Raw genomic sequence first — 144,179 nt, forward strand, 5'->3', positions numbered from 1 at the left:
CAACTTTGTTATTTGCTGGTGTTCACTTTTTTTTGTTTGTTTGTTTTTGTGACTAATTTCCATTATACATCTTGTATCCAGCTGGCAAATGGTGCTTTATTATGACGCTGTTCAAATTCTGTTCAGGGAACATAAGCCAGGCCTAGCACATCCAAACAGGGAGGGATTCGCTCTGTCCAGCGGAAGCTACCTGAAGACTAAAAATATTAACTCCAAAAATTCCCTGTGGGTACAAAATGCAACCCTTAATGAACACGTTTGGGCTCATTGGGCGAGTAGTTTTCATGTGTTAACTACATTTATTTGCTTTGTCTGACTTACAGATTGGCTACCAAGTCTGTCTCTATTTTTACAAAAGTAGCGCAGCAGCCTTGCAAAAAGCATAGCTTGTTCATATTATGAATTAAACTATTAAAAGACCTACCCAGTAATTCCTTCTTAGTAGATAACCAAACAGACACAAGTGTCAGAGATTTACTACTACAGAGGGAAATTATTATTTCTGATTCTATAAATGTAAAGTATTGAGAGAATTAGACCTGCTCTGTGAAATAGTAAACCAGATCACTTTGCCCACCCATATAGTTGATATTTCTCTTTTTAGGTGTTGTAAAATCTAGTGCATTGTGGTTGATATATTACACCTCACAAATTCTGTAACCCACATCCCAGAAATAATTAAACTGAAATTACACTGTGCAATGCAGTGTAAAATAAAGATAATAAGTTTAAGAACCTGACACCGGTTTTGGCGAAGTCAAACTGTCATTAATACCAGGTTCCCAAATCTGAAAGAACTAGAGGGTCCTTCCACTTAAACACCTCCCCCCCCAAAAAAAACCCCAAATCAAAACAAAAACACACCCAAAAAACCAAAACGAAACAAACAAAAAAAACAACCACAAACTTTTGGTGGGCGTTTCCTTGATATTGGGTAGTATTTGTCAGCATCATGCAAAAACAAAGAGTAAATATTGTCTTCCTAGAAACCTTTGATCTCGCTCTCCACTGAACGTTCCTTGCAGCTTGAGCTCCTGACCCTGGTGGGTGTGCACAGAATACCACCCAGGCAATCAACGTCTCCATAGGTAAACTGCAAAGAAAAACCTGGATTTCTGTAATGGCAGGGCTCTTTTTTTCTTCTTAATGCTGTTGCAGAGCATGAAAGGACAATGGCCTACCAGGTTCCCTAAGAATCGCCCCCTGTGAAGAGGGGACCATCCCACAGTTTGGGGTTGCTTGAACTGAAATGCTTCAGGAGCATCTGAGCTGACACAGTGCAACGCACATGGGGAGACTTTGCCCTGTTTTGTAATCCCTGTGCTGTTTAAGGGACTTACAATAATGTTAGCTCTTGTACTAGTAGTGCTGTTCCTCTGTAGGAACATTTAGGGAATACTGTAAATCCTTCAGTAATTTTACAGCCAAAGCAGTATAATACAGTTATTTTGGGCTTTGGCTCACAGTGCCATACAATTACATCAGAATCTGCATTTTCGTAAAAAAGAAATGGCAAGTTTCTTGCCCTTACAGAAAGCTTTAAAGGAAGAAGAAAACCTTTAAAATATGAAATTGATATAATGTCGTCTGTCTGACAGCCTGAAACAAGAGCTCTAAAGAGTCTGATGTGATGTGCTTGAGAGCCTGAAATGTGCTCTAAAGAGTGCGAACTCCAGCATGCATCTTCATCTCGTATTTATCACCATCCCAGCGAAGCCAGTGACAACCACCCCTTGCAAACAGCAGTGAAAAGGCAGGAACAGCAGCTGTGGTAAGTCCTGTCTCCTCACTCAGTCACTGTGCCCTGCAAATTAAATGCAGATGTTACAGGTTATCCTGCTGCTCTTTCTTCCCCTCTTACAAAAAGAAAAGGTTCCTATTTCCCACTGCTACTTCCACTGGTTAAGTAGGACCGTGGCAGAAGATTACCGAGTACAGAGCACGGAATGCTCGTTGGCAACATGTGGGCCTCAAAGTGTCTTATTCCAACCACCATGTATTGGGAATGTCATTTAACAGGAGGATGTAATATGTGCATGTAATACACAGTAATGCTGAAAGTTCGTGAATGTTGCACGGCCTGGTAAACTATTATTTTTCTGTGTAAAGAGCCCTGGAAGTACACACAGGGATACGGGAAATCTGAATCTGTCAGGAAACTGTGTTGAACAATTACGCAGTTACAGCTAGAAGCAGAAAAAATCTGAGACTCTGCAGAAAACTAGAGTTAATGAAGCTCATTCTTCCCTTTGAGCCATAACGTTATCAGCCTACTTTCACTTTATAGAATTGGCCCATCTCCATATTTTAAACTCACTTATTTGGTATAACTGGAGGCATCATCTGGCCTTTTGATATTTGTTACTATTTTCATGTGTTAAATCATTGTAAGTATTTTTGTAATTAATAAAGTGGGTTTTGAAAATGTTTTTGGGTTGGTTTTTTTTTTGCCCCTCTCTGGCAAAGCTGTTTTAATTGCTTGGCTGCTAACAGTAGTTGGTTTGAATACTGGCGATAGAACAGTATATTCTCAAGGGACTAAAAATATGCACATTTCTGATTTACCAGAAATAACCATGGCATTTAACTGACTGAGGTCTCTATCCCACAGTGAACTTCATATAACCTTTGGTATACTATTGGCTTGCAGAATAAAGAAAACCTTAACAGGGATTTAAAAGAAAATAGAGCTGAAGAAAGAAGTCATGGTAAAGCACCTGGAATACAAATAGGAACAGAGGTATATTTCTATGTATATGCATTTCTACTTATTTTTACCTCTCTCTCATTAGCCCCATTTCTGTGGCTACATTTCTGAAGCAAAGAAGCTGAAAGAAAAAGATGTTCAGGACTTTAAGTAATGAGGGAAATAAATTAACAAACAATAACGGTAGAAAGAAGGGGAACAGCAGCGCAGGCCACAGCCAGATTTGCTGTTCTGGCTCCAGTTGGGTAAGAGGTTAATGCTGAAACTGCTCCGCACCACCTCCTCCTCGCTGTTACTGCTTTTCCAAGATCTGCAGGCGTAACTGAACCTACAGATCTGAGCTGTGCTATCTGACTTTAGGGAGTCGTTAAATGGGCAACCCTACCAGCAGCTCCAAAGTCAGTGCTACTGCAGGGGCAGAGGCATCCATCCAAGGGTCTACCTGGTGACAGTAAACCCAATAAATAACCCTGCTCAGCTGCCAGGAGAGCATTTCTGATCAGCTAAATCCAACAACACCAGATTTTTACTACTGTAGCTAAGAGCAGAACGTGACGCATAAAAACCGCAAACAGAATGGGAGAGAAAGTGCATCAGTTTGGAGGAATAGGAAATGAAGAAGAAAAATTTAAGAGAAAAAACCCCCACTAAATAAGGCAGAATCTGGCTCAGATGTATCAACCATCTGCACTATGTACCGGTGGAGTGACAAAGATCTACAGCAATACAAGCTTCAAAGCCACGTGGAAGAGGAGACTGCAAAATGCAGTGGTTTGCTTGTAACTGAGGACCTGTTCCAGAGGAGTCTTTGGCAGTGATCTGTGCTGCATGGGCTGCTAGCAAGTCTCCAGGTGCAACTCAAGAGTAGGTTTTCTGTTGTTTTGGTGGGTGTTTTTCCCCACTTTTAAAGCTATAAGAAACACCTTTCTCTGCTTGCCAGATCAGTATTTCCACCCTAAGACGGTATCTTGATTCTGCAAAGCAATCCTTTGTCTGCCTGAGGGTGGATCTCACAGCTTTGTCAATAAACTGTGAAATCCCTCATTTCACTCAGCACAGAGGAGTGTGAATGGAGGTGCTGGGTGAGACATTGAGATATCACTTGAGTGGGAAGCCTTACAGTTGTGATGTTCTCAGAGCGATCTGTTTCAGTGGGGAAAACAACTGGTGACTCTTCTCTCAACAGCCAGTTGAACTGTGGAAGGGCGCTTAGCATAGAGCCCAGTCCTCAGCACAGTAATCCTATAAACCCAAAGAAGTTAATGGAATAAAAAGCTTTTTTTTAATGACTTGGGAGCCCCCTGTGGCTATAGATTTGGCAGTGGTGTCTGGCTTCATGTTCCAGAAATCTCACAAAAAGCTTTATGGTTGAAAATTGAGGCATATTAGATCTCTAAGCCTTTGACAAGTATTTATCATCATAAACCTTAGTATTTTTTGTCCTTTTCTACAGGCTTATGGATTAGTTTTGGATGTTTTTTACTCACATAAAGACTCTGCAGCTTAGTTTTCCATATTATTGAGCTCTTAATGCATACTTGCTTTTATCTCCTACAGGCAGTATTGGCACCCCAAAGGCAGTCAAAGCATCTGACATTGTGGGATGGCTTTTACACCAAGAAGGGAGGTGTCTTGTGCCAGCCCAATCCCTTTCCACCAGAATTACTCATTGTTATTTATTAAGGAACCAGTACTTTTCAAATTGGCATCCGCAATTATGAGCCTTTCCAGAACAATACAGATTTGAGCTACTACTTGGACAGGGCTAGTCACTCAGACAGGAGCGTGTCTTTCCTAATTCTCAATTTATTCTGTATTTCAAAAAACACTACAGAAGGGACTGCCACTGTCTCTGAGAAGTGACAGGAAGATTCACACTTTATAGTGAAAATGAACATGATCAAACTACTCACTGTCATTCCATGACTTCCATGCACAATCTCAGTAGAAAGCTTGTTCTCACCCCTATAAATTAAAGGCAACATGAAAAATCTTTAGACTGTACCCAGCTTCCATGTGGGAACCCTGAGAAGGTAAGCAATTACCAACTTTATTTCCTCCCTACTTGTGAAAGCCCTTAGGCTGGTACCAAACCCACCCTGGGCTGGGGTGACGGCTCTATTAGTAAAGCTGCTTTCAGTACTGTAGGAACTTACTTAAGCCCATACTTAACTGAAAATTTGGCATATAAGAATAGAAAAAAACATCCTTGCAGGGTCCAGCTGCTGGGACCATCCAGACCAAATGCTGTGTCCCCAGCGCTGGCAATAGGAGAGGCTGTGTAAGGAGAGCACCTGATCCTGGCCACTTTCTCCAGTGCATTCCCTCAGTATCCACAACTTGGATCGGATTAGGGATGTCAGAAGGTAGGGCCCTTTAGTGTCTGAAGAAAGTTTGCCTGTGCCTTTTTTGAGCTTGCTGAGAGCATCAGAACTACAACATCCCAGAGCAGCAAGTTCCAGAATTTCAGACCTTGCAATGTAAAGCATCTTACACCTCTAAACCCATCTCCTACCTCGTTTCATTGAGTGACCCTCAGCTCTCACACTGCAAGTCTTGGTGACCAGCTCTCCATTCAGCTTACAGTGACTTCGTAAACCTCAGGTATAACCCGCTCCACCTTCTCCTCTCCACAAGGAACATTTCCAGCCTTTCTGGTCTTCCCGTGCAAGGCAATGGCTCCATCCTCTGGGAATGTCAATGCCATGGAATGCCTGTCTGCCCATGTTGAGGTGCATAGGACCAGGTCTGCCTGCACGTAGGGCACAAGCTGTGGGCTTGCCATGGCCCTTTGCAGTGGCCCTGAGATGCCACCTACTTCGTTGCCAGGACCCTGGCTGGTGGTGCCCTGATGGTGTTGTGTTGCTTTTCCAGCTGCTGCTGTGCACTGAGCCAACGATTTCCATGACCTGCCAGTGATGGCTGCAGGAGCCCTTTCTCCAGTGCTCCGACTTGCCTGTTTTGAGCTTAGTATCATGTAGGCATGACTTAGATACACTAAGTACACTTTTATCTGCATTGATGCATACCTGCCACCTTTTTGGCTCCTCACTTAATGCCCCATCACCAGTGCATCAGCTGAGTGCTGTCTCCATAAACTTGCAGATTTTGCTGTCTGCCACCTTCTCCAGGTCACATGTTGAATAAAACCGGTTCCCGAGAGATGCTAATGTTGACCATTCTCCACCCAAGAAAGTGACAATTTTGCCTTTCCTTTTGCTTTAATTTCCTGTAATTAGATTCCAGCCCAGGAAAGGACCTTTTCTCCAATCCCATGGAAATTTAATTTTTTTTAGTAGCTTTTATTGAGGAGTCTTGTCAAAGGCTTTTTGAAAATCTGAGTATTATGTCTACTAGCAATCATTCCTATAATTCACAAAATCCTCCTTGGCCTTGCAAAACATCCACATATAGAGTTACTACACGATTACTAGACACACATATCATTTAGTTTAAGAAGCAGAAGCATCTCTAAGTCGTACATTTGTATTCCTCTGTTGCAATGTGCAAGGTATAGGCCCGGTTCCCTTCCCATGTGATACATCTGCTAGCAGAAGGTAAGTGATAGAGCCTCATTCAAGCTGCATTTTGTATATTGGTGGCTCAGAGCATTTTCTAAAAGGAAACCTGACGAAATACATTCTTCATTTAAATAAAGAAGCTGAACAAATAGGTGATTTTTAAAAGAATTGTTTCAGGTCTACTCAAAAGCGAAGTCTGGGGTTTCATCCTGATCAAAATAGAAAGTAACAATGATTGCTAGGTCAAACTAAATAGTTTTGAAATTCAGTATTATTATTTCAGTAGATTTTAATATACTTTCATGCTATCTTAAATAGTTAGCTCAATTTTCACTTTAAAATAATGCTTTATTTAAAAAAGTGGCATATGTCATTATAAAATATTATATTAAAAAACCACAGTTTATATTTTAGGGGATTTTCTGCTTTTGTTGACTGAAGCTTACTGGCCAAATTCTAGTGTAAATTTGCAAATAATTCCAGTTGATCCAAAACTGCATTATCAGGAAATCAATTTTTTATATGAAAAATGTCAGCTAACTTTATACACAAATCTCTCCATTTGCAATCATAAACAAAATTATATGTACTACAGTACCCTGTGTTCTATTACTTGACAGAATATCAAAATAGAATGTTGTAATTAATGCACACAGAAATCTAGTTTGAGTGTAATTTACACCCTTCCTGTCTAAACTGCATAAAGTCAGACTTTCAAACTGCTTGTATCACACACTTACTGACAGATCACTCATGTTGTTTCCATATTATTAAACTGAAATAAACTAGAGTCTACCTTGGTAATTTGTGGTAATTCTCTTTTAGATGTTAATCCTCTTAAAAGCAGAATTGTTTTGTGCCAGAATTTTTTTCCTGTCCTTACATCTGAAAAGGCTGAGCATCACCTCTGAATACGCCCGATATTACATCCATCTTTTGATAATTTTTACTTTCAAGCTCTCAGGTGTCCAAGTAACGAAAGGTTATTACCAACATTCAGACCAAAAAGTCAGAAGGGGGATTTACACAGATCAACTATGCATGAATCACTCTTTCAAAAGAAAAATGCAGGTACTTAGTGATCTAACACCATGCCTCAGGGAAATTTACATGCCAGTGATGTACTCTTCAGAATTTAATAATGCATATGCATCGTTAATGTGCTACTTAACAAACCTAGGGAATATCATTTATCAGTCAAGTATAATTTCTCCTAGCTTCGTTTTTTCCTGTTACCTTGCTCTACAATTCAAAATGAATAATCATCTAACTTTTCCTTAATAAGAATACATCGACAAAAGAACTTTAGTGTTGGTAATGGAGCTCTTGTTTACCACACAGAATTTTGGAGATACCTTGAACAGTACAAACATGAACACGCCTGCCTTTCACCAAGAGCAATAATGCTAGGGAAGGTGGGGACAAAAAGGTAAGGGTGTCAAAATGTATAAGCAGGGAAAAAGACAATTTCTGCATAGCAAAAATGAAAAACATTTGTAAGAACCTGCTACTGACTGTACTTACTGGCAGGATTTGAAATACTACCAACTACAACAAGAATGCCCGCCCTGCATATTTCTTTAAAATACTATGTAAACTTGGAATTCCCCTAAAAAGTGATCTCATATTGGAGCCTTGTTCAATTTTATAAATGACCCCCCAAAATTATAAAATCTGCAATATTACTAATTTTTTGTGTGTGTGTGTTTCAGCTTAACAAAAGCTCTGGAAGAGATGAAATAAAGAGCAATTGGGCTAACCAGATTCTGTAGTCTGAATGGATTATGTAAGGGTATAAAATAATCCAATTTATAAAATCATGTAAAGGATCTCAAAATCATAACATCTTTCTAATGGCAATTTATTGTAAAAGTTAGGTTCAACATGTAGCTAGTAACTTTTAAAATTATAACAACGTCATCGGAATATAAACAAACTGTGTCCTGAATCTGCAGTGACTTAAGCTTTTTGTTTACCTGTCTGTTATACCACCTAGGATACAGTTATAATCTGTTGGTTTCATTTAATTTTGAAAAACAATTTCTTTTCTTTTCCCTTTGAAATACCCATTCGGCGTCCAGTTTATCTAATTTTCAAGTATTAAAGCCAGAAAGCTGAAGTAATATGTACTCATTTGTACTTTTAATGTTAGGAAAATACACTTCCTCCATCCCTTTGATATTGAAACAAATTAGTCTATCCTGTGATGAAGCAAAAGTGAAAACTGAACAGCAACAACATAAAATGTTACAAAAACAGCATAAAAATTGAGAAAGTCTTGAAGCAATAACATTTTGCAACCTGTTTTGAAAAGATGCTTATTTTCAGCCAATAAAAACAAACTCTAGTAAAACCGCTTCAAGTACAATTTAAAAACACGTGAGTGATACATAGCCTAAGCCTATTTCCAGAAGTGAGTGGGCAGCCTTAACAGAAGCTCTTTAAGAAACAGATACAGAGAGCAAAAAGCAGCATTTGATCCTTCCGTTTGTATTTTTTTGATCTTTAAATGCCTTTAGAAGTCTGGCTCTTGAACATTGGGGGAAAAACATCCCCAAACAAAAAAAAAAACCCACACCCTTTTTCCTGAAAATCCTATCGGGTCAAGATTCAGCAGGTAACTATGTTAAACTTTATTTACTCTGTTGTAACAAAGCCATGATTAATACTGTATTAACCTGTCACAGTTGCATTCAAAGACAATAACACCTGGTGGTGATGCTAAACCTTTAGCACCTGGAGTTAAGAATTGTTTTTCTAATTATTTCTTTCAATTTATCTTACTTCATGAAGGGTATCCAGCATCCTAACATGCAGAATGTTGTATTACTGCAAGATAAGAGATTAACAGAAAAATCACTGTCATGAAACCAACACAAGGCACGTTATGTACTCTTGTAATTATTCCTTTTTCTTCAGAGCTTGCAGCAGACAAGCTTATTTAGGTAAACACAACATTGCCTGAAACTAGTTGAAAACTGTATCTAACCTGTTAGCTGAGGCAATCACCTAACAGAATAAACTCTTTTTGGGTGAGGATCTGTGCACTGACTTTCCTCTTTGATTATGTTTCTGACTGGGAGAGCTCTGATTTTGTATTGGTTAAATAAATAGGTCCTTTGTAGTGATGGAGGAGGGCTGAGCATTCAGCACACATTTCATTTCTTTCTCTAGATGATCTTTTACCCAAACAAATGAGAGTTCACTTGGCTGACAAACATTCACCGAGAGAGGTAAGTGGAATGTACTTACATTATCGATTATGGATGGTGATGATGTGGCTCCATCTACTGCAGCATCATAGATGGTGTTGCTGGTCCCTGTCAGGGTTCTCTGGCTTAGCTATGAGAAAAAAAACAACCAACCAACCAGTCCTTTTAAATAAAAACAAACCAATCAACCCCAAAGACTACACGAATAAATTTGGCCCAGTAAGAAATAGTTCTGCAGAGTAAGTCATGAAGATATATTTCCTTTCAGATAGTAGAGCTGGCAGAAAGACACAGCACTCCACCAAAAGGCATTCAGGGGCAGCTGGAGCCTTGTAGCTCCTTTTAAAGCAGGGAGGTGCCTTAAGGTGGTGGGATGTTCTTCCAGAAGGGCTCCAGATACAGTCCCATATCTCTTAAGCTTCCTTTGCCCCCTGCTTCTATGGATTGCTAGTCTCCTTTTCCAGCTATGTCTCTTTTTCTCTCCTATGCACTGATCCTTGTTACCTCCTTTTGGTTTTTTCTCCCCTTATTGTTTTGGGCTTATTTTCCCTTTTTGAACTTTGTCTCACCACTTCTGTATAAGGCAAAATGCTTGAAAAGGAGTTGGTTTTTCTGACAATAGCATCAACCATGGTCACAAAATCCTTAAAGTGGAGAAAAATGCACTGGCAGCCCCAAAAGAAACTGGTTCAGTGTCCTGATGTTACAGCTATTACAGTGCACCAATACCGTGAAAACTAAGTGTTAACCACCTTCTGCCGCCCCCCCACCCATGAGAGGCAGTATGTTGGGGACCACGGGGCAGGTCTGTGCATCTGCGTGTGCCCCATCTCAGCGCGGTATGACATCAGTTTGTCCTGTCATCCCTGTGCTAGCTGGTCTGCTCTCAGTTAATCAAGTAGAAACAAATTACTGAGGGCTGCATTTTGAACTGATGTGGAAAACGGTCGAATGGCAGTTTGCGCTTATTCTAAGCAGACCTATTTGAAATCAAGACGTATATTTACATCTACTTTGCAGACACCTGGAATGACAGTGGTGCTTGTGCAGGAGGGCACTACCTGGTCTCTCAGCAGCAAAGTAATACTGTGTGTTACTCCTGTCTATCCGTGCAGTATCAGTGAACATCTGTGATATGAGCTCATGTCTACCTTTGTAATTCTCAACACATGATACTGTTGTGAAAACCCAGTTTCCAAATCCCCAGGGCTGCATGAGAATTTAAGTTTTTATTTGAAAGGAAGGCAGGTTCTTAGCTGTCATCCTTCCAGAGAAATATTTGAAAATTAGACCACTTGGAGCTTGAAAAATGACAAGGCAAATTTAAAAGTTCATTACATTTTTAAAACTTGTTATTTTTTAATGCCTGAAGCTGGCAATATAGCATAAGTCTGCTGTCAGCTCACAGATTTTACTTAAATTAGACACTAAAGGAGTTCAGCAGTCCTCACCAAAAAAATACGGGGCCATCTGTTTCCAAGAGTTTCTTCTAAAATTATGAATCCCTGTTGTGAGTGCTGCCCAGCTGTAATGGGCTGAGAGGTAAGTCAGCCACCACCGGAGGGGAGAGAAAAAGACAGTGGACAGAAACTTTATTCAGAAAATTAACAAATTATCCTTCAGCTATTTAGTCATTTTTCCAATACAAAAGTGTTTCAAACTAATGAAGTGCATTCTCCACTCACAGAAAAATAAATGTGTTTAAAAAGTACACCAATTCAATGAGCTAATTTATCTATAAGCAGGGTTTTCTTTAAGAGACCCTGTGTTAAGATTTAAGGAAGAATGTGGGAGGAGATAGCAGATGCTCTGAGACAAGTGAAAATTATTTAGGTATACTTCAATTAGTACAAAAGCTGCACTGTATTATTACCATAAACAGGATATTTCAGACACACGGTAATAGACAAGTCAAGCAATGAAGTGGAAGTCTTCTTGCTGAAGACACCTTCCTGAAACCATGAAGAAAAGAGCATGTGTCAAACAGAAGACCATTAAATGTGAAACAAAAAACCCAGTAAAATGTGTAAAATGAGATCTTGTCTCCCGGTAACCCTGTGGAAAAGTCAAATTTAGTGATAGAGATTATACCTTAAATTATGCGTGAATGAATGTCATTCAAGCTTTGACTTCTGAAGTTCAGGCAGCACCGATAGCAGACTTGCCACGCAACTAGTCTAACCTCTCAACTGCTCAGTGTCAAATTTGTGAAAATGCCAGTGCAGAATGAGCAATATAGATATTTTCTGTCTGGTACAGGCACATGAACTCACATTTCTGATGAAAATTGCAGTACACAGGTTATAGAGTCACAAAGGTGAGATACTTATCATTCATGGCTACAGCAGTTCTGTTCAAAGACAGGTAATTATCCCACTACAGTCTGGCAAAAACCTCTGAAACCATGCACTTTTCCAGTGTCCTTTTAAAGTCAGAACTATTTACTTTATATGTTTTTGACACTTGTTTCCCATAAAATGAATATAGGTGGTGCCCATCATTTTTTCACACCCTTCCATGTTCCAGCATAAGGGGGAGTTGGACTTGGCTCTGCAGAGCAATGTAGGAAGCCTGTAGGCAATTTAGGAAGCCCTTGGATAAGGAAGAGTACCACTGGGATCATCCAGTATTTGAGGAGGGGGACCAGCTACTGCCAGCCCGCATGTTCTTTGGATCACACAAAGAGGGTAACAGAATGTCAGTCTCATGACGAGCACGCGAGGGCTGGCTGCGCATCCTTTCCATAACTCCATGTAGTTACTACCTGCTCTGTCCTGGCAAAAAGCCTTATGCAAGTCTCTTCCAAATTCTTCACAGGAAATCGGAAGAAAATACTGCAGTGATCCTAAAATTGAAGCTTCAAATAACATTCTTGCTCAGTGCAGACCACCAGGATTGCATTAAGTCCCACTGCGATCAGCAGTGCAGGGCTGCGTGGTTCCATGGCATGCAGCTGTCACCGGATCATGACTGAATTGTTGGCTTTAGCAGGCAATTAAAGGAAGGGGTGGAGAAGGACATCTTTATATAGTAGCCTATTTTAGATAGCGATAAATCTTAGGGGTTTAAAATTAAAATAGAAACTTGCTTGAGAAAGGAAATAATTTTCAGAGCCTGATCCAGGGAAAGAATTAGTGTATTTGGCACTGTCTGTAATTTCTGAAGATATACCTTTGTCCTTACCTGAAATGCATTTCATTTTAAATCCCTTGCCTCTCCAAGGCGCAGATGCCAGCTGCAGAAATATATCTAATAATTCTGTACTGTAGGCAAATTGCCCCTGTATCACTCCTTGCCTCACTGGTTCTCCAGCCTGCTTAACTGCCATATCGTGTCATGAAATAGCATGCCATCCAGATACATTTAATACATTTTTATTTTCTTTTAACAACTGCAATAGGGGATTACTAAACTGATTGCAGGTTACAATATAACTTACCAGCAAATAAACTGTCTACCAAAACAATTACACTAGCAAATGATTTCAGTGATAACTATTAGGTGCCCATTAGAAGACCAGTACTGGTTGTACTATTTGATGATTTGACAATATTTTACCCTAAATTCAAAGTAGTATCAAAAAATAATGAACTGGACTTTATAACCAAATGCAGTGGTATGTCTGCAGGGTTTTCTGCTGTTTCTGTTCAGTTATGGTGGTCAAAACTTTGTAAAAACTAGGAGGGGAATGAGGACAGATTGATAACCGCCTACAGATCGACACCTTACAGCATAGCATTGCCCTTATGTATGTCAGTTTTGAACAGCAGCTTGGTGGAGCATATAATATTAGCACTCTGCATGGCTTCCTTCTCAAAGAGAAAGAAAAGAAAAACAGCACCAAGTGGAGCTCTTGGCAGGGACTGGAGATGCCTGTAGAGAAAAGAAAGGCTTACAGAAAAATAAGGAAGAAAGGGAAACCTTGTTTCCCCAGCACGTGAAGAGAGATACGGTGTACGCAGCAAAAAAAGGAGGTACCCACAGAGAGGGACCCGAGCTTGTGAGGGATGGCAAAAATGGTATGGAGAGGAGCACAATGGGAACCCTGGTAACTGCTCTATTGTGAGCTTTCAACTTCCATGTTTCCCCATGTTTGTATTCTACTGCCCATACCAGGGACTGATCCCTGCACTGCCTTGGGCCAAGCATGAGTTGTTTCTCTGAGCTGAAGCAGAGCTCGTTACTGCCATCTCAGAGATCTCAAACCCTGTCTCCCTGGAAGCTTCATGTTATGAGGCTCCCAAGTCTGGCTGCTGAAATATAAAGTGATAGTGGAAAACCAAGCTACTTTAAAAAAGCAGTGATCTAAAACTGAAGCATCTCACAGCATCAACTACTAGGTTAGAGAAACGTATATTGAACCAGCTCTCTAGTGCAGCCACAAGCATACAGGCATACAAGTGATTTTCGTGGAAATAAACTCCTGTTAAACATTTGAATTCATGTTCTGAGTGCCTCAGACCTTTTGCCCTGTGTGCTTCTTTACAAGCACTAACCTGGCAGTTACGGGGAAAATAAATTTCTAGACTTGCTTCAATCAATGAACTGTTGACTGTCACAAACTCAGTGTATGCACACTTTAAAAATAAATCCATTAAATATAAAGCTGCTAACAAAACAGAAACTCCATGGAAGAGACCTCGCAGAGCATCTGCATGAAGAAGTCTGCAAAAATGGGCTCAGAGCACTAGTTCCAATAAGCTATTAATTCCCATTAAGCTTAGTGGTTATTTCCTAATAAAAGCATACTCATTCAGCAAACGTTCATAGTTAAACTACATCTCTCTTGCTAGGAAAACCAGTTGTCAGCTAAGGTCCAAGGCGAGGGATGGATCCAGCATGGGCAGGGCTCGGTGGGCACAACAGTCCTCCAAGCATGAAACTCAGAGAATCGTGTCATAGCAGAACAGACCACCTCAGCCATGGCATCTCATCCTTGTCTCCATCCCCACCTTCATCAGCAGCACAACTTTTGGAAGACATTTCCCAGATTTAGTGCCAAAGTCACTTAGCTGTAGATTAGCTCTCCATAAGGAACAAAGTTATAGATTTAAGCAGGAAATCAAGAAGCCTTTTCTTTTTTCCCCTCACATTTTAATTAGTAGGAACCAATCTTCCTTTGGCTCTCCAAGCAGTATCTGGCAGGGATACAGAACCAAAACACTGGAGAATTCTCCAAGCAGTGACTGTACTTGTTCTTCGGCACCAGGCTGCTTTCCCTTTGCCTCTCTCACCCATCATCAATGCTGACAGGTGACATCTCTGAAGTAAGAGAACATCAGTCATACAAAATACAAATACTTCCTTTTTGCAACACTGATTTGCTAATTCAGTGCTGGGGGGAAAAAAAGAACTTGTTTAACCCTATCCATCCAGCTCAAATTTATGTTCCCTGCCTTGACAGCTGCAAATATCTCAGGGTACTTAATTAACAGGCCATTGTCATGATCTGTCTTTGCAAACCTTTAAATCAAAACTGTTTGATTTCCACAAGAGATTATCTGATTTTAATAGGGATTGATTCAAGGACATCCAATGCCCTGTGCTATGCAGGTCAGACTGTTTGATTACCGTTGTTTTTTTCTGGATTTATGAGTTATTTTTTCTTTGCAAATTGAAATTATTAAACTGTATCATTGAAAAAGCCACAGGGGTTCATACTATTAATAGAAGCACAATAAAACAGAAGGCAGGAAGCAGGGTAACTGTGGGTGGCTACTACACTTTCAAAAAGCAGGAGCATCTTGAACCCAACAAAACCAGCAGATGAATGTTCCTGCTCTGTGGGAGCAGGATGGAACCATGGAGAAGAGCTTGATCATCTTCAGCCCCGACCCATTTTTCTGTTATTTCCTGCTTTTTTTTTTTCCTATTTTTTAGGACATTCTATTACTATGCATGGATCTACACTGTATCACATGAGAAACACCTGAATTGGAGATGTAGTCTGTCTGCAGTTTCGGTTGTGAATCACTTTCATGGGTTATGTTTAGACTTTTGTTGATTTTTGAACTCTCTGTTTCTGTTAGGTCTGCTACATGCCATTCCAGCAGCTCTCATCTTGCTTCACACCTGTATCTAAAAAAAGGCATACTGTAAATGAAACATTCTCAAATATTATTTATTCAGAAATCTTACAGTTTAATCTCTTCCTTTTGCTGCCTTGTCATGTAAGAAAAAAACGTAAAATAAATATGCATTTCTTGCTGCTATACAAGCTTCTCTAAAAGTGGTACAAGGAAGCTGCACGTCTGCAGACATGCAAAAAGCAAACTGTTACTAAAATAAAGGTGGTTTCTCAACCCAATTACAGAACAATAAGCTACTGAATAAACAGTCTCTGACTTATTTTCATGCTCATGCTTAGCCCTTTAAGTATGCCGCATGCTGAGGAAGAAACCGAGTAGTAGTAAACTTAGCATTTACATTATAATAAATATAATTTGTTAGCATTTAAAGGGGGAAAATGCCCTTTAAACATATTTTTACAACATCTTTACATATTCATTTTTCCAAGCCTGCATAAAACTAGTATATCAAGGATATTTGATTCTTACCAGCCTAGCAGATCAATTATATTTAGGTCAGAATGACATCAGAACACACTAAAATTTTGTCACGGTCATATTTTTCTTAAAACTTCACTTTTCACTGGTTACCTTATTTACAGTGTACATCTCATGCTTAAACTCTCCTTTGGGGCAATTTCTGTGAAAGGTCAACATTGTCTTCAGTCCTGTCTATATGAGCATGATGTAAATATTTCTGTAAATTGTTCCACCTCACAATCTAAGATCAGTCTGGCACCCTTTGTCACCAAGGTAAGGCCCATAAAGCATTTAGCAGTGCTTTAAGGTTGCTTCTGATTATCTCACATCTATGGGTATAAAAGCAGCTCAAGTCAACCTCAGAGAAAAGACACATATTAATCAAATGAAGCAGTGGAATCTTCCTTCCACTCCCCATTAAGCTATTTGCATCCCAGAGTAATTTCATTTGGTTTTGATAGAGTTACTGGGTATTTGCGGCAGCCCTATAAAAAAACAGTTAAGACTCACAATCTTCCTCCATCATCCTGTCTTGTGCCAAAAAATGAAAATAAAAGATATGACAATTTTTCAGAAAATGTGTTTATACTAAAGGGGAAAAGTGAAAAGTGTTACATTTGTCCCAGTGGGATAACTGTAGAATATTGGAATACGAAAAACTTACTAACGTTTTGTTCAAAATGAAAAAATCCTATCTATAATAGCCAGGGTTCTTTTTTCTCACTTTAAGAGCTTTCTGTTAGCTCTGGAAGACAAATTTGTTACTTTGCTCAGCAGATACATAAAGAGAGGCAGTGCACATATCTTGTACTTCAAACCAAAGTGAAATTTCCTAGACCACTCTTGACGTTAACTATCATAGATATAGCTCTTTTGTTAATGGTTTAGCAATTTTTGCCTGAAGAGCTTTCAAAAGTTTATCAACAATTTGTTTGCCCTGGGCGTCCAGCCCCTGCTTGAGCAATGCTCGCTGCAGTTGTGCTTGCCCGCAGCCCTGCCTCCTGGATGGACCCTGGATCTGATCCATCCCTTCGCCTGTCTGGGGATGTTGTGGTTATCGGTACCCTGCTCTGCCCACAAGACTCAACATCCAAGTGGAAACCAGCAATGAGCAGTATCCTGCAAGAGTTTGAACTGGGACCAATAGTATTTAATATCTTAATGACATGGGATGGATTGCACCCTCAGCAAACTGGCAGGCAACACCAAGCAGAGTGGTGCTGTTGACATGCCTGAAGTATGCGATGCCACCTGGAGAGACCTTGACAGGCTTGGGGAGTGGGTCCATGTGAACTTTAGGAAGTTCAACAATGCCAAGTGCAAGGTCCAACACCTGGGTTGGGGCAACCCCCAGTATCAATACAGGCTGGAGGATGCAGGGATTGAGAGCAGCCCTGAGGAGAAAGGACACTGGTGGACAAAAAAGGGGACGTGAACCAGCGATGTGCATTTGCAGCCCAGAAAGCCCGTTGTATCCTGGGCTGCAGAAAAAGAAGCATGGCCAGCAGGTCGAGGTGATTTTCCCCCTCTACGCTGCTCTGGTGAGACCCCCCCCTGCAGTGCTGCATCCAGCTCTGGGGTCCTCAGCACAGGAAAGACACGGACCTGTTGGAGCGGGTCCAGAGGAGAGCCATGAAAATGGTCAGAGGGCTGGAACCCTCTCCTCTGAAGAAAGGCTGAGAGAGCTGGGGTTGTGCAGCTTGGAGAAGGCTCCAGGGAGAATTTACTGTGGCCTTTCAATATATAAAGGGGGCTTATAATATGGAGAGAGACTTTTTACCAGGGCCTGTAGTAACAGGACAAGAGGCAAAAATTTTAAAGTGAAAGAGGGCATGTTTAGATTGGATATAAGGAAGAAACTTTTTACTGTGATGGTGGTGAGACACTGGAACAGATTGCCCTGAGAAGTTGAAGATGCTCCATCATTAGAAGCGTGCAAGGTTAAGACAAGGCTTTAAGCAACCTGATCTAGTTGAAGATGGGGTTGGACTGCATGATTTTTAAAGGTCCCTTCCAATGCAAAGCATTCTGTGATTCTAGGATTCTATGATTCAGATGCTGTGGGTCTGCATCATGGTCAGTGCGGGCACTGCCTGTGCCATGAGAACCATTGCTCCTGCTGTTCCCTAAGCCTCACCAGTTTGCTCTTGGCTGTACCTGGCAATTTCAAGAACAAGATCCCTTACCTGAGGAATGACTCTTCCTTCCTGTCTTAGGTTTCTGCCAAAGAATATCAGAGATAGCAAACACTACAGAAGATAAACAACCAGGCACCTGGCCTCAAATGTACTTTGCTTTTCTGTTGTGGTTATTGTTCTAGGCATCCTTCTTGATTTACATTATTTCATTTTTCCAGAAAGACCTCAAAATTACCTGGCTAGCATTTTCCTTATTCCAGTATCCAACAAGATAGAAATGATTAATTCCAAACTCCAGAGAAAAGTCTAGGTATAGCAGAAAGTCACTGCATTGCAAGCTAGCTCTTGGATCCTGCTCCACCGTTAACGAGCTCATCATCCTTTTCTGTTATCAGCTGTAGAGAGATACTGTATGGTCTAGTAAAACAAGGTATTTCCGAAGTTGTTTCAGCTTCAAAAATTTTGAGATATTACCTTGAAAAAAGACAAATCCTTGCCATTTCCAATGTTCCTAGAATAGAAATTGTTCAGAACCACTTAGGGAGCTAAAAAGCACAGTTGAAGGCTGTGTGGGAGTATTTGCGTATGCATTGGCAGGGGGAGAGAGAGGAAAAGAACTGAGATGAATACAGCACTTTTCGGTGTTCAGCGGAGCTTTGTGTATAATCTGCACTACAGCAACTTAACAATTCCCTATGGTTTTCTCTTCAAAAGAGGATATTAAAAAGAAGGGGAAGGACAGAGTTGTTTAAAATGTTTTCAGTAATGTCACCTTTCATAGCCTCCTATCAAACAACTTCAAAGACTTTCATGTTTTAATTATTCCATAACCTACCCTGCTGAGACTGGTAGAAAATCAAGTCAAATTCTATATTTTACTAGAGATAAATGGAAGACTGTGCCATAAAAGCCCCCTCTGCGTGAGTTTGTGTAAATGGCTCTACAGGCATGTGTGTGCATGGAGAAACAGGTACGAGAAAACAGCAGGATGAAGAGAGGGGAAACACGTGCCAAGCGGTAGCATGCGAAAGTCTGCCAAGAACTGATAAGCTCTAGAGACTAGCATTGACGCTGAATTCACAAAAAACTCTGATAAACTCTGAACACTGAGACTGTGCTGAATCTGTCCAAATCCACTAGCATCGATCATGGGCCATACAACCCAGGCTATATCCAAGGCAGCTGCTATATGCAAAACTACAAAATTATCCATCCATCTATGCATATAAATATGTAAAATACACATGGAGATATACATATATAAGATGAAACAAATCATCTGGAGGGGCTTCCTGAACACCCACCTTAAAGCCTCTGGTACATCAATACATGCCTCTGCTTTCAAGTAAAAAGCTGGGGTTGGTATCCCAACCCTTGCCCCACCTGGGTACCTGTTAGTGCGCATGTTTATGAACTATATATATATATATCTGAATATGAGGGAGTAAGTGAATGCAGTGTGCGATGAGTCCCTTGCTATTAATATCAGAATAATAGAAGGTTATCTAACAAATACTGGTGTGATCTGTGTTTCCCCCAGCCTGATCCCACAAGAGAAAAGGGGATGTACAATGATAAAGTATCATAAAGTTTAACTCCTACATTTTTGTGGATATGAATGTGCGGTGCTACCCCACCTTGGGGAGGGCACCTGACACTGGATCCAGACTTTCTAAAATACAGACTTAGGTATGTTTCCAGTGTGGCATTTCTTAAGTGGCTGCCACCATAAATCGAGGAATGCCCAGAATCAGACAGGGGGACACCACAGACCTGGAGAACTGGTATCATTGGATGGGAAAAATTAAAAAGCCGCAAAACAAAGTATTAATCTTCTCAAAAGTGCATACTCCAGGTCCATCACTCAAGCTTCTGGACCATGTGGTCGATCAATTCTAAAGACCACAGACTCTTCTCAAGACTTCCACAGCTGTGCCAAATCAGTAATGTGGCCTTCTTCCAGCAGACTGACTCTCATGCTCCTGTCAGCCCTGGAGGAATCCCAGGGCTCCCAAAACCAACTCCAACACCGGTGACTTCTGTGGTTCTTATACCATGTTGGCTCAGGACACCACCAAATTCAGATCACCCTTCGTGTTTTTCTATCATCTCCATTCCTTATAAAAGGGGCCTACAAGAAAACTGGAGAGGGACTTTTTACAAAGGCATGTAGTGATAGGACAAGGGGGAAAAATAAACCGAAAGAGGGGAGATTTAGATTAGTTACAAGGAAGAAATTCTTCACTATGAGGGTGATGAGACACCAGCCCAGGCTGCCCAGAGCAGCTGTGGATGCCCCATCCCTGGCAGTGCCCAAGGCCAGGCTGGACGGGGCTTTGGGCAACCTGGGCTGGTGGGAGGGGTCCCTGCCCATGGCAGGGCGTTGGGACTAGATGGTCTTTAAGGCCCCTTTGAACCCAAACCACTCTATGATTCTGTATGAACTGACAATAGTCTTCTCCAGAGAGAAGAGACCAGGATCTATCAGGAGTCTGCTCAAAACGGGCATCATCTTTAAAGACTGGGCCTGCTTTCAGCATTCTCCTAGGTTTTTCCCCTCCCTGCCACAGCCCATCTCCCTGCTTCTACCTGCCAGACGGATGATCAGGGTGTAATTTTCCAGACAGTTACAAATTTAAATAGGGTTGCCTATTTCCTGCAAACAATCGACAAAAAACGTGCTACCCAAACATTTGTACAGGTATCATTCCTGGTGAGTGTTTTTGATAGGAACAGCGATACCTGCCGAGGTGGTTATGGAGCAGCTCATCGCACTTTCAAGCACTTTACACAGTCCAGGTGCTTTGAAATCCCCATGGACTAAAAAATGCAGCTATTTTGCTAGTTCAGTTTGAGGTGTGTGTAGCTGAGGACACATCAGATTGTTTCTGAAAGCAACAGATGACAGGTTAAACGGAAATTACACTTTGAAATTAAACTGAAATAACTTTTAGGAGGAGCACGCTTTTAAAATCCTTCAGTATCGTTTGGGTTTGCGTGACCTCTTGCGGTCACATCCCTGCCTTGCAGTTCCACTTAGCTGGGGTGACAAAAACGTCTGTGACATTTTTGGCTACAGTTTGTGCTGAACGGTGGGAGAGGTTTTAGCTTGTGATATGAAACGGCCATTTTAGTGGACGAAAAAGCTCTGCTATCAGATAGCTAGTGATTGTAAATAATTTTTCTCCGAATTTATGCTGATAAAAGTAAGTTCTTGTTCTTGCTTTGTAATGGTGTTGCTGAAGCGCAACAGAGCCGTGAAATGGATTGTATTATGATGCGTCAGAAAATGGCTTTGAAAGGACATAGCCTCACCTACGAATATGAAAAAAAAAACCCACATGTAGGAAGGGGAAATTTATTTTAGCTGCCATTTCTTAGCTTTACTGTGCACTTGCCAGTAAGGCTGGTTGAGAAGTACCATCTTTGCAGGCCGGCAGCAGGGCCAGCAGCTGCCCAAGCTGCTTCTCGGCCCAGCACACCGCTGCCCTCGCCCCCGGCTGCAGGGGCGGAAAGCAGGTGCCACAGCTTCTGCTGCCCTGGGGGTGAGCCCGTGGGAAGGCCCCAGCCCATCCCACCTCAGCAGCACCCACCACCGCCGCGGCGGCCTCGCAGCGGCCAAGCAGCAGGGCTGGCAGGGCGGTAGTTCGTAAGGGCAGACCTTGCCGGGAGCTGCCGGACCCGGGGAACGGCCGCCCGGGCCACCGCGGCGCGGCAGGCCGGGACGCTGCCACACGGTAGGCCCGGGGGCGCTCCGGGCCCGCCTGCCGCCACACACGGGAGGGCAAACGCGGGGGTCGCGTCTGGGAGGGCCTGAGGAGCCCGCCGGGGCCGGCGGGGAGGGGGGGGGGGGCGGGGGGGGGCGGGGCGGACCCCGCCTCACGGCCCCACAGCGCTTCCCGCCAGCGGCGGGGGGGGGGGGGAGCGGGAGCGGCCACGCCCCGGGGCGGGGCGTGCGGGGCGGTTTTGGCGCGCTGGGCGGTGGGCCGTGCTTCCCGCCATGGCCATGTCTCGCCAGAGCACCCTGCTCCGCTTCTTCCCCAAGGCCTCCCCGGCGCCTCCTCCGCAGCCCGGCCCGGGGACCCGCTGCCGCGCTCCGGGGGAGCGGAATGGCCGTGAGGCCGCTACCAGCCCCGCCGGCGCGGCGAGCAATGGGGCCCGGCGCAAGGAGGCGGGGGAGAAGAACGGCGCGGCCGCCAAGGCGCCCAGGTGAGCGGCGCGGCGAGAGGCGGCGGCAGCGCCACCTGCCTGAGGGGGGGCGGGAGCCGGCGGCGGCCGGAGCGGGACCCTCGGGGCGCGGGGGCACCGCGTGCGTGTCCGTGCCCCCGTTCGCGGTCGGTTCCCCCGCTGCCTGGGCCCGCCGGGGCCTTCCCGGCGCGGGGGGCGGCGTGCAGCGAGCCCCGCGCCTCAGGCGCCTCAGCCGCGGCCGGGGCGGGACTCGGGCCCTGCGGGGGGGCGGGGGCGCCGCGCGTGCGGTCACCCCCGCCCGGAGGCCCGCGGGGCGTGTGGCGGGGCCGGTGGCGGCCTTCCCGGCGGGCCGGGGCCGGGGCTGCCGGCGGGGCGGTGTTTGGGGGTGGCGCCTGGGTTGAGATGCGTGTTTCCTGCCGTGCCCCGTGTCCCTCCCGCGCCGTGCGGTGTCTCGGTGCCGGCTGCCTCCAGGCCGCAGCTCCCGCGGCCGGCAGGAGTGCCCCGCCATAGCGCTGCGGCGCCTGGGCCGGAATCTCGGGGAGAAAGAGCGAGCAGATAAAGCTGCGTCAGGTGCTTTGCAATGGAGACAAGAGCTTTTATGTATTCATTGCTTTTTTTTAGCTGGAGGGTGTTTTGAAACCTTACTCACTTCCTTGAGGTGCCCTGTTGAGAATTGCTCTCTACAGGAGAACTCGCCTTAGTTATGTAGGTTGGCAATTCACAACGCGTAGTCTGCAGTCTTTTCCTTTTAGTTAATCTCTGGTTGGACCCAGTTTCTCTTCCTCCACAAGTCCGCTGGGACTCTGGGTGGCCCTGCTTGAGCAGGGGGGGTGGACAAGATGACCTCCAGAGGTCCCTTCCCATCTCAGCCCGTCTTCTGTGACTATAAAGCTCTATCTCAGTGAGGATCCACTAGAACTTCGAGGAGCAAATGCAAAAAAATCATTTAAGAAGCATATTGGTGGTGATACAGGACTGTATAATCCAGGCTGCACCACCGAGACCTTCAGAGGGCAGGCTGCTCAGCAGCAGTGTGCAGTTACGTTTATGAAGAGAGCTGCTTTGAATGTTTATGTTTCTTAAATTAAACAGCTGTTGTCTTTGCAGTGTCTCCTGTGAGTATTCACCTGGTGACTTGGTCTGGGCCAAGATGGAAGGTTATCCTTGGTGGCCCTGTCTCATATACAACCATCCGACTGAAAGAACAATAGTCAGAGGAAAAGGGAAATCCACTCGTGTCCACGTACAGTTTTTTGATGACAGCCCTACAAGGGGCTGGGTCAGCATTAAATATCTGAGGCCATATAAAGGTAAGAGATATAAATAAAACTTTTTAAAATGGAAACATGCCACTTTTTTTTGAAAAACAGAAGTGGAGTATAGCATAAAATGCTCTTCAGAGAGAGAGAGAGCAGCAAAACCAAGATTAGTATCGAGTGGGAAAGCGTGTTTTGTACTTTCTAAGTTAGAGAAAGCAAGTTTTTGAGGGTTACAGGTGTGTTTATGGTTATACTTCTGTATATTCTTTAAACATAAAACACTGAAGTACTTCTATTTATTAGATTGGGACACAAACTTAAAGCTTACTTGTGTTTTAAAGTAGGTGGTTTTTTTTCCTTTATTTCTCCCATCAATATAAAAAAATCTGTAAGATGAATCCACTATTTCAGTTTTTAGCCCTGAAATCCTTAATATCAAACCCAGTTTTTAAACAGGTGTTTGGGAACTGCAGCTTGTCCAGAATCATAAGACTAGACACCAGGATGTCGGGTAACTAAAATTAATTCTACCATTGTATTATTTCTTTTAAGCAGCGCAGTACAGTTTTGTTCATAAAATACATTGCTTGAGGCTTCAGAGCATTTGCTAGGGTACTGCTTGTTGTTACAGAGCAGAGTTGGTTTGTCATATTGAAGAAATGACTTGGCTAACTAATGAAAATCAAATGTAATCAAGAATTAAAATTTTGCAGAATAAATCTCACTTTATCACTAATCATGATTTGTTTTCCCCTTGTTTTATAATTTCACCATTGCTGAAAACTAAATTATTGGCTGCAAACTGTCGTGTAAATCATGTCACTGTAAACTCTTGTTAGTCAAACAAGCACTTTCGGTGCAAAGTATGTTAGGTGTGCAGTAGGATTTGCTTATGGTGTCAGCGAAACAACTGAATTTAAACAGTTTTTTCCTTTTTACAAGTCAGAGTTCTGTCTGGGGATCATGTAGTCATCTTTTTTTGGCTTGTTTATACTTAAATGTACTGCACTCCAGCTGTAGTTAGTTTTAAATTAAAATGGTAACATCATTACTGTGTTAGCATAATTTAATGCAAGTCCATAGTTTATATGTGTCTTTCCTGAAGGTATTTTAAAAGAATGAAATATATTTTAATAGCTTGCAGTCGCACTTAGAAGCGAATACAGGTAAGGGCACTTGATCTGTTTACCAAAAGAAGATTGCAGAAAAGTAGGTGCTAAAAAAGTTTAAGCACAGAAACACTGGTCTATCCACAAGAAAAGTGGTTAATGCAGAACAGAATAAAAATACTTAAAATACAAGCTTTGCTTTTAATTTTGGACAAAAAGCTTCTTTGTATGTAGAGTGTTAGAGGCCTTTGGGTAAGAAAACGGGGAAGTTTCTTGTGGTGTTGATAACTGAATAAATACAGACAGCACAGGGCTAGACTTCTGACAGTTGGGCATGCAAGACGTGGAGTTACATATGAGTTGATTAAGTGAATATGCAGGCGTTGCACACTTGAGTGTGCAGTTAAATGATGGGATTTTCTTGCTGCCATTGTTAAAATGTCAACGTTAAAATATTTGTGGATTGTCTCACTGCATTTGCAAAACTGAAAGGAGATCTGGTTTGTTATCGTGTTGCATTTGTGCTGTAGAAGCAGCTACTTGTAACTCCATGATTTGCTACTGTGAGCTCAAAGCAATGCGTGTGAGAGAATTCTTTTGAGCTTATTTCTGAGATGGTTTGCCCTCCTACATACAAGTCAGCTGCCTGTTGTCTAACACTGACAAGCTGGAGTTTCAGTTAGTAGCGGCGTATGAAGGGATTAACAAGAGCAGGTGTAAGGACCTGGTCAAGCAGATCCTGCTGTTGTGTACAGCCAGCTAAACTCGGAAGAGCAAAAAAGGCATCACCCTTCCCCATCTATAGTGTGCTCTTATGTCCCCCTTCTTTCTTTCCCCAAGTTGAATATATAATGTTATATATACCATCCATTTCTTGAGCATGGCATTAAGATGAATCTCAGTGTCTTTGGGGACCCTTTCTAGAAATCGGTCTGTGAGTTGTTTGGCTTTATGTTTGTGTTTATTTACAGGTAGTGGAAGGAGGAACTATGGTGCTCAAGGGATAAGAAAGAGGGCGAGGGAATGGTGCGGTTACTAATAGTAGGCTTTGCTTGATACCTTGCAGTGTCAGGGTGAATTGCCAGTGTGATTGATGATCAGCTAATCTGGTTAACAGGTTGGTGTTGGGTCTGGATGCCTTGCTGCACTTACAGTAGCAGTTTGAATGGCCAGCAGAGCTTTAGCCAGGAGATCTAGGTCATAGATGATCAATGCCCGTAACTTGAAGATAACTTTATGATTGAACTTATCCGTCATTGCTAAAATAGCCATGAGGTTTCAGTCAGGTCTCCTAGTATAAAGTGTTACTTTTCAGTAGCAACCCTAGTTAGAGGGTGTTCAGAGCTGAGCTTAGCTTAGAAGTATTGGGATGTGGTAATGAGTTACAGAAATAGCAGTTCGTTAAGTGTTCACGTATTAGGTAGGCACTCCATTTGCGAGTATTTATACTTTCTCTAGAGGTGGTTTATCAGGCTGAATGAGTGGTGGGTTGCTATGTTTAAGAAGTGGTGAGAATGACTGGTAACAACACAGAACCTTTGATAATTATACTAGTTGTCTGAATACATTTAAAAGTGAAGTCTGAACGCTAAAGGACTGGCTAAATGCTAGACTAGCTTCAGTTTCTGACAAATTATTTGTGGCTTTACAGGTTCATCAGATGGCGAGACGCTGAAGGGAGGAATGTTTTATAGTGCAAAGCCCGAAGTTAAAAGAGCAATGGTGCTAGCGGATGATGCAATGAGTAAAGATAAAACTAAGCGACTTGAACTGGCAGTATGCAGTGAACCTTCAGACACAGAGGAGGAGGAAGAGGAGGAAATGGAGGTAAAATCTTTCTTGCTTGCAGTCACTTTCAGAAATAGTGCTAGAACTTAGAAGCTGTCTTTTGGAACCAAGTGTTGGAATATCCTCAGTTCCCTGGTACAGTAATCATAGCTTCTCTTTAATCATGCATCCGTATGTATCTATATGTCTTTTCTTTTTTTGTACTGTTTCTGTGTTGTCAGGTCATATGCTGGCCTCTTGCCTTTTCTAGTTGGAAAGACAAGTCTAACATCTCTTTGGTGTTCTGTATGGTAGGGACTGGCCTCAGAAGTTACTTAACTTCTCTAACTCTCTGAAAGAGTGATCTTCCGTTGATCACTCCCTGGGTAAGCCAGGTGACCCACTTTCTCACTCAGAAAGTACTTTTTTTCCTGGTGCATCTTTTAATCTTCTCTATATGCTATTCATATTCCAAATTCCCCTGAGTTCGATCTGAAGTTTTAATTTGTCATAATACAGAAATTTCTAACTTTTTGAGTATTCATCTTGAGGCGTTAAATTGGATTTTTGGAGGCTGCCCTCATTTTATAGAGTAGCACTAAAATACAAATTCTTGTACTGTTAACACCAGTCTGTTGGTGGTGGGGTAACTAAAAAGTTGTTTGGTTTTTTTTTTTAAATTGTATTGTGTTCACATTGTAATGCGAATGATTCAAATGTTATTTCAGTACCACCGTATGCGTTGGAATAGAGTTCTTTGGAAAAGAATGGTATGAGAAAACTGCCAGTGGGATGGTGGTTTTCCTTACCTCCTCTGTCAGCGTGGCCCATCAACTCTTTCTCCAGTGTGACATTGCCCTGAGGGACAGGTGCCGCTCCAGGCATTGTGTTATGTTCGTGACAACAGTGCAGTGGGCACTGGCACACTTAGTATTTGTAACAGCCCCTCTTCTGCTGTTTTTCTCTAGCACTGGCGCTGGCGTTCTTAAAGCTTCAGGCTGAAAAGGCAAATAATGGCGTTTCTTCTCTTTCTCCTAGATGTGCATGATCTTCTTGAAGGTCACTGTGAGGTAGTATGCTTGTAGGTGGAAATAGGCAGTTAACTCAAACCCCCCACAAATCACGAGTACTCACACAGGCTGGCACTGAGAGGCTGCAAAACCCAGTCACATATCTGATGTAGGTTGGTAGGAAAAAATCGCAGCACAGTTAGCTTATGGAGGCATTTCTCTTTTATGCTGAATTTCATATACCATATGTCTTTTGTCCAGTTTGTTTTGTTCATCAGCATCACTTCTGCAAGGTAATGAATGAGACTGTAAAGAATACAAAGAGGAGTAATTATGCCACTGGCCAGCAGCAGTTTGTTACCCAGAAAAAAAGTTAATTATGTGAAGGTAAATGGAATTGGCTGTGGCTCTGCTGTCTCTTGCTTGGAGTATCATAGCTTACTGCATTACTGCACGTTTTTGTGCTTCTTTCTGCTTTTGCAGCAGTGATGCTTTACTTTGTAGCCAGAATTTTCTGTAGGTAAAATAATTTATTTTCCCAGCAGATGAGTGAAAGCGCATCAGGCAATAGTGATGACGGCAATAGTGAGGAGGACGTGAAGAGTAATAAGCGAGTAATGAGCAGGGAAAGTGCCGTAAAAACCAAAAGAAGAAGAGTGTTGGATTCCGACAGTGATCACGATGGCTCCGATGTAGAGTTCAAGCCTGATGTGAAAGAAGTGGCGAGCAGCGAGGAAGCTAGTAGTGGGGTGGATGAAAATGAATCTGACACAGAGACAGACTCAGAGAGTGTTGCAGAAAGTCCCATAAAAGTCCCTTCTAAACGAAAGAAAAGAGAGATAAACAAGCCTGCTAAAAGGAGTAGCTTAGAAAATGAACGTTCTGAAACGCCCAAAAGAGCAGCAACAGTTTCTTTAGAAGCCAAGTCTAAGCTGACATCATTTGCAGCACCTGAAAGCTTTGAATCTCAAGCAAATGCTTGCAGCGGAGGAGGCATCGGTGGCTTTGCAGCGTGGGAACATGAAAAGCTGGATTGGCTGCAGGAAGGGAAAAAGAAAGATGCGCATAGGAGACGGCAGAGTGACCCTGATTATGACCCATGTACTCTGTATGTACCTGAGGATTATCTCAACAAGTGCACGCCAGGAATGCGGAGGTGGTGGCAGCTGAAAAGTCAAAACTTTGATGCTGTGATTTTCTACAAAGTTGGTAAATTCTATGAGTTGTATCATATGGATGCAGTCACTGGCGTAAACGAGTTGGGCCTCATCTTTATGAAGGGTACTTGGGCCCATTCGGGTTTCCCCGAAACTGTGTTTGGCAGATTCTCAGATGTTCTTGTGCAGAAAGGCTACAAGGTAGCCCGTGTTGAGCAGACAGAAACTCCCGAAATGATGGAAACGCGCTACAAGTCAATGGCCCACCCAACAAAATTTGACAAGGTTGTACGCAGAGAAATATGCAGAATCATCACCAAGGGAACTCAGACTTACAGTGTGCTGGATTGTGATCCCTCTGAGAACCACAGCAAATACCTTCTGTGCGTTAAGGAAAAAGAAGAGTCCTCTGGACAACGTGTTTATGGGGTCTGCTTTGTTGACACATCGGTGGGGAAGTTTTACATAGGTCAGTTCTCAGATGACCGGCACTGTTCGAGGTTTAGGACTTTAGTAGCGCATTACACTCCTGTGCAGGTGCTGTATGAGAAGGGGAACCTGTCAGTGGACACACAGAAGATACTGAAGGGCTCTCTTGTTTCTTGCATTCAGGAAGGGCTGATCTCTGGTTCCCAGTTCTGGAATGCGTCTAAAACACTAAAAGTCCTTCTTGAAGAAGGCTATTTCAAGGAGAAACAGAACTCTGAAAATGGATGTTCTCTGCCCTCTGTAATCAAATCTCTGACTTCAGAGAGTGACTCGCTGGGATTGACTCCTGGTGAAAACAGTGAGTTAGCTTTGTCAGCTCTTGGGGGATGTGTCTTCTATCTCAAAAAATGTCTGATTGATCAGGAGCTGTTATCGCTGGCGAACTTTGAGGAGTACATCCCCGTGGATATTGATACTGCAAAAACTACAAGTTCAAGCAGTTTCTTTGCCAAAACTGACCAGCGGATGGTGCTGGATGGAGTCACCCTGATGAACTTGGAAGTCCTGCAGAATGGAACCAACGGAACCACAGAAGGTACTTTGTTGGAAAGGATTGATACTTGTTGTACCCCATTTGGGAAGCGACTCCTAAAACAGTGGCTCTGCGCTCCACTTTGTAATCCTAAATCCATCAATGATCGTTTAGACGCTGTGGAGGACCTGCTGGCGGTGCCAGATAAAATGTCTGAAGTTAGTGAGCACCTGAAGAAACTTCCTGACCTTGAAAGGCTGCTCAGCAAAATTCACAGTATTGGATCACCACTTAAAAGTCAGAACCATCCCGACAGCAGGGCCATCTTTTATGAAGAAATCAAATACAGCAAAAAAAAAATTGCTGACTTCTTGTCTGCGCTGGAGGGGTTTAAAGTAATGAATGAAATTGTTGATGTCATGGAGGACGTTGCCAGCAACTTCAAATCTAGAGTCCTTAAGCAGCTAGTCACCCGCAAAGCCAAAAATCCAGGTGGCCGCTTCCCAGACTTGAGTGCAGAGCTTAGAAGGTGGGATACCGCTTTTGATCATAACCAGGCTCGGAAGACAGGAGTGATTACCCCAAAGGCAGGTTTTGACCCCGATTACGACAAAGCGCTACAGGATATTAAAGCTGTTGAGGAAGATCTTCACAATTACCTGGATAAGCAACGCAAACTGCTTGGATTCAAATCCATGCTGTACTGGGGGGCAGGCAAAAACCGATACCAAATGGAAATACCCGAAAGCGTTGTATCACGTAATTTGCCTGAGGAGTACGAGTTGAAGTCAACCAGGAAGGGATATAAACGTTACTGGACCAAGGAGATTGAGAAGATGCTGGCTGCGATGGTTAACGCTGAAGAGCGCAGAGATGCAGCACTAAAAGACTGTATGAGGCGTTTATTTTACAACTTTGATAAAAATAGCAAAGACTGGCAGACAGCTGTGGAATGCATTGCTGTGTTAGGTAAGAGGTTTTCTTCATTTTGACATACAGTAAAAAAGTCTTGCACAGTGTAGTATGAAATCTGAGCTGGATAAGCAAAAAAGGCTTGTTGCAGACTCTCGATTTGTAGTCTAAAACCCGACTGTGGTAACAGCAATAACAGGGATCACCTGTTTGCATCCTGTCGGTAAATGGCAGAACAATTGCTGGCTCTTGATGTTTGCAGGCTCTTCTTTTATTCCCGTTGTGTGATTGCAGGTATGCAGCTGAGGATTTCTCACAGTTCAGCGTAGCCCGGGGGGTCTCGCACTGCCTCTAGGATTCTTGTGTATGAATTAGTATCTGCTTAGTAAATGAAGGCGGTGATGCAGATGGAGGTATAAAAAAAAAATATCTAAGAGTCTCTTGTATTCTCTTCTCAGGACTGGCATACTCTCGTACTGTGATTTTTCTGCTAGCATGAGGCTCTCTGGGATGTCTTTATTCCAGGGAAAAATTAAAGCACCCTCTGAATGCCACTGGGGGAGAAAAGGTGGTGGGGGGGGGGTGGCAGGCGGGCAGCGAGTCTTGTCTGGGAACGGATCCTCTGAATGGGCTGGGAGAGCTGGGAGGCAGCCACGTTAGGTACACCACAGTACCAGGGCAAGTACAGAGATGATTTTCAGTGGGGAGGGAGACAGCTTTCAGGCTCAGCTGTAATATGTGTACAAAAAGTCTAAAAAAAAAAAAAATCACGTAATGTGGTCTCATTTTGTAAGCAAGCAGCTTTTAGAACCTTAGAGCTAGTCTGATTGAGGGGGGTTGTGCTGCTGCTTTCTGTGAGGCCGACAGAATTTTGATATTCATATAAATTTATTCTGGTAACTTTCAAGTAGTGATTCTTAACAAAGTAATTCATCGTTGCAGAAGCTGATTTCCTCTTTACTTCTCTTGTTCCAAAATAAAAACCAATGCAAGAAAATAGTATTTTATATGTGTACATTAAAAAAAAAAAAAAAATGGCTTTGGAAGTGAAATGATGTGGATTTTAAAGGCCTTTAAACTGAAAACTGGAGGGGAGGATTTTTAATCTGACACCACTAGAAATCTGGAAGGAATGAGAAAAAGAAATTGTGAATATCCCCACCTTTTACTTGTTCTTTTGGAGTACTTCTTGGATTTTTTTCCTTAACAGGAAAATGGAATGGAAATGGAATCTTGTGTTTACAAAAATGCTATTCCGTAAGTGCATTCCAGTGGATGAATAGAGAAAGGTGAAAGTGTGACTTAACTGGAATTTCTCTTTATCTTATAGATGTCTTGATGTCCCTTGCTAACTACAGTCAAGATGGTGATGGACCACTGTGCCGACCCGTAATTCTACTGCCTGTAGATAGTGCTCCTCCCTTCCTGGAACTTAAAAATTCACGCCATCCATGCATTACAAAAACTTTCTTTGGGGATGATTTTATTCCTAATGACATTGTGATAGGCAGCAGAGATGAAGATGGCAGTAGTGCAGCTTCCTGTGTGTTAGTAACTGGCCCGAATATGGGTGGCAAATCTACGCTCATGAGACAGGTGATTGACTATCTACATAAGATTGAATGTTCCAGAATACCTCTGTGTTTTGCATAAAGGAATTGCAAGACTTGGCTGTTTAAAATGTGAAAGGAGGTCCCAGCAGTGATTTTTCAGGGCGTACAGTACAGCAATTACACAGTAAAGACAAAGCATAATCTGGTAGAAGATGCCCATGTTAAGATAAGTAGATTTTCTACTTTCAGTGCTTTAGTGAGGAGTAAGTTTCACTTCTGTTATGAGAGATGGTTGGGAAAAAGCGGTGAGAGTCTCTTACCTTTTTCAAGTGGCCTTATCCAGGACTTTGCATCATCTGGCAAGAGATGCTTCTGCAGGTCGAACAAGATGAGAATAGAGAACAGCAGCAACTGGGCAAGCAGCGGGGAGTTTGCTGTATAAACAGTGCTTGCTGTGATAACTCGTGTTTTGAAGGCTTTCGGAGTGGTTCAGTCCTGCTTGAGATAATGATGTTGCAGCCTGGAGCTGTTAAAACAGTGGGATGCTTTATGTACTCTAGTCTTTGTTTTAGGGGAAATACAGTTTTATTCCCTCATTCTCTGTGTGGAACTGAAGCTCCGAGCAGGTAGTAAAAATGTAAATGTTTTATTGTTTGTTCTGCAGGCTGGTCTCCTGGTTGTAATGGCTCAGCTGGGATGCTACGTACCTGCTGAAGTCTGCAGGCTTACACCGATTGACAGAGTATTTACAAGGCTTGGTGCCTCAGACAGAATTATGTCAGGTGAGTTTTGAAACCCAGCTGTCCAGAGTGCTTTTGCCACCCAGTGAGTTCCTTTTCTTGCTTTGAGTGGCGGGTTGGGAAGGGATAGTCTGATTTTTATTTTTTTTATTATTATTATTATTTTTTAGGGAGAGCTGGACAACTAATTTGTTGTGTCTCATTGTTCAGAGTAGAAATAGGGTTGTAGTTATGCTTGATTTGTTCAATATGTCTGTCCTCCATTATTTTTGACTGACACATGGGATTACTTCTTAATGAATTCTAATATTAAAAGCCTGCCTTCCAGCTGGATGCATGTCTGAGGAATATAATTTTGGATATTGTACAGTTGACTGTGTTCTACTTTATATAGGTAGAAAGATAACCTGCGTAAGTAGAAAACAATCAACTGTACAATTATCATCTCTTTCTAAGTGTTCTGGAGTAGAACAATGATGCTTAGGTAGCTGGTGTAGAGTTGGTTTTGTACCTTCCTGCAGGGACTAGAGGCCCCGTGTTTCAGTCAGGGTGCCTGCCCTGTGTCTGAAATCTGTTTTCTTCAGGAGGTGAGAGGAGGCAGGCTTCCTTCTTGGAAGTGTTAGTTGACAATTCTTGGAGTATTTTGTTTCTTCCATGGAGAGGAAGACAGAAGTGGAGGAGGACACAACGGATGGAGTGGGAAAGTCTGCCTGCGGTGGTAGGCAAAGTGTCATGGGGCTAGAAAAAGTGTTTTTTGTGGTAAGAAGAGTAGTGAGTATCACAATTCATTTAAGGAGGGTGCGGATTTTCTGTGATCTTTCTGCTGAAAAATGTGGGTCAGCGAATGTGAAAGGAGTTAAGCCTACTGAACTGGTTGCACATAAGGAATTTGGAAACGAATCGTTCAGAGTTCTTCATTAAAAAAAAATACTTACACTTCCCCAAATCAAGCTTTTCTTTGCCCAGCTATTTTCCATTTTATTTAATTTTAGTATAAAAGGAAATCTTAAGAACGGAAGAGTACTTAAGCACTTACGGTAGAAATAAAAACTGCCTGTTCTGCAAGAGAGGTGGTTTAGAAGAATGTAGCATTTTCAGCTTTTTTTTTCTGTCAATGGGGAGCTACTCTTTTCCAAAGATGTGCACAAACGTATTAACACCTCCTATCATGAGGCTGAACGCTGCACAGCAGAGCTAGCTTTGAAATCTGTTCCTGATGCATTGGTTTCCACACCGTAGAAATGAAAGCGCAGCCGAAGTTGTTCCATGGCAGTCATTTCGTAATGGAGGTCAACAGGACTTCTATGAAGTAAACTTTAAGTAATATAATTTTAAAATTGACTATGTGATTTTAGGGGTTTATTTTCTACAGTGAACAAATAGTTATTCCTAAGCATTGTTAAAAAGTAAGTCCTGAAAACTTCTTTTAAGTAAATACAGGAAATCAGGATCGCTGGACACCGCTTAATAATTCATGTCGAAAACCTTATGTTAGAGCACGGCAGTGCTCATGCAGTGCGAGTACGGGAAGTAAATACTTGCCTGCTCTGAAATTACATTCATTGCTGCTGCATGTGATTATTTGGCATGAACCCTACAAAGAACAAGTAAATCTGGACTTCAGACATGTGGACTTATCGTGTGCAAGGGTCTGATTAATTGTGTACTTCTGCAAAAACATTTTCAGGCCTCCTATTACCTGGTCCTGGAAGATGTTCAGTCCTTGGCAGCAGTGTACTACTTTTGTTGTACTTAAGTGGAGTACATATGAGTACAGCCTTAATTATTTGAATAATTAATTACCTTATAACATCAACAACCAAATTAGTAAGTCTAGGCTCGTGGTGTATTTCAAGGTTTTCTGCTTGCTTTTTCACACAGAGAAGCAGCACACCTTGGCCTGCCTCATGCATTTAAGGGCAAGAAGGAGCAAAAGGTTCTCCCAGTCTTGTATCCTTTGCACCCCTCTTCTTGTCCAGCTGGTAGATCTGACCAGGGCTATTAAAAGTAGACAGATAAGGTGGCCTAGAGCTTAATTACTTGTACTTGTGCCTATGCCTGTACTCTTTAGGAACCAAAACCTGCTTTCTCCGGCAAATGCAGATCTGCCACTTTCACCCGGGAAAAGCAGTTGTCTGTGTGTGTTCATCTGCAGCTTGCTGTCATGTTTCATTTTAGCTTGACCAGGACTCCAGTGCAGGGTAAATAGGGGTTTAGTCGTGGCTGTCAGATCTTTGACTACTTAATGGCTTTTTTTTTTTTTTTGGTCATTTCTTTTAAAGGTGAAAGTACCTTCTTTGTTGAACTGAGTGAGACTTCCAGCATTCTCCAGCATGCAACAGAGCACTCCCTTGTTCTCGTGGACGAACTGGGTAATTAGTACATTTTGTAATAGATGGAAACTAAATCTAAGATTAAAGACTAGATGAAGGTTGTTGGGCTGTTTAAATAGAAACCAAGTTGACAGGGGCTGTTCTGTCATAATGCTCCCAGTGTTTCACTGGTCAGTGTCCGTAATTCTCTCTGAAACATGTTTGCAGGGTACCCAAGAAGTACTAATACACCCCCTCCCACCCCCCAGTCATTACTAGCCTATTTCTAGCTGAGTTTTTCTGCTTGCCTTTGCATAATTACTTGCAGTAAACCTTGAGCAAGCCAGTAGCAAGTCTCAAGAGAGCAGAAATGCCGCCTCCTGCAGTGCTGAAGAGTGTGATTGTTACAGGGCAAATACTGGGGTCACTTCCCACTGATACTGGTGGCTCTTATCCTGTTCCCTGCTGTTTGCCAGTCTTCCCCACAAGCCACCAGGGTGAATAACCCAACAATACAAACTGATACAAGGCAAACTAGGCACTGTGTGTGTCTTTGAACAGAAGCGAAGATGTTTTTCTGTTAATCTTAACAATTAAAGGTGTGTGTCTTGAGGAGCAAGCAAACCGTGGGTGGAATTTACTTGGCTGCTTTTGTTCCTGAGTATGCCAAAGCTTTTCTGCTTTTTTCTGCAGGCAGAGGCACAGCTACTTTTGACGGAACAGCTATAGCGAGTGCAGTCGTGAAGGAACTCGTGGAGAGAATCAAGTGTCGGACGCTGTTCTCCACACACTACCACTCGCTGGTGGAGGATTATTCACACAGTGTGGCTGTGCAGCTCGGTCACATGGTATGTGTAAGTTTAGTGTAACACACGAGTTGCGAGTGCTGAAGTACAGGATTTTTCCTTGCAGCTGGCAGATCTTGTGCTGTGTGCGCTGTTGTGTGTTCTGCCTGTCCTGAGAAAAGGGATGTTTCATGCATTTATTGGTCTGTAGGTAAGCATTACACACGCTGATTTGTAACTTAACTCTTTCTAGGCATGTATGGTTGAAAATGAGAGTGAAGATCCAAGCCAGGAGACAATTACGTTCCTGTACAAGTTCATTGAAGGGGCATGTCCAAAGAGCTATGGCTTCAATGCAGCGAGACTTGCTGATATTCCAGAGGAAATTATTCAGAAGGGGCACAGAAAAGCAAAAGAGTTTGAGAAAGCGACCATTTCGCTGAGAGTATTTAGGTAAGGCCTTGGTTTTCCCTTCTTAGGTTGCGTATTGCTTAGTAGGCCTCCGTCTTAAAGTCTGGGCAGTGGCTTTGGCTTACAGCCTCACAGCACAGGGGGCGGTTCAACAGATTTTTGCAAATACCAAATGTACTTCCCAAGCAGTGAGGGAGGGAAGGACTAAAACCTGACGGCAGGAGGGCAGCAATCCCGCGAGTAACAGGGCATTGTTTGAGGCATTGAGGCAGCATTTGAAGCCTGGAGTCACTGCTGGTCTCCAAGAGCTCCGAGGGGCAGAGGGGCTGGGCTGGCTGCGAGCCGAGCCCACCTGAGGGGATGCCCGAGCTGCCGCGCCAGGCACAAAGCGGCATCTCTGGCCTCTGAGGCCGTGCAGGCTGCAGGCAGCTGCTGTCCGTGCGGGTGAGGCTGACGCGTTATTTCCCGTAGGTATCTCTGCCTGGTGGTGGATGGCGCAACAAGTGATGCAAACGCTGTGCAGAAACTTACCGCTATGATCAATCGTCTTTAAGGACGTGGATGGTTTCGTACTGGCGGTTTCTCAAAAAGGTGGTATCAGACAACATTATGATCTAATAAACTTTATTTTTTAAAAATGACCATTTTTCCATTGTCTTTCCTAGGAAATTAAACCCTTTAATTCTTACCTACCCTCTACATAATGGTTATTGAGTACTCCACAATATATTAAGTCTAGATGTTATGGTACATGCATACACTTTCAGGCTGTTGATTACCCACTGTCACCAATACACATAAATGGAAAAAAGCTATGAAACTGTATAGGGCTGTATATATACTTGTCTCAGCTTCTTTAGAGCAGGAAATTGCTGTGATTTCCAGCAGGTTATGTAAGTAATGTCCGAACTGTTCAAAAAAAACTATGAACAGAGTAAAGTACAAGACTGTTTTGAGGAGACTTTCTACTGTGTACTTTAAAACATAGTAAAATTTCTTTCACAAAACTTAGTTACATGGGTACTTTGTTTTATAGTGCATTATAGTCTAGGAAGTCTCATTAAAACACTCGCTGCTTTTTTTTTTTGCCTTTTTTTTTTGTTAGGGTGGTTTGAGTACAGACTATTGCTGGGGCAGGGAAGGAGATTATTCTAACTTCAGAGGACACCAGAAAAATTGCTGGATATAATTTAAGATTAGTGTTTTCTCTTTCATAGAAAGAACGTACATACTGGGACATGAGTACAGTTACAGCAAGTCTAGGTGTGCTAACAAAACAGGACACATTCAAGTACAATAAGATTTTTTTTTGCTTGAAATTAGAAACAAACTACATGAGATTAAAGCATTAAAATCATATTTCTCAATCTGAATAAATGTTAAAAAAAAAAATCAAAAGAAATGCAGAAGTGCTAGCTCACATTTTTTTACCATGTTACAAAAGCAATTGGTACCCATGTCCATAAAGGCAGCAACAAAGAATGCTGCTTGTCTACAGAATAGTACTACTGCAAATTGGACTGTGTTTCAATGCTACTTGTAAAAACACCAGCTTTCAGAAGTTGGTATCTGTACAAAATTGCAGCTTATTTTTCTTCACTTCTGTCCCTTCAAAGTCTTTGTTTACACAGTAATGCTAAAACGCCCAGTTCTGTTATCCTGAGTCAACATATTGCCACTTTCTTTTTTGGTAGGTTGAGCTCCATAGTGTCAACACCTCAACACATCCGCTTTAATACAGTCTCTTTCTGCAGAAATGGGCAAGTGTAACTTCCTCCAAAAAAAAAGTTTTAATAGTTATGATATTAGAATGGCAGGACTTTCTTTCTGAAAGGAATTCAGTTGTGCTGCAATGTATTAGATTCTATAGGTGGAGCAGAGTCATATAGTGTATCTGTATCATGTGTAGGCTCTCCAGCAAGCGTACAGGGATTAGACAGTGTTCCAGCACCACAGTCGCAGAAGAACCTACAAAGAGAGAGAGCTCTTTAGCTTCCAGCTCTACTGGTGCCCTCGAAACCACTCAACGGGCTCGTTTGAAACATACCTATCGTGTCTAATGAATTCTACATCATGTCCTTGATGGCACTTCTTAATGCAGTTCACGCATATGGCATTGCGGTCGGTGGTGTTGCAGGTGTGACATCTGCAGGAAAACGGCACCGCGTTAGGCATGAGCCACAAACCCAGGCGCTGGGGGAGGGGGCAGGGGCAGGACAGCACCAAGGCGAGGATGGACGTGGGACTGAAAAACTTGGGAACCGGTGGTGAAGCTGGATTTCACGGCATGCTGGCGGTTCCGCATTCCGAAATAGCAGTTTGGCGGTACAAGCCCGCCGGCTCGGGTACGTTCTCTGCAACCCCCAGTAAATTCGAGACAACGGGAACTTGTTCAGTCCCCTCCTGCTGCAGCTGGGGAAGGGCCCCGCGGCACTCCCGGGCAGCCAGCAGCTGTTCAGGGCCGCGCCAGCAGAGAAACCCTTGACCCAAACCCAGGGAAAGAACCTGTTACCTGTAGAAGTCGTGCATCGGGTAGCTGGTGTAACTCGAGATCTTGTATAAACACTGGCCCCTACTGACAGCTTTTTCTATGGCATCTTGATTGTTCATTATTTTGTTATCTGTTGTGAAAAAAACCACAAACAGGCAAGAAGTAATAAAAAACCAAACCCAAGAACTAATCACATCTGGATCAATGACTTTTTTTTTTTTTTCCCCTTGGTACCTTACAGCAGAGCCCCCCACCCCACCCCACCCCTTTAAGAGCTAAAGGCACCCGGACAGTTCATTCTATGCCTGCGTTTTAGTTCTGGCCTTTAAGCCCATCAAATCCTCCGTGCCAGATTACAAGGCAGATGGCCAGGCGGCGCAGCGCGCGCCTCAGACCAGAGCGAGCCCTCCTCCTTGCACGCACCGCGTGGAACACCTGATGAGCCTGCCTTTAAATACTCGCTTGTAAATAAACGATTAGAGGGACAAGCCTTCCTATCGGGCTGAAGTTCGCTGTTGAGCAGTCTGAAACCCAAATGTCTGGAAACCTCTCGTCTGCTGTTAGTTTTTACACAGAAAAGTGCGGCTTTTCCCCAGCCCAGGGGAGGTTAAGAACAAGGCACTTTCCAGCACAGCAGAAGTGGGAATTAGGTCTGACCAGCACCTGAAAGCTGTGTCCAAGGCACACCGAATTCGAGAATCCTCTCTTACTCAGCTGCCAGATCTTCTGCCAAGGCCCTCAGCGCACCTCAAACTAGCCCTGCCTGCTCCCCACCGCGTCACTGCGCTGACTGAGGCACTCGGTGAGCAGGAGCCGCGAAGCGGGAGCCAGACCTGCTGTTGTGAGCGGTGTAAAGAACACACAGGAAAGGGCTTAACAAGTACAACCAAGCAGGTAAAAATTCTGCAAACTGAACTCTGTTCTTCTAGAGTAACACCCTGGGGCTCTGGCGTTCACACCATTGCTCCCACCTCCCCCCAAAGGACCCTGTCCCATGCACGCTTCCCCACTATACGTGGGAATTTTATGTATGCAAACTGTTCCTCTCTTCTGTAAAGAAGTGATTTGGGATTGTGAATATTCATGGGCTTAGATCCTGAAAGCCCAGGGAGGTGTATTTCTTTACTGGACACTTGCCGTCAGACATGTGGCAAAAGCCCTTCCATTACACTAACTGGAAACTGGAATGTGAGATGGGCCACAGACCAGTAACCAGTTCAGAAACAATTCTGAGACAGAAGAGCTAATAACAGTGTTTTAATACGGCAGGAAAACCTTAAGTTATCTTTGAAAGTGGCTGTCTAAAAATCTAAGATTGTTTAGCTTGGCTTACTACCTTCAGCTGCAACTCTGAATTTACAAATCAGCTTAAGGTGGTACCAAATCTGAGCCAAAACTGGAAAAAGCAGCATGATAAACCCCAAACCCAGCACAAAAACACAACAACAAAAAAAGTACAAAGCAAACACATGACAAACCAGGGCTCAGACTCACCTTTCATGGTGACATTGACACCAGATGCTAGAAATAAACCTCCAAAGCGGTTGTTGAAAATCTGATTGCCTTCTAATGTTGCAGTTGCGTGATTTGTTATTTCAATACCTTTATTGGGTTCAGGAGAACAAAGAAGAGAAAAGAAAGTGGGGAAAGTTAAATCCCGATTGTGCATTTGTACCCCTCTCATGATCTAGTTTGTTCATTTTTTTTTAAACAGTCATAAACTCGGGGGCGGGGGGGGGGGGGGGGAAGGAAAATGCTGTAGCAAATGGCAGTGCAATTTCTAGCTATAAAACTGAGGTTCAAACGTTTCTGTTGAATCCTTTCAAAGAGCTACAGCTGGCATGCATGGTTTCTGTTAGAAACAACACACTACTAGTTTATCCGATACTAAAATGGTACTATGATCATGTATTTTCAAGGGGGATATGACTTAAAGCTGTCATCTTCACGTAGAATTGAAAGTTCTTGTGCACATACCTTACCCTTTTTAAAATAGCTTTTTAAAAAAGTTCTCAAGATGGGCACCTAAAATTCATTTCTTTAAATCTTAGCTTTTATCAGTAACCCGTGTCTTCCAAGTCATTTGTCCAGGACTGCTCTTGACAGCAACCTATCCTTCCCCCCCACCACACTGAAACAACACCTTTAGAGGCTCTTCTCAGAAAACTTGCTTCTTCTGAAAGAAAGATGGGAGAAAACTCAAGAATGCAATTTTAGTTGAAATGGAATGGAATGCAAGATGTACGGAACTGTGCTCATTAAACAGTAATTGTACTAAAATCACTATTAAACATTCTTCACCTCTTTTGGAGTAAGAAATGCTCATTTTAATAATTTTTCAAGTTTGTGGAGTGAGAAAGTTGAGCTCGAGATGCAATTCAAATCTCTTTAAAGTCTATTTGCTCCGTTTCCTAGTTTTTTAAGCAGTGATAAAATATTCAAACCAGCATCCAGCAGATTAACTATAAATATGACCTAGCCAACTTTATCGATTGCTTCTAAAATAAAATAATCGAAAAGTATTTCACAGAAAAATGCTAAGACAGATTATGTGTTGTTACTCAACATGCTATTAATCCCAGAGACCGCTGTAAAGATACTCCGGCTACAATTCTGAATTCTCAAGTGATTTCTAGAATACGCCGAAGGACATCCCAATCTCTGTTCAAATGTCTAAGGACTGTGGGGCAAAGACACTCAGAGTTAGCTTTGTGAAGAGCTTACTCTAAGCTCTAATGCTTCAAAATCTGATTTAAAACACAAACCTGCAGCAAATCCATCAAATATCCGATTCTTCCTTAGCACAGGGTGGCTGTTGGTGCTAATAAGAACACCGGCTTGAGCATTCCTGAAGATATCGTTCTCCTCCAGGAGACCTACGACAGACCAACAGACACACCGCCCGAGCTCGTTAACAGCTCCTTACCTGCAACCCTTCTGTGAAGCATTTTCCTATGATCTCATGTGTTATCATCATCACCCCGCTAACTCCTTTCATGTGGGGGATACCCACCAAGAGCACTGAAGTTAGTGAGACCAGTTTAATTTTCAGCGTACAATCATCTAAGTGTATTTCTTCCACTGCACGGAACAGAATTTGGGATTGTGTGCACCCTTACAGAAACCTCCGCTTTATTTTTGAGGAACCACCGAGTCTTTTCACTTCCCAAATTTTCCTTCAGTTTTCCCAACATCTTTCTGTTCTGGCCCTCTAAAATGAGCAGCCTGCCAAAGCAAAGCTTAACTTGCGTTTTCATTATTGCAGGACAGGATTACTTTAAAATGCTTAACTTAAAATTAAATCTCATTCACAGCAAGCAATTAGCTACAAAATATCAGAAGCTGGTACCAGGACACACAACAGCCAGGGGATTTCAGAGGAGGACCACTTCCAAATTTGCAAGCATATAAAAGACGCCTTAAAGACCTTCCCCCCACCCCCCGCCCCTACATCTTTGACACCGGCAGAACCTGAACCGTCCAGATGCACGATTTTGGCGACACGACTTGCATTCAACACTGTCTTTCAGTCAAATGGCAAAGCTTACAAAAGCAGATGGGATAAAAAGACTGTCCTAAGCAGCAATCTAACAGTCTTCTCGGATGAGATTAATTACCTCTCTGCCTCCCACAGATTTCAGTATTACTGATGTAATTAAGGCTAAAAAGCATCAGTGTATGTTCATTATAATTATTTTATTACTTCAGAAGACAAGAGCTAGGTTTCTAAAGAGCACTTTAAAAAGGACACTGCTTAATCTGAAATTAAACTCTGATCCAGAATATTCAGTATATGCCAGTAAGGGAAAAAACTACCTCTTCCTCCATTAAATATACAGATGCCTCCATCTCTTCCATCATGGATTTTATTTCTTCTTAGTGTAGGATTACTGTCTGTTTTAATCCATACACCAGCCATTGCATTATCAAAAATTTCATTGTCTTCTATAAATCCGAGACCTAAAATTGAAGGAAGGGTAGAAAAAAATAAAATTGAAAAGGATAATAAATGGGAAGAGATAATATTGCAGAACATAAACAATTCTGGATAAACGTGACAAACAAACCTACCAGAATTGTAGACAAGAATCCCACCATTCTGACCACCCCAGATCTTGTTGCGCCTGATTTTGGGGTTGCTTCCAGTTCTAGAGGGGAATGTAAGCAAAGAAATAATTTAAAACTGTTCACTGTCTCCTAAGGCCGAACGTTTAAAACTCCTCTAGAGAAATGCCCCATAAATCTCACTGCTTAAAAATGTTACTAAAATACCATTATTTCCAAACATATTTCAGCTTTACAGACTTCAAGGGACACACGTCCTAGGCAACATCCAGGCTGCATCAGCACTAAGTTTCTTATAAGTTGAAGCAGAGGCTATTCAGACATACTGGTTTTGAAAAAAATGTGTTTCTAAAAATAACTGACAAGAACAGTTAAAAAGACACAAAAGAGCATAAAACAAGCGACATCTGTTTTGACACAAAACCAGAATGTGTTTTACCTTATCTGAACCCCTGAGTACATGTGATTATAGATGTCATTGTCTTCTAACACGCCGTGTCCATTGTCATAAAAATAAACTCCAACCTAACACATTGAGAATTACGTTATTAGTTCCAAAGTAATGAAGTATAAAGAATAGCTTTCTGCTCTACGGCCCCCTTGTAACCACGGAGCAAAACTCACTTGTTTCCCACTGTGTATTCTGTTTCTCCTCAAGACTGGAGTGCTCCCTGTTGTCACCCAGACTCCAGCCAAAGTATTGCTGTAAACTTCGTTTTCCTCAATCACACCTTGTCCTTTTTCATGCTAAATTGAAGACAATTTAAGAGTTGAGAAAACCTGCTAACTGCCAATACTATTTTCCTGGCTGTACCCATATCTCCCCACTATGGCTTCCTTACTGTGGCGACGTAATTTTTCTTCCATTTGAGTACATATTTTCTTTGTTAAATAACAGTGCATCATGATTTTGAAAGTTTTCCATGAAACGAAGAACACTTCGCATGTAGACCACTGCATTTCAAGGCTCTGCAGTAGTATTTGCAAACCTGCTAGCTGTTGGAAGAGGGGTACCTCTCCCCAGCCACGCAATCGGTTGAAAGTTCTGGCACCCGGCACTTTAAACCTAAACTCAGCCCTGTCCACCAGACTGACAAAAAATTGGCATGTCTCTGAAGGTTAATTATCATTAGTGTCTGTGCTTCAAAGTAAAGCAACAGTATTCTTGGTCGGGGTAAGCTGTTCTGGTTAGATTTTCAGAACGAGTAGATGCAGCTGCACACTTGCAGTGTTAGCTGAACCTTAGGTAACTTTTGGCAGAAAGATACACAAATATTTCTCAAAATCTGATATTGCTTAAGGGAGCCTGACAGCTCTTTCAGTTCAACTAGCAGAGCCCTTGCACATGCTGGAAATTGCGCTTTATTCCTCACTTTTACAGTACATGGACCGTGCAGCAATTGCAGTGTATAGCATCCTGAAGGCAAAAGAAAAATGATTTTCTGAAGTTACTGGTAAACATATTACACTCCAAAAAAAGTCAAGCAGGTTGCCTTTTTTTTTTTTTTTTTAATAATGAAAAACTACTATGAAAACTAAACCTTTAAAAAGCTTTTAACCAAGAAATGGTGAAATTCTGTCATTTATCCCACCGTAAATTTTTTACTCTAACAGAAATAATTTAGTGACATTCGTAAGAGCCTTCATCTTTTAAATATCAGCACCAGCTTCAGCCTATTACAATTAACCTAGTTTCTAATGTAAGAAATTCAGTCACTGCAAGTACAATCAAATATTTTACGTAGAATACCCTTTCCCAACGCTTATTTGAACAGAAAACAAGTTTGCATGCCTGTCTGTAGGTAATACTTACTACATAAATTCCCCCATGTTGACCGTCATGAATCTTGTTGTGTCGAACTATGGGACAGCTGTTTGTTCGAATCTGTATTCCTGCTAATGCATTACCTGTGTTAAATAACATTTTTGTTAACCACTTACATACTCATTTTTCTCAAAATTCAAGATGCAATAAGCAAGTGAGCTCACCATAAATGTCATTTCCTTCAATAAGGCCTCTTCCATCACCAAAGATATAAACACCACCTTGATTCCCATTAAAAATTGCATTTCCCCTAAGAAACAGAAGTATCCAAGTTATGAAATTATTATTATATGCTGTACAACACTACATGTGCATGTAATGTCTAGGACTGTACAGTATCCAAAGTAGAGAATCTATGCTCTGTCAACTTGAGAAATACACACTTCCAAGTATACACACAAATTAAAAATTCAGTTCAACTGAATACAGACAACAAAATTGTTTTTACATATGCAGGAGTATTTACAGTTCCTTCTAAAGAAATGAAACAAAAGTGCACTTTTCCCATCCCTATCAAATCTCTTCTTCTAAGCAGTAAAATACCAATGAGAACGATACCTTATTGTTGGGTCGCTGTTTGAGGTAATCCAAACACCTGCAAAATTGTTTGCATAGATTTTGTTCTCTATGAATTGTCCTCTTCCTTTTTCGTGAACATAGATTCCTCCGGTCTGGCCGTGATGGATTTCACACCGAACTACTGTAGGATTGGCGTATGCTTTCACTTCAAAACCTGCTATCCTGTTTCTATGTATGTTGCAGCTTTCAAAATAACCCTTCAACAAAAAAAAACATAGTTTCCTGTAAAAGTCCTTTTTAATTTTTTTTTTTTTAAACTTTTTTTAAAAGTTTTTTTTAAGGCTATTCCCCACCCTCCCTCCCCTCTAAATCCAGTCCTCATTGAAAAGCAAACAGTACCAAATTTGACAACACCGAAGTACTTGCATAGCTAATTAAGAATAGCTACTGCTACTCTATCTCCCTGCTCCCCCCCGTCCCACCTCTCAATAAAACAGCGTTCCGAAGACACTGTTCATGTTGCTGTTTCTTACTACCCATGGAATACTGAGAAAAACTCTGGATCTAGCACCTCGCAGAGGACCGAATACCACGTTTCCTTACCAGCATCTAGGCATCAGACTCCTTCCAAAGGCCACGAAGCCACAGGTCCAATGTAAAAAGGACAGTGCTACGGAGAAGACTACCTATGTATTTTCAGGCTCAGAACCCTACGTATTTGGTAAGAATATGATTTATTTAGGAAGAAGTATCTTTCCTTGAAATAACTGGTCAGAATAAATACATATGGATGCGGGAGATCAGTCATTTTTCCAGGGTTGGAAACTGGCAAACTCCCCCCTTACCCCATTCCCCTACTCTCCACCTCCTTTTTTTTTTTTTAAAAGGGTATACACTTTTGTTTAGACACTGAAGTAGTAGTAGGCCTACAACAAAACTATCTAAACAAATGCTTTATAAATAGCATAGTTATGGGGGAAAGAAAAAAAACCAACTCCACAACAAAACCCCCCAGTGCACAAAGCCCTCCCAGGCATGATCCCCTCACTGTGCCAACAAACTCTCATGTTAGCAGCACGACGAACTGGTCCATCTGAAAATTCATCCGGCAAAATGGCCGTTTTCTGTCCAATGCTTTCTCCAATTCTAGTTCATTCCAGGGCCAAAGTAATGGTGTCAGTCCTTCCACAGCATTTTCCTGACATGGCTTGAGAACATCTTGATACTAAAATTCAACCTGTTCTTTTGAGGTTGATCTGAATGGTATTATATGCCCATTTTGACCAACTACAAGAACAGAAACTGAACAACTGAAGGAGAGGAAGCATCTCTTACTAGAGATGGCAGACAAGCACCAGGTGACGTGTTTTGATCCGTGGATGGCTTGGATGCAAGCTCTTGAAAGCTCTCACCCTGGCTATCTCCAGCGGGCAGCTGGGGCCAGCAAGACTAACACCAGAGCACGTGGCGTTTGGAGCGGTACTCTGCTGCTGACAGGCAACCAAAACTGCACTCAAAAATACACACCAAGAACACATGGCTGAAAGATAACGCGAACCAACCTTAGCTCTTTCTTCTCTCCTAGATCTATGTGGCTCTGTGCTCCACAAAGCCACCTACAGTATAAAACAATCTATACGATTCCAGTTACAGTTTTAGCAGTATCAGCCCTCATCACGCAGAAGATTACCTGTTTAATGAAACGGCAACACGTATATAGGTAAACCATCTGACCCATATGGAAAGGGGCCCGACTTTCACCGATCTTTGTCACCCTCATAGGCACCTTGTCCAAACACCGCAGCCACTTTAGTTCGTTACTTAGTCTTGCTAATCGCAGGGCTTGTTTTACTTGCGAACTACAAAATAAGCACAACTCCTGCTGCTCAGTGTAACTGGATTCCAGTGTTCCGTACTCACATGACCTACTACCATGAGCACTTAATCCCAGAGTTTCTACCACCTACCACATGGAAATTACTCAAGTTATTGCCAACCTAAGTAGAAAACACTGTTTCACTGTTGTACTAATGTGCTGTGAATTGCTAAGGGGCTTCATCAAACACATTTTGATTACAAAGAAGCAGAAATACACGTTCAGTGAGGAAACCAAGACAGCACGCACTTCTCCCTACTTTGAGGATTGCAGCCAGGAAAGGCATTGCATTGATTAAACATTCTCCAAATTAGTACTATCAGTGCACACAGCCTGGCTCCGCAGGCCCCTCTGGGTGACAAAGAAAGAAGTCAAACTGAAAAAGCTTACTTTCTGTAAATATTCAGAATATATTGTTTTCAAGGATTTAGGATCAGATTTCTTCAGAATGAGTCAAGATGTTTTGAGGGTTCTCAAGGAAGCTACACACTAACAGACAGGGGAATCTAAAGATCTCAGAAATACACCTTCATGCCAACAGGCAGCCTTTGGGACAAGAGGAACCACTTTTTTTTTCCCCCTCATTTTCACTTAAAATGAAGCCCCCAGAGAACCTGAAGGTGACAATTTGGTATACGGTAAAGCTTAATCCTTTTAATGCAATACATAAATTCAAGTAAAATATTACTATACATGGTCTGCTATCTTTTAAATTACTTCACAGATTATCTTCAACTTTGAGCGCCGTATGTTGTAACTAGGGCAACACGATGAGGAAGAGGTATTTCATTACAGCCTTTTTGGACGCCACGTAGAAGTTACAACCAAGCAGAGCCTTTATCATGTGCTCAGCAACACCTCTGTGAGCTTCAGCAAGCACTGTTATTTAATAGGAAGGAAATTTCGGTACAAATACTTCTAGTTCTTGCAAACAATACCACATACTGCACAACTTTTAAATTTGCTTGGAAATGAAGTGAAAGAGAAGGCTCCTTCACTTCTGCTTGTGTCCCAGTGTATCTACATAATATACAACTTCAGAGAGGAGCAGAACAGGTACCTGTAGATTAATTGTACTCTGCCCACTACGCCCTAGAATACCGTAATATCGCTGGACAACAGAGTACAAATGTCAGCTCTTCAAAAAGTAGGAAATGGAGCCTTCAAAATGATGGCTCTTCTACCTGCTCAAAAAAGTAGGCCTGCTGACTTGGCTGAGACTGAGAATCTGCTGTAAGCCTCTGAAGGAGCTGCTCCTCAAAAGAGGGAGAAGAAAGAAAAAAAGTAAATCTGTACCTCAGATTTCTTTATAAGAGTGACTGCTGGGTCAGAAAGTCAAAGCTATCTGCTAGGTAGGAGCCTATAGCATTCAACGCTCATAAACAGAAACTGCGTTAAGAAGTCCAGCCCACCTCAAGCAGCGTCAGCTGAAGCTGAACTGCTTACTTTGAACTGATGCAGTTAAACCCAGCCTATTTCTGCACTTGAGACCATGCCTGACCACCACCCGTGTGCATAATTATTAAACGGAAACCAACAGAATCACTGTTTGTCAGAAACACATGGTCTTCTACAGCCCTGAGCGACCACCTTGTTCCCAGCCTGCCTATTCCCTATGCCATCCTCTGCTGAAACCAACAGCCGCTCTGGCCCACGTTCACCCCCTAGGGAGAAGGGCTAAACTTATCTAGGCCTCAAAATGTCCCCAAGCAATCCCTGGTATCTTCTCCAGCCACCACAGCCTCCAAAAGGCATTGCTATGCCTTTGAACTATATCCTCTCCAAGATGTCTTCCCTTTAACGTTCTGGAGTGTTTTTCTGACATGATGAAGTTCTGGATCCCAGGAAGTCACATGTGGGTTCAGGTGACCTTTTCCTCTTGGGAAGTTAACTACTTTGTGAACAAGGAACTAACAAGGAAATTTGGTTTCTAAGGACAGGGTTAAATGATCTATTATCTCCAAGGCCCACGAACGCTGTCTGCGGACCCAAAGCTTACTGCCAGCTCCAGCTACAACCAGTAACACCATCAGGAGCAGCCTGCTCCTTTCTCACCGCTTCTGTCTAAGAGCATGCAGGGGTTCCCGACCCGCCGCGCTTAAGCTCCGTCCAGCTGTCGGGCAGCTCGAGCCCAGATCCCTTACAGAGACCCTGCCAGGCGGCTATTAAGGTCAGCACTCCTCCTCTGGATAAAAGGATTGCAAGCGTTACATTGCCTCCACCTCCTTCTAAGAATGACTTTCAAATGTGACGGGTATTTTACTTGTGTTTTGTGATGGCTTGGGGTTACAGTTCATCAACTAGCGGTAGAAGAAGCTGGAGGATGCAGCAGCTGGCAGTGCCAGGATTGCTTAGTAAGAAAAAAAGGCCCCTGTGATTAAGGAAGAAGGGATGCATGCAGAAAAATTACATAAATTACATTAAAAATATACAATGTTAATGACACAAAAATACCAGGTATAAGGACACTCAAAATATCTTGGCAGTAACTTTCTGCTTGAAAAATCCTAAATACTAAAAAGCAGCTCTGTACGCCAAATTTATTTAAAATACCAGGCACAGCATTAGCTGTGGGCACAAGACAATAACTACAGTGACAGAAAGTGTGGGCAAGAACACACCCTGCAGCCTGCTAAGGTCTCAGCAAAGTAATCCCCAACAGACACCACAGCAATGGTAATGCTGATGCTTCCACACACTATGTAAGTGTACAGAAAAAGCTGATGTGATGACAAAGGAGGGCTCCTGCACAGCTGGATGAGCTCAGTAGACTTTTAACATTAAGACTAATACAGTAATTTAATTTGCTTTTTTTTTTTCTTTTTGTTAGGCTACATAAAAATGCAGAAAGCAAATACTGCCTTGAAATGCATTAGGGTTAAAACTTGGAACTGATGGGACTTTGTTCACTGCTGTTCTTCTCAGAGGAGTTTTTTCCCCACATATTTCTAAAAGGGCTTTATTTCTTACTCTGTCTCAAAGATCACAGCATTACAGAAACACGGGTGTTTCATGTTATTGTTTGAACAACACAGGTGTTTAAAGAAGAAGAAGAAGAAGAAAAAGACAATCACCGTGCAAGCTTCAACACTTCCTAAATATTTACTGACACTTGTAGTCCCAACAGGGTAATAAAAAAAACAAACCACAAACCAACCCAGGAGACCAAGATAGAAATAAAAAAAAACTGCTAAAAGAGTATCTGACTCCGTATCAACTTAATTAAATAGCAATACTAAGTGTGACTGACGGCATAAAAAATCTGTTTATAAGAATTCGCTTCCCAAAGCCTGGAATGGTCTTTATTTGAGAACTGGTGGATTTTATAAAAATCCAAATGCAGCATAAAGAAAACCACATTCAAGACACAAAACAAACACTTTATTTTTAGGGCACAGGAAAAACTTGCTATTGCAGCAAAAGGCCAATTGAGTTTTTATGTAGTTTGTATAGAAACTGGCATAAGCTTCAAATAGGTTTTTTTGGAGTTTATATACATGCTTCTTCAAAATTACCTGATCTGTAGTATTTGAGACTGAGCTGCCAATTAGGCACCATCATCTTTAACACATGCTACTATACTTTTCTTTCATCAAAAATAAAGAAAACAAGCACTAATGGTACATTTCTCTTTTGAGAGCAACAAAAATGAACGGTTATGCCTAGATCTCTGCTTTAAGCTACAAAATCATGCTTATTCTTACAGTAAATCAGAGCTACTCTGTTGTCTGCATACAACTACTAAATACAATTTATGACAAATGTCTGGTAACTTGTCTCAGGCAACTGGCAAGAGAGGTCAGCATAAGGCACCGAGCGCTGCCAATGCCATGCTGCATTTTTAATGCCTGCTTGTTAAACGTTTGGCATCAGCACTAAAGCAAACGTCAGAATATTGCCAGTTTAGAAATAAGAGGTTAAGTTTCTACAAGTATCAAAACACAAAGAACAGTCTGAGAGCATGAAACTGAAAAACAAAGCACTCTTGAACCTTTCAGAGCCAGCACTCCAGCACAGAAACCCACGGGAAAAGAATGTGTAGGGTAGGAATTCAACACTGGAATGTACTTACCCCACTTCACAGTCACAAGCAATGGAAAAAAATATAATATGCACCCAAAAATAACAGAAGGGAAGCAAAAGAAGCGAGCATAGAAAATTCATTAATTTGTTTAGCTATGTAGGATTTGTATCTGAAAGATACGACGTCTCTTAAAGAGTACGTAAATATTGCCAATTATGTCATTTCAACAACTCTATCACTAGCATGATACAGAACAGAGGATGCTGCCAACAGCTGACTGATGGGGGGAATCTTTCAAAGGAGTTTATGACTAAGAAAGATTTCAATAATATTTGCAGCCGAGATAAATATTAATCACATGTTCTCTTTAATGTGCTAGTGTTTCCTTTAAACAAAAGGAAAAATTTATTTCTATTCTGTTTTGCTTGTGATATCACACTGATCAGAGCACTGGAACAGGCATTCCACTGGTAACAAAATAGACCAAATACACTTTTATTTAAAATGAATCAAGGGAATTCAGTCTGGCTTTAAATTTTTTTAAATATTTCAGTACTTATATATTTAATATTTATACTTCAGTACTTAAACAGGCAGCAGCTCCCAGCCAGACTTTCCAATTAACCCTCAAGCCTACATACGGGCATCTCCCCCTGCCAGCAGTTACTGAAGCACTTTACCAGCTTTTCTATAGCAGAAATCACTCCATTACATGTTTCTGAGCCTGTTCAAGTCTTGGAGGGATGTATGCATGTATGTACACACTGAAGCAGATTAGGAGTGCTTATATAATATGCTAATACAGCTTAAACGAAGCAGCGCCAGTGTCCAAACAATGAGATAATACAAAACAAAGACACAACATTAGTTTGGCCATTTTGCAAAGAGGGGTGGCAAACAACTACATCTCTTAGAGAATATAAAACGATATAAAGAAATCTGTCAGAAAGCTGCTAGAAGGGCATTATTCTGGGCTGCTATAATCTTGCCCAACACAGAACAAACATGCTTCTTAGGACGTAACTAAGAGTGGAGAAGAGGGACTAAACAGAGGAGAATCCCACTATGTTTGACTTCCACTAGCAAGATTTTATGCCAGCAGCAAAACCAGCAGCACTCTGTGACCTGTTTACCTTCCACTGAGACCAGGCAACCGCAAATCAAAGAGCTACAACTAGTACTGCGCTGCTCCTTCATCCCACGTCCCCAGCAACCCGGCTGGAAAGGAGAAAAGCCTTACCACTTTCTATCCACGGTGGATTTTCCGTTAATACTGTTCCCAGGCTGCCAATGCTCATCAAGAACCCAACCAGATCTGGGTTAGAACTAAAGCCATAGGAAAAATACTTACATAGGAAGATACCCTAACAAAGGGGGAAAAAAATCTAGGGAGCCAAAACCCACCCAGTCAGGGATCAAAGTAATTGATCTTCAAAACTATCTGCTGTTCTTCCTCTTACCCATGATAAAACTACATTTTTTTCCCCTCTGAAAGGTTGCTATGTTATGTATTAGCTATAATTGCATTAATCATTCATCAAAATTATGGAAATTTATTTCCCCAAAGAAATGTCATCTTACAAGAGATTATTATTTTATTCAATAGCCATGTGAGACCTAGCTAGCAACAGTCACCCCACACATAACACACTGCAGAAAATCCTCGTACAGACATTCAGTAAGAAAGCTAAAGCAATTTCGTACCTGAATTAATGAAGATTTTATTTAGGTATAAGGTTAAAGTGGTGGACTATAGCTTCCTTGGAGCAAGAATTGGAAAGTCTAAGTTAAAAATCCCTGTCTACTGTAGCTAGATCTCTGACCACACCAAACTGGGGGAGGGGAGGGGGGTGGTGACAGCAAGCTGAAATACCCATGAGGGGGTATGGAAGGAACAGTGGACCCAAAGGTCAGCAGATAACGTAAAAAATTTAAACAAGAAAACAGAGGTCCAGTTTACACTCAGGCTAGACCTGCAGAAGTGTGACTTGGGACTCGTCTTTCTCAGCTGGTCAAAGCCATCAGTGTCTAACGCTTGCAATTTGATGAGTATTTTGTACAAGTATTATTTATCTTTCTCAGGAACTAAAGATCTACCAGAAAAACTACTACTTAGGTGATAAAAGGCATTTACTTAAAACAACATCCATGGATATAACATACCAGGTCTAATTATGGTCTTCTTGCCAGAGAACAGGCCGAGCATGTACTTAGCCATCGCCAGGCCAGGAGCGCGGTGGGTAGCAAGGCTAGGAACGAACCCAGGGAGGGCACTGGGCACCACTGTCCCGGAGGATGTGGGACAGGGGCTGGTTTGGCTGACCTCATTCTTCAGCAACGCTCCGAAATCCGGGCTGTTACAGCGAGGTTTTCATTACAGCAGCGACACAGCACCAGGGAAGAGGGTCCTATTTATCTACAGCATCTTTAAAAGTGCAACCCCCCAAGCAACTGACTATTATTCAACGAAGTTACAGGCAGTCCATGGCCTGCACTATCCAGCGCCTACAGCGGGATGATGAAATTCTGCAGTATGCTTGTGAAGGCAAGAGGGAATACTGAAATCACATCGATTTTGAACATAACACTTAATCTGACAGTGGGCAGTATTAACTTCAGCGTTCCTTATTTAGTTGGACATTGAGTTCACCATACTCTGATCGCATTTTGTACTTTTTATGTGTGTGATTTTCATAGAACCACAGAATAGTTTGGGTTAGAAGGTACCTTTAAAGGTCATATCTAGTCCAACCTCCCTGCCATGAGCAGGGACAGTTTCAACCAGATCAAGTTCCTCAGAGCCCCATCCAACCTGACCTTGAATGTTTCCAGGGATGAAGCATCTGCCACCTCTCTGGGCAACCTGCTGCCTCATCATAAAAGATTTCTTCCTTCTCCCTAGCCTGAATCTACCCTCTCTTGGTTGAAAACCATACCCCTTGCCCTACTGCAACCGGCCCTGCTAAAAAGTCTGTCTCCATCTTTCATATAAGCCTTTTAAAAACTGAAAGGCCACCATATGGTGTCCCTGGACCTTCTCCAAGCTGAACAACCCCAGCTCTCTCAGCCTTTCTTCAGAGGAGAGGGTTCCAGCCTCTCCTCTGGACCTGCTCCAACAGGTCCGTGTCTTTCCTGTGCTGAGGACCCCAGAGCTGGATGCAGCACTGCAGGGGGGGGTCTCACCAGAGCAGAATCACCTCCCTCGACCTGCTTGCCACGCTTCTTTTGATGTGGCCCAGGATATAGTTGGGCTTCTGGGCTGTGAGTGCACGCTACAGGCTCATGGCCAGCTCTTCATTCACCAGCACCACCAGTCCTCCTGAGGGTTGCTCTCCATCCCTGCATCCTCCAACCAGTACTGCTGCTGGGGTTGCCCTGACCTAGGTGCAGGACCTTGCACTTAGTGTTGTTGAGGTTCACATGGGCTCACTTCTCAAGCCTGTCCAGGTCTCTGGATGGCATCCCTTCCCTCAGGTGTGTCAGCTCACCACTCAGCTTGGGGTTGTCTGCAGACTTGCTGAGGGTGCACACAGACGCTGTGTCATTGATGAAGATATTAAACAGTACTGGTCCCAATACCGACGCCCGAGGGACACCAATCTGCATCCAGACATTGAACCATGGACCACTGCCCTCTGGATACAACCACCCAACCAATTCCTCATCCACCAAACAGTCCACCCATCAAATCCATCTCTCTTCAATTTACAGAGAAGGATGTTGTAAGGGATTGTGTGAAAGGCCTTACAGAAGTCTACATAGATAACAACCATAGCTCTTCCCTTCTCCACTGATGCAGTCGCTCCATCATAGAAGGCCACTAGGTTGGCCAGGCAGGACTTGCCCTTGGTGAAGCCATGCTGGCTGTGTCCCATCACCTCCCTGTCCTCCATGTGCCTTAGCAGGGCTTCTAGGAGGATCTATTCCATAATCTTCCCAGACACAGAGGTGAGGCTGACGGGTTGGTAGTTCTGAGGGTCCTCCCTTTCTACCCTTTTTCAAAATGGGTGCAATGTTTTCCTTTTTCCAGTCAGTCACCAGGGACTTCACCTGACTGCCATGGCTTTCCAAATATCGTGGAGTGGCTTGGCAATCACATTGGTCAATTCTCTCAGGACTCTGGGACGCTTCTCATCAGGTCCCATAGGCTTATATGTTCAGGCTCCTCAGGTGGTCACAAACCTGATCTTCTCTTACAGTGGGAGGGACTCTGCTCCTCCAGTCCCTGTCCTGGGGTCCATCCACTCACAAGGTGGGGAAAGAGTGGCTGCCAGTGAAGACTGAGGCAAAAAAGGTTGTTGAGTACCCTCGGCCTTCTCCTCAACTGTTGCTACCAGTTTGCTCTTTGGGGGGTACGTGTTCTTTGGCTAACATACCTGCAGAAACCCCTATTATTCTTCGCATCCCTTGCCAAGTTCAGCTCCATCTGCACCTTGGTCTTCTGGAGCCCATCCCTACACAACCGGGCAGCATCCCTATACTCCTCCCAGGATACCTCTCCCTGCTTCCATTGCCTGTGCACCTCCTTCCTGCCCTTCAGTCTCACCGGCAGTTCTCAGCTCATCCATGCTAGTCCCTTGCCTTCCCTTCCTGATTTCTTACACCTGGGGACTGAGAGCTCTTCCAATTTATGGAAAGCATCCTTAAAGTCTGCCATTTGAAAGGAGGCTAGAAGAAAACTGCTCATTTTGCCGTGTGTGTGGGGAATTGGGACTTGGTCATTCAAGCAGGAAAAACATCGATTTGGCACTGTTTGGAAGATGTGCAGGATATTTTACTAAAACAAATCAGCAAATAAAAATCTATTATTTCAGTGGCAAAAATCTGTTCTGTTTATTATAAGGGCTATGCAAATTTATTACTCACTGCTTTACACGTACGTGGAAGTTACCACCTTCATCCCAGAGAAACAAACACTTTTATGAAAGAAGGTCTGAATTCTCAAATGAAATTCTGTGTTGAAATTCCACAACTAACTCCATGCTAGAAAAGTCCTCTTCCCAAAGAAGTTGAACGTGCCCTGTTTCCAAGATCTAACATTAAAATAAGACTGATTTGAGTCTCCACAGAGCATTTTATTTCACTTTTAAATCTTTCAGCACCTTATTTTTTTCCCGTTTCAAAGGAAAAAGAACGAAGTGATACTGTAAATGTAAGCCTACCATTTACATCCTATTTCAAGAGGTATTTTGTCACTGCAACATAATTCGATGTAGCAGGCTGCCAATCAACTGCAAAAAGCTTGCTTAAACCTCTTTCAGTTAAAATTGTCATTAGAGTTCCTCACTGAAGGGCAAGAGTTTAAAATACCTATTCACATGTAAAAGCGTGGGTTTTTTTTAACATTTCTTCAATGATGGGCAAAATTTGAAGACTTCAGCTATGCAACATCTCTATTTCTTTCTTCAGAAGAAAACATATACGTTACCATGCCATGGTCAAAAGTGAAAACGCCAACATCACGTCCATGGTGAATGTGATTCCGTCTGATAATGGGATTTCCATGGTTTTTAACCCAAATCCCTGCTAACGCATTATTGGAGATCTCATTGTCCTCATATATTCCCTGGGAAATAAAAATATAAATCAAGATGGGAATCAAGAACAGTAAACAATTTTATCAAAGTAAAGAAACTGATATAAAAAAAATACCTGTGCATGGTCTGTAATATAAAGTCCAACATTTTCACAGTCGCTGATGTTACAGTGTTTAATAGTAGGACAAGCTCCCTGGCCACTAACACATACTGCAGAGCCAACTGGAAGAAAACAGTACAGTTACCATAGCTTCAAAGCATAGCGTATTTATAAATAGTCTGGCAGTGCTTTTGCAAGAAAAGTTAGCGTGAACTGGTATTCTAAAAAGATTCGGCGTGCACAGTGCCAAAGCATTGCAAGCCACAGGCAGAAAAACACTAATGTCATCATTTTGCAGATGCAAAAAACCTGAGGTAGAAGTTGCTTTAAGACTCACTCTGCCAAGGATACACAGCTGCATATGATTGCCAGAATAGACAATAGCTTATATAATAATTCATTCTTATGAAAGTTCTCACTCATTTATTTCCCTACATTAGGCTGACTGTACACTGACTGTTCACAACAAAGGACAACAAAAATATAATAAAATTCTATGCTAATTACCGCCTTATTTTACTTCCCTTTAAACTTTCATAACCCAGTACTTCAAAGAGCCCAAAGAAATAATAGTTTTGTGGCACACAAAGACACACTGTCTAACTAAAGATGAGCAGGAGACAAACAGCACAATCTCAAGTACTAAACCAACAGGTCTCTTCCCAGCTAAATGACAAAGCTCCTCGGATGATTCCAGCTACCATACCATTACTCAGAAAACAAACTCTTTTCAGGCAACTAGACCTCAGACTGCTCAGGACTTCATCAGAGCAGCTCCATCCCCTGAACTTCACAAAGTGTGAAAACATGAACTTCTGCAGCCACTGAAAATCAACAGCAGGTTCACAGTGATTTCAGAAAGGCAAGTCATCTCAGTCTAATAAGTAGCTGGCCAGCGTAGCGCACGCCTTCCCCACAATTAAACATCACTAAATAACCAAGCCAGTACACGCTCTATTAGTAAGTTTTCGTATTACCTTTCTAGCATAGTACCACAAAGACTATAGTTTAATAATTCATAGACTCATTTACAGAGCTTTTTTTTTTTTTTTTTTTTTCAAATCCTAAAGAAGTTATTTTGATTGTCTAGTCTGACCTTATGAATAATACAGGCTATAATAATTCCCCGAATTAATTCTTGCTTCAGTTCTAGTAGCAGGAACTTCAGCACATATCTTTTAGAAACACATTTAATTTTGATTTGAGTATTTCCAGCAACTGAGAAAGCACCATAAAACTTGTTAACTGGTTACAGAGTTGTTACCCTGTTAATTTACACTTTAATTGCTCATCTGAATTCCTCCAGCTTTAACACGCAGATACTGGTTCTCTTTATACCAATGTATGCCATACACAATGCACACACGTATTTAGCGCAAGCAATTTACTCCTTTAGCCTTCTTGATAAAGTAACAAATGTCAGTATGTTTTTTATTATAACTGACTTTTCCTGCTTTATTTTGTAGGCCTTTTCACAGAACTGTTTCTGAGTTTTCAACATGTTGCTATGGTCGCCAGGAAAGAGGACTTTATTCTGAAGCAGGACTAAGCAAAGGTGTAAGAGTCTCTTTCTTCTGCTCAATATTTCCACAGGTGTAACTAAGGATCACATCGATTCTTTCGGCCACTCGACTACACAGAGGCTCATATGTAGCTGTTTACCCACTTTCACCCTCTAAGCTTTTCCCAGGAATCCAGCTTCTCGGGACAGAGATTGATCACTTAAAACTGGGAACAAAAGCAAGTTGTGCGTATAACCTTCACACTTGTCCACAGTAATACGAATGTTGTTTGAGAGCCCACCTGCCAGAAAGGGCATAGCAACCCATCCTCCTGGTTATTTATAACACCTTAAGTCTTCATCATCTACAAATCTCATCAGCATGCATTTTATTTCTTCTCTGTAAGTCACTGATAAAGTGGCTTAAAGTCAAGAAGTCGTCTTTATAAATGGCTTTTTCGTGGCTCTTTCAAATTACCCTGAAGGTTATTTTTCATCTATTTAATGTGTGCTCTGGTAATTCTGTAAAATTCTAATGTTTTAAGGCATCACATGTTGAAGTCAAATATTTTTCAAGGACCTATGTAATTCTACTGGGACTGCTACCTTTGTTTAGTCAAAGAAAGTAATCAAAAATGTTAAACAGTGTGATGCAACCATTATAACTTTCTGTAAATATGCATTAGTTTGCTTCAGACATATGTTTCAAATTCTTGATTGACCAACCCCCCACATTTACTCTCTCGTTATTCTGCCCAGGATCAACAGGCAGCACTACCTGCCGTACTTCATTCTGGTTAGTCTCCCCCCTGCCCCAGGGACATACACCTCTCACCCAGGTTTCAAGTTACTGATGATACATAATAGGAGCCCAGAAGATTTCTTGGCCGGTTCTTTTTAAACTCCTGCACGATTTTAGAACGTCTATTTTTACAGCTGTTTAACCTCATCCACGGTTACTGTCAAGAATGGAACGTATTTCATTATCCCTCTAGGGTACGAGCACATTTATCATTCCTGCCTATTCTCATTAAATATGGAACAAAAATTACACAACACTTTGCCATTCGAATTCTTCCATTCTATGATTGATCAGCATCACTGCTAAAACCACCTTCGTTCCCAAAGAAGAGACACAAGGACTGTCTCTTCTAGACAGATCTTACATCTTGTCTTGTTTATCAGTTTCCTTCTGGGGGTCAGGAATATTTTGTTGGGGTGTCTGGGTGAGGTGGGGTGTGTGTCTCGGTTTCTTGCAATTCCCAGTTTCCTACTTATATTAATTGCTAATAACTTCTCCTTTCTTGTATTTCATAATTGCTTTCACCCTCTTTCCTCTACCTCTTTTGGTGATACCAAGGAGACGTGGATTTTTTGGGAACCCACTGTGATGTTTTAAAAGCATACCTCTATCACATTTTGCTTATTTAAGTGAAAGCAATCTTTATATTCTGATTCACGTCACTGGACTTCATTATTGTTTGTGTGAAATTGGTCCTTTTCCAGTATCAAGCACATGTACTACTGGTTTAGGTTTTATTTTGTTTACCCAGAATGTAACGATTGCACACACTTAAGCAATACTTCAAAAAGGCACGTTGCCATCCACTACTACTTTTATCTATCAAGGTGAAAACTAATACAGATTTCCTCTAGAATGGATGCAATACAACCTCTGGGCTCAGGATCTTGCCATTTAAACTTCATTTTAAAATAATTCAAAGAGGCTTTGGATTGGCAGCAGTAGACCTCCAGCTTAAATCACTAGCACTTACATAGCTCACACCTTTACATATTACATACATTAAGAGCTTTACACATGACATAATGTAGAAATATGCTTTAATGCAATTAGGAGATCCACAGAAAGGGTATCAAGCATGTGCTAGGAAAGATTTTGAATGCTTATGGATCAATATTTCAGAGATGTCATTGACTTGGAAACAGTAAATGCCTTTTCTGGCAGACTGCCATTCTTCCTGCCTTTTTACATGCACTCAGTACTTCCTGAGTAGGTTATAGCAAGGCTGAGCAGGACTTGAAGTCAATAAAAATTAATAATCAATAAGTGATGATGATAGCACAGCCTACACAGCCCCCCAGACTGACAAGAAATTTTAACTGTGGGGAAAAGAAGCAACAATTCAATGCAGCAAACATTCAGAAATCCAGAATAGTGGAGAGGGCAAAAGTTCAGAATTCTTAGGAACAGCCTTCCATAATGAAAAGTGGTCATCACAAGAACTACCAAAGCTTAGTTTTAACAAAAAATTTTCAAAGACATCAAGATCTACTAGCTTACCTATGAGCACGTTTCAACATGAAGCCATGCAGCTCTTCAACCTATTTTTATAACCAAACTGAACGTGATCCAAGAAACAACTCTGATTTGTTATCAGGGTCCCCAATATTGGTACATAGGAACTTCCAGAACAAATTTTCTTTGTATACTTCAGTTTCCCAGTATTTAGCATTAAACAAAGAAATCTAGATACTGAGAGCAGCTAGCTGTCCTTTGTTCCTCTTTTTTCCATTTTTAACACTTCCACATATTAGCTGATAGGTCTCCAATAAAAGAGGTGGTGATGTGAAGCACAGAGGTGCCTTGACCAGAACTGTACAGCTTTATAGCCTGAAACCCCCAAGAGCAAGCGTCTCTTCCTCTACAAGACACAGACAAGGAATGCTTCCACTGTTCTTATTATGGTTCCCTGCAGAATTCCCTCCTCCATAGTTTGTACCAGAAAAGTGCAGGTTTTATATCTAGTTTAAGATCTCCTTGTCTCCTTGCCTTCACGTTGAGCTGAGCAACCTTTATGCACATTCTGCTGTGTAGATCCATCCCATTTCACTAGCTGAACTTAGGTATATAAAATTCACGTTGCCATTTCCATGCAAAGACAGTATCTTAATTGTCTTGTCCCTCTTCTGACAACTCCGTTTCACCTGGTTGTGTTCAAACACGTTAAGCTTGCCACGTCTTGAGTCTAGCGACTGCAGACTGCCATGTCTTCCTGCCAACAACTGTGAACTGCCATCCAGCCTCTCACCTCCACTGCCTCTGACCCTTTCTTTCCTTAATCTAGACTACCAATGTTTCCCCACAGCAGGATTCCTTATTATCTCTGATGGTGAAATGAGTCTAACTTTCCACACTATGCATTTCTTCTGTCTGTATTGCTAGGAACTCATACTTGGAGTATGTAAAGTCATTCTGCTCTTGACAGGAAAGTGAACTTCGCTTAGCATTTACAGCTCATGACTGTTTTAATACCATCAATCCCAATATGGCATATTGCAATGAACCTAACGTACAAGTGCCACATGTGTCCCCTTCAAAAGCCCTCTCCTGCCAGCTAGAATTATATATATATACCAAAACCAGGTAAGTTTGTATACAATTTTAAGTGTCACTTTCCAGGTTTTAAACTCTTTGCCCTGAGTCTCCAAACTGATTCCAATAGAAGACCAAGTAGACAAGATCACAAAGTCTTGGATAGAAAGACGTCACTGTAATAATGCCACTTCAAGGCTTGCAAACCTGCATTAAACACCTGCATCAAAAATTGAAATATGTCAATAGTGATCATAATTCGTGTGCTGCTTCCATGTGTCCTGGTTAGTTTAGTACCTTTCAACAGTGTTACTTTCAAACAATAAAAAGCCTACTAACCCGTACAAGTACTTCGAATAATACAGTGATCTATAATTGGACTGCAGTTCACTGTAATCTCTAAGCAGTGGTGTGCATTGTGGTGCTGAGCAGATTTGTCATCAGGGTTGAACTGCAAAAGACAGACAATACAGAAGCGTAGTGTTTATTTAATTGCTTAGGCATTAAAATGAAATGATTAAAAGCTCTGCTAAAGTTTGAGAATCTTACCCTGATTGTCATATATCCAACATAGGCATCTTCAGAACCCTCCATAAAAACGAAGGTGGAATCTCTAGTGTTTTCTATTATAACTTTATCTGCTACTTTTCCAGGTGCTGTAAAAAGACATTAATTGAGTCTTAGTTTATGCCACCGAAAAAAAAAAAATCCTCAAAAGATTTACAGAATTCTCTTCAAAGCAACGAAGGAAAATGAATACTACTCTTGGCACATACATTCTTTACATCAGAAGAATCTTAAAACACAAGGTTTCAAAGACAATGAAGAAACCAGTCTTTAACTAAGACAATCTTGCACCAATTTAGTATCTAGTACCACGAGAAAAATCTTCTCTTGTACAGAGCTAGTTTTTGACTACTACTTATTACAAACCGAATTAACAGTTTAAACATGGGTACCAGTCCAGAAGCACTATAATTCTGTTACTAAGTACAATTTATTTTGGTACTCTAAACCCTTTTATTCAAGCTAAACACATACATTCCATCACTAATTTGAACCAAATTAAACAACTACTTCGTAATCTGCTCACGACCTATGAGTGACCTCCTCACACTTCTCAAATGGAAGATTCAGAGTTTTGAATTTATATCCTCATTATGCTTTAGAAGAACACCTAAAATTAGACTAAACTATACTTCTGAAAGCATGTACAGAAGGTTTGAAAGCGGTTTGTCTGCAAGCTCCCATAACCTGCAGGTTGATTTCCTGCGTGAGCAGCAAGGCTCTGCTCTGTTCTTCACCCTTAATGCAGAGGAAGGAAATGTTTACATTGGTGTGGTAACAGCCAGCAGAGGGGGTACAAGGTAACGCCAGCCCTACGTTGGTACAAATTCAATGATGCATATACAAGGAAGACAGTTTTGTTAGATTCAAAACTGCGCATTAAATATGCGAGCCAGAAGAAGCCTTCTCAATAGACAAAATGTAAATATGGAAGTTTCACATATTATAGCAGGTAAGTTATCTGATAGGAATTTCAAACCATTCCCAACTCAACACACACAAACGTGACCAGACATCTGCCTTAAACTCTATTTTATTGAAGAGCCTACTCACAGGATTTCTTATGAGCAGATCTTTCTGTTGTCTGTTGACACTAGTACAGACAAGTGGTATGTCCTGTTCTTTATCACTTCTGCAGAGAGGTGCCAGTCAGAATGAAGCAACATTTACATCATTATCCAGCCTGTTCTCACTATCTAAAAGCCAGATCTCTGCTTTCATTGCTGCAGAGCTGCAAATATTTTAAGGTAGTCTAGCTCTTCTTCGTACCACTATTCACTTAGTACTAGATAACAACTAAAAGAGGCTTTGATGAGGATTTGTGTCATCATACAAAATCGTTTTCTGTGGTCTAGTAACATTTATATATAATATATAGAAATAAAAATATATAGATTTGCCAGTGCAAATGCGCTGGCATACACACATCTGTATACCTCACCCCCTGAGAAAGAATGACACGGTATTGCAGGTGAACCAAAACCAGAAAATAAATGGAACCCTTATAACAGGAAATAAGAGCCATAAATTAATATCAGAACTGCGTTCCCTTTGGGGAAGGGGCAGGGGGGGAATTGCTCTTCACAATGGATGCTCTGAAACTGTCAAACAAAGCAGAGATTCGTGGAATCGTGCTTGGAGGCATTCGCCGTGCACTTGGATGATGTTCTCTACAGACATCTCTTTCCTCTCAGCACATGAGTTACTTTACAGGTCTCTGAGTTTGGGAGGTCCCAGGATGCCCGTTATGGAACATGCCAATTACTAACACCACTGCGTTTAGATCCACCCCCAGGAAAAGGCTGAGGAGGGAAGGGGACTAGCTCAAGCATTGGCTTCTTATGAAATTCATCAGAGAAACCCTGTGACACATCCTATTAAGTCTTTGCAAAAGAATTACTCAGAGAAATACCTGTATTTCAGCTTTTGGCTTAGACCACTTTAGAAGAGAGAAACCAGCATAAGAAAGGGGAAGAAAAGAAAACGGCCCCTAATTTTGTAATCAAGCAAAACATAGTTCTCAAGAAGTCTGTTTGCTGAAGTCTAAGGGAGCTGTGTTCCATGGGATCAGAATTCACACTCAGTTTAAGGACCAAGATGAGACCATTTAGAAAAAAATTAACAGAAAGCCTACAATAATGGAGTGCCTAAAGAATTAAAAATTAACTGGATGTTGCCTCGGAATTATTTTAGTCCTCAAAAGGAATAAAACAATTTCACTTTTCAGGGCATTAACAGAAGAATAACCAGATTTTTCAGGAAATAGTTGCGACCTTGTTCCATTGTACCAGTCAAAAAATGCTGAGGCCCTTTCAGATCTTGCAGTCTGTAAAATCTACAGTAAAGAACACAGCTCTAAACTGGTCTAAAGCACAATTTTCAATTCAAAGATGCAGAACGGGTACTTAAAGAAGAGTACAGGCATATGGAAGTTCTCCTGCACTTAAAAGTTAAAAAACACCTAATTAGGACCATCTTTATCATTTTAGATTTTTCTACTCTTAAAATCACAATAATTCTTATTGGCTTTACTAATTTTTTTCTTGACTGGAAAATCCTTCGATAATCTCTTTTGCACTTACTGGCACATTGTTTATGTCAAATGGAAAATAAAGTGAAAGAATGAAAGCTGTATCTCCTAAAATACAGAACACGCACATATTCAGTGAAGATTCTCAGATCAGGACATATGTCTGTATGCTGAAACCCAGCTACTAAGATGAGAGACTTCACATCTTGAGTGAGATGGGCACTCCACGGAGGGCTTGTATTCATGCAGTGATCTGCCCCCCCCTCCCCAAGCATGCAAAGTAGAATTCCTTTAAGAAATTCACAGCTATTTGTTCACTGAACCAGATGCATCAATTTTCTTACAGGACCTCTACCCTAGCTTCTTACTTGACAGTTCAGATAAGCCACAGTACTAGTAACACATCCAGAGGCTTTCTCCTGAACCCGACTCCTTCCCCTAGATTTAAGGAAAGAAAGAAATAACCCCAAAATTAAACAGAACAACAAACCTAGAATACCAGGTGCTATTTTCTAAGAACATGTTGCTTATATGAGAAAGCAGAAGCTTCTTAAAAGCTTGAGGTATGTAAAGCTGCCTTTCTAATAATGCTGTCCTGAAGAAGAAGTCAGCAGAAGAAACTATTAAAGAAATTTGAGTAGAACTGCGGTGAGATTTGGTACTGCCTTAATCCTACCATTCCAAAAAGCATGCCAGACTGAACAGAGAAGAGGTAGTTCTCCAAGGCTTAGTGGTTCACTTTAATTTGTTTTCTTTTCCAGACAAATGAAAATTGACTCCCTCTGCAATGTCACTCACCATTCAGTGGAGAAAGTCTGAGGAAGCAAAAAAGTCAGCAGTGCCAGAAACGAAAATGTAAATACATCTAGCATTTCTGGATTCCTCCTGGAGATTTTGTTCCCCAAGACAGCTATTGTGTTACAAAAATACACAATGCAGATCCCTTGCTTTTAAAGAACTGTAGTTAAGATAACTGTTTTTCTGAATAACTTAATTCCAGTGCAAGGGAAAGCATAGGGCCTTTCAAAATCTAAAAGGAACCAGAGAACATGCAGAAGTTTAACCAGACATCAAAGATGTCGTTTCAAGTTTCATGAGGTAATTAAGAAATTATCTTAGGACAGGGCTGATCCAGTTTCTTCTGGATTTTAAACACTCCATGAATATGACTCGCCCTGTTTGTACTGGCATCTATTACTGCCATCCTCTATCCAAAACAGAAGCCAGGGGTATTTTGTCATTTGTCTAAGGCCACGTCTGCATTAGCAAGCACTGCGGTGCAACATGAGTGGTACTACAGAGCCAAATAGTGCTGAGGATCAGACATCCATGCTGCATCTGTTGTGGGGCAGCAAGGGTAGAAGATGCTGTGACTTTGGACTAGTCCTAACCTGGTCCCTCTGACTGAACATACACCAACCACTGGAGTGCAGTAAGAATATTCTAGGAACACATCTCTTAAATTAGTCTCATCCAAAAAGAATCCAGCTTGTGCTCCACAACACAAACCAAAACACTGTAAGTAGGGATGTTCAAGACGTTAGCTTCAGAAACGTAGTAATGAACTGACAAACCAACATACTAAGGCAGCTGCATCTTGCAGCTCTGCAGGGACAAGTTTTAAGACTAACGCTGGAAACACTCTGACTGCATTGCTCAAAGCTATTCTCGCTGCCAAGGCTGCAAAACCCAGGCAAGAAGTGCCAGAACAGGCTCACTCAACAACAAAACAGTTGTTATGCAGAACAGATAGATAACTGAAAAGGACTTTTTAAAAAACAAACAAAAAAACCCACAAAAAAACAAAGCCCCCCCAAAACCATAAAAAATTCCCACGACAAACAACTCACCACCCAAAAAACCCCACCAACCACCCAAAAAAACCCAACACAGACAATATCTCAGAAAAAGCAGGCAGCAGGCAATTCACTTCTGGGTCACCACAGACCGTAAGACAGTCTTACTATGCCATGTGCTACCAGGGATCAGCATATTCACAGTAGGTCAAGAAAAGCAAATAGCTTCACAAGCACCACAATTTGCAGCCAGGTGTACTCTATCAACTTCCTAAAACATTCCTATTCTGAAAGTCATATTTCCTTCTCCATTAAGGTTCTCCTTTAGAGGGGCTAGTTGGGAGACAAGCCGAGAAAGAACCTCCAGTCTCAGAATCTTTCTGCTGGATGCTCTCATTTTCTTCCTCGAGACGGAATTATGATGCTGAAAAAAATGGGACAGATACTAATTTGGGCTTGCTCTCACTGCTGGATTCTACTCTGGAGATAGGTTATATATACACAAGTTTCCTAAGAACCACCTCAAAATTTCAACTGCACTCATGTAACTGTGTATACTTTCTGACAAATTCAGGTTTTTTTCTCCTAATGAAATGAAGAGATAAATAAATTATTCCAAGAACTAACACGCAGACAATGGTACTTCAGTCTGAAGCATCAGTTACTTTGGCGACACTTGTACAGAAAGACTGGCATTTGTACTGGGTATTTAATGCACCATAATATCTTTGTAATTAAGGTGTAATTAACACAAATCATATTTGGAGACAAATCGGATCTCTGTTTAAATACCTGCACCGATCATGGTGATTGGAGATTCTATATATATCCATTCATCAGTATATATACCAGAGTGAACAAAGATAAGTCCATCAAAATGAGCTTCCTGAACTCCACCAAGAGCATCCTCAATGGTATCGTAATACTAGAAGAAAAGGGACAAGTTTAGAGAAATATCCACGCAAAGATACATAGATATTCTTAAGAACAGCTTTAGAAACATACCAACATATTTTCTCTTCCTTTGTATCTTGCAGGATTACTGTAGAAGTGTTCAGCAAAACCTGGCTTTACATGCGCTCCTTTGTACTGAAACAAGGAAAGTTATTTTATGATAAGCTTGCAGATAGGTGGATCTGAATGCACAGATGAGACCTACTAAACCCCTAATTAATAAGCCATTTGCTGATACCCATTTGTTCCAGGAACTAAGGATCATATTTGACCTCCCAAATTAGGCAACCAATTTGAAATGGCAACATCAAGACTAGTCTGAGCCTAAGAGCGATCAACTAAACCAAGAGGTTAACCTACTTCCACAGCCAGAAGCCTCTGAAGTGACTGAAAATGTTCACACACCTTATCCACTCCACAGCATTCTAATTTCTACCTTTTTATTTTCTAGCCGCTTGCCACAAAACAAACTGCATTTATACAGCAAGGAAAAAAGAAACCTGTGCCTTCACTTTTGAGTGAGTACTGAACAAAGACACCAAGTCAAAGATTTGTCCTCAACAAGCTTCAGAATTTCATGAACCAATTACACACAGCACTGTACAATACACTCACCTCAGTATCTGTTTCCCTTACTTACGTTCTTCAAATATCATGCCCAGCCATCCTTACAACACCTTTGACACTTTGGATTAGAGGTTCAATCATGCACCTTAAAGCTAACTTGTTTAGCTCCAGTCATGTCAGCTGCAAATCGCTAAGCTTAAGTGATATTATCAATATATTGTTTGGTTTACTAGAGGAAGATGCATATGAATCTGATAAGTAGCATGCACACTGGTTTAGTAAGATATGACGACAACAATATATTTGAAGTTTATTTGTGTGCCACAGATCATGACAATCTCTTCCACGGGATTTCAGTGATGCAAAACACCAGGCAAACCCAAGACAGGAGAGCTGGATGCTCAAGCATTCCACTTTACCATGATGTGTCTCTCTAAAGTGTGCCTCAAAACAGGAAATAAATTCAGATACTCCCCTACTGCATAACACAACAGGAATATCTCTTCCCACCTCCTCAGTCCCATCATCTTATTTAAAGTTTAAAACCAAAATAATTACTATTGTCAGCCACATTTCAGAAGTTGAGGTTTTTGCTTTTATAAAATCACCTTTAAATTGGAATATAAATGAATATTATCGTTACCAGTTGCTGAAAGCTTTCTTTCCAGGGATTTGGATGTTCATATTCTTCTGGATTAATCTGATAAAATTTACCAGGTTCAGGATGCATCATTGGACGAGTGTACTCAAATACTTCCATATACAATCTTTTCCTGAGCAGAAATGTCAAGCAGAAAAGAAAATTAATGTATTTCTGATTACTCTTTCATTTGAATGTAACGCCAAATGTTAGAAACTGGGTTTTTTCCAAAAGCATTTGCCAGTCTGTGACAGTGATTTTGACCAAGATCAGTAACAACCACTTAAAAACATTTCCACAACAATTTTTCTGTTGGACTGACTGCTGTTTTTCTAAGAAAAAATTTTGACATGCGTTTCACGATCCAAGCAAAGAGTTCTCAACATGTAATTTTCATGAAGAAATTTAAGCAGTTAGTTACACTGTGTGTGGAATCAGAGTCTAATTGCACATCAGCTACGGCACTGCCTTAACACTTACAAAAGCTAGTACCATAAGAAAATTTAAGACAAAGCGTGCTACCACTTCTTCCTCACCTTGGCAAAAAAAAAAAAGGCTGAAAAAATGCATTCATGGAGAACAAACGATGCACTGTATTTCAAAAAGAGTTAATCAGTGGACAGATTACAGTGGCTTAAAAAGAATGAAACAGCACACAACTGGATTTTTTTATTAGTGCCAGAATACAAAAAATTGCACTGTCTGAGTGTGCTGATATTAAGCCCAGACTTACAGGATGCCACTGAATCTCAGAAGGTGTACTTCATCTGACAAGATATCCCCAGAACTGTCTTTAGGACAGTAAGGAAAAAAAGAAGGGGGTGGGATTTTAATGATGTTATATTCAATTTTTTTTCTTTTAGTCTTAAATTTTTTTTTTAAAAAAACAGCCTAAGAAATGTGATTTTTTTCTCTTATAAAAATTACAGATAATTTAGATCCCATTTATCCAAGCTCTCAAAAACCCAGAGGTAGGGTGGATTCATGAGGGAAAACAGCCTGACTATCCAACCATTAAACAAAACAAACAAAAAATCAAATGAAATAAACATACACACAAAAATCTAATTAACACTAGACAAAACTTGCATCTAATATTAAAAAACGTGTTGTTTCTTCTGCATCAAGTAACACAATCCCCACAGTAGCCTGAAAAACTTTGAAGAGGAAGAAGGAAAGGAGTAGCTACTGAAGGTATATTTAAAAAAAGATTTAAAAATCTTTTTTAAAAGAGCTGTTATTTAACTAGTATCTACACTACTAGAGAGTCAGAAGTTTCACTGTTTAACACATAACCAGCTATTCCTAAGTAACAAATAATGCTTAAGTAAACCAGACATACTAAAACACAACTGGTTTTAATCTAACTAATTGTAACCAACATTTCAATTTTTCTATTGTACTGGCATCTCCTGCTGCACATCCAGCATTTCTCAAGATAATGAGGAATAGCTTTTCACTTACCACAAAATTGGATCATTAGCCAGCTCACTGAAGCGTTTACACACACAAGCTGCTCTACAGAGATCCTGCTCCAGCAGGTAGGAGAAGATCTTTAGAACCACTTCATCCGGCAACTTCTCCTGAAGATACTGTTCTGCAGGTGCTGCTATTAAACAGTAATCTATGTGAGATTATCGACATATTTAACCAGCCCAAATCCTGACCAAAACAGATCACCAACTTGCCATTTGAATGAGTCCCATTTAAAATGTCAATGATCTCAAAGGAACTTTTTTTTTTTAAAAAAAAAAATTTCCTTTCATCTAAATCTAAAGGCAAAAAAAGAGCTAAATAGTTGACTCTGGAGTCAGGTAGGAGTTACAGGCTTCAAGTCCTCTTTCAAAACTTTTTAGTTCACCTTTTGTACTGGAGGAATCAGTCTGCATACAACTGCAGACATTAAGTAGGCTACTGTGCACGTTCCAGATATACTGGCTCCTCACTGCTATTAGCTTCACTGTGGTTCAATTAACCCACATTATCCATAGGATAATAATAATAATAATAATACAGCCCCAAAGTCAGAATCTCTGCAAATGTTTTCAAACACAAAAGAATTTACTCAGAAATAATCACTGTCTGGAAGAGCTACTAGCAAAACTCCCTTGTTCTCCCACAATGAACACACTGGGAGAAGGGATGTCTGGGATGCAGGAAACCAGTAGCCAGCAACAATTCCAAAGTCTCCTCCCTTCCACTAACTCCCATTCATGCTCTTTCTTTTAAAATGAAAAATCTAAGCCAGAGGAAGCATTACCCTTGCCAGAAGTATTTCTTGAGAGAGGTCTGAGAAAGCGGCATTCCCGTACCATTGTGTGGAGATGCCGAGTGCACTTCGTTAACCCCCCGCTCCTGGGCACACGTGCACTACATACAACAGATCGTATAGGAAACCCCCAGCTGTCGCTCGTGTTCTCACCAGACCCTTCTGTGGCAGGTAACCTCACAGCAGAGATCTGTCTGCACAGGTCACTTGTTTGGTTATTGTCTTTGGGATCCTTCCTCAGGCAGAACTGTACAGGACAGCTTCCAAAGTTCAGAGGATTTGTACGCAAGGCATTAAAAACTCCTGCTACATTCATAATACAATTACATCCATGTAATGCCTCTTGCATTATTCATTTTTTCCTAGAACATCTGAACCTAGGGAGCAATAGGATCATGATTTTGGCTACTACAGGAAGACTACTAAAGTGACCCTCAGAAAGATGATCTGCTAAATTTGAGGGAATAATATTCTGAAAAATAGTGTCCACGTGAGATTATACAAACACACAGACACACACACACACACACAAGAGAAAAAGAAAAAGAGGTAAGCCCCAAGTCCTCCCTGGGCCAAGCTGCACAAAAAACTACATTAGCTCTAGCTAGAAGAGAAAGAAGATATGAATTGCAAGGACCAGAACTGTGGCTTTTATGAAGATGCTAAACTGTGGTCTACAGACCATATCACCAGAACCAGTGTACTATGAGAGAACCAATTACAGCTTTTTTCCCAGGATGTCAAGCTTACATCTGTGGTCAGATCAGTTAGCAGAAATTCTGAAATATTACTGACTTTCCCTGAACCTGTTCCCTGTTTCCCCATTGTATGAATGTCACCCTGGTTATTCACAAATACTGATTTCCACTAAGATGCTAGGCAGGCATTTACCCAACTGACTGATGGCTACTCTCAACAGTAACACAGCTTACAGTCACAAGGTATAGGTACATGCCACTTTAATCAACAAAAATCTATGCTGTACAAAAAGGATGAGTGTCACCGCTTCACATGCCCATAGCTATTTGCTCCCTAAGTATCCTTTGGGTTGCTAGTACTGATCGTGGACAGAATAAACCAGAACTTTTTTCCTCTTCATCCTTACCCATCCTTCTCCAAACTGATTTTTTTATGGATCAGTGCCTTGTTGCAGTTCACAGCAAGCTACAGAAGTGCTAGCATAAGCACAAGGAAGGAGACAGGAAAGAATGTCCGGAAGCTGGCCAAGATACTCTCTTCAGCAGCAGTATTATTAAGGCCAGATTAAAAAATGTATTAAAAAACCCAAACACCCAGCCACCCACAAACAAAAAACCAAACTCACCCCCACCCCCCACTTCAGCAGCCAGTAAGTTAGCAAAACTAAGAAAAAGCCAAGTAGTCTGGAAAGGTCTTATGTTCAAGACACTTGGGGAACCCTAAGTCTGGGGACCATATACCAGCAGTCTATAAGGTGAGCATGGCTGGGCATCACTAAAAAAAAGTTACGTACATGATCAATGCTGGTTTTTAAAAAGATCCTTTTCCACTGGAAATAGAAAGGTTCTTTCCTGCGTCTATCAGGCAGCAGCAATTCATTCTACAGTCCTAATTACCCTTGAAATGCATCACAGGATAATTGGACACTGCTTCTGAATTCATCTTTTTCTGGTAGCTTTCCAGTTAGATATGGAGGTTCACTCTTCTGCTGGCTTACAAGCTGAAATGTGATGTTCAGAATGCAAGGCAGTACATCCTCACAAGCCCCCCACAACCTGTCTTCTGCTTTTAACACAGAAATCCCCAAGGTACGCAATTTGATCTTCTTCCCAAGACAATCAGTTACTTTCCTAAACAACGTGCAGAATTTTTTCTGCCTTCACGTTTGTATATACTAGGACCTTAATTAATTTTTTACCGAAGAGGGAAGTTCATGGTATAGTGCCTCCCATTGCTTAACAGTTCATATTCCCATTTTTCTCCCTAGGTCTTATCTCAAAATGGAAGTTGAAATCCAGATGTGTTCCCTCACTGCATGGGGCAGGGACCAACTTAGAAATTGTCAAAAAAAAATATCTTCCAATTAAAGAAAAAATAAGGGAAAAAAAAGCCACAATAAACCCTACATCCCCGTCAGTTTTTCAGGATATATTTACTTGGAAACTTAAGTGCTGCTTAAAAATGAATATGATAATTTTACAGGTGGTTTGACTATCCTTACCCAAACCTTTTTCCAAAATCCTGCAGAAGTGAGAGATTTAATTTATGTTGCCCTTCTGCTCAATTAAGAAGAAGGGGTTGATTTAAGATTTTTTTTCTCCACTCAAATCACTGACACAGCGATTACTAGGTGGAATTCTTCAGTAAAATTTGAAAAACCTAATTTGCTTCTTAATGTGAAGACTTAAACATCCTCTGGGTTCAAGAAAGAACTCCATGTTTTTGTTTCGTAAAATCACACTTCATATTTAGGGTATCTTTCAGTAATCTGTCAAAGCAAGAATGCATTCAATATGTTCTTCCTCCCAGTTTACAAAAATAAGCCAGAACAGTTTTAAAGGTTTGTCTGGCCACCAAATCAGAAAGGCTGGTGTGCTGCTGCTCCTGACGGTTCTGTGCCTATTGACAAAGTGAAGGTTAAGCACCAAATGCACGCTCTTAAGAAACTGTCAGTTTTCCAAGTAAGTGTTAAAAAGAGACAAAAATAAGAAAGTGCAAGAGGTCATCACCAATCTTTATGTTTGCCCTAACATAAGCTGTCAGTTGAACTATTTATGATTTTAATAAAGTGTTAATATATTAGACAACTGAAAATTAGAAACACATCTCGTTATGTCATTCTGTTTCCACAGGATATACATGAAGCTAATTCAGTTTCAATTTTGATCATTTAATAGACAGAAACTAGTACAGTAATACCAAGACAAAGGGCAGGGAAATCTGCCTGAAAGCGAATTACCTTCTTCGTACAGACACCAAGAACGCTATCTCATGAATCTTGAGTTGTAAATTATATCTTGTACAGATACATTTCTGTCCATTTTAGTGGAGAAACATAGCTTTTGTTCCTTAAGGAGGCCTTTAGTAAAAATATTTTCTTGTTAAGAAGTTGAAATATGTCAGAAAACATATTATGTTGTGTTCTTGGAAAAATATCCTTTAAATCAACAGGAAAAGTCAAGAGTAAATTTAAATAGGCATTAAGTTCTGTGAACTACAAGCTGTGCATGTACCTAATGTATGGAACCACCAACAAGCAATGCAGTAGCCCAGAGTCTCAGTATCTACTGCAACTCTGGAGTTCAGTGAAAAGACAGACATTACTTGTCCCTGAACTGGTCTTCCAGAGTATTAAAAGTCAGCAACACTAGCCAGTAATAGCTATGCAAATATAGTGATCTTAAAGCAAGAAAGGAAAAAACCTACGCAGTAATAAACAAAAAGGAAGAGTATGTCAAATAATTAAAACCCTGGATTAAAATGACATGAGGAGACAAGTATAACTGAAGACTGAAATATCCCAGTAAACAGTAGCGTACATTTACAGTTCAGGTAACGTAAAAGCAACAGTCAGAATATGCTGAATTTAAACCTTTCTGTAAATCAGTAAGTATTATATTAGCATATGATACAAATATTTATATCAGTAAGATCTAAAAGCTGTAAATATTTTCCACAGATGTCAATCAAACGCACCAGTCAATTGTGATGCAAGCAGCACAGCCCCATCATAACTATAACTTTTTCCTTATCTAAATTTTTTGTTTCTTCATGTTTTGGTTTTCTACTTACAAGAGTTTAAGTGAAAAAATATTTACATATTTTCTATTATGTGTAGCTTTCTCATCAAAATTTTTGTATATTCACTAATCTTTCCACCTCAGGACTGAAGAACTCATTGTCCACCGGAGGACAGATTTACAAATAACAGAAAGAGAACCATGTCAATATTTCAAAAGTCTAATGTGTTCTTCTTGACAGTATCTAAGCCCAATTTTCTTTTCTTTCTTACAATTTGAAATAGCAGCCTTCTCTCGGCACCACTAATTCTGAAATCGGTATTAAAATAAGGAATAGTCTTCTGTTTTTCACACTAATGGCTCCACTCCAGTTGTAAGGAGAAATGCCAGTCAATTAAAGTTTCCATCTCTGGCAGATTTCCCTCAGGTCCATACAAGAAGGAATGGTTCTCCACCAAGACATCTTCCTATGTTTCTAGTCCCATGCCTTCATTTCATCTACATTTCTAAAACAAACAACTATATGTTCCAGAAGACAATATACAATCTTCACTGATGACAATCCAGAAAGTCTCATGGTTACAACTCAGTCACAACAGCTATCATTACCTAGGCTAACAAAAACCAGGGGAAAAAACCCTAAAGAAATCTCACCGCAATCAATGCTTGTACAAATCTGGAGGAATATTTCAAAAACTCAATGGGGAAAAGAAAAACTAACCATTATCCATACCGGGAAAGAGGTAAATACAAAATGGATAGAGAAGGACACTCCCTTGTTAGATTGCAACTGGTTTGAATACATTATTAAAAGTACAATTATAAAATCATTGTTTACAATTCCTCTGTTAATTCCATGCTGGAGAAGCCTCCACAATCCCCATACTTTCCCCACATGAACTCAAGAATGTAACAAAAGGAACGCGCAGTGAAAGTGTGGAGAATTCCTTTGGAAATTAGCAACATTCATGCTGCAATCTGTACCACAGGACTTGACTAAAGTTACATACCTTCACTAAAGCAAGGAGGCAAGTAAAAGTGTAATGAGGAACGCGTCAAAAGTGAATGACCTTGAAGGAGAAATTACGAACTGGCAAGAGAAGCCGAGATTATAACAAGACGACTTTGCACAAGGCTTCAGATATCAAATCAGGAAATGAAACTGGAAGTAGATGACACAGGCTGATGTTCAGTTTGTTCTGGCTATTTCAAGTGTATAAATCTGAGGTTAAATGATTCTTAAACAGTTGCTGAAATTAAAAGAGTTAATCAGAGGAGGATGAGAATAAAACAGGGAGAAAGAAAAGAGACAGAGGACTTGAAAGATGAAATATACACTGTGGAGAAGGTGAGAAGCCAGATAGAGCAGACTTCAACAGAAACAATGAAAATGGACCAAAGCCTTGTGCCAGCCAGCTGCTCAGTTTTAATTCACTATGTTAAGGGAGACATGGACTAAAAAAAAACCCCAAGAAAAGCAACAGAAACCACATCAAGGAGAGTTGGCAAGCACTGGTGTTGATTTTCCAGGGAAAAGTGACAGCAGATCCCCTGGAACTAAAAAGCGTGTCAGGAGACAAAAAGGGGTAGAAAGAGAGACACTGAAAAATGACGTAGAAAAAAGAACAAGTAGGATATGTGTGCCAAATAGAACACACACACATAAACATACAATATAGTTACACACAGATGTATTGCATGAATGTGTTATACAACATACATATACTGTAGATGTGTATGAAATACATACAAGCAGGTATATGTGTATTTTTTATAAACACACCCTCTCTCCACAATGAAGTGCTATAATGACATACCAACACTACCTCTAAACAATATAGTGGAACAATACATCGATATGAGAAATGGTAAATAAGCCTCGACAGAGCACTGCACTATCACAGCATTACTGCTTCTAACAGTAGCTTGGATACAACTATGCAGTGCTCTGAGGAGAATAAAAAACGCCACAAAACAGAAAAAACCAAAAACAACCCCCAAACCGACATGCCTGCAGTGAAGCAGGAAGACTGAAGGACCAGACTCTAAAAAAAAAAAAATCAGATTAAAATCATGCTTCCAAATTTGAAGTTCAGAACAAGTTTGCAGTTGTGTTTTCACTACTGTTCCTTAGTTGGAAAACAAGACAGGAAAAATAAGCTTGGGGGTGGCGTGTGTGTGTGTGAACTCAAAATGATTCCACCGATCCCACTACCACCTATTCTGTACAAAAAGTTATTACCTGATAAATCCTGGGATTTTCCAGATACTCTAGCACGTTTGGCTCTGTGACCGAAGTTTTCAGTAGCTGAAGTGGAGGCACCCTTTAATGAAATTAATAAGAATTAGTTGAGTCATTAGGCAATTTATGAAAACGATCAGTTAACTCTGTATTCTTAAAACAGTAATCTTTACTTTACAATTGAAAACAGAAGTTACCTCCATACTGCTCTTTGTAGGGCAAGCTGTTCTTTTAGGTAGAAGAGTTTTTCTGCGAAGTTGGTATGGACTATTTTGTGCACCAGGACCTGATTCTTCTGCAACCATATCTGCAGGTACATCATCATCTGTCAACACACACACAAAAAAAGGCAATTTGCTTATTGGAACTGTAGTTTTGTTTTATGCCAGAAAAATGCTGCAGAAATTTTCACAGTACATCCAGTCAGGAGGCTGGGGATGAAGTGCTAGAGCACAGAGAACTTCAGAATACACATGGCATAAAGTTACATGAGAACATACACATGAAGTAACTTATGTTTTCCATATGTAAACACCAGCTATACCAAAAACTGCTTAAAAGCAACCAACAAAACCACAAAACCCTAGGCTTTCTGTTTCTCTGCAAGCATATAATTCACTGTGCTAATTCTATCACCTCATTACCTCAAATGTTTCACCTAACACTATCAGCATAACGAGGAACAGTGAAATTTCAATTATTAACCAGATGTTATCAAGAAATCCTTTGGTAAACATGGCATTTAGTACAAAACTCAAGGCAGATTTTTCTTAAACATTTCAGCAATAGCCCAGGCCAGAATACAAATCCTTCAGTAAAAAAGAGGTAGTTTTAAACACATACATTCTGTTTGCCTAAATTATACTTAGAAAAGTAAGAGTATATTTTCTCCCTGCCACTTAAAAAAAAAAAAAAAAAAAAAAAAAAACAAACAAAAAAACACAGAAAGCTTGATGAGCATAATTTTAAGGGTTATTAATTCATGAGTTTCAGTCTTCTGTGTTCATACATTTATTGAACATCCTTGAAACAAGCAAGGAAACTTATCACTGCACACCCTACAACTAGCATCACATTATAAAGTTAGAAGAATTTAAGAAAGGCCAGAACAAAAGCCATCTTTAGAAAATAAGCTGCAGCCCAGCTCCACTTAAGAGGTATACTTTCTGCAGATTCTTAACTGTGAGAAAATAATTTTGGACTTCTTTTTAACTGCTTTCTCATTTTTAAACTGGGTAAAACATGATGTAGAAGTGATAGCCAGAAAAGAAATACGGTAAAGTAAGCACTTTTCCTGAGTATATTAGCATGAAGACAGACTGATGTAAAACACAAAAACCCACGACACAAAACCCCAAAACAGCCCACCATGGAACACCCTACCCTTCAAATATTAAACCACTCTCTTTAAAAAACAAAGAAAAGCAATTTAAAAAGGTCTAAAGATTCCCTTACACTTCAAGATTTTAATCTGATGATTTTCCTAAGGGTTTTGTGTTTGGTGGGTTTTTGTTGGTGGTGGTGTTTTTTGTTGTTGGTTTTTTGTTTGGTGGTTGGTTGGTTTTTTTTAACATAAATTACAAAACACTGCATTTATATAGGATTACACATGCCATCATAGCCCTATTTGCCACATCAGTGACAGCAAACCAACAAAATTCTGAAGAAAAAGCTATTTCAGTGTCCTCCTGCTCCTTTCTTGTCCCAGTTTTTCTTCTACTTTAGCAGGTATCTATAAATTGCCAACTTTGCCACATATCATGAACAGATCACAACACTACCAGGACATCTAAATAGAGGACAGAAGCTGGTAAAAACAAAATTAGCTGGTGGTATGTGTTCAGCTTCAAACAGTCAACTCAGGGCAATCTAAGAGAGTGTCGTCAGCTCATTAATCCACCTGGAAACTAACCCTGTGAGTACCACCTCCACAGTTAGCCTTTCGCCAGCGCAGCAGCTGGTCCAGCTCTGCACAGCCATGAGGAAGGGACGAGACCACATGACTGGGAAGAGCCACCACCCCCTTCTGCAGCAACAGCGCAGGTTTCTAAGGACAGAAGTGAACTGTGAAACGACTATCAAAAAAACCCACCGCTTTTTAAAACAGAGCGACCTCCGTATTTCAGCTCACTCTCCCTGTCTGCTACTTACACAACACACCTCGTAAGCATCTGAATACTCCTCTACCTGTGAAGGCTAAGTATTTATGTATTATGGCTAAGTATTTATGCATTATGCAAAAAACCTAAAGGATATTGATAAACGACCTGCAGAGCATTTTCCAGTGGAGGAGCATCTGGCCCAACATTGCCATCATGCACCTGCAAGAGGTTTCTGACCCCAGAGCAGACCCACTGCATACTCACGATTCAGTTGCCTAGTTTTACCTGTTTCTTTTCATCTCTGATTGCAAATACCCTGGCAATTTAACAAGATATCAGCAGGTGGGAGAGAGCTGCTACAGGAGTGTTCCCAGCCTTCCCTTGCACACCAGAGCCGCAAAGGAGCTGCAGGTCTGCAGTGGGCTCTGCCAGGAGGAATTCAGCAGCCACCACGAGCAGCAAGGCACTCATAGCAAAACACCAAAGCGTACTCAAACATACCTTGTGCTCCCCATTTCTACTTAAGATCAGATACAGTAATTGTGATTTCTGTTGCTAATATCCCCCAGATGCATGCTCCTCAGGGATCTAGAGTATCTTGCCTTGAACCTGTTCCCCTATTTTGCACTGAAGATACAACGTGACTGTCAGAACGGCTGGAGTTTTCCCCTTGTTCCAGACAGTCCGTACTATAGCTCAAAATTGCCACATAAAACACAGCAACAGCATAATGAGCAAAGACGACAGAGGAAGAAAAAAAGCCCCTCAAAGCACAGAATTTTGATCCCTTGGTAGGCGATGAAAAGGGCAGAGACAACCCCCAGGTCAGGTCCTTAGAAGTAAACCAGTGGATGCCACTAAGGACAAAACATATTACTGCTGGAAAGAGAAGGCAGAAGCCTGTGGGGGAAAAGGAAAGTAAAGGTCAGTTTGACTGGAACGCTGAAAGACAGCAGCAATGTATTCATTTTCTTGCTGTGGATTTAGGAGGATGGCAGGAGTCCTGCTCAAAGATCACTTTTCTGGCACAGATGACATCAAGAGACATGCATACATTCACTCAGATTCACAGCAGGTATCAAAAGAATTAAAAACTTCCCTTCTTCCATCCGAATGGTGAGGAAGATGAGGAAAGGGCAGGAGGGGAGCACGAATCCACAGAGCGCTCGGGAAGCAGAAGGGTGCCCAGGAACCCATCACTGCTGAGCAGCACTGGCCTGCAGGCACGTGCCCAGGTGGTGGTGTGCTCACGGAACACACGGGACGGCGGCGGACATCACACCCAGCGACAGTGCTCACGGAACACACGGGACGGCGGCGGACATCACACCCAGCGACGGTGCTCACGGAACACACGGGACGGCGGCACTCACTGGGAAAGAGGAGTGCTTCGGGAACCAAGAGCCTCTGGCCTGACCCTGCTGCAAACCTGCTAATTGCGCACAGGTAATTTGCTGGCTATAGAAGGATAACGAGAGCCGGGTGAGTTAATGACTTCTTTCTCTACTAGCAGGTTTTGTCACACTTCTGAGGGGCTGACCGGCCTCCACATAGATTTCTAACATTTCAGAAAGAACGACGATTGGTAATATTTTTCTAAATGTGGCCTGTGTAGTGTTTCACTTGACAGTAACTACCAGGAAACCTGAAAGTCTTAAGCAATCTGTAACAGAATAGCCTCGGTGCTTGCTTTTAGCCTTCCAGATGCTCCACTGTAAGCTCCGAACAGAGCAACCCAGCTACAGGCCTAGCTTTCACATCAATACTCCTCAAAGGAGTGCAGTCTTCAGGAAATGCATTACCCTTCCCTGAGCAAGCAAGGCACTCGTAACGCAGAAGAACTTCAAGAGCTGAATTTTGAAAATCCTCCCCTAAAAAAAAAACACACTGGCATGACAGATATATGCCTGCTTATAAGTGGAAAAATCAATTCTACAATACAGAACCTCACTGCCTCCAAAATATTTTGAAAAACCCCCACTATTTTAAAGGGTAACAGTATCAGCTACTGCATCTAGTAACATCAATAGAAGCATTATAATTGCATTTGTTGACAGTATAAGTATAAAAGTCAATAAACATATTTGGAGGAATGTGTGTGTAGTGTTAATATCCTCATACAAACACCTGCTGAAATGACTGCCAGATGCTGTCAGTTTTAACCATCAATACATTTGCAGTTTGTAAGAGATTCAATTAAGCTGTCTACTCTGAAATAAATATTTACCTGAATATTTTACACCAATTATATTGTACAGTAAGATAGTACAGTTTCGAAAAAAAATTATGCTTATTGAAAATTAAAAACTTAAGTGCAAGTTGTGACCTGTCAGTGTCACTAAGTAGTATCTTATGTGATAGTTCAAAACAGTTCATGAAACCTGACCCGTAACACTGCAAGCTTTAACACCCACAAAAGACCAGTAAGCACAAATACTTCCAGGAGGGAAAGAAAAAATTAATCTGCCACTCTGCCAACTACTAAAATCAATCAAGACTGTCTTATATTTCCACAAATGCTATGGAATTGCATACTTTTAAGTGTATACGTCAAGAGTACACAATTAACTTTGTTTAATGAACACACTAAGTTACCAAAAAAGTGACAAAGGCTATCAAAATAGTTTATTAAAAAATATATAATTAACTTCTAAAGAAGGTTCATCATGTTTGCACCATCTTCAAAGAAAGATGCACATGTGGTTTCACTTCTACCTTACATGTGTTCAGATAATATTTCCAGAAGTCATCTTGAACGTTAACAACAACTGTTGCAAAGAAAGCAAGGCTGATAAATACTTTTCTGTTTTTTTTTTTTTTAAAAAAGTATTTAAAACCCCTAAAATACATTCTTACCAGAAAAAAAGAGAAAGGGGGGCAGGGGGTTCAAGGGAGGAAGCTCATACACTAAGCTGTAGTGTTTAACCACTTAGTTCCAACACTGCAATTTCACTTTTTTTTTTGTGCTGTTTTTCCATATCTTCCTAAAATGGTGGGGGGGACTGACACGTGGATGGACACAGACGACAAAACAAAAAAGAATTTGTAGTCAAGAGAGGCAAAATGCTGGGGGCGGCAGGTATTCCCAAACAGACAGAGCACTGAAACTTTTCCTGCAGACTGGGGGGTGTGGGGGAATGGTGAAAAACAACCAACCAGTTTTAGAATAGAGCAATCCATATCAACCCGGGAGTAGGTCCTAGAAGAGCACCACTGAAAAACTGACCCATACTGAACCTATTTGAATGAAGTCATAATTCACCTTGCCTATCAAACAAATTCCAACAGTAGCAAGCGTTCATCGTACAGTCTTCAGTAGAACTGGTGCAATTTTGGAATGAAATAATAAACTGCTAAGGCAAAAAAGTCCCAATGCTGTCCATCTTCATAATTAAAAGAAAATCTGATAAATGCATCTAAAAATGTGATCTGATAGAGTTCAGTTGCTTTGGGTAGAGCAAATCTTGCCATATATTTGGCGAAACATGGATAAGGCATACTGCCAACCTGTGAGATGACAGCTCCAACTACCTCGCTGCTGGATTAGCTTAAAATTACAACGGAGAAGACGACACAAGAGGAAAGTACACACAAAACTAATAGCAACAAAGGCAAAATAACTTAAAAGAAGAGAAATACAAGGTGTTCTTTATTTGCACATAGAACAATTGCAGAAACATGAACATCTCTGCTACAAACTGTCAACCCAAAAAAACCCATGGAAAACACTTTCCATAAAAAATTAACTTTGATCTGTCTTTTATGCTCTCACCATCTAATCTATGCACAGGAACAAATAGCAGTTCACTCTTCCCAGGACCACAGTCAGTGAGAGACAGCTCAGCCACCAGGTAAGAAATTCAGCAGCGGGCACAGACATCAACTAGATGAATCTTTAAACTGTGACTATGGAGCGTCAGACTGTCCTTGGGTCTTCCCACGTCTTCACCATTTTTCTTTAGGCAGGAAAAGCTCTGGGAGCGAGCTGTTAAATAAATCTATGTCTCAGCAGTGTGACTGACACTCATCCTATGTCCTTGCAAACACTCCCAACAAGTTGCTGACACTTAAAAGCAGATATAGTACCAAAACCTGAAAGATACCGAGTATAGAAATGGTACATTCTACTCTGTATCTCAAAGCAAAAGTTTCTCACACCAGTAGAAGCTTTCCCATTGATCCAGGGCAACATTTAAGGGTTAGTTTAAATTGGGTATGGCAGGTTGCTTTTGAAGTAAGACCATTTTCCTTTTGAGAGTTATCTGAGCATCTCTCCAAAGAGAAAGCCACTAGCTAGGAATACTACCACACACACACAACCAAAAACCCAAAGGCAACAAACCCAAACTCCAAAACAGAGAAAGATCACATGCAAAGTTCACTGAGCCTGTATCCAACATGTCCTAAAGGCAAGACCATTTTGGTGGTCTTTCACTGTCAAGTTCCACTTCTCCAAAGCGGACTTCAAAAAAACCAAAATAACAAAAGAAACCAACAAAACCCAACCACAAAAGAAACAGAAGGCATGTATACAGCAACTCCATTTTATGTTTAATGTTTTAAAAAATTGGTATTAAAATAAGAGTAGTAGATGAGTTTGCAGCTACTTAAACACAAGAGAGACTTTAATACTATAATATATTTTAATTATCATTAGGGAAAGAAACCCTGCAGTATTTTCCAAGCAATATCCAAAGCAGCTTGACTCACATAAAGATAAAAATCTAAGGGTTGCTCTTCTTGTTAGGTTCTGATGGCACAGGTCAATGAGAAGGATTAATCCCCGACAGGAGTCAAGGCTGTTTGGAACTGGAAGAGAACCAGCAAGGAAAAGACTGTATCAGATCTCTACTCAGAGTAGCAGGCTTTCAGTTTGGGAAGGGGACAGACCTAGCATTAAAAATATATGCTTTCTTAAAGACTGCGGGAAGATCCAACTTGCTGAACACCATATGGAATAAGGAGATTCTGCCTTCTGGGAAGCAACAACTAGACACAATAACCATTACTGACTAGTAGAATATTTTAAATAGACATACAATTTCTTACTGATAATAAACCAAAGATATATGATATAACAATATGCCAGCTTATTGTGATTTTTAACAGTTCATTTGATAAACAAAAATTATGTGGAATCCATATAGGAAAAATTCTAGATAAGATTCTTAAATTCAGAGTGGAAAGAAAGTAATTTATGCTTTAAGCTAAAAGACTGGGTACTTCTATAGAACAAAACAAAAACATAGCCACTCCCACCCCAAAAATCAAACAGTACCTTCTGAAATTTACATTTTAAGCTTTTAAACATCGATACCCAAATGAGTCAGCTTATTACTCTTTGGAAATAGGTCGTGCAGTCATGATGGCCTAAAAAGAGTAAGAACAGATCAGGTGCTCAACTCTGTATTTGCTCAAAAGCGCATGTTAAGTTTTGCAACACATTTAAACGTGTTTTCTACAAAGAAAACTACTACTTCTATCCAGGTAGAGGGTTTCTTAAGGCTCAGATTATTTTTTCTGTTATTCTTAGGATCCAAGGGAAATTTTATCTAAGAATTTAATCTTTTCTCCTTCTCAATGTATTGTGAAACCCACTACAGCATTTTTTACATAGGTCACTAATCAAATGGGAGAGAAAACCCTCCCTCAAAGGTCTGTTAGGTCAACTAGCACCCTCAACATGCTGCATACTAAAATACAGCTCATATACACAAGGCAAAAACTTAAGCTCTTAGAGCTGGCACAAAGCAGATAGGAAGTAAAAAGAGACAACTGGGAAAGATAAACTGGCTGCAAGCCCAAAATTTGTCCCCAACTATATTTCTTTAAAAATTGTCAGCTGTCAAACAGCTACTCACACCTCTGAACCTTGTTCACTAGGGAGTTCACAGTCTACAACAATGTAGCACAAAAACTATTTGTGAACACCAGTTAAAAACCACTCTAGGTACTATGAAGACTACTTTCCTTTTCAGAAACCAAGAGCAAAAAATTATAATTAGGATTTCATGAAAAATTCAAGTTTCTTTCCATCCCACCCCTCTCCCCCAAAAAAGATCTTTAATACCAGGTTAAAGACTGAATTTCTAACCACCCAAAAAAAAAAATAAAATCAAACATTAACATGCATTTTTTATTAGACATAAAGAATAATTGTGCAAGTACCTGCATACTTGAGCTATTTGTTAGATAACTCAATTTAAAGAGTGAAGAAAAAAAATAAATCTTAATTTTTAGAACAAGCAGCATTAGCGCATTTCAAACAATAGCACCAACAAACCAGAATAAGGAGATAGATTTTTCCTTTGGTATTTTTTAAAATTACACTGCTTTCCCAAACTGATGATAACTTTATTACAGCACCGTCTATAACATTTAACAAACTAATAAACAAATCTCCAGGTGGTTGCTTTGCAAGTATTTTATTATGAGAACTTCCCTTCCTGCTTAACAGGCAGCTTGACTCCTGCTCTGACAAGCTCTCATTGAGAAGGGACAAGGATCCCTTTTTGGGTGCATTCCTCATTAATAAAGCAATACTTTCAAATCTGTGGCCTTGCTGCATGGTTCCTTGATATTCCAGTGAAAAAGCTGACCAAGTAGATTTTAAAGGTTCAGGAATATATCGTGTTTAAGAGCCTTTCCTCATTATGCTTCTGAGTGATACTAAAGAAAATAAGACTTCATTGCTACAAGCTGATTATTTCTTTCCTGTCTATTCTCAGTCTATACTGAGTCGAGTTTGCATCTAGGACCAATTTAAATAAAATTTCTACCTGGTCATATTGCTTAGTTTGCTGGAGCAGTCAAGTTACCAGTCTCCAACATCATCCCCCTCTATGGCTGAAATACAGCAACTTCCATCTCATTAAATAAGCACAGCCAGTGACAACAATAAAACAACTGAAAAAGGTTCAGCTATTCCCATTTTATTCTGCATCACAATTGACCAGAAGGACAGTTTCTTATCAGCTGCCATACTTTAACTTCAGGTAGTACTTCAAGGTGCCTGAACAGAGGTGAGAATACAACCCTGTGACCAACACCCTTGGAGCTACCGTGATAGAAACCAACCCCCAAAGAAAAATCCAAACACAATCCTCTTCTTCCTCATTACAAAAATCCCACTTTACCAGGAGGTGGCATCTCAGACAGCAAGAAGTAATAGATTCTCCAGGAGCAACACCGAAGTGACCAGAAGAACACATGCCCTTTGGTACCAGAAAGGAATTACTGAACCAAGCAGTCACCAGCACTTCAAAAAACAAGCAAACAAAAAAAACCCCCACAAACCAGAGAACTTGCTTTCCTGAATTATACTGTTAGCAAAATGGCTAAATACTGATAGGGTGAAAACCTGCCTCCAGAACATATGTATTGGGAAGAGGGCAGACTCTGGCTGGGGTCAGCTGGGACAATTAAGTAAATGAGTTTTATGGAATGGCCATTAAGACAAATCATTATTTCTACCCTGTCTGACAGCCTGGCTCAGACTAGATAACATTTTTCCAAGAAAAATGACATAGCCAGCGTATGTGAAATAAATATGAGATATTTGTGAGGATAGATTATTTCTAATAAGTAGAGAATAGCTGAGCTACGAAGCAGAAAGCTTACGTTCTTTAATTAGAATAAGTCTGGATATTCTTGATACCCATAAACTCTGAAGAGAATGAATTAGAAGTTTGTAAATTCCTGGGTTTATTAACTTCCGGTGGCAATTATTTCCAGCCTAATCTCATCCTGCATGAGTAACTGCCTTTAGCACTGCTGGAACCAAAGAATGAACATGACTGCATTATTTTTTTCTGTTTGAGTTTCTGGTATCTTTGGAAAAAAACAAACAAACAAAACACAGGGGGAAACCCGCAGTACAGGAACAAGTAAATTCAGCGAGAATGTAGAGATTTCACTTAATGCATCTACTATTCACACTTCAAGTTTTCTATGGCCTGTTACTGATCCACTTGCAGAGATTTTCTGTGATTCACAGGAAGCGAAGAGAAACCTTGCTCAGAGAAACATGGCTCCCCTTGGAAGCACAGGAAAGTTCATGTGTACAGCCACATAGCTATGAGCCTCATTATGACTGAACGTTATTGCAACGATTCAAGCATAGCTCCTGTAAAACAATCTCAGGGCACAATTATTTCACCAAATTTTCAGGAAATGAAAGACTCCCACAGATTTCTCTGCTGTAAGCCACATCTGCAGAGCACTACTGTAACACAAACAGGAAAAAAATAACACATGTATCTCCTGCTACTAAGAGTAGTAGCAGATTGGGGATACTTGCCATGCAAAGCCATCTGCCTTTTACGGACTCTGTATCAGAAGTGACTGACATCTATCAATACATTGGCCCGGCTGGAAGCTAGTTATGTCGAGGAGCAGTTTTGATATACTAAACTAGGAATTTCCTAAGGTTCTTCAGAATTAAGAGTTTCTGAAATGCCCATCCTGACAAGGAAAGGCAATCACGGATCTGTCTTGCAGGGGCAAAAAACCTAAGGAAAAAAAGGCAACTAAGATGGAAGGCCAGACAGTTCTTTCTGTGTGCTGGGGGGCAAGGGGGGTACAGACAGTATTATTTCCTCCAAGAAAGAAGAAAGGGGAGGAAAGAATACATTTACAGTACTTTAAAGCTTACTGGGTTTGGCTGTCATTCTTCCCTTTCTGTATCCTACTATTATGTTACGCCAGAGGAAGAAAAGGAAAATAATCATGAAGAACCAGGAACCATCAACTTAAGCATTTTATACAATTTAACGTAACTAGGAAAAGAGATGGTCACCAAGAAAATCTTCCTATCATTCTTGACTTTTTTTATAGATCCCAGGTAACACTTTGTCATAGCCTTCAGAAACAATACAAGCGAACAGACTATGAAGCATGGTTTTCTGGAAAAATCCCTGCTGGTACAGATGGGCAAATACACATTGTACCAAGCAAAGTTTCCAAGCCATGTTCAGCTGCAGTGGCAATTTACAGCAACCGTGAGTCTAGGAAGAAGCAGAGGAACACCAAACAGTTCAGAGGCAAAAAGCTAGACCTTGTAACTTTGACAGCTGGGAGGAAACACACCTTGAGCTAATAATACTCACAGTTTTGGATATCCAAGAGTGTGTCGCTAGAAAAAGATAACTGAATTGCAAAAAGTCAAATATAAGTTCTGCTACCTGTTTCAGCTATTTCCCCCTAACTCACTAACTTTCCCTAACGACATTGCTAATCAACACACAAACTACTTTCTCCTCCTGCCCAAGCACTACAACCAACACTTATGCAGTATTTCAGATGTTGCAGCTGAAACGAAAAAAAACCAAACCAACCTCAAAAAACCTCCATGAAATACCACCATGTTAACAACATGACTAGCAACAGCATACTGAAAACTTAAACACACTACAGACTGGGGAGGAAAACCCATGACCTTAGATCCCCCCAAACTAGTGTTCTTTTACACACCAAAAAGACAGACCCTCTATTACAGTACATAGTTATTTTTAACTTGACTTTCAGCAAGGCTATTCAATGATAATTAAGGCAGAAACATGCTCGCACAAAAAAGAAAGCGAACATTTATTATCCCTGGATCAATCAAAAGTATGTTGCATCTAGTGTACTTTGTAATAAGGCTGAATTGTACAAGGCTAACTCTGGCAAGGTTTGCATGCACCGAGTCAGACTTATCTGATCACTACTTTGCAAACTTTTCTAAATGACTGCTCCTATTATTCTATTACTTGAATTATGAACTCCAAAGTGCCTGACAAGAGCAGGAAAGCATGGCTCTGTTTAACTTCAGGGAAATGACTAAGAAAACAGCGTTTGGAACTATAGTAAAAGCGAGCATCATCAAGATGCGGGAAGAAAATGCTTTGTTACTCGTTACTTATTTGCCAGCATATATGTCATTAAGATGGGTTAAGAAAACTGTCATCGAACTATGTAACACCAGTGTAGTAGGCAACTTCTGATTCAAATCTAAATCTGTTCAGAGCTACAGTAAAAATAAAAAAAATGCTATCAACACCAAACACTGTAGTACTAAGAACAGCCTACCTAAACCCAAGCTGTTTTGAGAAAGGAAACCCTGTACAGGGAACAACCATATTCAAACCTTCTACTCTGGGAGGGAAGCCTAAATTGTTATTCTACCAAGTTTTACAATATTAATACAGTATATAAATACAAAATTGAAGAACGCTACTATCTGTTTTCCATAGCCAACGTGTGTTGCAAAACAAACATCAGGAAAGCTGGAAACAAGGTTTTGTATTATGTGTTCAAGGAAATTGCAGCACAGGGAGGAGACACTGTTCTTCCTTGCCCTGTAGAGTAAGGATCGCCTAAGCACCCCAACCCAGCAGTTAATGCTCTTGGACATCTGGAGGGGGGGAAATAATTACATCCTGATTTTTTATTAGAAAACCAAATGGCACAGTTTTGCTATATTAATCCAAGTTTCTACCTATGATGTTTATTTTCTTTCCTTCTAAACAGAACTTTTTTTTCAGCCATGTTTATTTGTAAAGACACTTTTTTAAAATGTAAATACACTGTGTTAATTCTATAGACATTAGTTACGCAGCTAATTCCACAGCATTTCACAGCCACTCTACAACACTCACCTAGTTTTAACTTCCCCTGTTTTCAGCTGCAATGGAAACATGTTGTCAGATGCAGCCTGATCATGTTATTTTTACCATTAAAAGCAGTATCATGCATGAAATGCTGCATCAATGACCTTCTAAAAGCTTTTTCTAAGCAGCTATTAAATTTCTATTAGTATTTTCTATTAGCACTGTCATCTCACATTGTGAGTAGCTCTTCACATGGGTTTATGTATATATTTGAGTGTATTCAAACTTCAGGAAAAAAATACATTTTTAACACATAGTACAACTGATTTTGACAGAGGAACTCAGTTTTCAGTAAAACATCAGAGACTAAAACACCTGCAGCTGCTAAGGTGTGTAGGGGTGGAGGGCAAGAAAATCAGTCTATTTGGCTGTCTATTATGTCTTTTGGCAACTAATTACACCAACGCAGATACATTTTTTTTCTCTCTGAGAAATTCTGAAATAAAATGTAATGGCAGCTTAATTCAAGAGTTTCCAAATTGAGACCTGTTTGCAGTGACTGCTCTCAAGTCTAAAACTTGGTGGATTATGCCCTGTATCTTGAACTATTTTCAACTGCTGACATTTTCATTTAAAAAAATAAATAAAATATAGCTTCTTTTCTTGGCATTTCTCAACTGTTTTTTCTCATGGTCCCGATTTGGCTAAAGCTCTGTTATACTAGACAATATGGAAACATCATCTTAAAAAATATAAAAGCCTTTTAGAGTCCCCTCTCCCAGCGTAAGCTTGGTTACCCAAGAGTAAGCTTAATGCAGAAAACAGAGAAGAACAACTACTTCTTCATATTGTCTACGATATCCAGAAATAAGTGTGGAAAGTTTTCAAAAGGGATGTTCTTCCTCTCTCCACTACCTTTTATGTCCTGTCTTTCTGTCTATCTACAGCAGAATCCCCAACTTGGCCTTTTCTTAAACAGGTCCTCCTCCTCGTGCACCTAAACTTCCATTTTGTTTAGTTCCACAGTTGTGGATATTCACCCATTTTGAGAGCAGACAGAATCGCTCTCTCATTTACTCCATATCCATTTTGAAGCCCTGACCTACCACGCTTCCTACAAGCTCCCTATGATTTGTCATGCCTGAGGATGGTAAGTTTCTATTTTAAAAACTATTCCAAAATAACGTGCATCGACTGCAAAAGCTGTTTGAATACATGCAACAAAAAGCAGTGGGGAAATAGAACGGTTGGAAAAAGAATCAAGTAACACAAAGCCCCCTCCAGGCTCTCAAAGCCCTTCACTACACACAGTAATCCTGTGTCGTGAGCCACTAAAATACAAATTGAAACAGCTATCATAACTCTTATGCTAGAAGGCCACAAGGACCTAAACAGGCTTAAGAGGAAGAAGGGTTCTTTATCACCATGCCAAAAAATTAAAGATGATCTAGAAGACTGACCATCTTAATATGCAACTTCTCCTTTCATGTCTGGATAGTTCTATCAGTATTCATCTGCCTCATGTACTTTTTCTCAGGCATATACACAAAGCAGGGTATTTAGAGACCAAGACACTTTGGAAAGTCAGCGGACAAAACACATGCAGAAAAAAACAAAATCATTAAAACTCCTTTTCTGATTATTTCATCTACATTTCCCAGGTATGGGTTGTTGGTGGTTTTGGTGGTATTCCCCGCCCCCCCGAGAAAGAATAGGGAAAAAAATGGAAAAAGACTATGTAGTGTTAAAAGATGTCAAAAGATGGCAGCTACCCCATAGGGAGATTCCCCTCCCCCCCACGACTAGTGCTGACTCTCCCTTTACCCCCATTACTCCCAACAAGCCTGCACAATTTGATCCTGTCCCTTTTAGTACTTCTTAGTGTTGATGGAAAGTTAAACAAATACATACAGAAAAGAAATGTAGCTGTTTGCTGTCAAGGCATTCTTCTGTAGACAATTTTAAGATATATATATATATATATATTAAAATTTATCTTAAGAGAAGAGTCACAGGTGTACAGCCCTGGAACAGCTCCAGACATGCTGATCCAACAGAAAAGATAAACACCACTCATTTAGCCAAACTAATTTTCCTTAGTACATCAACAGACCAGGTCAGTTGCAATACCTCAGTTCAGGAGAGCTGCCACTTCATAGTATTAATTTATTGTAGTTTTTAGGTCATCTGACTATATCCTTAAAAGGCTGCAGGCATAAAGAGTATTAACATGAAGAAGAACATCATATTACAAACAAGACAGATGGCTAACAAACCTTCAGATAAGTTATGTATGACAAATAATCTTACAGATAATTATCTCTTCTGGAGAACAAACTGCTCAAATATTATTTAAAGTAAAACCAAAGACGACTTTGGCTCAAAGCACTGCAAAAGTTCACCTAGCTTAGAGCTCTACACAAATAAGGTAAGAAAGCATTTAAGCACTGGAAGGACATTATAAGAAAATTTTCCAACTGAACATAAAAAGCTCCCCACCCCCACTGTGAGGGTGACTGAGCACTGGCACAGGCTGCCTGGAGAGTGTGTGGAGTCTCCAGACCGTGAGCTCTTTCCAAGGGTGCCATGGTTTTGCCAATATGGCTTGAGCTCGAACAAGACAATAAGCAAAAGATCAGCAACAGATATTCCATCCATTTTTGAAGGATCACCAGAGCTAGGAGCCCAGACCCCCTAAACAGTCAGCAAAGGGAGAAGGTACCACCAGAGAATGATTCATTCCTTGCTTGACTCCAATATTCCCATGAGGCAGGCAACAGCTCTCCCACTCCTGCTGAACATATCAAGACTTTTAAGTATTTTACCCTCTAGATTTCCAATTACATGGCCTCACTAGTACACTGAAGCTCCAAACCACCTGCTTTTACCCAAAGAACGCTTTGTTATAAAACCTCAGCCCATTTTCACCCTGCTGAGTACTCCACACATCCAAAAATCCCAGATATTGTGACATCAGGACAGGAATGCAGACCCACAGTATTTTCAATGATACGCCCGTAAAACTACACAGCTTTACACAGCTAAATAAACATGGATGTCTTCTACACTGGCAAGTGTTACTATGTGAAGCAGTTGAAGAATCTGTACCAAAATGTATTTTGTCAGCAAGAAACCTATTATGAAGGGGTAAGAAGAATATTTTAGGTTAAGTCAAAACGTCCTCAGCACAGTGATTTAAAGGTCTGATTATAATTAAAAGTACTAAAATATATCTTGTTAAAGTGTTCTGCAATTATAGAAACTCCCTTCTTCTGGTAGATATCCTTATTCATTCCCAACTGTTAGCCTGTTTCATTTCATCATCTTCCTGGTCCAGTGGTATGAGGGGGAAAAACACTACTACCAAGTATTTTGACCAGGAGTTAGGTTGCAAAATGTCACAGGGTACTTCTACACACTTGACCAGATGAGTGAAATATCACCAAGCCTTTACAACACACTATGTTCAATCACAAAACAGCTACAGGGCTAGCAACTGATGAGGTATTTGTAAAGAAAAAACCCAACTATTTTAGGAGTAGTAGCAACCTGTTTACAAAATTGAATGCTGGTTAGTAACTGATCAAAACATCACTTTGATCTTTTCTGTGGTTTTTTTTTTCCTGTGTTTGTTTTTTTTTTCCTGTAGATATAGTTAAACAATCTCAAAGGTAATCTGCAGAAGTTTTAAACGGGAGGACTCAAGCTGCTTCCCTCCTCACCCTTCCACATTATTTTCCAAAAGGTAAAGAGATATTTGTGATTACCCTGGAAGGTGGGCATGAAGACAGCCACCCAGAAATAAAGAAACTGCTGCCTGACCATGTGATCTCATTTACACTGCTCAAACCTGGTTATAAGAAAAATAAAAGCTTTGATTACAGAGCTATAGGGAAAGTTTTACCACTTACCACTGGAGTTGAGAAAAAAAGTGAGACAAACATACAAGACATACAACAGATCTTCCTTAAGAGAATTTCAAGATCAGGTGCTAGGGTGGGAACAAAGCAGTGATAACCTCCCACCTTTGCTCAGAAGTAAAGCCCTCTTGGGCATGGCGACCCAAGCAGAGGCTCACAGTCCTGCCAGGCACGTACCCCTGTGCTGTACACACTGAGCTCACCCATGGCTCGGAAAAAATGAGCGTCCAGCAGAGATAACTGCAGCAAGCTAAGCTCCCTTAGCTCTCTTCCTATCCCCATCTCTTGCTCTTCCAGTCATTTCTGTTTGTGCCAGGATGGATGACGTACTTGACTTACAAGTACCACCTACTTAAGGGTGGATATTCAAAATATTATGTCCCCCTGCCGTGTCTTTCATCTGAAATGAAATACTTACACTACTACTGTACACCATCTTTGTACAAATCTGCAAGTATCCTCCTGGTACAAACAAACACACAAAAAAAAAAAAAAAAGAGGCATTTCATTTTTCCCCCCCATAGTACTGTTTTAGGACATCAGTGTTTAAAGAAAAATAAAAATCAGGAAGTGCTACTGTGCCAGTTCATGGTTTCAAGGATCTTTGCAACTGTATATTGAAGTATGCTAGAACACATGCTGGCTGAACACACTGAAAGACTCACCTGCTAGACAAGATCACACCAGCTAGAAAACCAGAGTAATAATACATTCAACCTCCTACACCTTCACTCTAAATTACAGTCAATTTGCTAAAAGTGAAGCCACACGCAATCACTCTACCTTACAAAGTATGTTCTCAAACTAATGAATCTACAGACTGCACTAAGATGGTTATATAACATCCACAAATTGAATTTATTTTCCTGGCCCTATTTTCTGTCAATCCTTGTAATCACTGTCTTAGTTTCAGTTTCCTTCAAGTCATCCTGTCACAGTTTCACCTGTTCTGAACTTGCCAATCTGACACACCTGTAAACTACTCAATTGTTCCACTGTTATTAATTTGATTAATTTGCAGTAGCACCTGGAGACACAGCCAAGTTAGTCACTTAGAACACTTAAAGGAGAGGGGGAAAACCCACGCTATTTCTGAAGAGCTCACAGACACAGTTGCGAGCAAGACAGAGAACCAGAGAAAGCTAAGACACAAAAAGCAATCATGTTGAGTTTGTTTTCACAGAGGCTTATACCTCCATACTGACTGTACAATGTTTTGGGGTTACAGGAACAACACTCACATCTCTGTCCCTGCTGGCTTGCTTACAGTCATCTCTTCTCCAAGTTGATCATCTAGGAAGATGGCCACGTCTGTTTAAGACCTCTGCCTTCAAAGACATGCTTGAAACTGTTGGAGCCAATCCAGAACTGGCTGCTGCCATCTCAACATACTCTACCTGATTCATGACCACATAAATGATTAATGTCTTCCAAAAGTAGGTGGGGAGGCTTTAAAACATATAGCTGCTTATATTCTTTCAGACATCACTGCTATACAGCAGGGGTATTTTCTATGAACCCCGTTGAATTTAAATACTACTGAAAACTGCTAGTGACTATAAAGGAGCACCTAGTGAACTACAGTTTCCAATTTTCAACCTGAATTACTTTACCTCATGCTAATGCTTAGGAGATCAATTCAGTACCACAAGCCCTTAATTTCATTAACCCCACTAACCCCACATTTTCCTTTACTGAACTTGCAAACTACACAGTCCTGCTCATTACTGTGCAACTGAAATTTTGATAGAATGGCCACCTTTTCCCTTCACCCCCCAAAGATAATGAAAGCATGTTGATGCCACGCAAGCATGCATGTGTTTCAGGAACATATCACGCCCAGAAGGTCTTTGGGCAGCAGTTATGCTTGTGAAGAACATCCACACAGCCCATGGTTTCTCTATGCTGCAAAGTAAGGGCTGGACAAGCAGGCATTAGTCAAACCCTGAGAAACCTAAGGCTTCCAGCCAGTGAGGCTAGAAGGGAGGCTACTTTGAAACACAGATTACACCTTGAAGAACCCTGTCAGTGTACAGTAGCTGGCTGACAATATTGCACCTCCCCCCCCCCCCCCCCCCCCCCCGATGTCAGAGCATATGCCACCATTGATGACTAAGTGACTAAGAAGTAAGGAGCACAAAGAAGTTTTGGTGCATCAGTCAAACCGTGACTGAAAAACTATGAAGCCTGACGTCAAATCAGGCTGCTATTTTTGAAGTGTAATACTTAACAGCCAGTGAATTGTATCATGTCAGTGCTGTGTGGATTTCTGATACTGGTACAAGATGAGAAACAGGCCAGAGCCTGAACTATGATGGAATTAATCTTTTATTTCCAGTCGATGGGCACAATGGACACTAGTAGCAGACAGATGCACTGAGCTATCTACCAGTTATATTCTGGGAAAATGTTATGGTAGCTAGAAGTGTCCAGTTATAACCAGAAATAAACACGTAAGCAAAACAGACATCACCATAAAAATTTATTTCCATTAACAGACACCTCTCAAAGATGTTTATAAAGTATAAAAACAAAATTCCAGAAAAAAAATATTTCACTTTATATCTCAGACTCTCAAAGGACTTACAGCAAGTTCTGTCTTTGGTGGAGGAAAGTTCAAGACCTCTGTCACAAAATAAGAGCTACGCATGCATGCATACAGATTCTAGATAATAAAAAAGAACCTTAAAAACTAAGAAGTGCCAGAGCCTGCTTCATTCTGCTCCTGTCCTTTCACCTTTCCTGCATGATTTGATCCTGAAGAACTCCAATGCTTCAGCAAACGCTGGTCAATGCCAACAATTCAGCACCAATCCAGTACTAACCATCACTTCTAAAGGCAAGTGGTTTTTATTGACCATCCAGCATCTTTACCTTGATGAGATCCTCTCTAGAGCTCCTAAGTCTCCCTAGAAGAAGACCTGGCATGCAAAGCACCTACAAACTGATGATACTACCTTTTACACAGCCATTCCATATGCCCCATCCACTTTCCCAGCAGACCAATACCTATCATAGGATAGTGAGAGTATAGAGTGCAACCTATCACAGTAGTTTCAAATCTTGTGCGTGCAGAACGTATAGGACACCGTTCATTTGGAAGCATAAAAAGCCCCCGTTACATAACTACACTCATCCAATCTGTTGTATCTGAAGTGCAAGCGTAGCCACAAGCAGATTCAGTATCGCTGAACACTCAAGCATCCTTCACGAGCTGTTCTTAAACCACAAGCGTTCAAAACGTTTTTAGCAAGTAAAATGTATTTTGTGCACTTAAAAATATTATGCCACATGGGTCACGAACACAGTTAAATCCAGCCTACTAAGTACATGGATATTTTCCTCCACTGAACTAAGATATGCGGTACTTGTCAACCATTAATTATGCTCCATCCAGAACAGCATCCTTAGGTCTCCATTCACTGTTTGTTTTTCCACTAGCAAAACTGGGATATTTTAAGTGTTCTAATATGCATCAAGAATATTTTACAAGTAGTGCACTGAGCTTTGCCACACTCCCCCCGTACTTGGATTGAGCACATGGAGTATTAGCCATCTTTGTTATATTCATGCTCAACATAGCCACAAAAATTGTCTTAAGATGTATTCTAAACAACTGTCAGATTGAATTCCTGAAATGTTTATTCTCAAACTATGGCTAATTTAAAAACAAACTGTTCATATTCTATAGCTTGAATAAACATTTTCTATGTAAATACAGTATATTTATTGAAGCATTTTGTTGACAATTTTATGACTATTTTATACAGAATACAGATTTTAAAAGTAATTATTTAATAGTATTTATTTCCAGCAAAGATCATGTCTCACCATTCTGAAGTTAATTCAGAAGTTTTCTACAACGAACTTTACCCTTTTTCCTCCACATACATCATCTGGGTATAGCAGAGATACCGATCCAAGTATGCCATTTGGGTTAGCTTTCTGGGGGTTAGTAGATTACTGGGGATTTTTATTCCCAACTTCAAAGACTAGTATATTGGTAGGAATGAGTATTCCTTCCAAGAACTTTCTACCTCTGTTAAGGAGCAATGGCTAGTTTAATTTGCCGAGAACCATAAATCCCTTTGCAGAAGACTCCCTTTTTTTTGCAACATGAAAACCGAAAAATTCTACTACCATCTTGCCTCTTCCACATTTTCTTCATCTTTTGCTTACCTTTTCCTCATGTACCCTAACAGGAAGGTGTGAGAAGCTATTTGCCCTTTGGTTTAGGCATCTAAAATATTTTTCCATCTGTTCTTTAAATAACCAGTACCAGTACAAACTTTTTAATACAGATAACCTTATCTAATGCAAAGCTTCTGTAAAATCTGAGGGTTTAGTGTTTTGGACTACAAAATTCACTTGCAGAAAAAGCCACAGAAGGCAGCAAAGGAGGATTCCAGACCTATGGATCTGTACACAAAGTGACCGCCACAGCGGCTGTGGCTGGCTCCCAAACATTTCAAAAAGTTTAAGGCATAAAGCACAAATAAGAGGATGAAGCCTTCGCAGCACAATTCTCCAGTATACACTACCTCTTTAAGATTCACTTTTATAATCATTTAGGCAAAGAAATAAACATACTCCAGAATACATCTACCCATTTCTAAAATTCTCTCCCTTCATTTCCTTCTCATTGAAACTTAACAATTTAGCCTTCACCCACCTATCAGTAACAATATAAAACACCGCTAAGATCTTCTCTGCCTTTTCCTCCTCATCAAATTGCATTTGCATCTCTGTCCACACCTAGGATGCACCCAACCACTGAGTTACTTCCAGTTTTTGACCACAAAACAGACTTCTCCAAGTGAGGTTGAGATGCCTACATTTGGTCATTCGGTTTTAAGGGCTAAAAGAGGCTGCAGGACAAGACACCTGCCCTGAGTCAGGACACTTACCTGCAGTTGATTCTCCTCTACTCCTACCATCCTTAATTGCAAAATTATAAACCTCTCCCTCCTCAGCTGTCAACTGGTCTCCACAGACACAGCTGGGAATAGATAACCTGAAGTCTTTTTCAGTAGAAAAATAATCTGCTTCACTTGCATGGTATAGTCAAAGTCTTGAGTTTCCAGATATCCTCATCCACCTACTTTTAGTTACCCAAGTGTGCACATACAGTACATGCGAATAAGGCAGCTATCACAATAAAGACAACAAACCCAAATACAATGGCATGGGCAGGAATACGAAACAGGAGACACCAGCCAAATAAGCAACCCAACACAGTCAAGGGAATCCATCATCAATGCAAGTGCTGTGACATGTCCTCTCCTACTGAAGGAGCATTCAAGTTCTTCAAGGCTAATAGCAGACATAAGTTGGAAATGGAAAAAAAAAAAACCCACACCCAAAACCGAAACATTAACCACTCGGAGTTTAGGTTATAATTTTAAAAAAAATATATTGACCTCTATACTTATTGCAATTAAAAATAAAGTTCTGTAAGGAAGAAAAAAAAAAAACCTACCGCTTTTTTGTTCTACACCCTCCAATTCTCCTGAATGGGGGCTGGAAGGAGAGGAATTACTCAAAACAAACTTCTAAATTCTTATTTTCTAGTAATTTCTCCTGTAGTTTCAGCAGAAGGAACTGTTATTCCTACCTTCTTCCCATCACCAACCCTCTCACCCACAAATAAAGAGCTCTGCTGGTGCTAGGTAACAGCTGTATGTCACACTGATATCTTAACTGAGACGAGGACGATACAGCAGTCTGTGCTACTCAAAGCACATACACAGACACCATGTATGAGAAACAGTCCACAGGCAGCTCTAGGCCTTGCATACAGGCAAGAAGCTGACAACTCCTTTAAGCAATATGCACCTATTACTTTTAACAAACATACAGAAAAGCAATTCACATATATCATGGGCTCCCATCTGGTACTAAGTAAATCATATAGCAATAACATACTAGATACTTTCTAGATCAAGTGCACTAGTCAAATGCAGTTATCAGAATTAAAAAAAATAACATTAAACATTTATAACCACCTAGACTGGAAGAGTAAAAGTCATATGTAGAGACTAGATGTACTGCCAGGCAGTAAGCTGTGGAATACATATAATTAAAGCATACACAAAACAGTATTATGCTAACAAGACTTTACGAGCAGCAGCCAGGTAAAAAACTAAATCCATCTTTCATTGCAGCAGACTCTTCTATGTTCCAAGGGCAAGAATAATTCATGCTACATGTGGTGTCACCTATTAGCCAGAAAATGTCAGAATTCCTGCAACATGAACAGCTGTGAGAAAACATAACAGATTTTTAAAATTTTTTTTAATCACATTTGACACTTGAGAGCTAGTGCCCTCAAACCTAAAAAGTAAAATAAAAGAAGTCACATGCATTTCAAAAACAAAATCCAGTTTGGCTACTTTGGCTTAGATTTTCAGGCAGAAGAAAAAAGCCTTTTTAAAGTATTTGTGATGGTGTTCAGAAACTGTGGCTATGAAGAGCAGCTTTCCTTTAATGAAAACTAATGAATTGTGGCTAGTATCTGCAAACTTTCAGCTATGACAGTGTTGGGAACGGAAGAAAATCATACAAAGGGAAAATGTCTACAACCAACACAGCAACAAAATTGCTAATGACAGAAGTGCCAAAAGAGACCTGGTTTGGTGCCTTTAGTGGATAAACACAGAGCTGTAGACATCTTGAGTAAAGAGCAGTTCAAAATGAATTTTCATCTTCTATGAAGCCAAATCTTACTGTGAACTAGTTGCTCCCTGTAAATACAGGAAAGCTCTGGATTCCCAAAGAAGAGACTTGAGACAGAAGAGGGGGGGGAAAAGTTGTACCACCACCACATTCTCCCCACTTATCACTACAAATGACACTGGAAACAAGAGACCAATGTGTATTAAAACACAAGCTAAAAAAACATTAAAAAAATAAATAATAATACCAGGACTCCACAGCTTCTGCCCCATGCAATGGGACAGCCTCAGACAGGACAGCATGGTTGCCAACACAGAGATGGCTCTAACTGTACCATGCCTCCTAATAGAATAAAGATCAAAATCAAGGCAACTAAGTCAAGGGCTTGAACATTTCAAAATACAGACAGTATCAGGCAAATCCCTCATCAGAAATAATTACACTGGAAGTAATTTTGAAAGTGCCACTGAACTTCGTTCTCCAGTATAAACGAGAATAATAGTTTGCCATTGCCCCTTCTGGTACTTAAAATTGTAACTTTTCATTCCTAGTCTTCCCCCACCGCCCAAATCAACCATGTTTTTCAGACTGAAATGTACAGAGAGCTAAATATAATTTCCTGGAAATCTGAAGCAATTAAAGACTTCCACCACATCTGAGAGCAAAAAAAAGTTTCCCATCAAAAATTTGCTTTCACCTAGCAAGTGTCATAATTTAGTAGGACAGCTCTACAGAAAATTTTAATTCCAGACTCTTCTCTGAGCCACACGTAACAATGAGGGGATGCTTCAGACATGCCCTACTGCATGTTCATAAGACTCAAACCATAACAGCCTGGTGGCCCTACCAATTATTTCTAAACACTGGAAAGGCACAACGAGCCCTGAGACAGATTCTGAGACCAAACCAGTGTCTCCTACCAGCACAAAGTCAGTAAATGCATGTTGCACATATTCCCTTTAATGGTCTCTGGTCTACTGGGCATGCTAGAAAACTGGAAGAAGTGGACGGAGCACATGGATGCCACCTACCATCACCTTTATAAAGGTCCTTTTAGAGCAGCCAGCAGCTGGTTTAAGTTAGAGCAGAGTATCACCTGTACCAGTCCAGACTGACTGAGGACTAAGAATCCATTATTAAAGTTATGCTGTTTCCTGCCCTCTACCCCCAGCATATCAGGTGGCTGCATGGGATGAAGAAGTAGTAACAGTTAGACTTATGCAAGAGCCAAGTGTAAAATGCTATCCTGGGCTCCCGGAGAATTCCCAAATTCAGTAAACCATCAACTTCTTCCGGGTCTTGAAAAATCAAGAGCAAAAAATCCAATCAGCCAAAACCAAAGGGATCAGCACCCCAGTTTCTGATAAAAATATTCACAGCATTTAAAATTAAAAGCTATATATTGTTTGACTGCCAACTGCAGTGTACTCTCCCACTACTTATTTTCTCAGCAGTCACCTTTCATAAACCCACATAGTCTCCCTCAGATAAAACGATGTTCTAAGTGTTTTTTCTCTCTCTCTGCTCACAGCAATGTGTCCATATGATCAGTACCATTAAGAGTTACCGCATCCTTACTCAGGAGCCTCTAAGATACAGTTTCTAAAGAGCTACTACAAAATATAAATGTTTGAATCTTCCACAGGATCCTTTCTGTAGGCTGTCTCTGAAATATATTTCCTTCAGTATTTGTGCTTTTACAATGTAACACTGCATTTTAGCAAGAAGGTACCATTTTCTTATGCCCTATCTATGGTTCAACACACCCACAGGCACACCTATGGCTACACAACTGTCACATATTGGATCTCCAACCCGCAAGAAAAAGGCTATAGGAACACAGAATGCAGGTTATACAAACTTAATTTATTCTCACAGAAATGCCCACTGTTCCTCTTGGGATTTTTTAAGTTAATTGCACAAACAATTAAGGCAACCCCTACTCTCTTCCTTACCCACAAATAAGAGCTCTGACTGACATGCAGTGGCAAATTAAAAAAAAATCTGCCAGCTGAAGCAAGCCTCAACCCTGCCAGCTGCCCCTTAGAATACAAGTTGTTGCCCCAATGACAGATGGCCATACAGCTCACGTGGCAATTCAAGAGCAGCTCCAGTTTTCAGCCTAGCATAATTAAGCTGGCCAACTGCAATTCCCGTTTACCTTAATATGCTGCCCTGAAAGATTAAAGCACCACCGCAACCTTATTTTGAGCTGTTCAGTGATCTTTGTCTTGAAGAGGGATCAGCTGGGAACACAGGACAAATGACAACTGAGAGAAACAACTCCCAGTTCAAGTACCTGTTTTTACCCTGGGAGAAGCTGAGCACTGAAATAAGGTCCAGAAGGAAGACGGGTATTGTATCAAGAGAGACTGTATGGTTCAGAACTAGACTACCAACCCCCGGAACCCAAGAGCATCATGTTCAATTCTGTGCCTTGCCGCAGATGTGGTTTCATGATAAACCAATTTAGGAGTAGAACACTACCAGGAAGGAGAGCACAGACCTTTTCCCACCACCTCCCTCACGCAACATTCTGTGATTATACAGGTGCACTGTCACCAAAACCTACAGAGGAAGCAGGAAAGCCCCACCAAGAACATCCCTTCTGGTGTCCATCTGCAATTACACTGCTTAAACCAACGGTGAAACTGTGCTTACAGACCTCCCTGGTGACTCTGGGCAAGTTATGTCATTTCTTTACGCTTTCATTTCCCACTGCTGAAGTCAGAATGATGGTACTTTGCTACATCCCAGGTGTGCAATGAGGACAGCTACAGGCAGGAGTGAAAGCTTACAAGACACAAGAGTACTGCAAGACAAACATCCAAATCAGTAAAACAAAGGGGACCCTTCACCAGTACCTGAAAGTACTCCAGGCCATCACCAGAATCACTGTTAAGAAATGGTGGGATAAAAGACATTTCCCCACATTTACTGCAACCCCCAACATAAGACCTTCAGGCAGAAGGGAAAGATTAAAACTGAGTGCCACTGATTAGTATCTTTTTACACCACTGAATGCTTGAGCAGCTTTTTCCCCTAAGTAAACTCTTTCATATACAAAAATAAGGATTTCTGTAAAGAAATCAGCAAGTCAGGAACCTACTGGACTAGAAACTGCTCCTTAGCCTCACTCCACCCACTGCGTTACTGTTATTAGAATTAGTGAAAGAGGAAACAAAGAACCACCAAATTAGTCCTCTCACTTTAAAGAAAAAAAATTACATATGCACACATACATATGAGCCTATTCTTAAAAGAAAAGTCACTAGAAAAAGTAATTTCTTATTTCATTTAAATCCCCAAGATCATTAAGTCTTTTACAGAGACTTTCACTAACAGGAATTTTATCTAGGTAGGGATACTTTGCCAGTTAGGTTTGGAGAAAGGGATACTTAAGAATTTTGTTCCACATATGTGAAAAATATCTGATTGGGGCAAGGGAGAGGAGGCATGCCTTGGGAGGAAATATATTTCTTATCTGTATTAACACAAAAGGAGCAGGTTGATTTGATTTTTATTTTTTTAACTAGTCTACAAAACCAACACAAGCAGGATTTGTGGACACCAAGCTCTCAAATCTTGCTATTCTTATCTATCCCTGTTTGCCCCTTTCTCAAACCATATTTTGATTTCACAAACTAGAGGAATTAAAATTCATTTTCTGTAATATATTTGGCCACTTCTGCAGTACTAGAAGAATTTGTTGGGAAGAGAGAAAATATTTATTCCAGAAATCTTACAAAAGAACACCCAGGCTCATGGTAGCTGGAGGAACTGCTTAACAGACACACAGCATTTATATTACTAAAACACATAACCTGCCTGCTAACAGGACCCTACAAACATTAAAAAAAAAAATATCATGGTGAATGTTTAACACAGTATATAAACAATTTTAGTGACTACACCTAAATAAAAACATCACGAAGATACTGAAACAGACCACTTATTCAGCTTTTCTTACTATTTATAACTTGCTCATTATGGAAGTGGTAATTATTTCCACCACTCAAGTGACAGAAACAGTTGAAAATTTCTGCCATCTCCGGCCATTACAGTACTGCTTCAGCAGGCTATCTGTTAGCAGCGGCAGGCAGAGGAATGCTGGACGTCCAACCTTGCTGCTCAGGAAGAAACACTGGGGTGGCACCCAAAGTATATCCAGCCTGGCACTGTGTTCAACTCAGATTTCAGCATGCTCAGTGTTTCAGCTACTGTTCTTGATTTTGCATCATTGTATAATATTTCTAAATCTTACACACACACAAAAAAACCCAACGCTGACAGCTCATAGTGCTCTTTGTGGTTCTGGTTATCAAGATGACTGAAATAAATGAAAAACTACACAGTCAGTCTGTTGGGATTTACCCAAGAACATGGTAATGAATCCACTCTTACAGCATCAGTAGATGGCAGGTATTGCTTGGCAGGCCTTTCAAATACAGAAGTTAAAAATCATGATTTTTCCACACGCTACCTATTTTTAACTTCCACTGTATTAATCAGCATAGGAGCAACGCACAGCAGAATGCACTCTCAAATCTTCAGTTTCTTGAAAACACAGGCTGAAAAAAATCATGGTGCGAAAGTGAAAACTGATCTTAAACTGGACTATCACATAGTATCAATATTGAAAATTTCAAATAGAATTTTGTTTAAAATTCATCTTCCATTATTTTCCCTCCACATTTTTACAAATAAATTAACACTTTGTGTTTTCAGCCCATTTACAGAAACTATAGCTCATAGCTATACTAAAGCAAGAAGCCCCTAAAAGATAAAGATTTCATCTTTAGCCTGGCCAATGTATTATTTCCCTTTAAAATTACATATTAAAGCTATTTTGTCTATAACTGAAAATCAGAATAATTTCACCTCTTACTCTTCTCTGGCATTTAAAAAATAGGTTTAGATGAGACAGAGCTGGCAGTAAACATGATTCCCTGTTAACGCAATGTTAACAAGCTCAGATGTTCAAACGTTACTTGGACAAAATGGGAAATCCAACAGCACACTGACGTATACTACGGCAACTTCTGAACAGAGCTTCATTAGACACCCACTGAACCTACTCTGGTATGCCTTTTTCAGTTACTTAAACCTTTTAAATTAAGGTAAAACTTGACAAAGGCAAGCATCCATACTGATACAGTCAAGTGTGTCAGCAGGTTATTGATCACAAACTGCTGATCAATGAGCAGCTGCCGGTAAGAAATTTGACAAGATATGAAAGGTCTGAACTCATTACCAAAGGCCACCTGAAGTCATTCAGATATTACCTATTATCACAATCACACCCATTCTTATTCTAATCATCCAGATAGCAACAGCAGCCCAAAGCATTTATCTCCTGCCCTCCTGCTAGTGCTTAGCTAGCCGAATGACTGCACAGCTCATGGTGAAGGAGGTTCTCTCGACAACAATCTCAAGCATATCCCTCAGAAGCTCAGTTACTATATGGGCTTTGCAGAAGCTCCAAATGGATACGAATAAAATGGTTCTGTGACAGAACCCCCACTACTCATTTTCATAAGCTGCAGCCACCCTACACCTTCAGTCTTGCAACTTCCAAGGTCATAACGGATGGTGCTCAGCTACCTCCTGTCCCTATCCACGACCTTGACTTGGGCAGCTGCAGTCAATACAAGTCAAAACAGAGCAAGTGAAGTTCCAGAGTAAATTCTGGTTTATTTTTAATAACTGATCACGAATGACTGTTGAAGAAGGTGAAGCCTTCTGCCAAAAAAGATGGCCACAGATCCTACCACCTTCCTTCAGAGAAAGGCCATGTCACATCTTACCAAAGACTAATGTAACAGCCATCTAAACAAAGTTGCTGCCCTTCCTCCTTCAAGACAGCAACAGCTTAAGGAAATAGCAAACATCAATTTGAACAGCTACTATACACAACTTAAGTTGATGACCAAACAGCATTTGGGTCATCTTTCTGGTCTCTTGCTTTCCTAATAGTCAGGAAAGGCTTATTTTGCTGAAAAGCATCCATTTTCACCTCAGCTATTAGAAAAATTATTAAAATTTTACATTTTTTCCCTATGCTTCTGGCAGCCAAAAGTCTTCTCTAAATGTATGTTGACAAACTTTCACAACTATTTATTTCTCAGAGGACTACAGCAAGTCTGCACCAAGGCCTATGTCTTCAGAAGACTGAATTAAAAAAAAAAAAAAAAAAAAGGCACACTTTTCCACTCACTTTCCCAAGCACAAGAAGCCTGGGAACTGTAAGTTTCACCCAATACCTCCCAAAAAAACCCTCTCATTGGCCACATAAGAATGAAACACGGGCAAGAAGCTTTTATTTATTTGTCATATACACACAGGATCAGTAGTGCAGTCACCTGTGGGAGAAGGGGAAACAAGGTAGGGTCAAAACGCAGTTTTGAGTTTCTCTTTGGGAGTCTTAGAAATTCAGTAAGGCAGCAAGCCAGCATGGCAGTACCTGACTACCAAAAAGTACTTTCCTGTATGCATTGAAGTAACATTTTACATTTTCAATGATGAACCAGACAGGATAGCTATGTATTTACTGTTGCAAAATAAAATTTCAATTAAGAGCTAAGCCCTAAGAAAACAACCGTTTTACCTTTCACATCACTTCAGATCAAATTTAAGTGCCATTTGTGGTCAATGGGAATCTTTCAGCTAGCCAGGAGTTCAGCGGCCTTTGAATCAGAACATCCAAAAGCATTATTGCAGTGCTAGAATTATTTCAGTTACCAAGCACCTTCTGAAAGAACCCGAAGTAAAACCTACTTCTTTAAAAACAAGAAAGAAGTATACCAAGATACTGTGAAATAAATTACTTATTTGTGGTGTCTTACTATGCACTAATAAAGCTTTCACAGGTTTTGCTAAAGAATAACGCACCTGGTAATTATAACATCTGACTGATTTTTCAGGGCAGCATCTTCATAGTATTCACTCCTTCAGCAAGGTATGGTCTCAAAACAGCAACAATACAGGAAACTGTGGTGAAGTCCTCATCTTACTCTTGTACAGATACACCCAAACTAGCTCGGGGACAGAAACTGCCTTATTGTTTTAGCCAAGGCACTCCAGCAGGTCTAACAATCCATGTGGAGAAGGGAGTGCCTTGAAAAAGCGTAATGAAAGAGGGTCAAGCTAACTCAAATTACCTTCCATTTGCCACAGGCTAAGAGCATACACATGAACAATTACTGTGAATCAGATACCACAGATCAGCTGACATATGGTAACCTGTCATCCTACAATAACCTGTCCAAATACAAAGGTAGCTTGAAATTCAGACTGGCTGGAGAGCTAAAACTCACCTCTATTTAGAAACCAAAAGGCTAAACCCTTGAACCTTTGCTTCTAGATGTGTAAGCTGAAAACAAGCAACAGAAGACAACCCACGAATCGGAGCCCTTAAGGTAAACAGGCTGTTTCCAAATACTACAAATTGGGATTACCGAAAGGAAATAGTAACATGACCTAGTCATGCTAACCAGTCCTTTGGTATAGAAGCAGGCACATAGCATGATGACCATGAGACTGCAAATTCAGCTCTCCTGCCGGTCTGAACAGGGGTTATTTAAAGCAAGTGTAATGATTCCAAGTATGGTTGTTGATTTTGTCTTTTAATGGCAATTCATAGTAGAACAAAACCCAACCTTTTGCTTCCCAACCTCATTCCCAGGAATGCTTGTTTCTCTGGGAGCTAGGAACTAAAGAGTTCTCTGGAACGTAAGGAGGACAATCCTTCCAGTGGCTTCCAGCTAGAATAACCCACATGTACTCTTACTGTTCACCCCCAGTATTTTCCCAGCCCAGGAGCACTATCTGATAAGAGGTTTAGATAATTTTCAAATTCAGTTTTCACTAATAGTTGCAAAAGTCATCATCAACCAACCAACCCACCTTAACCCAAATACCTACCAAGCTCAATAAAGTCAAGCAGGAGAGAAAAACCGAAGAAAAACTTTATACACTCTATCAACATTAGACTGGCACTCAAATGGTAGAGCTATACAGCTGAATCAGTTTTTTGGAACACAAAACCAGTTGCGCAAGAAGATAAACACTACTATTGCTTTGATATCAGAATACCAGTAATGTCCGGTATGTATTGGAACGGTATCTCTATACGGTTTTGCAGAATAAACACAGTAGAATCAATAAAACATAGCTGCTTAACAGAAACAAACCCAGGAGCCTCAGCAACGATGTTTCTAGGCAGAAAACAACTATGCCGCAGTTTGAGCTCCCAGAACAAAGCAGTGCCTGAACTCACATTTAAGACATCAGGAGGGACCTGACAAACCTGGCAATGGAGTGGAAACTGCAGGTTTCTGTTACAACGAACAGTAGGTTTCATTGTACGTATCACAGCACGAATCATAGAACAGAGCCACAGCAGCATTTTGACAGCTCCTCTCAAAGGGACAGGACCATTGCCAGTCACCATGCAAGGCTCCCGTCTCCCATGACGGATAAACCGAGCTGACGGTTCGCTGTGAGGACGAGGGGCAGTCCCGCTTCCCTCCCCCCCCCACTCCTAACCGCGTACATGACGACCACTATTCTTTACTCACTCACTAAATTCTGCAGTTAAGATAGTTTGAAGTGCTAAACCAGCGGATAACTGTTCAGGGTGTTTTGGAGGCATAATTTCTGGGGTGATGTGGTTCAGGGAGCTGCAAGTGCTGACACAAAGCAGAGGATCAGAACACAGGGCTAGAAGCAGGAATAATGGGACAACCCCCTTTCCTCTAGCCAAACAGGCTCTGAAATTACTTAGTTATCTTGTCAAAATGCAACTAAATGAAGTATCTCAGAGGAGAGCATAAGAGATAGTCCCTAAACACCTGCTGAAAGAACTGTACATTTTACAACTGTTTATTTGTTGCCTGTCGGTGTCCTCCCAGCTTCTATGTATGGATGAGCAACAACATTTTAAGAACAGGCAGTAAGCAGCAAAACTCAGCTATCAAGAACTACAATAACTGCTATGAAAGTCAGCTTTTAAGAAGTATTCCAGATTCAGAGATTTTAATCAGCTCAAAAAAGTTCACTAAACTTTCTAATAGGAAGCACAATTTAAATGATAGAGGATTCCTCTAGAGTGTTGTCTCTACTTTAGAATCTACACCTAGATCCCACTCTCCTCTTTTACAAGAATTTAAGTCTTTTTTAAAAGTACCAATATATTACAAAAGCAGATTCTGTAACTCACTGCATGTTTTAGTGCGTTCCTCCCCCCCACTCCCTGCTCATTTAATCATGAACTGAAGGACTCGGGCTAAAATCCTCAGCTATATTCAGATACTACAGTTTAGTACCATGAACAACAGAAATCACCAAGTATGCTTCCCCTCCTATTCAAGTGCTGAACAGAGAAACACCACATAAACAAGAAACAGAAGTACTTAACAACCAGAAAACATGAGAAGATTAGCTAATGGCAAAGTAACTGAAAAAAACCTTCCATTTTCCCAACTCCTGTTAGTTCAGTTATGCTTTCCTCTCTCCTTTGCTTTTATCATCCATGCATTGCACAGTTCTGATTTACTTTTTCTGCATTGTCTCTTATAATACATAAGACTATACAGATGTAATCAGCCCAGTTTAGAAATCTTAGAGAAACACACTACCTCATCTTCTCAACAGACCACACAATTTACAGCCACAAGCTGTAACAGGAACTTTTCAAGTGCTGCCACAGGTGACCCATATTACCATACACCTGGTGCATACTCACTCCCTTTACAGAAGTGACCCCGACCAGAGAGTGGGCAAAACCACTAGTCCTCCCTCTGGTTAGCACCTGGCCTCCCCTGTGATACCACTGTGCATGGGCAGAGTAAGTGTGCCTAATGTGCCAGATAAACACATGTAGGCAGCAGCCACTCTGCACAAGCACTGCAAATTCAGCACTTGCTAGGCACACCAGATTTACCACGCTGGTGAGGAAACTGCCGCGGTAAAGCAAGCTGCAAGCCTGACGTTCCCAGGCAGCTGCTGGGCTGACAAAGCATTCACAGTGCTCCAATTGTATGCATATACATTAAATCCTCCATATCTAGTGCGCTTAGTGCCCAGCACACCTGCAGTAAAAGCCTGACACATTGGACAGCTTTGGTCTACTCCATAGCTGTGATTCTCCCAGGAAGCACCGGAGCAGGAGAGGGGCACAGAGCATTACCTTCCCCCAAAGCAGAAAGGTATCAAATGTTCCCTCTTAAACTGTTGGGCTGAGTTTTTGTAACACAGAAACTAAACTGAAAAAGATTTCCTATTTCTGGGAAACTAACAGATGTTAATAGTCTTATGAATGACAAAAATATGACAAAAATCATGGGCAATGAACATTACTGTGTGTAGCAAGAACAAAACCACTTGATTTTCATCTTTCCACACAGAAAGCTTTAGCATAAACTTAGGTACTTGTCCTACCTGAAGGACAACAGGGGTATGCAGACACTCTTTTGTACTCATGATGCAGAATCTGGCTTTGGAAAACAGAAGTTGTACTTTAAGTACCAAGTTTATAGATTCAAAACTTTTATCTGTAAGGTAGACTTTGGTAACTTTTCATTGCAGAAACATGGATTACATATCCATATGTAAATATATCTTTTCCCAGTCTAGGACTTTCTTTCAAGGAATATGGAAAAGTCTGAATTAGATTTCTTTCCACCTGGAGCGACTGATGCCTGACTTCTTGACTTCTTGCCATAAGAGATGATCCTACAAAAAACTGAAACCAATTTAGTTATTTTGATGCAAGTCTGGGCATTTGCTTCGGAATAAGAGTCATTTAATCGCAGCCCAGCACACACCACCATAAGCCTTTTGGTACATATATTAAAAAAAAATATATCAAAAATATAGTCACGCATATGCTTACACACACACACTTCTAACAGGGCCAAATAAAGACTCCTTAACTTTCCTGAGATATTTATCTCAGCATTACAAAATTCAAGCTTTGTGAGCAAGCTATCTTCTGGAGCTTAGTTGCTACATGTTTGCATCTTACACAGCCTAACCTACTCTTTTTCCCAGTACCTCAAGCCCTCATGTCCCCTATACAGACAAATGACTAATTCAATTACCTTGTGTGCCGACAGGCCAGCTGGTTGCTGCTTCTTGGCACGGGTAGAGAGGGTAAGTTATAAATGTCTTTCCCTCATTGTCTTCTTCCTCTACCCAGCCAATCATTTCCACAAAACTTAAGAACTTCACACTCCTTTGTCAAATCTGGTTGAAATGAGCTAACAAGTTCAGAAGTCGCGGAGTGAGAGACAGACAGACTGTATGGGTGTAGAAGTCTTGTTTTCTTTGGAAAATAGATTGGGGGGAAGGAGGGGAAGCAAACTTGAAAGGTAGGTTTACAGGCTGTATATATTAAATATGCCCCAACTCCAGAAGTATTGACCCAGCTCAACCCAACCTAAATCGGAGCTGCGACAGCTCCGCCACACCCACAGGCATTCAGTGTTATCCCTTCCCTTGTACCAGCACTTGTGCCAAAAATCAACTTGGGGAATAATAAAAAAAAAACAAAACCAAAAACCCCCCAAAAAAGGCCAAAAAAAAAGCAGCAGTTAGCATTTGGCGCAGGCAGCTCCAGAGCCAGCTCACTGCCTTGTCACATGGACACTGCTACCACCTAAAAGGAACACACAGGATTGTGGCAGACGCAGCTGCCACGGTGCTACACATTTGGTACTTAACAGTATACAGGATCCAATCCTAAAAGCACCTAATACTGGACATAAAGCTCAGAACCTCATTAGTACCATATCCAGTAATGTGCTATGTTATAAAGGAGCACATATGCCCCAATGTAGTTATTATTCTGAAAAGAACAGAAACAATAAAACAAAAATCATGTCATAGCTCTGAGATTGGCAGTTTTAGCTGCACTCCGGACAAGATTTTTTTTGTTGTTGTAAATAACTGTCTAACTGTCTTCTTCCTAAAACTGTAGCTAAACCTATACGCTCAAGGGAAAAAGAAAAACCAAACAGGCACTATAAGCAAACACAGGAATATTTAAACACAGACATCACCCAGTCCAGATTTCCTTTTGGGTAGACCATTGTCCTAAAGAAAATGAAAAGACCATTCTATTTCTGCATCTTCTGTGCAGAATTCCAAAACCACAGAATAAACCACTGGCAACCCCACTGGTGACTGAGGAGAGATCAGGAGGGAGGTGAAACAGTAGCACAGTGTAGCCAGAGTGGCTAATATAGATGGAGGCAGGCATGAACAGCAGAACATAAGGCAAAACATCTTGGGAAGTATATCCTGATGACATCTTATCTTGGCTGTACAATACAGTGAGTTTGGGGAAGAAAATTTTTTTATCTGTGATCATTTATGATCTCCCTTCCCCAACAGTCAGAATACAGGTATACAGTCACTGTGTATCAATGTATAATATAGATAGCATGGTTAAGCATTTATTAGATCTATTCACACTACATATATAAAAACCATCAAAATAAGAATTGCTTCACAGTATAAAACACAGTGCTCTTATGATTTTTAAGCCCTTACAAGGAACTTTTGATGAAGGACTTTCATAAAACCATTTCTGTCCTAGTGATCTATTTATTAACAACAGGAGTCATAACTCGATTATTACCCAGTGGTGAAAATGTAACAGCTGTTACACAGTTGCAAAACACTGTCTACTTATGCAGCATTAAATAATAAATAAAGCTCAAGACCTGGTACATGTTTTACTAAGCAATCTAATGATATGAAACAAGAAGTTCCAAAGATTAACTACATGCTACATTATCAACTCTGCTCCATGATATTTGTACTTATAAAGTGCTGTGCTGTAATATGAGAAGAAATTAATAATCAAGAATAATTTTAATTTAATCACAGCTGTACTCACATTATCTAATAATTTAAAAAAAAAAAACCACAAATTTAAATCTGAGGTTAATATAAACCCTTTCCTAATAACTTATACTGATTCTTTTGTAGAGCCTTTTTTAAGATGACCTACATTGCCTGGGAATAAAGGTGAAAAAAGTCACCACTGACTTGTGTGGTATAATCTAACCCTACTGTATTGGCTTATAATTTAGCAGCATTATTCATCATCCTTTACAGTAACAGCCCTGTACAACATGATCAAAGTCACAGGTAAAATTGCCATTATAAATGGAAAACTTCCAGATACAGTGGATCAGACTTTGTAAGTTCTGAGATAGGAACAGGAGCTGCACTAGACACCCCAAATGTAGATATAACAGTAATAACAGAAGACCCTAATACTGTGGATAGGTTTTTGGGCAAGCCAGACCTAATGCAACTGACCTTCAAAAATGCAAAGAAAAAGCCAGCAGTGATCGATATGGAACAGTAATTTCAGAAAACTGTGGAACTTGATTTTGTTACAATTTTATCACCACTGAATGGCAAACAGCAATGAACAATGTAACAATGTAAAAAAAATTAAAATTAGGTGACTGCAGAATTCCACAAAACATCAGAGTAATACAAATAAATTGCAGCCTCATATTTTAACAGAAAAAGTTTCTGCCTGTATCTTTAGCAGATTAATAACATATGAACAGTTCGAGTCAGGCAGTCTAGTGCAAAACTGGATAATCACAGCATTTAATCCATAAGCACACCTTTCCGGATGCCTTTTAGAAACCCTACTTTTATCTGTTAAACGAAAAAGTAAACTGTGGGGTAGAAAAAATTCTATATTCTGCATATGGACCATCAATGATGAAAATCCTCAGTGCACATCATTGAGAGGAGGAAGTTCTTTTTGTTGTTTTTCAGGTGTTTGGTTGTGTTGTTTTTTTTAAATGTCAGTATACCCGAGAAGTCATTTTAATTATATAATTACTGAAGATTTTGGAAGGTTTACACAAGACCCATAATTGGGCATAAGACATCACATCCTCTGGTTATATACACAGCAATCTGGTCTGGGTAACATTCTTTGCTCTGACCAATGTGTGCGAGGGGGGGCGGGGGAAGGAAGGGGAGGAGGGGAAGGGGGGAGGAATGGAGAATTAAAAATACTTCCTCAGATTAAATTTTCTTTACTTCATTTGCTTAAAATGTTTTGATTGCGTAAAACGCACTGAAATATTTATCACGATGCATCTCTGTAGTTAAAATACCTTGTTCTCGACGCGATATCCTAGATACTCAAACAAAAGACATTCAGATGACAATGAAGGCGCTTTTTTTATTTTAAAAAGACATTTGTACATCTAAAACTGCACCACAGATCAGTCTCCTTTATCATGCCAGAGTTGTGACAGCCAATGCATAAAAAATTAAAATCCAATCCACCAGATAAGACATGCAAAATGTCTCCTCCAATCCCACCCCCATCTCGCCTTCAAAAAAAAAAAAAAAAAACCACCACCCCCCCCAGCACTGCACACAGGGAGCACACGCACACTCGCACCCCCAGGAGCCATCACCGGGGCGACAGTGCCAGGGCTGAGCCCCCCCCCTCCCCCCCTACCCCAGCACTAGCGACCCCGCTCCGGGCTCCATTAGGGGAGGAATCCCACCTCGCCGCTTCCTCATCCCCTCAGACAATGGTGCTTCCCCCCATTAGCTCCAAATTATCACTATTTTTACGCTAGGCCCCGGCCCCACCGGCGCGGGCGGACCCGCCGGGCAGGGCTGAGGCGCGGGGGGCCGGAGCCCCCGTTCCGTTCCGGCCGGCTCGGGACCGCCGGCTGCCGCGGCGGGGGCGGGCGGGGGGGGGAAGGGGGGCGGTGTGGCTGAGGTAAATAAATGGCCGATCGGCCGCGGCCCGTGCCCCCCCGCCGGGCGCTGTAACCGAAGCCTGGGCGCCGAACTGCGCAGCAAACACTGCGCGGCGCGGCGGGCCGCGGAGGCTCGGCCAGACCCGGGCCGCCGCCCCCGAGCACCATTTCGCTCAGCGGTGGCGGGGAAGGTGTCGGCGCAAGTTGGCCGGCACCGACCCCCCTCCCGCTGCCGCCGCCTCCCCGCAGTCCCCGCTCCCCCCCGCGTCACCTCTCCCTCCGCCGGCCCAGGGGGCCCAGCCCGCCGCTCCCCGCGGGGAGGGACCGGCTCTCCCGGGCGAAGGCGGCTCGTCTCCCCACAGCCCCCGGGGACGGGGCGGGGGGCTCGGGGTGGCGTCGAACCCGCTTCGTCCCGAGGGGCCGGCGGCGATCGGTTGCCCCTTCCCCAGCGGGCACGGGAGCGCGGCCGGGGAAGGGGCCGAGCCCCCGCCTCTCCCCCGCTCGGCGGCAGGGCCCGGCGGCCCCGAGTCGGGGCAGAGCCCAAGCCAAACAAAGCGCGGCCTGAGCGGGAGCCAAGGGTGAAGCAGCCTGGGCTTTTCCTGCCGGTGCCCGGCCGGGCGCGGCGCGGCCCTGGGCCGCCGCTGAGCCCCGCGCAGGCCCCCGCTCGGCGCGGCGGCGCCTGGCTTACCCCGATCCCCGGCGGCGGCGGCGGCGTTGTTCCTCTCCTGCTGCTGCTGCACCGGGCGCGGCCTGGACACTCGCCTGGGTCTCCTGTTGGCGGCTCGGACCGAGTTCATTTGCCGACTCGTGTGGGTGGCGGGAGGGGAGGGGGGGAATCCTCCGGCAACCGGTGCCTCGTCGGGGAGGGGAGGGAAGGAGGGAGCCCCGGGGCGGCCGCCTCGCAGCAGCGGGCAGCAGGGAAGGCGGGGGGGGGGGGGTCTCCAGGCGCGGGTCCCGCCGCCGCTGCCGCCTCCTCGCCGGCTCGCTCGAGAGGCAGAGGAGCCGCCGGCCGCTGGCTCTCCCGAGCGCTGGCTGTGGGGGACGTTCGCGCCGCGGCCCCCCTCCCCGGCCCCCCCCGAAAATCCCTCTCTTAAAGGAGCCCCGCGGTCCTGCCCGTCTCAAGCCCGTCGCTGCTCCGTGGCAGGAGGAGCCATTGACACTGCCAGAGACACACATTCGCAAGGAGGCAACTGCTGGCGGCCGCGCTCCGCCAATCACCGCCTCCCACACAAACGACCGGCGGCGGCTTGGCCAATCCCCGAGCCGCTTCTATGGGGCGCGGGGTGGGGAGGGGCGGGCGCGCGGCGCGGCGCGGGGTGGGGTGGCGGAGCACTATATAAGAGCCGGGGCGGCGGGTGTGGGGAGTGGGGCGGCTGCGCGGGGGCCGGCAGCGGCGTGAGCGGCAATGGCGGGGCCCAGGCCCGGCGGCGAGCGTCAGGCGAGGGCGCGGGAGCCGGGCCTGGTAGGGAGGGCCGCGCCGCCCCGTCCCGTCCCACCGGATCCGCTTGAGGGGGGCGGGCCGGGCCGGCGGGAGCGGGCTCTGTGAGGGCAGCCCGGGTGCCTGTCAGCGGCCCGTACCGCCGGGGCCGCCGCAGAGGGAGTGCGAAGGGCCCGAGCGCCCGCAGGCCTCCGCTGGGGGAAGGGAGGCTGGTGGCGACTGCCGAAAATGCCTTGTTGTGTGTACTGCGTGCCTTGGTAACCCTGCCTTGGGTGTGGGCTCGGCCGTGGTGCGGCCGGGGCTGGGGGTGCCCTCGCGTTTCGGTCTCTACGGGCTGGCTGCGGATCTCCTGGCTGGTTGTTAACAACTCTTGGCTGAGGGCATGTCTGTGTGCCCTGGTCACTCGCGTTTGGTTACCTTTTGCTAATACGGTGCTGTTTGTCTTGGGCTGGCAGTTCAGCCAATGTACCAGGCTCCCTCTGCATGGCTGTGTTGGTCATGTTGGTGCTCAGCTGGTGGCCTGAGATCGGGGGGGGGGGGGGGGAAGGAAATGATTGAAGTGAGTTGTGCTCTTTTTTCCTTTTCAGAAATCACTTAATAAAATGGATGTCAAAATCCAAGCACTAAGGAAGATACCTGCTCTTTGCAGGGTTGCTCAGGAGCCTCCTATGCTGCAAAGGTGGGTTTGTGTGTAGTCCTACTTAAATTAAGCACTTGGAGGCTGTGGAACTGGGGCCCGTGTGTGTGCCTGAAAAGCAAAAGTGTGTTATCTTGAGTTAAATAAATGATTGTAATTAAAAACACATGAGGCAGGAGCTTGTTCAAAGCTGACAAATGAAGATACAATGTAACTATAGGAAATGACAGCTCTAAAAAAAAAAAAAAAGCCTTAGAAACATTTTTACTTGTGCTTTTAAAGTAAGGGACAGTGAATGGTGCTTTTAAGTTCCTACCAGACCAGAAATAAACATATGAGAAATTTTACAGTACATGGCATTTTGTTGCCTTGAGGAATGACTGAAGAAACAGCGGAGGATTGTTTTCCATGCCTGACAAAAGTAATTCTTCCCACCTTCTCTAATAGTAGGGGAAGAACTAATAAAGTTAAGCATTTGTGAAAAGACCTTCATATGGAAAGAGAATAAATGTCACTCCATTTGGGGCCAGCTTCTGTCATAAACAATTGCCAGGCTAGTGTAGTAAACATTCCATAGAGCTGCACAATTACATGTATGTATTACAAAAATATTTTTCCTTCTTGAATGGGAAGAATGACCATACTGAAGAACTGTGTGAACTTACTGTGTCATGGTTAAGGATATTCACATAATTAAAAAACTATAATCCCTAAAACATGGTCTTTTAATAGTTTAACTGCGTTTCTGTTCGACCATTCTACTTGTGCTCTCTTCACTGAGATCTAACAAATGAATTCTTAGTGTCGCAAGGTTACCTGAAACTGCTCAGTATCAGTGTACTCCGAGCTTTTAGTACTCTGTCTAAATCTTTGAAAACCTATTCAAGGGTCAAGATGGATGACAAAGTAATTTTCACTTAAAGCATGGAAGAATTTAAAGCTTCTGGTATTAGAATAAAACTTCATTGAAAACTTGAATCAGAGTGGGCTTTAGATTTTAAAGTCTTGAACTAGCTTGAAACCAAATGATCTCTTGGCCTAAGAAAAACTTTCTGTAGTTGGCTTTTTAAGGTGGTAACTCGTGTTAGGGATATGATGGTGGGAGTCTGGCAAATTTCCCTCTAAATAGGGAAAAATGTGAGTCTATGTATAAGCAGGTCCAATATGTAGGCTCACTGACTTTAGCCAAAATGCATTGAGGGCAATCTCTGCAAGGTAATGCAGAAGTTTGTGAAACATGCTCTGAGGGGATACAGTGAGAAACTCATATGTTGAGTAAGACAAACTTGATGAAATTACTAAATAAATTACTGATTTTAGAGAAAAAAAGTGATAGCATTCATTGGTAGCTTACAAGGCATGGACTAGAGAAATAGTTACAGTGCAGATGTCTAATATTCTTGGCTGTGCTTTAGAAGGCCAGACATTAGAAAGCCTGAAAAAAATCATTAAAAGTTTTGACTAGAACTCTGTATCTCTTCTCATAACAAAATTAAACCTGTCCTATCTGATTTCGGATGACTGGGACTTGATCATTGTAACTTCAGGGTTTTTTAAGACAGTCTTTAAAATCTTGGCTCTCCTGTGCCTCCATTGCTGCTGTATAGCCTCTGAGAGGAAAAACACTAGTCTATCATGAAAATGACACTGAAAGGCCAAACTAATATTCAGGCTTCATTGTATTGACCACTGTGGAGATTCTTTAAGCCATGCTGTGTGATGTGCTAATAAACCATTCCTGAATGCAGGTGAGATTTACACTGGCAGGATAATTTTGGCTTTGTCAGGACAGCTTTTTATTTAAATTGGGAAGACAGGGAATGGAAAGTGGAACTAGACTATAATGTGATGTTTTTGCATAATTGTCCACAAAAATACTTGCTGGGCTGGTTGTGTTGACCACAAATCACCTTTTGATGACCCATGAACAGAAAGGCCTAAGACCTGGGTGAAGAGTTTATGTGGAACATTTATAGGATAAGCAGTTTGGGCAGAGTTGTCAAGTGCTAGCTCATCATGAGAGACTATCTTCTAAGCTGCGCTGAATTTCAAAATGAAGATGTATTTAAATGTTAATTATATTTGGTTTTCTGAATGTACATGAAGAGTTGGCTGCTGCTTTGAAGAGACGCCTTTCTGCATGGAGGAAGGGATGCCACAGAGAGCTTAGTGGTAATAACAGTAACTTGTTAATTATGTGCTAACATAGAATAGTTAAACCTTTGTAGCTAAGCTAATGAGGCAGTTTCATAGAGAGAAGTAGTGCAAGTTGTAGTGAAGGAAATACTGATACAGGGCTTCCTATTTGTGAGGGTGATATGCAGAGACAGAAGAGCGACTGATTCAGCTGAATTGCTCTAAAGTGAAGAGGACAGCTAAAACAACTTGAAGATCTGATCAAGGTAATGGAACAGCTAGGTACTCCTTTTCTGGAATCTCAGCAGAGAATAGATGAGAGACTAGAGATGGTGTGGCCACAGAATGAGCAGGATTGGGAAATGGGTGTGGGGCAGTGTGAAATGTGAAGTCAGCAAGGCTGATTCAGGCCAGGGTGATCTGCAGGAATCACTGCTGTTTTATTCCCTTTAAAGTACACATCTAGCAGCAAAGTAGACTGAAAAGCCTTGCTTTAGAGACCATTAGAAATGCTTTGAATGTGGGACAGATTCATGTAAGTTAGGATCATTACTTGCCCTGAGGATGTGAGTATTGCTTTAACAGTTGATCAAAACAAGTCTAGGATAATGGGTTTCAGTGAATGGTGATCTGTGAATTATTTCTGAGGTGTTCACAAAAAGATAAGAACAGACTTCAACTTGTATATGATGGCCTAAAGCTCCATTTAAAAATTGTTCAGAAACTGCAAATTGAAAAAAAAAAAAAAAACAAAACAAAACACCAACCACCACTGAATTGCTGGCTTGCAATTAAGTGGAAAATACACAGTATTCTCACTGGCTTTTGCTTCCTAATATTTGTGAGAACAAGAAATATTTTGAGAGCACTGTTGCAGTTTGTTACACAAAGCTCGCTGCAGAGCCTTTAGCTACAGCTCGTGGATTTGAGCAAGTAATTTAAGTCAGTTTTCATCGTGCTTTTTAATCTGTTCAAGTGGCTTTGCAAAGGAGCCCCATGTCTCCTGCTCCTTACAGATGAAAGTGAAGCAAAAAGGGCTGAGATGACTTGCCCAAGAGCATTTACAGGCTATTAGTGGGGCCAGGGATAGAACGCAGGGTACAGGAGTCCTTATCTCAGGCTTTCTCTGCAGTGTCACATTGCTGCTTTCAGAAGCACAAGACTTTTACCTATTATTTCTAACCATCTCATAAGCTGCTAATATATCCCTGGACTAAAAATACTGCACTGATGATTTGGGCCTGACCCAGTGTGGACTACTGACTTTAAATTCTTTAAACCTAGAGGGTTGTTTCTCATAAGCTTGGAAGAAATGAGCCTTTCAGAAATAGTGATACCTAGAACTGGTTGAACCTGCTTGCTGTGCTGCTGAAATTTTAATGCTGTTTAGCTGCGATTTTTCTGACACTCTGTTCATCTTGGTTGTGTTTTATATCCCATCTAATGCAGCTAAACCTTCCCACTCTTACAGGAAAAGACTCTTTAAATGTCCCCTCCATTTACCTGGACCCATGTCTCCTGAAGTCTAGCTTGATGTTGGGTGACCTTAGTGGGTTGCCTTCTGGGTGAATGTCTGTGGCTGGGATGTTTTCTCTTGCTGTACCAACCTGATTTCTGCAGAAAGAATAAAGACCTTAGGGTGGGGAAATGTGTGTTGTTTCCTGCAAGCTCACGTGACTGTTGCAACATGTTTATCTAACATGTTAATTTGATTCTGCCCTAACAAAAGCTCTCTGGAAGCCTGAATGGTACTTCAGTTCTCATTAATATTTTAAATAAAAGTAACTGCTGAAAAAAGTTCTGGAGGGATGGTGTCTGAGTTTTAAAACTGTCTACCAGGCTGGTTGTCCTGGTAGAAATTTTGTTAGCAGATATATATATATATGCATCACCCATCTTCTGTTTTTTTGGGGAGTATTTTCAGGGGAGGGGGAATGGCTATGAAGCTCTTTCTATGTGAGGGATGTCAGCTGATGGGGGGGAAAAGCACCCAGTTAATATATTTATTGGGTCACTAGCAAGGAGGGAGGGGTGGGGTGGTGGTCCTGTGGGCCACTGTCACAGCTGTGAGTGCTGGCCTCTGGCAGGGCTGTCACACTGGGACTAATGCATTGGCCCTTGAGAGTCAGAAGCAGGCTTGCAGCGGGGCTCAGTGCCATGCTCGCTTGTGCAGCTTGATCTGTGTATGGGGGCATGTAGGAAACTGGACCAATAGCTACTTTTCACGTTAATGAAATTTTGAGAAAATTGTATGTTCAGTCTCAGCTATAAATCAGGATTGTAAGAGGTCTGGAGTTCGGAGTGAAAGGAGCAACAGCTAATACTAGAGATGAAGCCTGAATGACAATTTTAAGGTAGCATTGGGGCAGAGATGTCACTGTGCAGATGAGCCTACAGTCGATGACGGGAATTGATGTTGAGGTAGAGTGGATGGCATCTGTTGCATGTAGAGGTGGAACGGTCTCAAGCATCCAATCTTATCTTTTCAGCCTTGTTTTCCCAGTGACGCCTGCTGCCCTCCACTGAAGTCTCCAAGCTTGGTTGCCTGGATTGTACTGAATTTAGATGTTTCAGATAGTCTGAACTCATGCAAAGCAACATTGCTAAAATTAATTGAAATATATTGGGTAGAAATCATATAATTTTATGGGTCACCTGCAAAATAGCGTGATTCTCCCTGAATATTCTGTATAGATGCAATAGAATACTGAGATATATTTTGATTTGATGGTTGTCATTTGTTCAAGGTTTACTTCTCACTACTACTTTTCAAATGTGTGTACAGAGATGAAGAAGCATGGGATATACCTTGTATTTGTAGTGCCTCTCGAGTCTGAGGGGCCCAAAACTGAACACAGGGTTCGAGGTGTGGCCTTGTGAGTGCAGAGTACAGGGGGACAATCACTGCCCTGGTCCTGCTGGCCACGCTGTCCCAGATACTACTTTCAGTCCTGGAGACAAGAAACCAAAAGTGTCTGTAGTCTCACCATCAGCACGTGCATACGTGGTGGTTATGCATTTTGCTTCACTTTCAGCTGAAGTACATTTGGTACATTTTTGCCTTTACTTCAGATCTTGAGAGCAGGTGGCTGTGGATGCTATTGGTATTATCTGACAATTGTACCCTACCAACAACTGATTTTGTTTACTGGTGGGAACAAGTTCTTCACGCTAAAAGGGAAGAATGTGAGCGATATTATAGTTTTTCACTTTGCTGCCTGGTAGGCTAATGCCATTTTATCCTGTACCCTTTTCTACAGAGGAGTTCTTTAAATATAGAAAGGGTGTGAAATAAATTCTCATGAACACACCCAGGAAGGAAAAAAAAAAAAAAAAAGAAAAAATGTAGCACATCGTATATGTATGTCTTGCCACTTTGCTCCTTCTCCAGATTGGGCAGCTAGAAGAGAGGAATGAAAGTCTTTTCCTCCATCTTCCAGTGTCAGTTGCATCTCTCAGTCATGGCTTATCTGAGACAAGGGGAGCAAAAAGGTCTAGTTAGCCTTGTTATTGAAAGATATTTCCCCAGAAAGGGTTTTTGAATATCCTGAAGAGCGTTTTGCAGTTAGGTTTTAAACTGTCATTTCCATTAAGAAGCAATCCTGCTCTTTGCAGGCATCTTTTTACTCCCCTCTGCTGTCCCCTGTTCTGTCAACTAGCATTTATGCAGCAGCACAGTTAGGCAGATCAAGGAGGTAATCCGACTGAAAACTAATGCAGATGAAAGCACAGCTATTTTTCAGGCACATGGGCAAGTGTTAGCACAGAGAAGTGGTGGGAAAGGACGGCCCCTGTGTGGTGAAGGAAGCTTGCACAGATACCGGCTTAATATGTTCTTGGGAGCACGCCTTTAGCATTTCCCTTTGGGCCTTTGGGTGAAAGTCATCTTTAATTAGATATGTTTTACTGGAATGCTTCGCTGTAGGATCTGTTTGGACTGCTGCTGAAACGCCACATTGTGTTTCTTGACTGAGCTATCCGTTTAAGCAGGTGGCGGCATGTCCACAAGAGATGACCAACATGGGATCCCACAACGAGAATAGACTTCAAGCTGTATAATGACTTTAAGCAGTTCGTTTCTTTTCATTGCCACGTGGTGGTGATGTTGGTTGTTGCCTTCAAGGAGCTTTGGATTTCCACTGCTGAGGGCAAGTGGCAGACAAGTTGGCAAGGAATGTCTTACAGGTCAATGTCTACGGATGAATTGCTCTGGTGCTGCATGGTTTTTCCAGTTATCCACACGGTGGGGACATTTTTGTACCTATTTGTACTGCATTTTACACGTAAATATTCTTACACCTCAGCAGGGTGAGCTAATCAGCAACAGAAAGTATTTTGCGAAGGATAACTGACAAAGTATAAGAGATTTTTGAGGTAGCACGCTGGAGGTATCTCCTTTTGAATGTTTGCTTGGCTGTCATCCTAGGTTATTCTAGATCTAGAAGGTTTTCCTATCCCGTCTTTATCACATCAGTCAAAGGCTTGGGTATGATCTTTCTGTCTCCCCAGTGACCCTGTCTCTCTGGTGAGATCTGAACTCTTGTCTTCAGTAGGTCAGCTCTTGCCTTCTCCAGACACCGTTCTCGCTGCCTTTCGCTCTGGCGTTGCTGGTTGAAGCAAAGTCTTTTTATCTCTGTCCATCTTGAGACTCCAGGACTTTGAATAAAGGCTGGTTTGTGTGGAATATTGATTTGTTTCAGGCTGAAAATCTTTGTAATGAGTCTTGAATGTTTGTTTGCCACTAAGTAGCTAATCTGGAGATGGTGGATGTTTATGCTTGCCAAGGTGGTGGAGTGGTAGCTTGCATCCCTGGAAGACCCAAGGATTTTGCAGTTGAAGGGAGCAGAGTGCTTGCATTGCTTCCTTAGCAGAGTGTGTAGTATATGCCCTATAGGTGTGTATTCTCTAGTCTTAACTATATGTCACCCAGCATGTGAACATAAATACCAAAAGATATGTGACCTTTTCATTATGCAGAGGACATAAAAACAGGAATTCACCCAAATTAACTGATAAAGAATAACTGTGCTGTATATGGAAAATGCTCTCCTCTCTTTCAGTTGCCTATAACTAATGTCTTGGGATCTCATCAGTTTTATGCTGACAAGCAGAGATGGAGAAGAGATCATCCATTCAGAAGAATGCGCATGTAAATGAGATCAATAGCAGTGTAAAATCCTCTCCACTAATGATTGCTGATGAGCATCAGTGTGATCTAGGCCTTGAAGAAATGTATATAGTATAGGTAAACGCATACTCACTGTAAAGACAGCTTACGAAACAATTGGTGTAAATATGTTAAACAAAGTCTGGTTTTCCTCGCTTTGTGGAGTACTGCAAACTCAGGTTTACTAAGTCACTGAAAGTCTTCCCATTGCTCAGGTTAAGGTTTTATTGTTTTCTTCATAGCAAAGCAGAAGAGGAAAATGGAAAATCAAGATTATCATGTATTTTCAAGTCTCAGTTAGCTAAGATGAGAAGGAAAACTTGAGTAAGACTAGTCTAATATTTTTAAAGAATTTTCCTATTAGGAATGGGTTTCAGGGAAGGGATTTGTCTATGCTGTTTTGTGTACACAGATTATTGGCAGTCACTGCAAGTGCATGTTTGAGATGGGTAGACTAGCTGTCCCTCTAGAAGTTTATAAGTGTTCAACCTTTATTGTTTGTTTTGTAATCTTCATTTCTTAACAGCTGATCTTTGTCTTCCTTTTTTATCACACTGGTGATCTTATTATTGTGTGTGATTAAATGGATGACTTTGTCTTGTAATGTTGCTTGGCAAAACCAGGCACACTTCGATGCAAGTTGGGTTTTTTAGATTTATATCTGTGTAAATAGCATTACTTCTGTGAACCGCTTTCAGTATGAACTAGCATAATGTTTGTTCACAACAAAAAACAGAGCTGGGCAGTTTACTTCATTTTTGTCAGTGGTATGTGATGCAGAAAACAACTGAAAAGAAGAAAAAGCGTCAAATCAAATTTTCCTTATGTAAACTCTGTTCCAACGTGACGTTGTTGCAGTAGTCAATGCTGGGCAGTGCTGGGATTTTGCACAGTTCTGAACATGTTTGGGTGATAGGGGAGGTCCAGCTGTCACAATCATCGAGTTTCCACAGCCTGCGTGAGTGTCTTGACAGCTAACTGTGTTCTGTTGCAAGACACTGTCTTAGACTATGTATAGGTAGTATTTCTGTACTCGGCCTATGAGGTGTGGGGGAAAAAAAAGGTACCAGTCCAATTTATGAGTCAAATTTTTTGGAGGTGTGGAAGGAAGTCAGTGAAGGAACATAAAAAGATGAAGATTGGGGAATGGAATGTTTGGCGTTGGTTTTAATTAGAATCATCCTGTTCATCACTCATATCGTGAGACAAAAGGAAAAATACCCATTACTATAGGACACTCAAGGAGGAAATATTTGTATTACAGTTAGTGAGCAATTCTAATTGACCTGCCAAATATAATTGAATTGAAATACAGACCTTATTCCAACAGTATTTCCCTTATTGTGGTGTATGAGAGATATGCAACTGGCATTGTATTTATCCCTAATTTGTCTGCAATCTAATGACTTTTGTCTAAAATTAATACTACTATTAATTTAGTATTAACTTAGCATTTATCTCTGTCAGCCAAAAAATGAATAAAGCCCAATCAGTAAACCTTTCTCTCATGAACACAAGCCTTCTTGTGCTTCTTCCCTTAAAATCATAAAAAGATGGCACTTGTATTGTGGCCTGGAAGAGCAACTGCTGTAAACCAGAGGAGGCTGATCAATGGCTTTGAGAACTCAGGAGCTGAAGGGTCTTCTGGGTTTTGGGGGGCTTTGTTGTTTTTTTTTTCCAAGGAGGAGCCACCCATTGAACTTCTCTGTCTTCTCGTAGGTAGGTGTGGTGCTGTGACATGGTGAGAGGTACGTGCTACCCGTGACTGCAGCTGGTCATGTAGAGTAGCTTGTGTTCTAACCCCCTTCCAGCCCTGCAAACCCACTGAAGTGACTGATGCTGTTACTTCACACGATACTGTAAGTTAGATTAAAATCTGCTGCTCCTGGACTTCTTTAATTAGCTGGCAGTGTCTTTAAAATACTGTGTAGAGCATTTGGACTGTGGTGTGAAACATGCATCATCTTTAAAGCTTAAACCTTCCTAAATGATGCAAAGTGATCTTAGATCCTTCCATGTGTCAAGGAGAAAAGTTTGAGGTTTGAATTCAGATCATTCTACACTTTAAAACCTAGTAAATATCAGGATAAGTGGGTGCAAGTAACCCTTTCACCCCCCAATTGATACAAAAGACATTTCTCACTTTACATAAATGTCCCTATGTAGACTGTAGCTTCCTCTGAACACTTTTTTTGGCTCCTGACTAAAATGCATGCAAAGAGATGTTCCAGGGTATTTGAATTACTATCAAGCTGCCAGATGTCTTAACTAAAAATAGTGGTAGAGCAAAGAAAACTCTTAATTGATTGCTTTCCTTTTCTAAAATACACAGTAAGGCAGTTTTGACATTATTCCATTCAGGTCATCAAATTCATATAAGCTATTGTACTACAATGTAAGACATAAATTTTAGAAGAATGAAAAGTACAGGAAGTTTGGATGATGTGTGAACATAAATTTACTCATCTTTTATATAATATAATGCCTTCCTGAGGTGCTGACATTTTCAGTACATTAATTGTTCATAATGAATACTCTTGCATAAAACATTTCAAAGGTAATTTTCTGAGGCCAAAGAATGACTAAAAAGTTATTCACTAAAGAGCAGTCAATAATCTGTATCCAAAAGGAGACTTAAGGGGTGTGAAGTAACTGATGTTAACAGGCAAGAAGTTTGCTTATACGAAAGAACCTGCCCTTTTACAGGTTTGATGCCCTAAAACAGAAGCCACAGAAGTGGTGTTGGCTGGTGCAGAGGCAAAATAATTTTCTAATCATGTGCCATTGAAGGAAGGGAAAAAACCCACTTCTGGGCAAAATATCTTTACCTCTTGTAGCTGAAGTCCAAGAGGTAGTCATCTCTGCAGCAGGTAATAGGCGATCACTTTTGTGCTGTGTACTTCAGGTTGGATAATACTAGTCAGCGAAGATAAGGTATGTTTAAAGAATATACTTAAAAATAAGGAAAATAGATTAACTAATTTATCAGACTGCTTCCAGGCAGTAGATTTTAAACAACTTGTCAAATATTTCTTGGCTGTTACAGCCTCGCATAAGAGCTTTTCCTGGTTCATAAAGAAAATTAATGTGAAATCAATAATGGTATTTAAAAATCCACCAAACATTTCCCATCCAGAGAAAGTCTCACTTTCAGAGTGCCACTAATGCAACAGGCAGAGTGGGGAGAAACACACAGACTTGACCTCAGTGGTAAACAAAAGAGAGTGCAGATGGAAAATGCAGTGAAGAAAGATGCTTTCAGAAGCAACCAGGAGGAAGTTCTCCCTACTCCCTGACAAGAGCAAACCTCTAAACCGAGCCACTGTGGGCATCAGCTTGCACAAGGCCTTTGCTTGAAGAAGTCTAGATGCTACACTGACTTCCAGCTGAAGGATGCAAACTGGTGTGAAAAGCAACAAAAAATTCACATAATGGTAAAAACACCAACAGAAACACAGTAAAATAAGTTTCCTGTAGTATCTTACAACCACATGATCTGCCAGAGTTCAGAAAATGAAGAGGAAACGTTTGCTACTACAGGTTGGTTCATTCTGCTATCCCAGAAAACCTGGGATCATTGTGGAAATGGGAAGAAACAAGCCATATAATTAGATTTGTTTGTTAGTTTATTTGTTTAATAGAAGCACAAAGAGGAGTAATTGTGCTCTTGCAGCTGTATGCATTTAGGCTACTTCTCTGCTGGGGAAGATGCGTTGTAGTTACAAGTTGTACAAGTTAACATGACTATAATTATCTGCAGTTGCCACATTTGATCTGTGAAAATAAATAGGATTTGTTAGTATCCCTTCTCCTCCCCCTTCGGCCCCAAAGCAACGCAGAACGGTTTTCCAACCTCCTGCGCGGGGTTGTTTGGGAAGAGCAGACGGCGGCAGCAGCAGATCCAGCCTGTGGAGCCTGGCTGTGGTGGGCTGTCCTGGAAGGCCGATTGCCTGAGCCACCGTGCTCAAGAGCCAGGTTCAGGGTTTGCTCGGTCTTGTCAGCTCCAGACGCCCATGCCCACGCTCTCCCGGTGGCATTCAAACAGATTTTTAAGTGATGCTACTTTATTACTCATGGTGGTTTCTGGTTTTGGGGGTTCATGTGTCTCACACTTCCCCAGGCTTTTTCTCTGAACTTCAGTCAGAAATTAATTTTTCTTTTTAGATTCAGATTCACGTGGAAGCACTTGACTCCAGAAGCTGCAGCTTCAACCAGCAGATAGGAGATTCGTGATAAAATTGGCAGAATCGTACTGCTCTAAGCACTTTCAGAGACATATGCTGCTTTTCCTACTCCTGGAAGTAGTCCCACAGATGTCTCATGATTATTCACTTGAGTCATGGTTGCAGAATTGAATTTTTGGTGTTTTGGATTCCCAGATTCCTACACAGCGTATTTACGGTGTTTTAAAGTGCAAATTCTAATAGAAGACCTGCCTGTTTTAAAACGTAGAGGATATGTTTTACCAAAACCCAGTGTTTTGAACTTAAACTAAACTGCCTCTTGACTTACAACAATAATTAGCCACAGTGAGACCTCTCCAAGGACAAAGAGGCAAAAAATATAGAAATAAACTGGAGGTAGCACGAGTGCTCGTCGAAGTTTTGTGTTTCCCTTCCTCTTGTGGTTCTCGCACTGGTATGATTGAGGCATTAGTCGCTAGGTGGCGCTCTCCTACATGGTCTTCTGCGTTCCTGTCCCCAGCCGTGGTGGCCTGGGCTGGGAGTTTCCAGCTGGAGTTTATTTTGGAAGGAAAATATGGGAGTTAGAGCGCTAGACAGCAACGTCCCTCACCCCTTTGGACTGGAGGGGTTGTTCAGAGCAAGCTTACTCTAGGGAGACCGGGTCTTGTTTTTCTGGCAGAGATTCCTGTAAATGGGAGGTTGCCGGTGTGCCATTTATGACCATCTCTACTCCCAAGTTAATGTACTGTGTAAGGAACGTAGTAGTGCTTTAAGCCTGTACTTACAAGCAGTTTAACTCTGTGCTGCAAGGCTTTGATACCTAATGTATCAACAGAATAATAACCTTTTTTCCCAGGTGTGCTTTTACTGTTAAATAACTGAATTATTATATTAATTTTTGTGTGTGGTACCATGAACAGATGTTAGGCAACCTGAGAAAACTTAAGAGGTTTTTTTGTTTTTTAACTTGCTTTGTCTTTTTAAAATTGCACTTCAGATTCATTCAATCAGTGTGGGTTTTTTAATAGAAAAGGAAAACAAATTCTGTCTGCAACAGTCCTTTACAGAGTTTAGAATCCTAGATACATCCTGATAAGAGAGATTTAAAGATTCATTGAATACTAGAGACGATCTGAAAATGCTAAACATTTCTCGGTGCTTTCTCTAAATTTTCCATGAAGCTTCTGGAACATTTGAATTAACTGACCCGAAGTCAGTTCAGTTTTAAGGCAAGGAAAGTTGTTTTCTTTTTCCTCATGTGTAGTATTTTTGCGAAAAGTGAGGACAGGATCAGGCAGATGAAAGGGAAAAAAAGCATGAAGGAATTGCGACATCAAAATCCTTTAAAACTATGTTATTGGTTTGAAAAATGAAAACATTAATTGTGTAGCTTCTGCATCTAAATTTCAGGAGTTCTAAAAATGCCAGTTTAGTTTTTAAAAATGCTGCATTTATTCAAAGAGGGCTGAGAATGAAAAATATTGATAAGCTCTGCTAAGCGTTTTCATATGGAATCTATTTTCAGCCACATACCAGAAAAAGTCTTTGTTATTTTTTTGAATGAGACGCTAATCTTGGAATGACTTTTCATTTATCAGAGCCTTTTAAGTCTGCTATTGTGTTTCCAGTCAGATCCTTTCCACTCACTTCTTTTTTCCTGTGTCAGCCTCTTGCAAACTTACCACAGGGCAAAGTTCACAGTGATTTTCCACAGGCACAAGGATTTCCCCTCTCAGGGGTGCACTTGGGCTTTGTGCAGTGGAAGCTGAGCACAAATTAATGCCAGCTCTAATCGTTTGTGATAAAATTTCCTGTGGTATTTATATTTAATAGCAAAACCTACAATTTGCAATTTAACTTGTTGGCAATTCAAAGGCCTTTGTTTCTTATGCTGTTTAGTCAGATGAAATGACTTAATGGTTTTTCGCATCACCAGCATTGGCATTTGTCTGAGTGTTGGTGTTTTTATTAAACGTTGTGTTGGTGTTTTTACTAAGCTTCCCGTTTCAACAATAATTTAATAATGTTAAAATACTGATTTCTAGAAAAAAAAAAAGTTCTGGTATCTGCAGTTAAGAAGTTGGAAAACATGAGTTTGGTGTGCCAAAAAAACCCCAAAGAAAAATAATTGAGTCCTCTTAAAATTTCTTGATATTTCTGGGTTTGAGGATTAACAATATTGTAGCATTTAGATTCTCTGAAATATATGTATTTTAACTTGTTCCAGGGTGTTCCATCTATTTTATAGGCAAGAAACAGCTGAAGTTCTCTGAAAGGATTAAAAAAAGCACAAAACCTGTTTGGTCTCCACTGATTCAGTGTTACAGATTTTATAGCTCTTGGTAGCAACAAGGATTTGTGTTCATATCCTTGATCGAAATTTCCACCTCCCCGTCTTCCTGCAGCGAGGATGCGCTAGTTGCCAGCCTGGCTGCCACCTCCCAGCCCCCTGCAGCTGGGGGCAGCTTTTAATCAGTCTTGGAAACTGCTTTGTGATCCCTTCAGATGAGAGGCTGGTGTTCAGACTGTAGTTCTTCCATCAAACACGTTTTTGGCTTTTCCACTGGACATTCGTTGCCTTCAGCTGGAGCTGGGGAGACCAACAGTTGTTTGCCTGTCTCAAATAACTAGCTATAACAGAAGGGAGCCGAGGATGCCTGGATCAAAAAAGAGACAAGGTTATTCTGGTTAACCGTACCATGGGCTCAAATTGCTCGTTTTACCAGGTACCAGTGTAAAAATGTAATGAGTCGGGTTGTTTAAGTAGCCTACACTACCTACTACAGGCTGACAAACACCTGCATCACAAAATTAAAGTGTAGGCAAGTAATCTGGGGATTTTGTGCAAGTTCTGTTTTGAAAGAGCCATCCTCATCAGCGTCAGGTCTCTGGAAACCCGTCACCAAGGTACCAGTGCAATCAGCCGGGGCTCAAGAGGCTGCTGCTGGCACGGGCTGGTGCTCATCCAGCCCAGCACCTCATTTTGCTTTTCCTTCTGATATTGGGATGTGTCCTCCAGCCGAATCCCTTCCTGTCTCTCATGCTCGGATCTCCTCCTACCGTTCGGTTGCTGTGTCTTGTTAGAGGTGAGGTGCTGGGCAGGGTGAGGCAAACTCTGGCTTGCTCGGGTTTGCAAAGCACGTAGCACGGTGGGGCTGGTCTTGACTGGGATCTCTGGGCGCTACTGCACCACCAGTAATTGTTACTATTAATAACAAAAACAACTAGTTGTTATAAGAGTGTGGGAAGGGGAATAGCCTGGCATTATTAATGTCAAGTTTAAAGAGTAAAAGCTGCCTTTGTGTTATTACCTGTCGTCCTTCTGGAGAGCTGTAAGCATCTCCCTGAATAGGGATCCGGTTCCTGCCCTTGCCCTGTATAACCTCATTGGTTTCAAAACAAGATTTAATGTCATTAGAGCAAGTTGGCATGAAGTCAAGGGATTTTGTCCAAGGAATTCAAGTTGTCTTTACTTATTTTCGTAAGCACACGACATCAGAAGGATCATCGAGAAACTTACCCATACCAGCCTTTTTTCCCAGCTGTCTCAGGTCCTGTTTGTATTGCCAGTCCTTTGCCTATGCAGCTTTCCATTCTGCTAAGCAGCAAACATCCTTCGAACATCTTGGCAACCTTCAGGATCTTTTATGCTCCTCTTACTCTCTCTCATCCAGATGCAAGGGATACTTGTGTGGCCTGATTGTTGTCTGGGAACTTGGTCGGCTCTCCTTATGTTCTCAAGATTGGTTATAGATTAATAATCCTCTCTGTTGTTGCTGTGGGATAATTATCCTAACTCATTAATGGACCAGTGTATATGACTAGCATTTAGTTTTATGCATTCCTGTTCCTTTTCTGCAACATATTTCTTTCCTGCTGTTTTGTATGAGAGTACCTACTTCCATGATGGATTGTGTCTGGAAATCCTGCACTAGTGATTTAGGCTATCCTACTTTTGTTGTCTTTCCTTGCGCTTTAGAAATCCCTTTGTGGTTTGAAATTTCTGCATTTCAAGAAAAGGAAGAAATTTCCCTCCAATATGCAGCTGCTTAGATTTCTTTGATAGTCTTTTAGAGTACTGGTCAGTGCTTTGTTTCCTGGTAAGTACAACTGCTCCATAAATGTCTCTCTAAAATCCTTCAGGGTACCCCCTCAAAGAACGTGGGGTCGATACGGCTTGCAAATTGTTTTAACTGATTTGTTTATTGGGTAGCCTGTGTGTAGTACATTCTCCTCGAAAAAATGCAATCAGTTGCTTTGCACCATTCCTCATAAGCTACAGTTAAAATCTTCTTTTGTTTTTCCAGAGAAGGGTCTGAACCCTGACCCCACCACGGCTTCAAAAGTCTTCCCTGATAGACAAAGATGAAGCTGGAGGTTTCAAAATGTCCTGGGAGGGATGTGACCTGGAAGTGAACAAGGACTTGTTGGGGTGGGCTTGTTGTATGGGGCTAGAGATGGGAAAGAGCGTGACTGCATGGAAGTATGGCTGCTCTGGAGCCCCTGTAATGGCAAAATGTAACTGAAAGCTGAAGAGAAGCCAGGAGGCTGAGCTGGGCAGCGTATGATTTCCCAGCATCATTGCCAGAAACATGCTTTGATGGGGAAAGGAGGTTGTATCTTTGGAAATTGATGCCTACATAGGTCTTGGATCTAAAAGAGAATGAGTTGGAGATTTCCACGATGGTATTTTGATTCCAAGAGAGACAACGGCCATGAAAAGCAGTAAAGACACAAGACTTGCTGTGATTCTCAAGGAAACTCTTTCAACAGAAGAAAGTATGGAAAGTCAAATTAGAGGATGTGGTATAAGAAAGGATTAATTCAGGTCACATAGCAGATAAGGGTGTTCCCAAAGTACAAGATACTCCTTTAGGAATGTCCCCACATGAAAAGGAAGTGTCAGATGCCTTAACCAAACTACATCAGTTCTTACGACATGACATGTCTGTGGGCATTTAACCTCCTTGCTGTAGCACTTCTGTAAATGCATTCTCATGTCGTATAGATGTGTTCCAGGCATAAAAGTTGAAGACATAAACATTTCATCTTTATTGAAGTGTAGGCTTTATGAAAGATGTTGAAAACAACCCTAGGTTTTTTTTCAGAGGGCCAGAATGAGTGAGATAATGTCAGGTGTAAAAAGATATTCTGAAATTTGCAATGAGAATATTTCAAATGAAATGTTTATTTCTGAATATGAGAGAAAGACAGAGGAGTGCTAACAGCTGACTTTGTGTCATAGATCAGCTGTCAGAATGATCAGATAATACTTAATGACATCCAAAATAGAGCTCCTCCAGATCAATCTGCCACAGCCCCTGTGAAAATAACAACAAATTTGGAGTAATTAAGTATTTGAGAGGTATACAGTGACAAAATGCAAAATAAAAGAAAACTCTTGGAGATTAACTAGTACAGAACAGTTATTTTGCCTTTTTTTCTGATCATTTCCCTTCCACTCCTGCTTCTTCCTTTCATTTTTTTCCTTGTATGTATGCCAAGAACTATGTTTCCCGTGAGCCAATTTGGACAGGTTGAGCAGATACCTAAGGGAGCAGCCTTTGGTAAATCAAGTAGGATCGTATAGGTGGAACTAGAAATTAGTGGCGCGGGCTGAACATCCCTTTGTAACTGCAAAGCTTTAGTTACTCAGTCCTGCAGATGCAGCATGGTGACAGGGGGGTGATGTACAGCTTATGTAAGGGGATGTGCCAGAAATGGTGAAACACAGATCAAGTCTTGTGAAAGAAAATTGGACCAACTGGAATCTTGTCTAATGTTGTTAATTATCTTAAAACTCAACCTCTTATTTCTAGAAAGGAGTGCTTGAGGGAATGGAGGCACTCGGATACAAAACCATCTTCCAAACCATTTGGAATTCACTCTGATAAGAGTGAATTTTGACTGAGCTTTATTTCCAGCTAAATTTTAAAGCGAGGTGCCAGGTAATACAAACTGTGTGAACTGAAAAGAAAAAGGAAAATCATACTGGTTTCTGATAGCTGTATATTGTTCATACCAGTCAGTCCAGTTAGTATAATATCTGAGCGTCTCAGTCTTTAATGTGTGTAGCTTCAAAACCTCTATACAACTGACGTTGGTTTTAAAGGTCAAAATGTACTTCTTAAAAACCACTCAGAAAGTGAAAACCCATTCCTAAGAAGAATTTGCCTGCATATAACAGGTGAAGACATGCTGCAATATGCTGGGTTTTTTTTGGTTTGTGCTGGGTTTTTTCTGGTTTTGTTTGTTTTTTTTTTAATTTATAAAATATATCTTTCCCAGGCATACAACCAGCACAAAACCAAATACAAAATTCACATAATAAGCTGATAAAAAGCAGAACACGTTCCATGACCCTTCAATCTGCCTGTTCTTATATTTTTCACCCACTTACACTGTTCTTAATACATTTTTTTGCCGAAGGAAAAATGCAGGATTTATAATGTAGCAAGAGAGCAAAAAAATCTCAATCCTTGCCATGCTTAAGGTGAAAGTTTCAAGTAAAAGGATCATCTCCCAACACATCCTCGTCTGTGTTTATTTTAGTCTAATCCACTCAGATTTTATATATTTTTAGATTATCTTCATCATCATAGTATTTGAGCATTACCTCCTACAGCCCCACGTATGGAAAGAAATACTCTTGCGTATGGCTGATGGATATTCAGGAACAAATGGGAGTCCAGGAGGAATAAGCCTGAATGGCTAATGACATCTTTAGCACTTGCAAGCATTTTCTTAAGATGCTTCGAGTTCTGATCTTGCATCAGTAAGGTCCACACCTTGTGTCGGAATGCTGCTGAATGATAAATGAGGAGCAGAACGTACACACGTTTTCAGTTCCCCTAAAGCTATAGTGGAAACTTCTAGCTGATCTTACATGCTATCATGGGATGACTGGGGGGAAGGTCAGGGAGGAGGAAGGGCGGATTATGTGATGCAAACCCTATTCACTTATGTACTTAATAAAATAAGCACAAGGAGTATCTGTGCCTTGGCTGCAGAGATGCCGGTGAAGCAGCTACGAGGATGCACAGCAGCGGGGGTGGGACTCTGCTCAGACCCACTCACAGATCGGGCTACCTGGGAAAGTGATGGGCGGTTAGGATGAGGAGGAGAGATGTAAAATACAAATCCGTAGGAACTTCCATCGTTCATGGAAGAATTTTTCAGGCCTTGTGTGTTGTTGGCATGCAAATACCGGAGTGAGTGTATCCCACCCTTTTAATAGGCTGCACAGGTCTGTGAGAGAAGTGGCCCTATCCAGTCATTTGCTTAACAAAACCTGAAAAAAAAATGAAGCTGGGCTCTATAATGCCATGCTGACAAGTGCTATAATATTCTTATTCGTCTTCTAATCCTCTTCTTTCAGGTGTCTTAATTTGGTGCTTCCCCTATTAACTTTCTCATTTCTTTCTATGCAGTACATCAGAGGACACTGTACCTCTTGTCAAAATATTTCCAGTTCATAAGAGGGCAGAGGGAGCAGAAAGTAGCTACCAGAGGGTTCTGAATCTTTCATCTTCATTTCTAAATCCTGTAATTTCTTTAAAGTACACGCTCTCTTTCTTGCCACCAGAAACAAGAACTTATTTGAATGTCAAACAGGGCCTTAACGAATCCCACAAGATAATCAGAGCAGCAGCTGTCCAAGTTAGTTTCTCTCAATAATGCTGTATGATCTTTACCTAAGTTTTTAAGTGCTAGCTGGAGAGTCTGCCTTTTTTTTTCCTTCTCACACACCCGTTTGAAAACGGGGATGTTAATTTACTGGTTAAGGGCTTTTTAAATGCTTCACCTCAGGCTTAGATTGCGGTGCTGAACGCTGAGCTCCCCAAATGTGCCAGCTGCAATGAAGCACATAACCTTAAGTCAGGCACTCCTGAGTAGCCAATATTGTAATCATGATATTGTTGATATAAATATTTAGAAATGTCTTGAAATAACGTTACTTAACGTTCAGCAAAGGTTGGTGCCTCTAGAATGGTGGTTACAAAATTTACTAACTTGGTTCGCCAGTGTTTGTGCCTGAAGTGTTTATTACCTTCCTCTAAGGAAGCACTGAGCACATCTAGTGTTTTCCCTGTATTCTACCCCTTAAAAGTCTGTCAAAAGGAGGGCAAGTGACAGTAAATTGAAGTTTTGTTGACTCGCCTTCTAACATCTGTGTGCTCTGTGCATCACTAGCAGATGCTCATGCCTTCCTCCTGGGCGTAAAAGAAGTCTGAGGGTATTCTAAATTTGAATCGCTTTATTCGCACATATATGCCAGTCCCAAATTGAGGATGTGCAGACAACATGCAAGGCAGTTCCTTCATGTTGGAATCCTAGCCCAGTATCTCTGTCTGGTTCCCAAGAGACAGCTCTTAACAGCAGAATTGATTTAACAAGAGGGAAGGCAGACAGCCAATTTTCAGGCTGTTCACATTGCCTCCTCTTCTTCTGAGTCTGCCAAGGTACAAAGTCCTTGCATAACCCGGAGACTAAACAGCAAGATAGCAGGGCTCTCTGAGACGTGAAAACCTGCTTGCCCACTGTAAAGGTAACATTAGAAGATTTTGTAGTTATGCTACACGGTGATGCTTCCCCTAACAATGTGCCTGCTTATCTGTTGACAGAAAGGGTAACTGCAAAGCTGAAGAGCTTCACTTTTGACCAGAATTTCTGCAATTGGGTTCATACCCAAATTATTTGTGACTGCAAGACAAGGATAGGAATCAGCTTTCTCATAGTACAGTGATACTGTTTCTCTTTAAAAAGTGTTCAGTGTGTTTAGTGACAGGCTTGTTCTCAACGATTTTCATTCCCAGCCTGATCAGTTACACAAACGGGGACATTTTTACTTTGTGAACCTCATTTTTCTTCCATCAATTACTGTAGCTTCATGCTGACATCTTGTAGGGCATCCCTCAAGAGTGCTGCGTTTTGCACATGCTTTTCCCAGAAGAAAAGAGGGATTTATTTTTTTTAGTAGCTCAGAGCTGGCTCTCTCTAGTTCTACTGCCCCTTTTCACTTCGATTGTTTCAGATTTGCAAGTAAGATATTACTAGTAGCACAGGCAAGCTGCAGACACTTCAGCCTGCTCTCAGCACTGCCTGCAGACTGCTGCAGATTGGCACATTTAAAGCCCAGGCAGACAGCAGCTGTGTAATCCAGTGGCATTTTTTCCTAAAATTCTCTGCGCAGAAGAGGAGCTTGAAAGGAACGTGAAATGAAGTAACAGTTTGGGGAGAAATCCAATTCCAGCCCCAGAGGCAATACTACGCTCAGCAATAAATCTTCTTGTCTGTATCTACAGGAAGAGTGAGACACCCCCGAGCCGCCGACTCCATCCCTGCAGCTGGGCAGGTGCCTGCAGACCTGCTGCCCCCTCCTCCGTGGCAGGGACCTCTGTGACCGCGCTGCAATTCCCTTTCGGCATATGCCCCAGGTTTTCTTTTCCATGGAAACCAGAACACTGTTGAAGGAGGATGGGAGGGATGCTGTGTACCTTATTTCAACCTGAGATGGCTTTAGGACATGAGCAAAAAACCACCACCAGAGCCAGACACAGCTCTGGGTTTGTTTTTTTTTAGCTTGCTAAGTATCCAATAGTTTCAGGCAGTCAGACAGTGTCTGATGTGAAAAACAAGCTCAAAAAGTCTGGAAGCATCTAATTCATACAGAAGAGTACCTACTAAACTGAGGGGAAATAGAGACTTACAACTAGTTGTTGTTGCAAAGTCACAGACAGTTACATGCCTTCAAGGGAGCGATGCCTCCCATCTTGTTCCAGCACAATCTGTCACTCAGCTTTGGGAAAGGCAGAGCGAACAGGAGTCATTCAGTAACAGAAAACATTGGTGTCTGTTGTGCCGGCACATCAGTGTTGGAAGGATGATTTCTGCGTGATTTTGTTCCTGAGATCCCAGTGGGTTTTGGGGGGACTATTCCTTTCCTGTAAGAACAGGCCTGCTTCTAAATTTCCCCTTAAAACAATGGTTTTGATTTTTTTTAAAAAAAAAGCCATTTCTGCCACATGGACAACTCGTAACAACTCATTCATCAGGAGACGTAAAAAAAATGGCTTGCTTTTAGGGTTGCTTAGCCAGAGTGTGCTGTCCCTCGGTGCGCTGGGCTAACCCAAAGGGTGGAAGGTTGAGCTGCTTCCCTGCGAGGCTGGGGGGAGCTGCCCCCCTGCCCCCCAGCTTCCCCGTCCCGCCTGCTAAAATGTGCTTTTCTGCCTCGACTGAGGCAAGGAGATCATTGTAGGCAGAACGTGGCAGTGACATTTTAGGAGAAGGAGTCCAGTATAGGAGACCAGACCAGAAAGGAGACACCGACACCCAAGCTGCAGCTCTCGGGGGTCATGGTGTCCCCGTGCAGTGAGATGTAATTTAACTTTGAGCTTTCTCAAAAGAAAAGGCTGAAGGATTCTTCTTTCCTGCCTCCTTTTTACATCACATGGCTATTCTTCTCTCTACCAGTATCTTTGGGCTTTCGGTTCCTCTACTCAACTATGGTCTGTTCTGCTTCTGGGAAAATTTGGGGAAAGGAACTGCAAATGGAAAATACGTCGCCTTGTTTCTATCCACCTCTTCCCCCACGCACTCTGGTAAAAAAAGATAATGTGCAGATCTTATATCTCCTTTTCTTTAAGCGCAGATTGCTTCCCTTAATGCTTTCTCTAGTGAGTTCAGCTACACTTTCTTCTTGAAGAAGAAATAAACCACTTCACATTCAAAAGCCACAAATCGTTGCTTCCATTTTGTCGAAAAGGCTGGGATCCTTCCAGCTTTAGAAATACACTCAAATCTGCCAAGTTTTGTCAAACATTACCTTCCTTTAACAAGAAATATTCATACTTTTTGGATTAAAGAGAAAAAGGAACAATTCAAATGCCTTCTATAAGAGGGAAGAGTCTGCATTTTCTTGGGTGCAGACATGGGGGAGGAGGAACATGGAAAGAAAAGAAAAAATTAAAAAGCTGACAGAAATACCCATCTGAGGGCCAATCTGAGTTTGTAATTGGTATCAGATCCTGCCAGTCTTCCTTGTGTAGCGCAATCCCTATTGATTTCTGGAGGTTCCTCACAGAGTAAGCTAATGTTTTACATAAATAGGGGTTACCGAATCTTGTCCTTGAGAAGTAGGGGTCAGGAAGCTGATTTCCATTCAACTGCTGTGTTACTGACTAGCAAGCCAGCTTGATTCAGGGTTAATTAACTGATTCTTTAGAGTGGAAGTGTTGTGGAGGAGCATGATCATTACCATTTATATTCATTCTAATATGATGTATTCCAACTCCCCCTCCATCATCTCCACCAGAGAGCAATCTGGTGAAGGAGGATGACAAGTCTTTGCGAAATATCTTGAATTCTGCCAGATACTCATAGTTTAGGTTGTGTAGCAGTGCAAGATCAGATACAGTGTGAAAGGCAGTAATGCACACATTTTTTATTCCAGACTGTTTTCTAAGCTTGCGTGATCCAAACCCCCATCATTACTGGGCAGCTCACTCGCTTTTCATGTCCACGTTTGCTACCTATCCCACACCAACATGTGGGAAAGAACTGTTGATTGGAATTCTAATACTCTGGAGCGATTGGCACAGAGTCTAGATTCTGGGGCTGAATCCTGTCTTGGTGCCAGGAGGCAGAGCAGGGCTACAGCTGTGGTCTCTGAAGGGACCTGGCTACTCTCCCTGTGTAGTCTTTCCCTCTGTCTTGCAGTGCCTGAAGTTGCTAATTTGCTCCCATTTTCCTCTGTTCGTTAATGTATTCTGTCCTTAAAAAATTGGCTTTTTTAAAATAGTAATGTGTATTGTCTATCTGAAAGGTTAATCACAAGGAGGTGCTTGAGGTGGGAAGGCTTTTCCGGAGAGTTTTCACGTGTTATCAGCTAGTCACTCTGAATGGCAGCTTCCAGTTAGGTCCCTTAGCTTTTGGAAGTGACATTTAGTCTGACATGTGCCAGCCACGCAATCTACCTACCGCTGCAAAGTGAAGATATTAACATAAATGCATATTAAGATACTGTGTGTCAGCTCTTTAACTGAAGTAAAGAGTGGGTGTTCTAGCAGAGGAAAGCAAGTAGCATTGATGTACGTTGGCTTGAGGATCTGGCCCATTTATCACTTCTTTATACCTTTTTCAGGGGAGCTGCAAACTAGAGAAAGGCTTTTCCTAGAAGATGGCAAATAATTGTGTATTTAGGCTGGCTAGTAGTTGTGTTGTGGAATCTTTCTCATAAGTTGTTCTGCTGGATAGCTGATTCCTCAGGGAAGAGCTGCTTTTTTACTTCAACCCTCCGTCCTGCGCCTGCCCCTCAGGTACGTCTTCCTTCCCAGCTGTCTCATCTGAGTGGATTTTGAAGAACAGCTCTGGTGACCCAGGATATTTGTGTGTCTGACCAGCCTGTCTTTCAAAGGAGGTGCTGGACCAGCTGCATCCATCCTGTGCCAAGCAGAGCCCCTGGCAACATCCCTGCGCCTCGCTACTGCGCCTGTATGGAAAAGCTACGAAACTTGCTGCAATACTTTCTGAAAAGCTCTGGTGTTACTGCACAAGTGCGAGGCAATGGCAGTGCACATGGAATAACACCGATGCTCCCAGAAAATGTCAAACTTCCTGCCCGAAGGTGACCTGCCTGCCTTGCACCCGCAGCGCGCTGGGGCAGGGGCCACATGCTGAGCACCCTGTGTGCTGTGGGTGCCCCTGCAGCTCCCAAGCGGCATCTGCAGCGCTGCTGATGGTATCATTCTGGTGGCTGTATTTGCTTAAAAAGCTGATTTTGTTTATAGCATAATTTGATTGCCGTTTTCTGGTGCGTGTTTGCCTCTCTAATAAGTATGCTGTGAGCACATCTGCAAGCATTCATACGTTGAGATAAAATTACTGGTGGTGCTCATCTCCCCCTACGCTACTGCTGCTACCTCCAGTAAATGCTTGTGTGCCTGCACGCCCTGTACAGACACAGATGCATGCACGCAGCACCTGATCCTGCTTCTTAATTATTTTTAGCCCAATTCCCTGAGTTGTTCTGCTTCCTGCTGATGAATGGAAAACTGTAGTAGTGCTGTTTCATTTTACCAGCCTCTCAGTGTAGAAATTATGGTAAATCTGAGAACAAGTGAGATTAGATTGGTAGTTACACCTCCTTCTTTAATTAGCCAACCGCAGGATCTGTGGAGGCAAGGGAGGGGAATAAGATTTTACCATGGCGAGCGTGCTGGCGGTTCTTTCTTGTCTGTTCTTTCTTGTCTGTCTGTTCTCACTGAGAGTGAACCCTTTCGTGATGTGTGTTTTATTTACAGCTGCCCTGACTGTGCTACATCAATGGTTTCCCTGACCTTGGTTCAATGATTATGCAACAGAGCGTTGTAAATTATCTTGTCACCAGAATCTCCATTTAGGCAAGCATAATCACTTCCTTGTAAGAACCCAGGCCTGGTGTACAGAAACAAAAAATCTACTGCATAATAATGAGTGCAGTGCACTGTTAGGGATGAAAAAGACCCTCTGCTGTATGGAAAACTGCCGCGTACTGGTGCTTGGAGCCTGAGCGTCATTAATTTGTGCAAAGCGCTTAGCAATTTTTGGCAAAAAGGTGATAAGGTATAAAATATTATTTTTAGCTGCATTGGGAAATGCAGCATCCCCCCTCCTTTATTTAATGCAGCACTGAGTCTCTCTGTGCCTGGCTGCAGTGACACTTGGCAGTGCTGCAGGCGCTACTTGGCGGTGCTTCTGCAGGCTCCATATCGCAGGAGGCGTTCTTCGCCTTACCGGCTCCCTGATCAATGTGACGCGCAGTCAAGTTTTTCTACACCCATGGCAATAAAACATGTAATGCTAGTTCTTGCCGATGCATCAGAGGGGTGGAGAGGAGCGATTGCATTCCGCTTGCTGCAAGCAAATCATGTGATGGAGTCGGGGAACCAAATGGCCGTGTGTCTGCAGGTGTGTGTGTGCACACGTGTGCATGCTGACTCCTTCAAGGGTACGTATCCTCGCTTGGCTTCGCTAGCTGGGCTGCAGGAGATGTGAAAGGGTTTGGCTATGATATTGCTGTTTGTGTCCAGCAAGCCAGAATCAAATTAAGACATAGCATATTTGCTAATGCCAAATCTGTTCCCATCTTTATTTCACCTCAGCTGAGAATTACACTTTCCCTTCTTGTATCTCAGAATGATGGAAAATGTCCCTCCCGTAAACCAGCCCTTCAGTATGTCTGTAGACCAACTCATCAGCAATTTTCCATTTCTCTCTCCAAAACCTTAAATGTAAAACCTTGGGCAGCTAAATTATTACTGTATAAGAGGGAATCACGCTATCTTGTTCTTACTCCAAAGATTTTACAATTAGTCCTCAAGCGCAGTACTTTCTTCTCTCCCTCTCCATAGTAACAGGGGAACTGTTATTTTGGTATATTTGTTAGGAATGTAGTTAGTATTCACTGAATAAATTCAGAAAGCAATATTTCACATAGTATAATTATGAATATGTATTTACTTGAATAAGCTGTTGATTTTGCATGAATTCTGCACACTGTTTCTTAGGCAAATATGCTAATGATTGATGTGTGAAAATTTACTTTATTTTGGGCTTGTCAGACTAACTAACATAGTGATCCAAATCCAGAAAATTATTTCCTTATGCCTAAAGAACCATAACAATTATACAAATATTCCGAGGAAGTTGATTACTAATACATCAAGCCCTTCTCTATGGATATGATGACTTTGCTGCAATATTTTCAAACAAAATTTATTTTGGCATTGGTATTCAATCAAGTCCTCATAGCTATATTAGCTGTACCAGGAAACCAATTTCATTAGGACCCTTTCACGTGGTCTCTGTGACAAACGCTGTGGACAGCACTACGGGCAGCGGTGCCAATGGGCAATGGCTCTCTCAGCGGGCAGTGGGGAGCAGTGGGGGTCATTTACCTGAACTTTATCAGCGGTTTTGATCATCTCCAGTAGTATCCTGAGTGCTGGGCTGGAGGCGTGAGGACTGAGCAGGAGAATGACAAGATGAATGGAAAATTGGCTGGACCACAGGGCTCAAGGAATAGCATGCAGTAGGTCAAAGTTGAACTGGTGAGTGTTACTAGTGGTGTTCCTCAGGGGTCACTGCTGGGTCTGATACTATTTAATGTCTTATTAAACCTGGACAATGGCATAGGATGGACCTCCACCAAGTTCACTGATGACCCAAAATTGAGGGAGCAGTCAATACACTGAAGGGCAGGGTACTGAAGAGGGAACTCAACAGGATGCAGAAATGGGTTGACAGAAACTTCATGAGGTTCAACAAAGGCAAGTGGAAGGTCGTGCACCTACTAAGGAATAACGCCCTGCAGTGGCACAGGCTGGGGTCCAGCTGGATGGAAAGCAACTTTGAAGGGAAGACCCAGGGGTCCTGGTAGGCAACAAGTTGAACAGGACTCAGCAGTGTGGCCCTATGGCCCAGAAGGCCAGCGGCATACAGGCTGTAATGGCAGGAGTGCAGCCAGCAGCTCAGTGGGGGTGATTACTCCCACCTACTCAGCACAGACGTGGTAAGACCGTGTCTGCAGGGCTGTGGGCAGTTTTAGGCTCCCTACTACAAGGAAGACATGGACATTTTCACTGTGAGGGCGGTGAGACACCAGCACAGTCTGCCCAGAGCAGCTGTGGGTGCCCCATCCCTGGCAGTGCTCAGGGCCAGGTTGGACAGGGCTTGGAGCAACCTGCG

The 144,179-nt window shown here is 41.5% G+C and overlaps 2 protein-coding genes across 4 annotated transcripts; one reads left to right on the forward strand and one right to left on the reverse strand.

The window, feature by feature from the left end:
- The first annotated feature begins 22,083 nt into the window (after window positions 1-22,083).
- MSH6 (mutS homolog 6) lies at window positions 22,084-36,931 on the forward strand. Of its 2 annotated transcripts, none has more exons than XM_055726109.1 (10): window positions 22,084-22,335; window positions 23,422-23,624; window positions 26,334-26,509; window positions 28,002-30,546; window positions 31,820-32,085; window positions 32,707-32,824; window positions 35,065-35,154; window positions 35,788-35,942; window positions 36,133-36,332; window positions 36,762-36,931. In XM_055726109.1, the coding sequence occupies exons 1-10, from the start codon at window positions 22,127-22,129 to the stop codon at window positions 36,841-36,843; spliced, it is 4,044 nt and encodes a 1,347-aa protein (XP_055582084.1). In that variant the 5' UTR covers window positions 22,084-22,126; the 3' UTR covers window positions 36,844-36,931. The 2 variants fall into 2 exon arrangements, with proteins under 2 accessions (XP_055582084.1, XP_055582085.1); XM_055726110.1 differs by having other exon boundaries at window positions 28,005-30,546.
- On the reverse strand, window positions 36,898-116,051 carry FBXO11 (F-box protein 11). 2 transcript variants are annotated; one of them, XM_055726112.1, is made up of 23 exons: window positions 115,580-116,051; window positions 77,044-77,171; window positions 76,847-76,928; window positions 70,081-70,222; window positions 68,620-68,749; window positions 67,461-67,544; window positions 67,248-67,380; window positions 62,112-62,218; window positions 61,902-62,013; window positions 56,743-56,849; window positions 56,519-56,656; window positions 45,230-45,447; window positions 44,836-44,921; window positions 44,660-44,754; window positions 43,471-43,593; window positions 43,286-43,371; window positions 42,853-42,929; window positions 42,598-42,741; window positions 41,547-41,657; window positions 40,276-40,383; window positions 38,803-38,911; window positions 38,338-38,436; window positions 36,898-38,258 (listed from the first exon to the last, which is right to left on the reverse strand). In XM_055726112.1, the coding sequence occupies exons 1-23, from the start codon at window positions 115,686-115,688 to the stop codon at window positions 38,129-38,131; spliced, it is 2,658 nt and encodes an 885-aa protein (XP_055582087.1). In that variant the 5' UTR covers window positions 115,689-116,051; the 3' UTR covers window positions 36,898-38,128. The 2 variants fall into 2 exon arrangements, with proteins under 2 accessions (XP_055582087.1, XP_055582086.1); XM_055726111.1 differs by having other exon boundaries at window positions 70,081-70,225.
- Between the last annotated feature and the right edge of the window lie 28,128 nt (window positions 116,052-144,179).

This window comes from Falco cherrug, chromosome 13 (assembly GCF_023634085.1).
Source record: "Falco cherrug isolate bFalChe1 chromosome 13, bFalChe1.pri, whole genome shotgun sequence".
In the NCBI taxonomy this organism is placed as follows: Eukaryota; Metazoa; Chordata; class Aves; order Falconiformes; family Falconidae; genus Falco; species Falco cherrug.

What these genes read in the sequence shown, in the direction of transcription:
- MSH6 (XM_055726109.1), top strand. Translation starts at nt 22,127, where the DNA reads ATGGCCATGTCTCGCCAGAGCACCCTGCTCCGCTTCTTCCCCAAGGCC. An exon ending in GGAATGCATTGCTGTGTTAG is followed by an intron (nt 30,547 to 31,819) that starts GTAAGAGGTTTT and finishes TTTATCTTATAG; the next exon opens with ATGTCTTGATGTCCCTTGCT. An exon ending in CTGTGCAGCTCGGTCACATG is followed by an intron (nt 35,943 to 36,132) that starts GTATGTGTAAGT and finishes AACTCTTTCTAG; the next exon opens with GCATGTATGGTTGAAAATGA.
- FBXO11 (XM_055726111.1), bottom strand. Translation starts at nt 115,688, where the DNA reads ATGAACTCGGTCCGAGCCGCCAACAGGAGACCCAGGCGAGTGTCCAGG. An exon ending in CTACAAAGAGCAGTATGGAG is followed by an intron (nt 76,929 to 77,043) that starts GTAACTTCTGTT and finishes ATTTCATTAAAG; the next exon opens with GGTGCCTCCACTTCAGCTAC. An exon ending in GAATACACAGTGGGAAACAA is followed by an intron (nt 43,372 to 43,470) that starts GTGAGTTTTGCT and finishes TCAATGTGTTAG; the next exon opens with GTTGGAGTTTATTTTTATGA.